At 37.1% G+C, this 144,179-nt stretch overlaps 2 protein-coding genes and 1 pseudogene across 2 annotated transcripts; all 3 read left to right on the top strand.

The window, feature by feature from the left end:
- Positions 1-30,468: 30,468 nt before the first annotated feature.
- MYCT1 (MYC target 1) lies at positions 30,469-46,405 on the top strand. The gene is given in 3 exon segments (XM_029223373.1): positions 30,469-30,586; positions 30,589-30,651; positions 43,902-46,405. Coding segments are annotated over 3 exon segments (693 nt in total). The 3' UTR covers positions 44,414-46,405.
- Positions 46,406-51,919: 5,514 nt separating this feature from the next.
- On the top strand, positions 51,920-57,707 carry LOC114895920 (annotated as a pseudogene).
- Positions 57,708-66,535: 8,828 nt separating this feature from the next.
- Positions 66,536-75,437, top strand: VIP (vasoactive intestinal peptide). The gene is made up of 7 exons (XM_029224118.1): positions 66,536-66,716; positions 67,936-68,042; positions 70,125-70,247; positions 71,187-71,291; positions 72,096-72,227; positions 73,051-73,138; positions 74,592-75,437. Exons 2-6 carry the CDS (start codon positions 67,936-67,938, stop codon positions 73,094-73,096), a joined length of 513 nt encoding a protein of 170 aa, XP_029079951.1. The 5' UTR covers positions 66,536-66,716; the 3' UTR covers positions 73,097-73,138; positions 74,592-75,437.
- The last annotated feature ends 68,742 nt before the right edge of the window (positions 75,438-144,179 follow it).

The following is a 144,179-nucleotide window of genomic DNA, read 5'->3' on the forward strand; positions in this document are numbered from 1 at the left end:
CAGAGCCCTCAGATTCCTCTCCAGCCTTCATGTGGCATGACAGGGACACAAGCATAGAATGATAGTAAAGACCAGAAAAGGCAAGATTCAAAATCCAGGAAGATAAGCAGAGTTAGGGTTCAGAATATTCATTCATTCATTCATTCATTCAATATTTATTGAGTGCCTACTATGTATAGGCCAGGCAATGTTCTTTGTGCTAATTAAAGCAGTGAACAAAACAGGAGACATCTTTGCTTTCATGAAGTTATCTTCTAGAGGGGGAAGGAGACAATATATACACAAATATAAACTATACTGGATAATGATAGATGCTATGGAGAAAAATATAAAACAGAGAAAAGATAAAAGTTGTGCCCGATAACTGGCTGAAATTTTAGTTAGGGTGGTCAGGAAAAACAGCACTGAGAATGTAACTTCTGAGAAAAGTCTTAAAGGAAGTAAATCAAGAAGTAATAGCATAACTGGGAAAAGCATCCCAGGGAGAGGAGAGAGCAAGTACAAAGGCCCTGAGGTTGAAAACTTGTTCTATTTGAGGAATAGGTAGGAAGCTGGAGTAGCTGGAGTGCAGCGAGTGATGGGGAGAGCCATAGGAGATGAGCTCAGAGAAATGCTGAGCGGTAGCGGAGGACAGATCCTTTAGTCCTGGTTAGTCATTTTGGGAACCTTGTTGTCACTCTGGTTGATAGAGGAATTCACTGGACAGTCCTGAGCATAAGAATGGCATGATGTAACTTGTATTTTAGGAAAGCTCTGGCTACTGTGTTGAGAATAGCCTGAATTATCAAAGGCAAAAGCAGAAAAACAAATTAGGAGGCCCTTGCAACAGAAGAGGTGAGAGATGATTGTAGCCTGGAGCAGCATGTTGACAGTGTGGGTGGTGAGAAGTGATTAGATTCTGAATGTACTTTGAAGTGAGAGATTTTAAGATTTATTGACAGACTGGATATAGCTCAGGAGAGAAATGTCATTAAGACCAGCTGAGTGTTTCCAAAGGATTCCATGAAAACATGAGTTCTAACAGGTCTGAAATTGGAAGTGGGCCATTCTCCTGGAGCAATTAACAAGTGAAACTCTGGGCCAGTTGGGATGGATAGAGTAACAAAGCTTCTTAACCCAGGATAAGATCCAGAGTGAGTTAAGGTGAGGCAAGAATGGCTGAGGAAAAAGTGATTGGCAGATCTACACCAGGTGATCAACACAGTTTCAGTCAGGGAGGCCTCAGGATGCCTAGAAACATGAATCACGATCATTTTGACTCTAGTGGACTTTGAGTATTGGGCAGCAACTTGATCATGGAACGAAGAAGCAATTCATTGGCTCTGAAAGCGGTCTAGTTACAGAGAATCAAACACATCGCTAGGACACCCAGGCTGGAGCTAGAGCAACATCATAACCAATTTGATGCTTAGATATTGAGCTATTGTCCTAATGCTCTTTGTATTGTCTCCGCTAAGCCAGGGCTGAGACTCTCAGAGGTGAGGCTGGGATCAATCCAACTGGAGAGTAAAGCAGATTACATGACTGGAAGCCAAGCAAGTTAAGATCCTGAGGCTTATTGCTCTCAAAGACTCGAGTGCTAACAAGACCTGAAGGTCAACAATAAACTACAGAAGGCATTTTTGTCCTTCTGGGGCTTCCACAGCCTCTGCTGCCTTGGCTTCTGCTCCAATGACCTTCTGGTAGTGCATTCAGTCTGGTCCCTATGTATATCATGGAGGTGGCTCCCTGGGACTTCTTTGGACAGGGTTTCTCCTACTTCTGACTGTTACTGAAGTTGGAGAAAAGAAGTGCATTCCCAGATAGAGAAGCTCAGACTGTGAAAGCCATGGAAGTAAAAAATTATTTGGCATGTGTAGAAATGGTGAGGAGTCATATTCTTTTGAAACATGGGGATGGTGAAAGGTGAATCCAGGAAGAATGCCTTTAAAGACCAGGGTGAGAAATCCCTCTGGGGAGTCATTGACACTTTGGGAGGAAGAGAGTAACAGTATGAGTGCTGCAGTTTAAAAAGCATTATCAACCATCTTTGTGAAGGTGTCTTAGTCTGCTGAGGCTGCCATAGCAAAACTCCACAGACTGTGTGGCTTAAACAACAGAAACACATTTTCTCATAGCTCTGGAGGCTGGAAATCCAAGATTAAGGTGTCAGCAGGGTTGGTTTCTACTGAAACCTCTTTCCTTGGCTTGCAGACAGCTGCCTTCTTGCTGTGTCTTCACATGCACACTCATCCTTGGTGTCTCCTCCTCTTCTTATAAGGACACCAGTCATATTGGATTAGGGACCCACTCTTGTGACCTCATTTAACCTTCATTACCTCTTTAAAGGTTGTATCTCCAAATATAGTCCCATTGTTTAGGGCTTCAACATATGAATTTTGGGGAGATACAATTCAGTCCATAACAGAGGGGTATGAAAACAGAGGCAAGGATACAATTACAAGTTTCTAAGTGGGAGGAAATTGGGATCTGAACGAAGGTAATCATATGGAAAGGAAATGAAGATGGGTATGAAAGACATTTCCTAGGTAAAAGCTACAATGACTGAGCAATTGATTGAATACAGAGCCCAAGAGAGAGGGGTCAATGATAAATCACAAGTATTGAGCCTGAGTGACAAGGAGAATGATATTGTCCTTAAACAAAAATACGGCCTCTTTATATGTATATTTGCCTCTTTCACTTTGTCCTTCATTTATTTTCTCTAGAAACCACCTCCACTCCATTATCTTTCTCTACTTCCCGTCTCCTCCAATTTACTACAGCAACAGAAATTCTGACTTTCTCTACAAGGTTAATCTTCCTTAAGACAATGCCAGGAAGCAAATCTTTCATGTCACTTTTACTGTACCTTTTCTGCCCCTCTTCCTACATTTTCAGGCATTGCAATTGTTTCTTTTGATTGCTTTGTTTGTTTACTAATTCATCTGTTTTTCTTGGTTAACCTTCTCCCCTCCCATCTTTGCTGTCATTTCTTATTATTGCCCTTAGAATCATTATGTCCAAGCTATTGCTTGATAGTGTACATGTAAAGAGATCATTTTAAAGGAGGGAAACATAATACAAATAAAGAAGTATTCCTTCACAAAGTATGAAATGTGCTTTTGAAACTAAATTTTCCAAAGTGCTACTGACTAAAATATGAATCGGTTAATATAAACTCAGGAATGAGGGAAGCCAGGTAGAATATTATAAGAATGAAGGCTTAGATAAATTTGTGCACAATTGTTAGAAAATAGATTATAATGAAAATTGTATTATTTGAAGGTATTTTCCTACATTTTTGAGATTTATGTAACAGCAATATTTTCCAAATACTATATCTGAATAATCTGGGGATCTTACTAAAAATATGGGGGGTTTTTTTGGACCCCCAACCTTCTACATTTTGATTTTCTAGGTCTGAGGTAAGGCATGGAAATCTGTACTTTAAATAGACTCCGGAAGTCTGGACACCTAGCCAGGTTCAGAATCAATTACAGAGAGGATAACTATACTCCAGTGGCTGACATAAGAGCCATACTGACAATGCTGGTTTTGATCTGACAAGTTTAGAAACTATTGTAATTTCTTCTTACTAAAAATGGCTGATGAGATATCCTGCTGACTTTGCTATCTGAAGTTGACCAAATGGAACAATCTATAGGCAACTCTAGGAAAGAAGTGTCATGCTAATAGAGTGAAAAATGAGATCCCTGCCACCAAACAAAAACAAAACAACAAAAATTAAAAACTGTTGCATCTGGGTAAAAATACCTTCTCATTATATTTAGAAAACTCTGATCATAGTAGACAGACAAAAGTATTTCTTAGTTTACATACTGTTTGTCAGGTGCTGAAGATAAAAAATAATAAATAAGCTTCAACTTCATTTGTAAGGCAATATAACCACTTCTACCCCTATTATATAGGAATTTACAATTAGAAATTAACATTGATAATACATCTTACAAAGAATTCTAACTTTTTTGAATTGCACAAAAATATATGCCAACCTGTTAACACTTAGCAAATTAAAAATTAAGCGTGCAAATAAATATTGTTGTACTTATCGAAAGAAAATTTGCAGTGTCAAACGCCCATAAAGAGTAATTACTATGATACTGCACATGATTCAGCCAGGATATTTGATTCCATCAAATGTGAAAGTAACCACCCAAATCACCCTACAATCTGAAGATGCATTTATCTTCTCCTTTGTTACTGAAAGCAAAACAAAAACAAAACTCAAATCCTCAGAAGTATTACTTCCTTTTATTTTTGCCTCCCCAGAACCATCAAGTTGAAACACTTATAGCTATGTTTAATTTGTATTTATCTTTAAATAACATGCTCATATTGCTAATTCTTGATTTTGATATATTAGGCATTATCTGTTGACTTTTCACCATGGGAGACAAGCTTTTAAACCTATTCCAATACTCCTCTCTACCTCTCTTGTACACACATACACTTCCTGTCCTCCATGTTCCTAATAGATTTTAATCATAATTCTACTTTGACATATATCCAGGATTTACGATATTATGGCCATGTGAGTGAAATTCACAGTTGAACTGTGACTATTCATCACTCCCAGTACAGTTCCTTGGTTTCCCTGGCGTTAACAATTTCCTTGTTACTTTGTTAGTGTATTTTTAATGAATTTTTCACAGTCTCAACACTCAGGTTTCCCTGTCAATAGTCGAAATCTCCTCTCAATATGCACAAATGAATCAAGTATCCCATCGTCTATTGTATCTTTGCGGGGGAATGACAAGTCAGTCATATTCCTTCAAAACCTAAAATTTTAGCCAGACTCATGTTTTTCATAAAAAGGGCCTGGAGAATAAAAGTAGGGAAAAGAAACCTTAGGAAACACAGCTACCACGACCATCAAACCTAAGTGGTTTCCCTCTGCTGGCACCTCAGCTGGATAGATTTTTGCCTGATGGGATGACCCAAACCTTCATTCTGAAGAATCTGAGCTCTTGGTGGTATTGTCTTTAATGCATTCCTGCAGTGCTCAATTTAGCACTACTAGGCAAGGGAATACACAAGGCATCCCAGTAAATCCCCTAGGTTCCAATCATAACTCTTCATGTCTCATTAAATAATAGCAACACAACTGCCCCTGGAATTGGTGTTCAGTAGGGAAACCCTTTTCTTTCTTCCTCTTGCAGAAGCCCAAGGAGCCTGCAATGGCCAGTGGAGAGTATCAATTTCCAATTCGTTGGAATCACAACCATGTTTCCTGGTGGACTCACTCCTCTTCTAGGCCATGGGACCTTCAAACCCACAGTGTGTAAGGTTGTGAGCACTTTAAGCAAAAATTCTCCCAGTGACGATTAGATATATATAATACCCAGTTCAAGGTATGTAACGCAGACTGTGCAGTCACTTGTTGTGTTAGTTTCCTAGAGCTGAAGTAACAAATTACCCACAAACTGGGTGTCTTAAATTTATTCTCTCTCAATCTGGAGGCTAGAAGTTCCAAATCAAGGTGTTGCCAGGGCCATGTTCCCTGAAAACCTTTAGGGAAGAACCTGTTCCATGACTTTCTCTTAGGTTCTGGGGTTGCTGACAATCTTTGGCATTCCTTGGCTTACACATCACTCCAATTTCTACCTCTGTTGTCACATGGTATTCTCCCAGTGTGTCTGTATTTGTGTCTCTTCTCTTTTTATAAGGACATCAGTCATATTTGGTTAAGGGCCCACCATGCTTCAGAATAACCTCATCTTAACTAATTACATCTACCATGACCCTATTCCTAAATAAGGTCATATTCCGAGGTTCCAGGAATTTTGGGAGACACTATTCCATCTCGTATACCTCTGGTTCCATGGGCAGGTGTTTAGTTTCTATCAGGACCAAGAAAATTCTTTCCCAGTCAAGAACGGTTGTTGGTAGAAGAGAGTATGACCGTACTCCCAAATCCTAAGGGTCTGCACTGCCGTTCTCTTGACTGGGGCTTTTCAGAGGCTCCACACAGAATCTGTGTCTTTCCAGATACTTCTATTACCCACTTCATCATAAGGCCCAAGGGTCAGGCCGCTGCCACAGCCTGGACCTGCTTCAGAGCCTTTTCTTCCTCTGAGTCCTACTTAAAACAATCAACTTTATGGGTGGTGGTAAATGGGCTGTAGCATCTTGACCAAATGTGGTGCGGATCATCTCTAAAATCCAAGGAGACTTCTGGACGGTGAACACATGGAGGTGCTGGGAGGGTGACATTTGCCTGGAGAGGGCAGGGGAGCCCCTCACCCCATACCTTACCCGTGAGTCTCTAACATTTGGCTGAAGCGGGGCCAGTCCTGTGGGGCTGAGCCCTCACCCTGCGGGGTCTGCACTAACCCTGGGGAAGTCAGTGCCAGCACTGATGCTGGGACACCAGCTACTGTCCATGCAAAATCCGAGACGCTCTCCATGTGGAAACCACACCTCCTTGGTGTCAGACGCATTGTGAGCACAGAAACAAGTGTCTTTTTCAGGAGAGGCTCAGAGAACGGCACCTTTACCCGCACTTATGGGGGACGTAAAGACCTCAGCCTGCACTCAGAGGAGGAGAGACACAGAGGAGAAGCCATGTGAAGATGGAGGCAGAGATGGGAGGGATGTGGCCACAAGCCCAGGGATGCCCGGAGCCCCCAGAAGATGGAAGAGGCAGGAAGGACCCTCCCCTGGAGCCTCTGGAGGGAGCAGGGCCCTGAGACACCTTGATCTCAGACTTCTGGTCTCCAGGACTGGGGGAGGATAAATATCTGTTGTTTAAGCCCCCAGTTTGGGGTGTTTTGTTACAGCTGCCCCAGGACACTCACCCACTGATAATAGTCCCACATTCATTCCCGTGTCCCATCTTTCCATGTGTGTAAATCCTTCCTCCAACAGCGAGAAACAAGATTCCCATCACCCTCATTAAATCCATTCATTAGCTTAAAAGAACCCCCAAATCCAAGGAGACTCAGTATTAAACAACCTGCCCCATGGTGGGCTGGGCAAGGCACAGCAACACGTCTCTTACTCTGGAAGAGATATTCTGATTGCCTCCTATCACTGGACCTCTAGAAACTTAACCTGTGAGGCAGGTTCTTGAACATCTAGAACATTTATCTGCCATCTTTGAGTAGTTAATATACATTACTAAAGAATTTAGGGCGCTTACTACTTCCTGCTCACCAAGTCCTATTAAAACAATGTCAACAATGTAATGGATTGATGTGATGTTCTGTGGAATATTGAAACGATTGATGCTCCTGGACTACATTATGATAGTGGGAGAATGGATATAATCTATTAAATGTATACTTTGGCCTCTGCCACATAAATGCAAGTTGCTTCTAATTTTCCTTGAAAATAGGAAAAATTGCCAGGCCAGGAACTTCATACCAAGTACCAAGGGCTGTTTTTATTTGCTCCAGCACAGATACCATATCTGGAAATGCAGCCATAATTGGTTTCACTGCTTGATTAAAGGTGCTATAATCTACTGTTATTCTTTCTAACCCATCTGGCTTTTGCTCAGCTAAAACGGATATGTTAAATAAGAATATGGTAAGAATCACTAGGCTTGCACCTCTCAAGCCTCTGATGGTGGCACTTACCTCAACAGTTACCCAGGTATGTGGCACTGCATATCGTTTCCTCTCTTGGAGGAAGGTGGAGGGTAAGGGGGAGCAATTCAATTCCAGGGGTTTCCAGTCTGCCTTTTCTTCCAGAATGGACCTTAGTCCGTACATCAGGGAGCTAATTTAGAGACCAATCTTGTACTAATTGTTTCTGTTTCCCCACCGGACATTTTGGAACTAGGATAATAACTATGGGATAATGTTTGTGTGTTTAAATATGTTATTAGGAAAGGTCTTAAACGTATACAGGAGAGAGAACTACCTTATATCCATCCAATTCTAGAAGACAGACTTGGACAAGACTGTCACAGACTCCACAAGTCTCTACTGTGACAATGGACTAGGTGTTTCCGGGTCTCCCAGAAACAGGACAGAATCCTATCACTTCTTGAAGAACTGAGTATTTCCCTTTTCCCAGCAATCCTGCTACATAGCCTCAGATTCTCCGAAGAAGCCTCAGGGAAAGATTCACTGTTTTCATCTATGGTCAGTTTACAAGGCCCTTCCTTAAAGAAACCCATTTGCCCCCTCAGTCTAAAGACTCAGAGTTTGCAAAGTGGTTTGGGGGTGAAAATTAATTAAGAGGCTGTGAATCCCCATGTTGGCCATTTGAATTCTGTTTCTGCCAAATACACCTAAATTTTTCTTCCTATAGAAAATTGTTCTTCCTATACGTCATTTCCCAGAAGAATTTTGAAATTGATTATCTTACAGGTATTGATGTCATGAAAGAGAAATCTGATAAAGTTGATTCTTAATTTGAATCTCTTTTGTTTGCAGGTGTTATTTTCTCTTTCAAATAGCATTTAAAATCTTTCCTTTTACCTTAATATTATGAAATTTCATAGGGCGATGTATTTAGTTATGGCTAGATTTTTTTTTAAATTGTGTTTTTCTTACAGCTGAGACATTCTCTTCTACTTTTTACTTAAAAATTTCACTTCCACCTTATCTTCGTTCTTCTGCTGGGAGAATATGTATTGAATATTAGACCTTCTAAGTGGCCCTCTGCATCTCTTACCTCAGCTTTCAATTTTTGAAATCTCTTTTTAATATACATTCTAGAAGATTATATGACAACTTTTGGTCTTTAATTTTTATTTCAGCAATCATAATTTTAATCTTTAAGCATTCTTTCTTATATGATGCTTTTTATAGCATTCTGGTTTTATTTATGGATGTAATAATTTCTCAAATCTCTTGCAGAATATTAATCTGTCTTCCTGAATTATCTGTCTTCTCTAAGCACAATTTTGCTTGTTTACTTGTGTTGGCTCTTCTTGTTTTTAAATATTTATTTATTTTTTATTGGGGTATAGTTGCTTTAGAATGATGCTAGTTCCTGCTGCACAGCGAAGTGAACCAGCCATATGTGTACACATATCCCCTCCCTTTTGGATTTCCCTCCCATCCAGGTCACCACAGAGCACCGAGTAGAGTTCCCCATGCCATACAGCAGGTCCTCATTAGTTATCTATTTCATACTCAGTATATGTCAATTCCAATCTCCAAATTCATCCCACCCTCCCCCTTCCCCCCCCGGTGTCCACATGTTTGTTCTCTACATTTGTGTCTCCACTTCTGCTTTGCAAATAGGTTCATCTGTACCATTTTTCCAGATTCCACATATATGCATTAATATATGATATTTGTGTTTCTCTTTCTGGCTTACTTCACTCAAACAACCCAATCAAAAAAAAGGCCAGGAGATCTAAATAGACATTTCTCCAAAGAAGACATACAGATGGCCGAGAGGCACATGAAGAGATGCTCAACATCACTAATTATTAGAGAGATGCAGATTAAAACTACAATGAGGTATCACCTCACACCGGTCAGAATGGCCATGATCAAAGAATCTACAAACAATAAATGCTGGAGAGGGTGTGGAGAAAAGGGAACCCTCTTGCACTGTTGGTGGGAATGTAAACTGATACTGCCACTATGGAGAACAGTATGGAGGTTCCTTAAAAAACTAAAAATAGAACTACCATATGATCCAGCAATCCCACTACTGGGCACATACCCTGAGAAAACCATAATTCAAAAAGACACATGCACCCCAATGTTCATTGCAGCACTGTTTACAATAGCTAGGACATGGAAGCAACCTAAATGTCCATTGACATGAATGGATAAGGAAGATGTGGTACATTCATACAATGGAATATTACTTAGCCATAAAAAGAACAAAATTGGGCTTCCCTGGTGGCACAGTGGTTGGGAATCCGCCTGCCAATGCAGGGGACACGGGTTCGAGCTCTGGTCCGGGAAGATCCCACATGCCGCAGAGCAGCTAAGCCCATGCGCCACAACTACTGAGCCTGTGCTCTACAGCCCACGAGCCAGAACTACTGAGCCTGCATGCCACGACTACTGAAGCCTGCGCGCCTAGAGCCTGTGCTCCGCAACAAGAGAAGCCACTGCAATGAGAAGCCCACGCACCACAACGAAGAGTAACCCCTGCTCACTGCAACTAGAGAAAACCCGTGCGCAGCAATGAAGAACCCAAAGCAGCCAAAAATAAATAAATAAATATTAGAAAAAAAAAGAACAAAATTGGTTCTTCTTTATACTGCCAATTCTTCTCATATAACTGGCAATCCTTGGGTATCAGTTTGCATTTAAGAAAAAGGACAAGGGACTTCCCTGGTGGGGCAGTGGTTAAGAATCTGCCTGCCAATGCAGGGGACACGGGTTCAATCCCTGGTCCCAGAAGATCCCACAAGCCGCACAGCAGCTAAGCCCATGCGCCACAACTACTGAGTGTATGCTCTAGAGCCCGTGAGCCACAACTACTGAGCCCATGAGCCGCAACTACTGAAGCCCCGTGCCTAGAGCCCGTGCTCTGCAACAAGAGAAGCCACCGCGATGAGAAGCCCGTGCACTGCGTCGAAGAGTAGTCCCCACTCGCCGCAATTAGAGAAAGCCCGCGCACAGCAACAAAGACACAATGCAGCCAAAAACATAAATAAATAAAAATTTATTTTTTTTTAAAACAAAGAGGACAAGATAGTTGGTGTGAGTTTTCTTTCTATTGTATGTAAATGTCCTTTACTCTTGCTACCATTTTTCCTGATTAATCCTCTGACTGGGAGTTCTGTGTGGGAAAGGTGGGCCATGTATCGTCTAACAGGCACTCTTGCTGAATGATTGTCCACTTGCAAGTTGCTCAGTTACCAGACTGAGGAGAATTTTGCTCTCTTGGGCATAACCATTGACACTGAAAGCCTTAGTTTCTTTCGGAAAGTTCATTAAAATTCTTTAGGAAGAGTCATAAACTTTGCTTCTCCTCTTTTCTCCCCTCCCCACATCCCACCACGTTAGTCCTAGGCAAATTGGGACGGACAGTCACCCTAGTTAGGCTACCTGTGTTGGCACGAGGTGGGATGGAGGTCTAGGAGGGCCTCCTGGTATCTTTGTCCTATATACAGATCTTTTGTGTGTGTGTGTGTGTGTGTGTGTGTGTGTGTGGTACGCAGGCCTCTCACGGCTGTGGCCTCTCCCGCTGCAGAGCACAGGCTCCGGATGCGCAGGCTCAGCGGCCATGGCTCACGGGCCCAGCCGCTCCGCGGCATGTGGGATCCTCCCGGACCGGGGCACGAACCCGTGCCCCCTGCATCGGCAGGCTGACTCTCAACCACTGCGCCACCAGGGAAGCCCTATATATAGCTCTTTAATGAACCTCCCCTTTTCAGCACTACTTCCCATTCCTACTCTGCTTACTTCTCTGACTTTGAGGCAGGAATCCCCATTGCGTACCTTGTTTACAGAAATCATCCACGTAGGATATTCTCTCCGTTATGGCTTTCTTTGCTGATTTCATTCATTAACATACACCCTTCAGTCTTCCAGAAATGCCTTGGCGCCGCTCTTATACTAAAGATACTCTCCTCTTATCTGTCTCATTTTGTGGTTATTCCTTTTTCATGCTTCTATTTTTTTTATTTCATTGGAATGTCAGATGGATGAGAGGCAAATAAGTGTGCTACTTGCTGTCTTGAGCCAGATGCTTCTTCTCATGTGATATTAACAAGATACTATGTGTGACTTGGTACATTTTGTCATGAAAAAATTGTAAACAAATACAAAAGTAGAGAGAACGCCCAATGACCTAATTTTAACAATCTTCAAGATTTTGCTTTATCCAAATTTTAAACATGTCTTCCTTTGATAAAGTATTTTAAGGCAAATCTTAGGTATCAAATTATTGCACCCATACATACTTCAGTATGCATCTCTTAAAAATATGGTATTTTTTTTAACACAACTGTAGTATTGTTATCAGTGACAAAATTAACAATTCTTTGATGCATCTAATATGCAATCTGTAATTAAATGTTCATAATTGGTTGTGAAATGCTTTTTTTGCAGTGACTTTCTTTTCTTTTTTTTTAAACTCAGGATTCAAACAGGGTCCACGCAATGCATTTAATTATTGAATTTCTTAAGTATATTTATATCTGGAGCAATCGCCCTGCTCCTCCCTCTGGATTTCTACTGCCATTTACTTCTTACTGAAACTGGGTCAATTGTCCTACATAATGCCTGACATTCTGGATTTATCTCTTTGCTTCTTCATAGTCATAGTTCATGCAAATGGAAATTGGGTCCAAAGTTCTGATTAAGTTCAGGAACACCTTCACGTTACAAATTTTTCATCTGTGCTGTTGCGTGCTTGACATCACCTCGTATAAGGAGACACATGGTGTCTGGCTATTCTTTTTGTGAAGTTTAAAACGACTGGTGGGCTCACGCATAGCACAGGGAGATCAGCTTGGTTCTTTGTGACCACCTAGAGGGGTGGGATAGGGAGGGTGGGAGGGAGGGAGATGCAAGAGGGAAGAGATATGGGAACATATGTACATGTATAACTGATTCACTTTGTTATAAAGCAGAAACTAACACACCATTGTAAAGCAATTATACCCCAATAAAGATGTTAAAAAAACAAATAAATAAAAATAAAATTTAAAAAATAATAAATTACCTGGAAACCATCAAAAAAAAAAATGACTGGGCTCAGAGGACCAAACCTGATACTTTTATTGTAATGTTCCCTTTTAACCTATCTTTTGATGGGTTTACTCAATGATGACCGTCGTTTGATTAATTGTTTCACTAAGCATTGCAAAATGGTGATTAAAAAAAAAAACAAAGAAAAAAACTTGAGCATTTCTTCTACATTTAGCAGCTGGGAATCTTCTGTAAGAAAGCCTCTGCTTCTTCAGTTGGAGTTACCCAGACGTACAGTTTGTTCAGGAAAGACAGAGCAAACACTTAGTTATTTTCTCTCAGTTTCCAGTTTTCAGAGTAAGAACTTCATGCTCTGGTTAAGTCCAGTGGTAGTTATTGTTTCTGTAGAAACTATTGTTCTCTCAATTTCTGCAATTGTCACATAGATTTTTTTCTCTGACAGAATCATCGTTTAAGAGAGCATTCAAATCGTCACATGGAAGGGTACTTTGATTTCTGGTATGTTGTTTATTTCTAGTTTTATTACTTATTTTTTTATTAAACTTCCTCGAAATATGATAAACATCACATTTAAAGTGTTCATTTTTATCAGTTTTGACATATGTCTATGTATATTCTTCTTAACAATCAAGGTAAAAAAATATTTTCATTACCCTGCAGAAATTCCTTGTGCCCCTTGGTAATCCATCTTTCCCTCCCTAGGCAACCGTTGTTCTACTTTCAGTCATGATGGATTAGTTTGCATTTTATAGAATTTTGTAGAAATGGGATCATATAATATGTATCCTTTTTATTGACTGGCTTCTTTTACAAAGCACAGTGATTTTTGAGATTCATTCATATTGTCGCTTATATCAATAAGTTTTTCCTTTTTATTGTTGAGTAGCATGCTATTATATGATTATGAAACAATTTATCCATTCAGCCACTGATAGACCTCTGGGTTGTTTCCAGTTTGAGTAATTACAAATAAAGCTGCTGGGAATATTCTTGTATAAATCTTTGAGTGGATAGATATTTCCTTTACTCTTGGGTAAATACCTAAGAACAGAATTTTTTTTTTGTCATTTTGTAGGTATATTTTTCACTTTTTAAGGAAACTGTCAGCCAGTAAGTTCTTTTTTAACCACTCTGTGGATCTCAGCCTTTTCATTGGCATGGTTAGAGCTTTTCTGTCCAACACAGTAGCTACTAGCTACATGTTGCTATTGAGCTTTTGAAATATGCCTAATCTGAACTGATATGCCCTTTAAGTGTAAAATACAAACAGTATTTAAAGACAGTCCAAAAATGTAATATATTTAATTAATAATTTTTATATTGATTACACGTTGATTCAAATGTAAAATTAGAGGGACTTCCCTGGTGGTCCAGTAGTTAAGACTACACACTTCCACTGCAGGGGGCACGGGTTCAATCCCTGGTCTGGGAACTAAGATCCCGCATGCCAGCGTGGTTTTATTTAATTAAAAAAAATGCAAATGTAAAATACAGCTAATTTTGAAAGACGATTCTACTTTATATTCATAAATCTTGCTGTGTACATTGTTGAAAATAGGACAGGATGAGGAGGACCAGGACATGAAAGAGATGTCGTCCTATCGGCCTCCAGATCTGAGATTTTTATAGCACTGGACTTTTTAGCTACCTGGTCATCAATAAAACCTATAAATCTGACAAGGCCCATACTGCCCGGTGATCAAAATATACCTAGCGGGGGTGGTCCAGTGGATGGTGCCCTGGTGGAGCAGTGGATAAGACTCTGAGCTCCCAATGCAGGGGGCCTGGGTTCGATCCCTGGTCAGGGAACCAGATCCCACATTCTGGACGCAACTAAGAGTTCACATGCCACAACTGAGGAGCCCACCTGCCGCAACTAAGACCCAGTGCAACCAAATAAATAAATAAATAATTTTTTTTAAAAAGGACTTGTATCTCAAAACTCAATGAAACAAGCAAACAACCCAATTTAAAAAAAAAAAGCAAAAAACAAAAAGCAAAATATACATGGCATGCTTAATGCACATGACTAACATGAAAAGGGTTATTCGCAATAGAGGTGTTTTAGGCTGGCTATAAGCAATCTCTAATCTTTTGGCTGCAGCAAATTTAATGGCAGAGAGATACGGAGTTATGTATTGCCATCTTCTGGTGAGTTTCATCTACTCCTGGCAGTACTTAATCAGATGGTGGATAAGGTTTCACAATAGACCCTTAACATAGCTGACTTTCCTAAATTCATGCCCTTATCAATATGAATATATGTATTTATTAAATTAACAGTGTAAATTACGCCTGAAAAAGAATTACCTATTTTTATTTTTGTTTTTTTTCTTTTATTCTGGCTGTGCCACGCAGCACGTGGGATCTTAGTTCCCCCACCAGGGTTCCAACGTGGCCCCTGGCAGTGGAAGTCCTAACCACCGGACCGCAAGGGAAGTCCCATTGAACTACCTACTCCTAGACATAGACTGTTTTTAAGTTCAAAGGGCTTGGATTATGATTGTTTTGTTCATCATTGCATCCCCAGTACCTAACACTATTTAGGGTCAATCTAGGTATTCAGATACATATGTTGAATAATAATAATAGGTTTCGTTATTGTCTTTATATTGTCTGACTTTGCTTTTTGAATCAAGTGGAAATTGATTCCTGAGTCTGAGGCCTCAGGGCTCTCTCACAATTTTCTCAGCTCCTCGCCTTGCTTCTTGTTTTATCCAATATATTTATATTACTTCTGGGTGTTAAAAAGCCCCAGTTTTCTATAAAAGAGGTGATTTGCTTCCTCTTCCAAACATCCTGTCTCTTCCAATGTCCTGGTTAATTTCAAGCACTTGATATTTTCCCCATGGAATATACAAACAATGCCCGAGATCTTTCCCTAGGGCTGAAATTTTATCTTGTTGACTCCTTTATTCTCTACTATGGACGGTTTGGCCACATTGACTTGTAACAATTCTGTTCTCCATTTCTATGTTATCCTTCACGCATGCTCCTCTGGCAGATGGACCTTGCCGTCTTTACTGGGATGCCTCTTTCTGATGAACGACGATCTCAGAGAATGTACGTTTTGGTTGTCAGAGCTAAAGTCCTCACCATACGTATTACATACTGAATCTGGAGGGGATAAATATCAACTAGTCCACCGAATGGATTTTGTGTTTCACAAAACAGTGGCATATCAGTTTAGAGTGACTTGTTTAAGGTTGTAAAGCACACCAGGAATAGATGTTCTTCAGCAGTTTTGCCTCCTTTTTTCTCTTGAATCTTTTAGACATATTTGCCTCTTTAGCACAAGAAAAATAATTTTATAGGAAAGCTGTTTCCTCATAGTCTTGTAGTGAGAAATGATTTTTCCTTCCTTATTTGATTATGTCATTATGCTTCACACTCCTCTCTGGTACATTTCCAGGAGGAACTTCATCTGAGATTAGTTTTTCCTTTTCTACCCTGTATATCTGTATCTTTCTTATTTTATCATCTCTCCTTTTCCCCTTCATACCAGTTCATTTTCTCACTTTCCTCTTCCTGACTCACTGATTCCTTTGTGCTTATATATTTTCCTGTCCTGGCGTGGTCATTTCCTCCCTGTCCTGTGATTACCACGATTCCAAACATTTTTGGTGCTAAGCTTCTGAAATAAACTAAGGCACTTATAAGACACTTTTTCTAGCAAATAAAACCTCACACCTTATTCAAAGGCATGGTTTTTGTGTATAACCATTAACAGCTTTACTCTCTTCCTACTTGTTAATTGACAAAAGTGATAACTACCATAATTGAATACCTACTATGTCTCAGGTACTGTAGGGATCACTTTCCATACATTATTTCTAATATTAATAAACTTCTTAGGAGGTAAGCGTTACATTATGCGAATAAATGAACAAAGTCTCAGAAACTAAAAATAATACATCCAAGGTCACTCAGCAGAGGTAGGATTAGAACCCAGAATTATCTGAGACCAAATTTTGTGTTCTTCTCATGAGGTTATATAACCTTTTAAAACTAGGTTTAGTAGAAACCTAAATAGTAGAGGCATATTTCTACTATCTCATCAGTACTTTATAAAATTTGAAAAACCCCAAAGACATTTAAAAATAATCCAAATTTAGTGGAAGTTTTTTCCAAATCTGGTAATTGTAGGACAGCACAGTCCAATAAAGCTTTCTGTGATGATGGAAATCTGTATCTGTGGTGCCTAATATGGCAGCTACTAGCCACATGTCACTTGAGCACATGAAATGTGGCTAGTGTGACTGATAAACTGAATTTATAATTAAATTTAATCTTAGTTCATTTATTTTTGGTTTTAAATAGACAAATGTGGCTACCACATTGGATAGGGTGGCTATAGAATGTACAAGCATTCCTCCAATTTTTTCCTGTTGTAGTAGTTTTACAGCATTGCTTGCCTACTTTTAGGTCTTTCTGTTCCATTTAGCCACTCTGAAATCACTGTGAGAAGGGCAAAATAAATTATTTGAGTCTTTGATTATGATCATGGTAATGGGTATCAGTGGAAATTATTTTTAAATATTAATTTCTAAGAGCAATATTATGGCATCACCATGTGTCTTTGCCCTTGCTTAGCTTCTTTTCAATGAATGTTAAAAACTTAACACTCTTTTCTTTAATTGGGACTTAATTAGCTTCAATGTGTAATGTAAAGATTTTCTTTTAACACCACTAATTCACAGAATATTTTTTTTCTTTACTCCATAGCATCATTTATTGCTCTCTATATGCTTTGTATGCATGCATTTAGTATTTAAGATACAAAGAGGATGAGGTTACATTGTCTACATTGTGGGTATCATCCCTGTGTCATATAATTTATGTATCAAAACATTAAAAAAAAAAACGCTCAAAATGAACTGGGGATGTTATTCACATAAATTTTTTAAAAGATATTCTTCACAAAGTATTTCTTTTTAACAAACTAAAACATACAATAAAATCTGTTTGAAATAAATAAAAACAATTATGTAAAGATAAAATGTGGACCCACATAATACATATCTACCTTGTTTTTAAAATATCATTTATTGTTTGATTCTTCTGTATTATAAAATGAATCACCATTTTACCAAAAATAATTCTCTAAAGGTTCCTTTAATAAATGAACTCTTTTATTAAAAAGAGATTATAATTATCTTTTAGGGAGTTTATCTATTGCCTACATATAATACATCTAACATTATTTTGATAAGGGCCAATTTATTCAGGTTATAGTAATGAATAAACCAGAGTTGTTTCAAGGAAAAGTTTGTACTTTGTAGTGTATAACACAATCTCAGTTACAAAATGAAAGTATTTGGGCATTGAGAACTGTGAATATATAGGCATTTGGTATCCACTAGTGTAAACTGTGTGTGATTAAAAAAAATAATCATTCACAGGGGAATACAATTCCACTGACTATACATAGATTTTCAAGGACATTTCTCTACTGTCTCTTCCCCTGGAATTCTTCTGTTAGGGTGTGAACTAAGTAAGAGGAAATGAGCATTTAATAAAACTTAAAAACAACTACTCCAGTGTTAGCCTGCTTTTTGTTTTCAAAATTTTAATGACCTGTAAGAGATAAGGAAAAAAGCTAGTGGAAGCAAAAGTTAGAGAAAAAAAAATTAGTTATTTAGAGTATTGTATTTCTCTTAATATAATAACACCATTTCAAAGCTTAGACACATTTTATTTATAACCAAAAAGTACTTTTGGTGGAGAACACTGTTGAGAATATTTTTATATCTGGACAATTCATTTGAGCTGGTTAGCCATAAGCTTCTGTGTCATGAATTCCCTTGAAACAAATAAATGTGACGGAGGTATTTTTTCCACCTATGGGATAACACAAACTATCTTTCTCATTTATTAAGTACACTTCTTCAAGGTTAAATTTATTTTAAGTTATTCAAAATCATAAAATCATGCTCTTACATGTAAGAAACAACAATAAATTATGTTCAAAATTTAATTTCCCCCCAAAATATTACCATTGTATTACTGTTTTCCTTTTCCATTTCTACTAGTCATTTATTTTTTGTTATTTTATATAAATATAATTTCTACTAAAATATATATTTAGATATTGAATAGATCCATTTTAGTCCTGTTGAAATCCACTACTACTGTTTCAGTTTAACTTTATTTTATATCTTCTCGATTAATAGCATGACATTTAAAAAATGAGAACTTATAATAATGTCACTATAATTAGGAAATTATCACCGTAAAATTAGCTAAAATAAAGCCTAGAATAGCTCTTAGAGGTTTTCTAATCCAAGTCATTTTTTAAGACATTAGGAATAGGGTTTGTATAGGTCAGGCACTATAGTTACCATAGATTGACCTCAGGATCTAAACGCTTTATAAGAGTCCTTTCATTAACTCATTGGTTAGTTTTGGGATGAGTATTATAATCAGCTCAATTAACACATGAAAATATTTAAGTTCAGAGACCTAGGAAAGAGTGGAAGAAATGAAAGAAAGAAATCAATAGTCAAACAACTGAAGAGGTAAAACACCTGCTATACATGATAGGAAAGAGGAAATTAAATTTCTAATCTATCAAGTTAGAAATGATTTGAAAGAAAAAATTGAAGCTCTCTTGTTTTCTGAGTATTCCATTGTACAACCCTTTTGGCCTCGGACAACTGACTGTCATGTAAAATAAACTTTTAGGGCAAACAGAGTTTAGGTATGTGGACTTCCGGGTTAAATTGTTGAATCTCATTTTACACGTTAGGGAAAAACCTCATTGTAGTTAAATGACTTGGCCAAGGTCATAAAGTGATTCCTGTAAGTACCTGAATGTTGACAAAAAGTCTAGTGCAGGGCCTGGTGGCTGGGAGGAGGAGATTATAGAAGGGGAAAAGAAAAGGGAATTCTTCCCTCCTTCCCTCCATAGAGCCATTTTCCATGTTCCAATTATTTGAGAGTAGGAATGAGCTTCCTGGATGTAACTTTAGCAACTGCCTTGATGTCATGGCAGACAGGAACAGAAGGAATTTGGGCAGCTGGTCTTCTGACTGTGGGTCCCAGTGGAATGTAAACCACCGAATGCTTTGTGACCAAGCTAAAACTTGAACCAGGGCAGAAGGGGCAGAGGGTAGGGCTTGGCTGAGAAGACGAACCTGCAGCAAGTAGTGTGTTAATTATCTCTACACCACACCACACTCCCACCCACAGTCTTCAGCCTTGCTCTCCATTTTGTTCTTTCCTCCTTAGATTTGTTAAAAGAGAAACTGAGGCATATTAAACTTTTTAAGAGCTAGTTGAGGAAAAATCTGTTGGAATTGGGTGGGGCCAAACCAGAGAGGTTGGGAGAACCCTGCCCCACCCATAAGGGCTAGGGGAAAGATTTTACTGAGAAGAGGTGGAAGCCAAGCAAGGAAATTATTCCATTGGCTAAGCTTAAGCATTTACCTTATTTGGAAAAGCACTGTTGGCTGTTCGTGATTGGCTGTTCTTAGGTTCTGATTTCTTAACCTTGAGACATTTCAAGCTTAGGTTTTTGTTTGCTTGTATAGGTTACTATGGCATTAAAGCCCCCTCAGTCTAATGGTGTCCTTGTTAAGTTAATTTAACAGATTTAACACCAAACCTTGCCAAATTTTTATTTGCCAAAACTTGCATAGCCTATCACACTTTGTACAGTTATGTTTTTTTTTATTAACCCAACTTTGTGTAGCCTATCACATTTTGTGAAGTTATGTTCATATCCATTCTCTTATTTAATTTTTACCATAACTGGATGTGCCTGATATTAGAATCTCCATTTTACAGATAAGGCCTTTGCTTGACTATGAGTAGATGGGGAGATTGTAAGGAGACAGGGCAGGGGGTCCCCGGAGAAAGAGAAACAGGTATGGTCTTCTTGACAGAAGAGAAGCCAGTTTTAGCCTAAGCCGTTTTGTGATCTCAGCCTGGCCACAATCCTTGCCCTTGAACAGATCTCAGTAATTAATGATCTTAAGGGATCAGAAGAATGCAGAATCAAATGACTAATATCAGGCAAGGGAAGTAACTATAGCAAAGATAATATATCAGTTGTAAAGGCTCCCACTTCTGTTTCAGTGGTAATGATCAGCCTGAAGCGCTCAACCACCAGATCAACAGGAACCTAAGTGATGATGCTGTTGACCTTTTCTAACCCTCATGACTTCAACTAAAGCTTGGACTCTGTCCATGGCCCAAGCCCTTTCATGAATGTGTATGTACTCAGCTTAAAGCTTCCCCAATTTTGCTGTTTGGGGAGACACTGCTTTGGGAAAGATCCCCGGTGCTCTCCTTACTTGCTGCAAGTAATAAACCCTTCCTTCTCCTGCTCTTTGGCTTGGTTGTTTCTTTTTGCCTGAAACCCACAAGAGGCGAACGCTGTTTTTGGGTAACAGGATGGCTGTAGTTCTGTGACATCCCATAAATGCTAGAGTTCACGTGCTTTGCTCTGGAACATGAACTACTAGACTAAGTGCTCTAGTTTTCCCCAGAAACTTCATAGAATCTCTTTAGAAAGAAAACCACTTTTTGCAGAAGGGAGGAGGGGGGAGCGGTGATGGAGGAGTGAGGGTTGGGAGGTGCAATGGAGAATACCTGGTGACCTGGCTGTCAGGTGTTCTTCTTAGATTGGGGGTTTGGGGGGAAATAGGCAGTGGACTGTACAATAAACGTATTTACAGTCAATCAACTTATTTTCATTCCCACATCTCTCATACTTTTACTCAAACCTGGCATTTTCATGTCCCAAGATTCTCTGAGGTTTGGAGGGATAGACTTGATCCCTAGAGACCTCGTCCTGTGTCTCCTGTCCTATTTCATTAGTCGCCACTCCATAGCTCATTTCAATCTTTCACAAAGTTTTTTCTAAATCCAACTGTGTATTCCTCTTTGTTGTATGTATGCTCCATCCCTTTTCCTATACTCCCTTCCTTTTCTTTCTTTCCTTTTTTCAAAAATTTTCATGTTGGTGTCATTGTAGACTCAAATGCAGTTGTAAGGAATCATAAAGAGGGATCCCTTGTACCCTTCACCAAGTATCTGCCAATGGAAACATCTCGCAAAGCTATGGTACAACATCACAACCAGGATACTGACATTGGTAGAACCCATTGATCTTATTTAGATGTCCCCAGTTTTACATGCATTCGTGTGTGGGTGTGCGTGTGTGGGTGTGCTTATGTCCTTGCAATTCCCTCAAGATTCATCCAACTTGCAGGTAACAATGATTTGTTCCACCTTTTTGCTGGATTCGAGCATAATGGGAATTTGAGTATCAACTTATCAAATGTAGCTTTAGAGAGCCATAGAGAATACGAAAGTTTTTATTTTTAAAAAGAAAGAAATTGGCTCCAAAAATTTTAAATATTTGCCATCGCTCCTAATAGGTTTTACAATGAGTTTTTGAATAAGTGACTTGGGGAGTGCTCAAGAATGAACACTGATCATTGTAGGAGCCTGTATTATTGCGATAAAAGCAAGTCATGCCATGTGAAATTAGTTTTCTTATTAAAATATGTCTAGGCTGTAGGACCCTCACTATTAACAATGATCATATCAAACAAAGTGAACTATTCCTGTGGGTGAGATAAAGTCAGTGAAGCATCACTGACTCAGCTCTACTGCATCCTTCAGACCTCATTGGGTTTCTTCTCAACGTGACAGGCATGCAGAGATTTGAATGTGCTGTTCATGTAAAAATGCAGGTAGGTGATGCAGGCTGTATGGTAGCTCCAGTTATGAGAGATGCAGGTCCTTTTCTTGGGTTCACATTCCTGACTGTGTTGTTCATCTCCTGGTCCTGGGTGTCTGCTCCAGCAACTTCCATATCCTCTGCATTTCAGCAAGAAGAAAGGAAAAATGGGGAAACAGAGGGCACTTACCCCTAACAACAGGGTTGAGATGTGACCCTTCTCACTTCCATTCACACCTAAGTGGTCAGCATTTAATCGCCTACACATACCCAGTTACATAGCATACTGGGACTTTATTTCACCCAATAAAATAATACGCAGAAGAGTAAATGTATAAGAATGTACAAATGAATACATATGTAGACACATGAACTTCTCTTTAAAATCCACTTCCTAGAAATATATCTACAGTTCACTGCAGCATAGATTGTGACCATAAAATGCAATATTTTTGTTGAAAAAATTTTTGAATTAGCAAAAAACTTGGGAACAGCCTAAATGTCCTTAATAAGATCAGCTAAATAATTCCATTTATTTTATTGGATCCAAATCCAATAAAATAAAGGTAATAAAATAAATCTTGTTAATAAGATCTTTTAAACTAGATATTGCAAATGAATATTTGGTATAGTATAGAATGTACTGGAAGATGCTGGTATCTTTACGTTTCATGGTCTTCCTACTCCAAGGGTGTGGTGTTTCTTTCCAAATATTTCTTTTCTTTTATGAACAAATTTGATTTTATAGTTTTCTCGATATAGATATTGTACACTTCCTATTAGTGTATCCTTAACTATTTTATAGTTTTTCTCATTAAGATGACTATATTCTACTACATTTTCTATTGTTTATTTAAGATATATAAGAAAATTGTTTGTGTGATTGTTAGTGTGTTCGTGTTTTATTCAGTAAAATTACCAAACTCTTATTGCTTTTCATAGTTTAACAGTTAATTCTCTTGGCTGATAGCTGCTATTGAAAAATCACGATCAGATCCCTGACCTGAGCCAGTCTTAGACCCAGAGTCTATCAAATACAGTGGAGTCTATGACCTCTTGAGGATAGAAACTATAATGCCATGGGAAGAGTTATATAGCAGCATTTCTTTCAATCTTCCCACAGAGTGACCTATGGCTGGGATATTCCTTCGAAGGGATAGGAAGAGTTATTGCATCTTGCACCTGACATGTAACATTCTATTATATACTACAATGTCTTTGGAAATAAAAAATAAAACTATAATTATTTGCAGATAGAGTGTCTATTTGCAAAATTCTGAAATCTATTGACAAATTATTAGAAATAATAAGAACCTCACAAAAGTTTGCTGGATCAGTATACAAAATATACAAATATACAAAATCGATTAAGTTTCTACACCAGTTTGTGGTTTGTATTTTCATTTTCTTTCTGACTTTTTTAAATGAACATAAATTCTTGATTCTAACATATTCCATTTAGTCAACCTTTTCTCTTAGGTTTGTGTTTTTGGTACATTTTGTTTAACAAGTCCTACTTTGTTTTCTAAAAGTATCTATCTAGAACTCTTATTTTTGTATGGTACAAATTTGGGATTCATTTTCTTCCTATGTGGTTATTCAATTGTACGACAGCGCAGTTTTCTGAACAAACCATCTTTCTCCATTGTTGCTGTCATAACTCAAGGATCCATTTCTGGATTCTCTATTTACCTGGGATCCATTTATGGATCCTCTATTTATCCCGAATCCATTTCTGGATTCTCTATGCTGCGTAATTGGTCTGTTATTTCACCCCTGAGTCAAAACTATACTGTACTGGGTACAATACATTATAATACATCACAATGTGTTTATAAGTCTCCTAAGCTAATTCTTCTTCTTAAGTGTCTTGGCTATTTTTGGCCCTTTGGTCTTTCATATATATTTTAGAATCAGCTTGCTAAATTTATTAAAGAATGCTCTTAGGATTTTTTTAGGAATTAAAGAACTATATGTCTGAAAAATATATGTATATTGGAAATAATTGATATCTTTTCAGTATTGAGTGTTCCTATCCATGAATATATTATATCACATTTTAAAAGTCTTCCTTCACATCCTTCAATAAAATGTTATCATTTTCCATATGAATCTTGCACAATTTGTTATATTTTTCTTCTTTTCTGTATTTTGTTGCTATTAATAACTTCTTTCTTTCTTTTGTACGTTTTATATTGTTTGTGGTAATATAGACAATCATACATAGATTGTAAGAAAAATGATAATTTCATTTCTATCTTCCCATTGTTTATTTCTTTTTCTTATTGTCCTGGCAAGGCTGTGCAGTCCCATGTGGAATGGAAATTATAAAAGTGGTCAGATTTGTCTTGTTTCTTAAGGGAACGTTTTAAAGGAATTATAAAGGGAATGGTTTAATATTTCTTCAAGTTTATGATGTTTCCTGAATTTGTTTTTGATTCATACTACATTTCAGGTTAAGAAAGTTTCATTCTTCTCTTTAATTAATCATCAGTATCTTTATCCCCTTTTTGGACAATTAAAGCACCTGAATATTTTAGCACATTTTGTACCTTTTACTTATAGGCTGTACTTTCCTACAGGATTTTAGTTCTGTCTTGATCTGTTTAGTCCAACAATTAGAATTTATTGTTTTCGTTTTCATAATATAAACTTTTGGATTGATCCACACACTTGCCAGTTTTTTACATCCAATTTGCTCTCTAAAATAATTTTCCTTCTTTCTGACCTTAAGTCTTTGGTAATTCTTAGGATAATAAAAATCACTCAATTATTGTTTTCCTGAAAATGGGTGTATTTGAAAAATGGCTTCATTGTATACTCAGTTGCCTAGGTAGACAGGTTGATTTTTTCTCTCAGAACTTTGAAGATATGATTGCATTGTCTCTGGTTTCCACTGTTACCACTGCAGTTCAGCTTTTAGAGGAATTGACTTACTTTGGAAATAATCTGTTTTCTTGCGTCGGAAATCTGGCCACAGTGTGCTTTAGCTGATTTCTCTGCTCCAGGCCTTCTAAGACTAAAATCAAGATGTCAGAAGACCTGCATCCCTAACGGGAGACTTTGGGGGAGAATCTCCTTTCAAGCTCATTCAGGTTGTTGGCTGAATTCAGTCCTTTGAGATTGTAGGACTGGGCTCCCCATTTCTTTGCTGGCTGTCAGCAGAGCGCTGCCCTTGGCTCCTAGAAGCCTCTCTGGTTCCCGACGCCTACATTTTAGAATGAGCAGCAGCGTGATAAATCCATATTAGTCTGGGATCTCTCTGACTTCCTCTTGGCTGCATCTCTACTGCCTCTTTTCTATCACATCTCTCTGACTCTAAGCAGAGAAAGTTCTCTGCTTATAAGAGTTTATGTGATCACATGGGGCCCACTCACATGATCCAAGATCATCTCCCTTAATTGCATCTGCAAAGTCTCTTTTGCCTGTTATATGACATTCACAGGTTCCACGGATTAGGGTGTGGACGGGGCATTCTGCTTACCAGGTGTGCTTATTGGTTTTTTTTTTATAAGCCCTTGTTTCTAGAAGAATTTCTGGGAATTCTTTGAGAACTTGGTTTAAAGTGTGTTCCTTTAGAAAGCTTGCTTTCTCTTGGTGTGTTGGTTAGTGCTAATACAGCTAAATACTTTACATTTTCAACTTGATGTTTGCTGGTGCTGTAAATTCAGGTCCCTCACACACTCGGGCACAGGATTTTGATGAGGAATTCTCAGTGGAGCTTTATTTTCTTTCTCCACCTGCCTGAGTCAAAGGCAAGGTGAGCGAATTTCCTTTTGCAGGATAATTTCTTCTTCTTGTCCAGTTCGCAGGTGATTGAGCAGTAGGTGCTGACAGCCATCCTCAGGATGAACATGAAGTCCAGGGCTCTGACCCTGAGGCTCTACCTCTGCTTCTCAGTGTTTATCTCAGAGTGGACTTCTCTCTCTAATGTGATCATCTTTTACCATAGCCTCAAAAAGACATTCATAAAGACATATTACTTAGAAAGAAATACCACCACCACTACCCCAGTCCCAGGAAATTATCTCTGTCTCCACTGCAGTTTGTAAAATCTTAAATCCCAGCAGTAAGATTTTCACACACATAACCTGACCTCTATTTTTGGTCTTTTCTAGTTTTGTCATCCCCCTACCAAAGGAATGAGTTTAAAAAGAAAGGAAAAAGAAGACCAACTCTCATACCATGAAAACAAGGAGAAAAAAAAGCATCAATATGTTAAAATGAGATGTTTACATTTTAATTTATCCTCCAAGTTACTTTTTAAAAACTTGATTTTTTTTGATAGATATAAAATTTCAGTTTTTGTGGGTAATTCATGTATGTTCTGAAAGTACTCTCAATTTAGCTAAATTGTTTGGATCAATTTAATATGGGGAAGGCAAAACCCATGATAGTTTTAAAAGATAAAGCTAAAAAAGGAAGTTTAAAGTCAAATGTGTATTTAAAGTCAAACGTGTTTTATGTAATGTGACAGTTTTCTTTGTATCACTTGACTCTGTATCAAGTTATAAGTCAAACTTTCAATATACTGAATGTCCATTAATAAAGATTTCTAATCTGGGTTTTTGAGCAGTGGCATTTTTATTAACCTGACTTGGGATGTCCAAAATACTTTTCAAACTGGGGATTAGATCCATTAAACTATACCTCGCTTGTCTAATCAAGAGTAAATTGTAACTTGCCTTCACTGATTGAGCTCACTTTAATTGTTCTTGCAAATTGCATACCCTCCAAGCTTAGACATATCACTAGACTCCTTTACTCATTTAGATAACACCTCTGATAGTGGACCCACGCTGGGTTTCAACGGATGACCTTTCCATGGAAACTTTGACCAAAAGCTCCACCCTCAGATCGCGCTAATGCTTCCATTTTCTGAACATGTGTCCCGTGAAGAAGCATGTAACTCAGATATGCTTGCACAAAGTAGCAATGACCTCACCTTTTTCCTGCCTGCAATCACCTTCCCCTGAACCCCTGACCTATACTCTTCACCCATAAATATCCGGAGCTCGTCACCTTCGGGGAGGTGGATTTGAGATTTGTTCTCCCATCTACTTGCTTGGCTGCTTCGGGAGTAAGCCTTCTCTCTGCTGCAAATGTCAGCATTTGGCTTGCTGAACGTCAAACAAGGCTGCTTCAGTAACACTCTCACCTTCAGATCCCTTAGAATTATTTCATTCCCTTATTAAATAAATATTATGAGCCTGTTATTAAGAGCCTGTATTATTATAAGATCCTCTTATATGGATCTCTGCCAGGAAAAATATGAATCCTTTACCAAGCAAATTACATACACAGATAAGAGCGAATGCTACCAACAAGCTGTTCACAGAAAAGAAAAATATTCCTAGGTCACAAAGTGCTAGCACTATATTGGCCACAGGATTTACAGATATGAGCAAGATCCATAAAGTTCCTGTCCTCATGGAACTTAACTTCTGGTGGAAGAGACCAAAAACAACCAAAAAAGCAAAAGCAAGCATAGCATAATGTCAGGGAGTGATAAGTGCTCTGAAGACAGTGATGATGCCCAGTCAAGGGAGAGAGTGGCTCAAGTGGAAACGCTTTAGACAAGGTGAGTAGGGAATGCCTGGCGAAGATGCAGAGACCTGAACGAAGGGAGGGAGGGAGCCGTGTGATTGCCTCTACAGGGAAGGACAAACCTCCAGAAGTATTTTATGACTACTGGAGAATCCAGATCTAAAGACCTAACTTGTGAAATAACCAACAGTAGAAGAACAAACCTAACATTTCTGAAAGATAAAAATCAACTTCCTGTTTTGGCATTACAAATCATGGGATTTGAAAATCACATAGACATAAACACCCTCTTATATGGATCTCTGCCAGGAAAAATATGAATCCTTTACCAAGCAAATTACATACACAGATAAAAGCGAATGCTACCAACAGGCTGTTCACAGAAAAGAAAAATATTCCTAGGTCGCAAAGTGCTAGAAAACAAATTTTCTTCAAGGTTTTGACAGGCTTCTGGACATCTGCAAAAGTGAAAACTGGGAGAAAATCTGCATGATTAAACACTAAACAATGAAAGGAAGTTTCAGCCTGTATCCCAGCCCTGAGATGGAGTGAGCCCTGCTTCTGCACAGAAGGCATTTCCACCAAACTAGACTCATCCACTCCACTCATCTGGTTTGTGGTTTTAGGCCAAATGCACTCTGTATAACTCTTTATAAAAATATATCCATTTTTGAAATTAGTATTTATTGAATCAGGTAGCCTATAGTACAAAATGTGTACTTAAAAATACATGTAATAATTGACAAATCCCATAGGAATTTAGAAGTATGACAATATATTTTCATCCAGATTATGTTTTTCCAGAAATAAGATAGTCTTTTAATTTTCTATTTTTATAAATTCTGTCAAAAATATTGTAAAGATAAATATTGAAATATGAGTCCCTTTTTTTTGTTTTTCTTAAGCAAAAGATAAGTATTTTATTTACTCAATTATATGTAAATAAACCTTAGCAAGAATATTATAGAGATAAGTTTTCATATGTGCTCAGTGAAATCTCTAAATTTTTCATAATATTCCACTATTCTCCTTTAGGTGTCTCTATTTTAATTTCCAACGAATTTAAAGATAATGTAAATATATCAAAATTAAGAAAATGAGCAGAAACAACCTAATATTTAGAGAATTAGGAAGGCAAAAATTTGTATGTGATCAACTTCATATTATGTTTTTTTTCAGATTTTCCTAGATCTACTCAGGAATATATTACAGACTTCATGAAGATGATTTACTGCTTCACACTAAATCATGCTGTGATGACAATTAGGCTGAATGCAGGTTACACAAGAGTTAATGATCAAAGATGGAGGAAACCAGATTCTTGAACGCAGTTTAGTGCATTTATTAAGCACGGGTGGGCACTGTTACTCCTACTTCCAATGGCTTCCCAATGATCAGAGGATCCAGGCTAAGCTTGTTAAGCTTGCAGACAAAGACTCTTGAAATTTTAACTAATCTATGTCTCCTGAGAAGTCTCATGTAATTCTTTCCCATAGTGCACTTTCCACTATAGTCATCCAGAATACCCACAATATGAATTGTCATGATTCCTCTCTTTTTTTTAAAACATCTTTATGAGTATAATTGCTTTACAATGGTGTGTTAGTTTCTGCTGTATAGCAAAGTGAATCAGCTATACATATACATATATCCCCATATCTCCTCCCTCTTGTGTCTCCCTCCCACCCTCCCTATCCCACCCCTCTAGGGGGACACAAAGCACCGAGCTGATCTCCCTCTGCTATGCAGCTGCTTCCCACTAGCTATCTATTTTACATTTGGTAGTGTATATATGTCCATGCCGCTCTCTCACTTCGTTCCAGCTTCCCATTCCCCTTCCCCGTGTCCTCAAGTCCCTTCTCTACATTTGTTGATGTTGTTCTTTCTACCTTATTACTCTTTCTCCACTTGGTAAAATTATTTTCATACTGTCATACACAGTACCAAAGTCATCACTCCTCCATGAAGAAAAACATACTGTTATCATTGTACTGCTTACTATAGGGCTTACCATTCTGTTGTAATTGAATGTTTGCATTTACGTTGCCCCTAATTGGCTGTAAGTAGGGCCTTTCAGTGTGGAAACTGTTTTTTCTCATATTTACCTACCAATTTTCATAAAAAATTAAATATAAATTACATTTTAGAGGTATTTATGAAATAAAGAAATGACTTTTCAAAATCAATATCCCAAATAGAGCAAGAGACATTAAGAATTTTAGTAAGTAACTGAGTTATAGAATAGGTATTAGATAAAATTAATTGTACTGGAACAGAATATGGATTTCTGAAGAGTTCCCCCACCCCCCGACTTACTACATAAGTATAGCTTTCAAACATTGGAAAGCAGTCTACTTCTTTATCCGATGTAAGTTTAACCCCAGTTAGATTTATATCTCAGCTGGAGCTGAGAGTTTGGAATCTTCCTCTGTATCAATACGAGAAGAGGAAAGAACAAGAAAAGGAGCCTCTTATCCCCAAAGCAGTTTGGAGATGGTGGAAAGGAGGGTACTTAGCAATTCAGCTGAGGAAATGACGAGAAGGAAATTGTTTTGTGTCTCAGGAACTGTGTGGAATTCCAAGATAAGAAAAACAGTTGCTAATTTGAGTATAAAAGCAGGAAACATGATATACTTATTTCCTTTTATGCAAACACAAGTATATGAGGGGTTGTGTGAAAATTATTTTTCTCTTGCTGAACCACAAAGACATAAAATCAAAGTGCTTCTTTTGGACATACTGGCTTTTCTTCTCGCTCTTCTCTTCCTGTGGATATCATGGCTAATAACACAACAAGTTTAGGGAGTCCATGGCCAGAAAACTTTTGGGGTAAGATTTTCTTTAACTGTTTTTAATTTAAAATTAGGATGCAGAGAAAGGTACTGCCTAAAAGTTATTGAAACATTGGAAATCTCTGAGCCATTTTGTTTATGGTGAATCGATTACCTAAAGATTTCATAAATTTATTACAAAAAATTTGTTCATATAAAATGTCCATAAAGTGGGCTATGAAGTCGTTCAAGGAGAATCTCGGCAACACATATAGATTATGGCTGGTGTTACAAAATAATGAGAAAATAATAGGAAGTGCTAATTAGAAAGCAATAAGAATAAAACTGAGAAAAAATTTGTAAGTCATTGCTGTTTGGAAATTGATAATTGATTTGTTAGAAAATTAAGTTTTATCTGTCTTACGGTTATATAGATTATGTATCTTTTTTAATGAAGCTGAGAATTTCTATAGAGATTATTTTAACTTACATCGTCAATGTTATATTCTTTAATTTCCAAAGCGAATCTAAATAATAAATCTGTACTGAAGGAGTGTGATGACATGATTAAATAAGAAATCATATTATGAAATTAGACAAAAAACCTGTAATAGAACAAGTGGAACCACAAATAACGTTATAAAGAAAGCCTAACAAGGGGAAAAAAGGAACAATACAATAGTAGCTTTTGGCTGGGTTCAGACCTGGCTTCTAGTCAGTTAGCAGCAGCAGGATGGAGCTGAGGTCAAAACCACGAGTCTTCCAAGGCTGGAGACACAGGGAGGAAGGGCTGAGACATGAAATTGACACGGATGCTTGGGTTCAGGGAAATTTTAAAAATAACGGCGGCAAGTTGAGTTAAATCCAGAAAAAAACTTTAAAGGAGATAATGGAGTTTATGAAGAGATCGATAGCCCTATTTACTGGTCCCGAACAAATGTTTCATCCTCACAGAGAACTCTTTCAGACTTTTCGTTGTGATTCCAAGGTACGTTTGGGGAACTATCCCGTGAAAAATGAGCAGCGATGCTGCCTGCTCTGAACAACCTACCTGGTCGTCCACCATCACAGAAATCTGCATGGAAGGAATTAATGAATTCTTTTTTACCATCAACATTTATGTTTGTTTCAAGTCTGAAAATGAGGGATATTAATAAACATCATAATGTAATTATTAAAAAATTAAGAAAAAGAAAGTAAATTATACTTGCATATTGTAAAGAATGGCTTTGGTAATAAGTTATTCTACGTGGAAACCAATAGACAATAAATCTTTGAATTGTGGGAGTCTTACTTATATAGGTTTCTTACAATACAGTTTGCTGTCCTCCTTTACAGAGAAAGTGAATGTGCTAAACACACGCTAAAAAATAGCTAGCGTGTGTTTACCCTAAATTCATCATTGCAAAAATAAGTAACTATATAGATTATTCAAAAGTAAAGTAATTCTTACTGCAAAAAATAATCTGTAAAAAATCAATTTTTTTCAGGCCATTCAAAGTTAAATTTCAGGTTTACTTAAAGACTTAAGGAAAAAAAATCGTTATCTACTGATTAAAACATGGATAATAATCATAAAATAAACCTCAATTAAAAACAGAATGTTTAATTGGAGTCTATTTACCAATCCTGAGATTTATTTTTTAATATAGAAATCTATGCTTAAGAAAGAATTCAAACTTATTGTTCCAAAGATAGTTCCTAGTGTTTCTTTATCTTACTTTGTGAATACAACAGAAAATAGATGGAAATAATGAAAACCAGGAAGGGGAGTGTTACCTTGATAAGCATTAACAAAGCCAAACAAATATGTTGAGTAGATATAATGTTATAACGTTTGATGATATGGGGAAAATATATAAAAGATCACATTAATTCTTCTGGGGTTCAAGAAAATATCAAGTGTAAAATGCAAAAATGTAAATGTGAATATATGAAATGTAAAAATTTCCTAAAATATAAATGTTGATCTTTTAAATTTTTATTTCCTTTTTGTATCTAAATTGATATCTACATCACTGTCTCTGCAAAAATATTATTTGAAAATCTTATAAGGTACAGTGCAATACATTGCCTATTGCTTCCAAAATCAATTGTCTGCTTGGCACTTTGAATTCAGAGAATAGAGAAAGAAGAGTTTACAAAAGCAAAACTTGTACATTTAACCATATGAATTTCCCAAACTTAGGCTGTATAAAAGTTGTTTTCCAAATATAATTTTCCTGATTTACTTTAATGAATGTTGAAAAATAAGATAATGATACCAGGTTATTACCAATAGTGATAGCTTGAATTTTTTTGGTGATCACCCATTAAACCTTATTAAATGTTGTGCAAACATTACAGTAATTAGTGCAAAGGTGGGCAATAAAGTTGGCCTGAGAATGACAACACACCTGAAGACCACCACCTTGCATTTCTCACTTTTGCTTTCTTTGATGCATTTCCCGTCCCTACAAACATCCCCCATGAAAGCAGCAGGAAACATAACCTGTGAAAGTTTGCTGCACTCTGCTTTAATGAAATAGACAAGTGTTGTTAAACTTGGTTTATTTTTTGGTATTCAGAATCTTAAAGAAAACCATTTGGTTATACTTCTTGCCTTACCACTTGTGTTTTTCCCTTTTGGCTAGCATTGTGAAAAATTGGGGAATTTATTGGCTTAGGAACTTGCATTTATTCACCTCATTTAATCCTCACCAAAACTATAATATCTGTCCTCAAGAAGATTACACTCTTGGAGGAGATTATGTGTCCATAAATATGCAAATATGTCTATACTGTCATGGAATAATACAAGATAATGTACATTAAAATGACAATGATCGTTATGAGTTAGAAAGACAAATGTGGCAGAAATGGTCCCTAAACCCTCCTTAGAAAAAAAAAAATGAGGCTTTATCTGTTCCTATAAATCAGATGAGTTTCAAATAGGGAAACAATTGTAGGAAGAACATTGTAGTCATTCATTTTTCCTACATTAACTTATTAACTCATCCTTTCATCCATTTATCTATCCAGTTCATTAGTTTACTCAGAAGCATTGACTGACCACTCCTTATATATTAGTCAATGCGTCAGGTGTTAGTGAGATAAATAAGGCATAGTTGGAAATTTCAGGGAGTTCAGGAGAAGTGTTATCAGCAAATATGGAGAAGTAAAAACACACAAGCCATATTTGTGGAGAAGTGTGAACGACTTGAGAAAGATTTGTGTAGTTTTGAAAGTCACTGTAAAAGTTTGACCTGATTTAACATAATTATTTTCAATTTACTTACTTCAAGTCTCCCCACTTTCCTCTTCCTTAGGACTTTTCTCTAAAGTTGGAAAGGGACAGTGGTGGTAGCTATACACTATTAAGGTTCTTGGAAGGAGAGGGCCATTGGTTCTTGATCAAGTTCTGGTCTCTGCTGACTACAGATGTGTATTTCTCATCTGCTTTAGGGGAATCGCCCTTTTTTCTTGCCTCTGCTGCTGAGGGCTCTTACCATAAAATTTGCCTCGTATGGCCTGTGCAACATTTGCTAATGTCATGATTTTTCCTTTCTGGTCTACTGGCTCTTATTCACGTACTTTTCCTTCTGTCTCAGTGGCACAGAACAATGTTGAATGCTCTCCCATCACCCTGGAGCTGTGGGAATTTGGACTGTATATCAGACCCCTAGACCTGGATATACTAATGTCCACACTTCCTCATTCCTCCTCTGCCTTTCAGGGACCCAGAGTTTCTCAGAGGGGATTGTCATCTTTCCCATCTGGATCCCTCTAAGAAGCTGGGAATGGACACCAATTTCTCTGGCATTCCCTAAATCAGTCTGTAGCTCATCACAGGCAGAGATGGAGTGATGGCCCCTTCTCCAGGACTCTTACTGGTCACATAGTTTATAGCCCTTCTTCTCTCTCCCAAACATCTCCTCTTTACGCTGCTTCTGAAAGTTTATTTGTTATGGATTGAATGTTTATGTCTCCTCCACCGTTCATATGTTGAAGCCTTAACCCCCAATGCAGTGTTATCTGGAGATAAGACCTTTGGGTGTAATTTGGGTTAAATTAGAGGGTGGGGACGCCATGATGGGGTTAATGGCCTTAAAAGAAGAGGAAGAGATAGTACTCTTTGTCTCTCTGTCTGCGTGTATGCACTGAGGCAAGGATGTGGGTTCTCTCCAGAACCTGATCACGCTGGCACCTGGATCTTGGATTTCCTAGACCCCAGAACTGTGAGAAATAAACATCTGTTGTTTAAGCTACCCAGTTTATGGTATTTAAAGGGCAGCCCAAACTGACAAGGGCATGACTCGTAGACCATGGTTTATTTTTCCCAATACAGTTCATTATAGTAAAAAGGTATGTTCTTAAGCCCTTTAGGCTCTTAGCATTTTGAAACTGCAACAAACAAACAAAAAACCAAAACACTTTCCTCTGTCTCACGTTGTCTAGTGATTGCAGTAAAACAATTGGTTTTCAAGACTATCATCTATTCTATGTATTTAATAATCCTATTACCAATTGTAAACATTAACTTTTTCTTTATTCTGGGTATCCTTGATAACAGCCCTAATCCTCTACCAGGTAATTGAAATGGAGGATCGTTAGTTGATTTGCTGGGCAATCAAGTGCAGTCAAGGGCAGAAAACCTTGGTTAATAGCTGAAAATTTTATTCCTTAACCTGTGGAAAAATATGTCACTTAGAGACCTACCTCAGCAGATGGGAGTAGGTTGTTTCCAGAGAGGTTGAGGAGGGAGAAAGCTTTGCTGGCCATGCACCCCAAAGATGTTCTTTATATTTCCTCTTCCCAAATTGTAAACAAATACTGACTATATTTCAAATTCATATCTTTACTTTCCATTTTAAAAACTCTTGGACATTTCTTATTAACAGCCTTCTAATTACTTCCTTTATATCAGTTACTTAGGAAGTTTGAATAACAAATGCTTTTCTTTAAAACTGCTGTATCTCAGTTCCATAGAGAGAAGTTTGAAGATTCATCTCTCACTGAACTCCATGCTCAGAGATTATGATTCAGTAGGTATGGAGCAGAGCCTAGAAGAATGTATTTTTTGATAGGTTCCTGACTTTAGAACTTCTGCATCTACATTAATGAGAGAAATTTGCCTATAGTAGTCTTTTCTTATAATAGCCTTGTCAGGTTTTGGTATCAACGTTATGCAGGTTTCCTAAAACAGGGTAGGAATTGTTTTCTATTATCTGGAAACCTTTGTGTAAGAGTGGCATTGTTTATTGTTTAAATGTTTGAAAAAATTCACCAGTGTAATTATCGGTAGTATTTTTAATAGGAAGGTTTTAAATGAAAAGTCAATTTGTTTAACAATATTGGACTACTCAGGTATTCTACTGCTTCTTTGATTGCTTTAGGGCAGGAATCGTATTTTCTAGGAATTTGCCCGTTTGAAGTAAATTTCTAAATGTGTCAACTTAAAGTTGTTCATGGTCTTCTCTCCTATGTTTTTCTAAAATTTATTATGAAAGTGTTCAAATATACAGAAAAATTTTACAGGGAATATCCATATACCTACCGCCTGGATTCTACTATTAACATTTTTATAATATTCATTCTATCTACCAATCTGTTAGTTTATATTTCCAAGTAAATTGCAGATATCAGTACACTTCCCCCTAATTAATTCAGCATTTTTTTATTAACAGGAATTCAATATTTTTTTTTCTTTTTAAGGTCAAACATACATAAATAAAATGTGTAAAATGATCAAAAATGAAGTGCACAGATCATAACTGAACATTTGCTGAATTTTGACAAATACATACACACCTGAGTAACCCAAACCCCGATCAAGATACAGAACATTATCTCCAACCCAAAAGTTCCCTAATGACACTTCCTAGTCAATCCCTGTCTACATCATCCCCAGAGGAAACCACTAATATGTATTTACTGAAAAAAAATCTATGTATAAGTGGACCTGTGCAGTTCAAACCTGTGTTGTTCAAGGGTCAACTGTGTTTCTATCTTTGTGAGGTCTACTTTTTTTCCTATTTGCTATTACTCTTAGGGAATAGCCCTTTGGAAGTCCAACTCAGAGTCTAGAATATTTCCCAGAGTCTATCCTCCTTGGTATCCCCTGAAATCCAGTCTTTGTTTTCTAAGCCTACTGAGATTGCAGAGTTCTACTCAGGTTTTTTGCCTCTTTTGCCTGTCTTTACAGATCACTGTATGAGAGATTTTCTTTTCTCTTAGAATTTGCTCCCTCAAAGTTTGGGTAGGCCTCTGATGGCTTCAACCAGATTTAAAAACATATTTTTGATCTGTATTTTATAATTGGTCCCAGTGGTTTGATACATGTTAGTTTATCACACACAGAAAGTGATGGTCTACCGTGTTCCTTGTGAACATAATTCAACTTACCTTCTACTCTAACAATACTGTTGACTAATTATATTCAGAGTATGACTTATGCCTCGTGACTTTGGTCAAAACTACTTCCAAATCTCCCAGATTTTTCCTTACTTGTCCTACAATTGAGTCTAGTTTCCAGTAATCCAGAAAGAAAAAAGAAAATCAAGGGTGGCAGTTAGGCATCAGAAGTGGGACAGGATAAAATTTAGATAGGGCAGTCAGGGTAAGCCTCAATGAGAAGGTGACATGTGAGCAAAGACCTGAAGTCACCCTTGTAGATGGCTGATAAAAGAGTTTCAGGAATAGATTACCACAAGCACAAGGCCCTAAACTGGGAGCACAGCTGATGTGTTTAAGGAACGGCAAACAGGGCAGTGTGGATGGAGCTGAATGAGCCAGGGGAAGAGTAGTGATGAGCACAGATAATTGAGATCAAATTGGGAGCATCAGGGAGATAGCAGAGTAGATAATGAGAAGTTGAATTGTGGATATATTCTGAAAACAGACCCAATAGGATTTTCCAGGAGATGAGATACACATAGGAAATATTTATTCTTTGTTTAAATTATTGCAATTAAAAGTTTTCTGAACCTTAAATATAATTCTTCCTAAAAACGATTTTTACTGAAGTCTTATTGTCTGAACCATCCTCCTATATACTCCAGGGTACCAAGAACAGCATAGCTTACTTCAGTGATAGCTAAGCTTAATGATTCTTACAATTGGAAAAGATTTTGTGAATTGATCAATGCTCTGTTGTCAAAGATAAAATCACTTTTCAGACATCAGAACGATTCAACTCAAGGCCACTAGATGGTGACCTCTACTAAATTTTGACACTAATGGACAGAATTCTAGGTGTGGGTAAGATTTATTGAAAACCAGATTCAATATTAGAATCTTAGAATTAGAAGGGACTATAGTGACCATTATCATTAGGCCAGGAAGGGTCAAATGACTTGGGAAAGTTATACAACCATTAGTAATCATAGCTGTCATTTATTGAGGACTTATGTGCCGGCCCTTTGGTAGTTGTATAGACACAGGTTACAAAATAGGATAACAACACTTAATTTATACGCTATGCCCTGCTAATGTTAGAGTTTGTTCCTTTTTTCCTTTAAGGGAGATCTACCTTTTCTAAGGCAATCATTTGGTCTTTTTAGTTGCATTATATTGTAATTACGTGAAGTAAAATTATTTCCCCTTGATGCTACATTTTAAAAGTTTCTATTTTCTTTTTTTTCTTGAAATGAACCTTATGCTACTTTTCTCTATAGATTAACCTTTTGGAATATTTTATTTGTCAGAAGACACTGTGGTAGAGAGGCTCAAAGGGCATATACACTGAGACCATGTATAGGAATGCTTGTAAACTTTAAATTGAAATAGTCGATAAAAAGTAAATATGTCTCTTTAATCTTATCTATTATATCTGCTTATATCCTGAGATATTTAGAATCTTCCATCAGACCCTAGTGGTTACATTGGTTTATACACAAAAGCAAGGACATGTACTTTGCAAACCAGAGTATTTGTCTTTTCACTTTATGTCATACCTGAGTGAAAGCCCCCCTGACCAGTGCTAGTTGTCAATATTCAATTATTAAAATAAATTGTGTTAGTTCTACAACATAAACCTTAGACTCTGTTTCAATATCAATAAAATTAGGAGACTGTGGGACTTCCCTGGCGGTCCAGTGGTTAAGACCCCACACTTCCACTGCAGGGGGCACGGGTTCGATCCCTGGTGGGGAAACTAATATCCTGCCCACCATTCAGTGCAGCCCCCCAAAAAAGTAAGACATAAAAAATAAAATTAGGAGTATGAGCTGAAACATTTTTAAGAGTTTGTTTTCATTGAAACCTTGTATCTCTGATTCTATATCTGAAGTTGTTGATATTTAAAATTCTCCAGTGGAGGCTGTTGATTTAGGAAAGTATAACTGTAGAATACATAATACTGCCTTACCATATTTTCCCCAAGTATTTCTGTCCGTAACAGGCTACTAAACCTGGTATTAAATTGATACTGTTTTTATGCATTTTCACTTTCATTTTAGATTAATATTTTCTTAGAACACACCAAAGAAATAAAGCATTTCCCTAATTGGGTTGTTTGACAGTTAAGTGATATAGTACACTTAAAATAGTGCCCGAGACCTATAAATTAAATTAATCAAATTAGAAATGCATATTACTGTTTACCACAAAAATAAAATAAAAATAGATTTGCATTTTATAAACTATATTCCTCCAAACATCAAAATTTTCTTAATCACAGTTTTAGTGAAACCTTTCTACCTTGGAATAATAGAAGTTCAAATTTAAAAGGAGCTTATAGTTTACCAGTGAAGTGTCTACCTAATGCATTATTTTCCTACTCAAAGGTATAATAACATTAAGATGGATCATAATATATCTTTCATTCATCTATTCTAAATAGGAAGACAGAATATCTGAGTGAATTTATTCATATTCTTTGATTAAAGTGTTTCTCACGGTAATCAACTCATGGAATCTCTGGAGTATAAACTAATGAATAAACTCTTTCAGGGACAACTGATGACAATGTACAATAATAAATTATTCAAGTTATGTGCAATATGCCACACAAAAACAAAGATTGCCAAAAACTCACTGAAATATGGTAAAGTTAAGTATTTTTCTTAACCAAAGAACCAAATTTAGCAAAATGCCTGGACTCACATACTTATTTGGAAAGAAGAGAAAGGACTGGGTTTTATGAAGTATTTGAGTAGTTCATGATTTTTATTTAGCTCTTTTCTAAGAGCAACTAAAACAGTTTTTCCAGTGAAATCCAGAATTTAGGTAGCCTTTATAAGCAACACAAAACTTAAAGGAACTTTATAATGATTATACTAATAATTAAAATTTGATCCAGAAAATCTATTCTCTGATAAACTATTATGGCATAAAATGGCAAAGACAAGTAAGTATAATAAAGTAAGCAGATGCTAAAATTTCTAAAACATAATTTAATCTGATTATTAAATTACTGCTAGAAAATAACATTATCATTTACATCATGGGACAAGAGCATCTAAGCCTCAGTTTATCACCACTACCCCCCTCAACGTCTTATTTTTAGGACATTAGGTGGTATGATACTTTGGAATAATTTTTACATTCTTTTCACTTTGGGTCTCTCATGACCAGGTTGTTTCCTATTCTTACTACAACTTCCCAGATTAAGCCATTATTACTGCATGTTTGAATCATTGCTTCACTATCCTCCCTGTTTCTCTGCTTTCAGTCAACCACAGATATCGCTACCTGCTCCATCTTCATCCTTCCTAATGGGTAATTTTGCTCAAGCCTCTTCTTTGTCCACAGTGGAGAGGTTGAACTTCTTGGAGAAGTACTCATGGTCTTCCATCATCTGACCCCCAACTTATTGCAGGTAAAGTGGCCAATGACCCACTCATTGCCACATCTAAAGGACATTTTTCTTATTTTACGTCTTCTAGAATGTTAACTCTACCAGGGCTGAGGCTTTATTTTCTTCCCTGCTCTCTCTGTACTTAGCAGTACTTGGTATCTAGTGCGTGCTTTATGTGTTAACAAGTGAATAGTAAATATCTCTGGGGCATCTGGTTGCTAATCAGTACTACCTAAAATTCTCTCCTCACTTTGGTTCAGAGCTAGTAATCTCTCTTGTCTCCGTGGACCACCCTAATTAGCCCTTTTTGTTTCCCCGGTGTTGACTTCCACCACCAGTTAAATTCTGGTTTTCCTGGAAGTTTGTTCTCAACTCGGCTTCTATAAACATATTCCTTTCCTTTAGTAGAAGTGCTCTCCATGGATGGTTGAACTCTTGTAGCATGAAGATTCCCAGTTTTGCTTCTCTTTAAGCTCCATATTTATTTAACCCTGAATTCCAAATAGATATCCCAGGGACACACAAATTCAACATCTTCCTAATATCAGCTTCAGCCCCAGTTCTACATTCTCACATTTCTTCCCTGTTTGGATGAATGATACTAGTATCCACCCTCACCTGCCCACGCCAGAACCTGGGAGTCATTCTAGATTCATCCTTTCCTCAGTGTAGCAAAGCGTGGTTTTTTTACTGATTGACTGTGTGTGTGTGTGCGTGTATGTGTGTGTTTGGTTGGGTTTTACTGGTTGGTTTTCATTTTTAGAAGATGAAGGTGGGGAGGGATTGTATGTCCTTTGTTTTAAATTTTCTTTTGTTTTGAAGGATCCCCAAGTTTCCCCTCAATCTGTTTTTTTTTTTTTTTTTTCGGTACGCGGGCCTCTGATTGTTGTGGCCTCTCCCGCTGCGGAGCACAGGCTCCGGACGCGCAGGCTCAGCGGCCATGGCTCACGGGCCCAGCCGCTCCGCGGCATGTGGGATCTTCCAGGACCGGGGCACGAACCCGCGTCCCCTGCATCGGCAGGCGGACTCTCAACCACTGCGCCACCAGGGAAGGCCCATCATTTATTTTTAATTTACTGGTTTCTATTTTCCATTGCTTATTTTTAATTAATTAATTAATTTTTGGCTGCATTGGGTCTTCGTTGCTGTCCACGAACTTTCTCTAGTTGTGGAGAGCGGGGGCTACTCTTCTTGCGGTGCGCGGGCTTCTCATTGCGGTGGCTTCTCTTGTTGCGGAGCACGGGCTCTAGGTGCACAGGCTTCAGTAGTCGTGGCTCGCAGGCTCTAGAATGCAGCCTCAGCAGTTGTGGTGAAAGGGCTTAGTTGCTCCGAGGCATGTGGGATCTTCCCGGACCAGGTCTTGAAACTGTGTCCCCTGCATTGGCAGGCGGATTCTCTGTGCCACCAGGGAAGTCCCCCACTGTTTATCGTTTAGGTAAATTGAAGTTTGAATTTTTTTTCTGTCTTCTAATTATGCTGAAGGCATGGTTTTGTATATTTTTATTTGGTCATCTTGTTTTTCTCTATTGTGTTTTAGAAGAAATTTTGGAAAATTCTGATTTACATGGTTTCACTGCCTTGGCAGCCCAGATTTTCTATAATCCCTTTTTTAGGTTCCAAATTTTGGGGCACTGGTAAGTACAAGTTAATGTGGAATTTTACTGTATTATCAATAAGGCTAATTTTAGGTTCTGACTGTGTTTATTGCTTTTTCCAGAGAAAGCCTAACTCTATGAAATCCCAGTCTCAAGAGATTGCACTTTAAGGCTATGACAATATTATTTTGATGAGAGACATTTTTGAAGGACAATACTGGGTCTAGAAGATCTGTCATAAATCATCTTGTATTTCAGAAGTCATCTTCTTAGTATAAAGAATGTATTGCTTAGATTTGACATAAATAGTTGTTTTAGAGGATTTCGATATAAGCATTTGTGATAATTGTGAAAATAGGACATAACAAATATAGTCTTATCACGGGAGATAAATGTGACAATATAAGGTGGAAAGACACTAAAATATATCCAAAAATTAAGGAGCAATGATTATTCTTTTGTATTTGTTAATATTGGTTTGTTTTGTTATTTCTGCATCATAGATTTTGTGTATACAATCATAGATTACAACAATAAACTGGAGAGAACTTTGGCAATCATAAAATCTAACTCCTTCATTTGAAGAAAGTAATAAAATAAGTGAGTCTAAATAAATTTTATAAAAATCACACAGTATGTTAGGAATAGAGCTGAGTTTGGCACCCTAAATCAGTTATCTTTTGCTGTGTAACAATCCACCCCAAAACATAGTGACTTAAAACAGCCATTTACTTAGCTCACAATTCTGTGGGCTGGCAACTTGGGCTGGGGTCAGCTTGATGGATTTTCTGCTGGTCTTCTTTCATGGACCACACTCAGTTGTTGGGTTGACTATATTTAAAATTCAATGCATACTGAGTTTTCCAAAGAGAAATTTTAAAGTTATATCCAGATATCAGGAAAAATATGTTGAAATGCATAGAATTTGAGAGAGAAAGACAGGCTTTGGGATAGTGGGAAAATCAACATGGCTTGTGGGTTAGATCATGGGGTAGAGGGTCAGTAAGTGTGGTGGGTGATAAGGCCAGAAGGGTCTTCTAATATCCAGCATGTCTTTCGATTCAATGCAGGGTCTCTGCTACGCAGTTTTATTCAAGAATATGTTTTTAGTTCACGAGAAGAAGGGATAAGGTAGAATTTCCATTTGGGAATGGCATTTTCCCCTCCTCACAACAGGAAATCTGGACAAATACAAGTTCTGTGAGTTGGAGGATACTGGTGTTATAACAGAGATTCCATGGGGATTCAGGGGACAGGAATTTCACGATCACAAGGGCATGATAACAGCATGAACCAGGTTGGGAACCAAGAAAGAGCTCAGTAGTCTGCATAGGTCATGTCATCAATGAGTCAAAGATATAGGTGAGAGTCCAGGAGTTCTGGAAATATGACATAAATCAGTCAGCCCCCCAGGTGGTTCTAGCCCAGCACTTCCTGTCTCAGACTGAGAACAGGAAGTGAGGCATCATGCAGCCTGCAGGTGGAAGACATTGGTGGGGATGATGAAAGCAGACAGAGGAAAAGGCAAAGTCAATGTGACTATGAAATTTTTTATCAATTTTTGGCACATTAGTTGCTACTGTAACTCTAAAGGAAATAATCTCTGGACTATATTTGCAACTCCATAAAATTTATGAGCTAAAGAACAGCCTTTTTAAAAAAATGAGACTTTTTAATTACTAATTTCTTAAAGATAATAAAATAGCATAAGCAATATGGAATGCTACAGTTAAAAAAATCTCATTTTGTATCCTTTATTCTTTTGCTTTGATAAACGGAAGCATATCCGCTTCATTTATTCATATCCACCTAGCACCATCTTCTATTTCCCAAATCCGAAATCGAAGTTAATCATGTAATCCATAGTAACCATTTGTATTTTGCCTGTGTATTTAGTTTACAAAGCAAATTGCCTCTTTGTTTTCTTTGTTTCAGAGGGTGTTATAATGTCCTTCACAGTGTCCATGGCAACTGTACTTGTAATTGGAGGATTTATTTGGGCTTTGTTTGTTTGTTTCTCTCGAAGAAGAGCCAGTGCCCCCATCTCACAGTGGAGTTCAAGCCGGAGATCTAGATCTTCTTACACCCACGGCCTCAACAGAACTGGATTTTACCGCCACAGTGGTTGTGAACGTCGAAGCAACCTCAGCCTGGCGAGCCTCACTTTCCAGCGCCAAGCTTCCCTGGAACAAGCCAATTCCTTTCCAAGAAAATCAAGCTTCAGGGGCTCAACTTTCCATCCGTTTCTGCAAAGTCCACCACTTCCCGTGGAAACTGAGAGTCACATGGTGACTTTCCCTTCATCCAATACCTCCTCCACCGTCAACACTTCCCACAGTCTGGGCCGTCCTGATTTCCACTGGTCCAATCACAGCCTTCGGATTGGCCTTTCAACACCAGCCCCACCTGCCTATGAGTCAATCATAAAGGCTTTCCCGGACTCCTGAGTAGGGTGCTTTTTTTTCTCTCTTTTCTTGTCTTTTATTGAAAGGAAATCACAAATAGGCTAAACAGAATTTTGAAGACATGGCCCAAATGCCTAATGAGTTTCTAACCTGAAACGAGTACACACAAGTTGGACATTACAATGTAAAACACATTTTCTTTGAACACATCTTTTTTCTTTGTCTCACAAAAGAATAATATGTTTCCAAATAGTTGTATATTTATGTATTTTGTATTCGATGTGAGAATTATTAAAGATAGTGATTCTTACCTAAGAATCAGCTGGATGCAGTATGTATATTTTAGACTAAAATAAAAACTTTAGATATCTGTGGTTTACAATCCTCATTTGCTGTCCAGTGTGACTATAAAGGGGAAAAAAATCACTTAAAAGTGTATAACTTTTTAAAAAAAAATTTGTGTCCTAAGGCATTTTAATTTAATTTTCTTTAGAAAGACAAGTGCACCACATTACCATCTTGGATTTTTAATGGATTGTATGGACACAAAATGACAGAACATAGGAGATTCTAAAGTTCCTTGATTCCACTCATTTATGAGAAGTGAGGGAAGCAAGTAAAGGAAGCTGAACTCAGTGGGTGTTGCAGATACTATAGTAATTCTGACACTTATTTTTCCCCCAGACTCCTTTTGTGCTTTCCCCAAGAATAGTTATCCACATCATTGAGGCAAAATCCTTGTTTTTACTCACACGGTGATTTAACATTTCTTTACTGTTGTGCTTATGTTGTTATAAAAACAACAACAGCAAATCCAATTCATTTGATCTAAAAACAAATTTTAACACCGAGCTTACATTTTTTTAAGGGATAAATTTTATTTCTTACATTTAAAGCTAGCAACTGGGAAAGCACCTTATCTAGAGATCTTCTGCAACTTCACGGACAGAAGGGTTAGTGGGGAGACGGCCTTTCAGCCAAATAGGTGTTACAACCATGAAGAATCCTCCTTCCTGGATGGACTCATTGGTCATCATCTTTTATTTGCTTCTCTATGAATTTCAACTTCAGCTTCTGTGAAGAGTCTTTGCACAAAGGTTAAACTATGTCAAATGGTCCTTGGTGCAGACAGTCATTTAAGGAGTCCACCTCCACAGGTAGCCACCCTCCTAAAGGAAGAGAGCTTCAGTGGCCAGATGCCTGTGGCTGCCCTTTTTCATTTAAGGACACGAGTTCACAGGATTATTACTCAGAAGACCTGTGGTTTGTTTCTGATATAATGAATATTTAGCTTATGTTGCTGTTTGTTTCTCTGAACATTGGAATTTTCCGTGAAGAAAAATGTACTCTCATTGTAGTTTCTGCAATGCAGCTGTCCCAGCTGATAGTGTCTGAATATGTCTCAAGAGTGGAATAACTTTTACTTAATAAAAGATTCTGTATAGCATTTTCTTTGTTTTTTATTTCGCTTACATTTTCCATTGTTCAAGGACAATTATGCTAAAAGACGTCTATAGTAAATGTCTATAAATAGATGCTCTCTAATGCAATATACCTGAAAGAAGAAAGAAAGAAGGAGGAAAGGAAGGGAGGGCAGAAGGAAGAAAAGAAAAAAAAGCTCGCAGGATAACGAATTTGTTGTAAGCTGTTTTTGGACAAACTTGGCAGTTACCTCATAGCCACGTAAGGTTTTAAGAGATCATTAATTTAGTAACAAGTCTATCTTTTGCTTGTGAGTCATCCTTAATGTTTAACATGAGAAGTAAGCAAAGTGTATGGTTTTTGTCTAGAATTTATGCTGGGAGTAAAAACTGCTTTATGTCTCTCAAATGAGGAAAATGAGAGCAGAAATCCCCTGGGTATTTAACCATCTGGCAGAATTATTGCCTCCTCTCTCCCCAAGTTAAGAAACAATCAAAATGAGTATCTTGTAAAAATTGTGCAATGTATGAAATGTGAAATTAAAGCAAAAATTGGAGACTTTTTTAGTTGTATTTGTTTTATTTGAAATATTTAGTTGATTACAGAATAAAATTAAACTGGTGTCAATTTCGATTCAGAGTTTAGTTATTGAATAGCCTGTGACAATTTCCTATTTATTTGGTGTTTTAACTCAGTTAAGACCATTCTTTATAAACTATTCCAGAGACACAAACCTTACTTTATCTAATAACGTATAACAGAAAAAGAGTAACATCACAAATAAAAGAAACAGAATTTTCAATGTATTAATACAGATGTAAAAATAAGTAAGTTATTTGTTAAAAACATTAGATTCTTACCTCGCTAGGTAAACAATTCCAAAATTATTTAACTTTTTTAGAGAATAAACGTTTTTATTGAGATATAATTGGCATATTGCATTATATTGGTTTTAAGTGTACAACATAAAGATTTGATATACATATACATTGCAAAATGATCACCACAGTCCAATCTAATTAACATCCATAACCACACATAGTTACTTGTGATGAGAACTTTGAAGATCTACTCTCAGAGACTTTTAAATATACAATATGGTATTATTAACTATAGTCACCACGCTGTACATTACATCTCCGGGGTTTATTTATTTCAGAACTGGAAGTTTATGCCTTTTTTGATGACCTTCACCCATTTGATCTCTCCTTCCTTCCCCTGCCTGCCATGTCTGGCAATCTGTTCTCTGATATCAGTAGAAAGTCCCATTTATTCATTTGGAATTTTGCCTAATATATTCATGTCTTGAAGCAACTAGGAATAAACTTTTTGAAACTAAGAAAAAGAACCCTAGTAATACATGAAAACCACAAGCAAAAGCTGAAGAGCTATAGAAGTGTCTAGTTTTATTGCAAGTGGTGGCTGATTTACAGATAAGGAAGAGAAAAATCAAGCCAGAAATTTCCAAAATTAATTAGCTTCTGGGTAACGGGAGCAAAAGACAGACAGTTTGCTTATCTTTCATAGTGTGAGAGTACAGAACACACTCTTTTGTCTGTCAAACCCTCTGCTAGTCTGAAAACCATATTCCTTTCCCTGGCTATCCACATGATCATGGCAGGAACAATCACCGCGTCAAATGTAACTTCATTAATTGGTCTAGGAAAAGGCATCTGAAGAAGCAAATCCAGTGGTCCTTTGCAAAGGATTTTGTGGTAGGGATCCCAAGAGAGGCCAATATCTCTCAGATGCTTAAAACTGTAAGAAGTAAAATTTAAAAGTGTTTTTTCTACCACATGGTAGGAAAGAAATCAAACTGATCCACAGAGAGAAATTGAAAAAAAAAAATGGAATTGCCAATGGATTTGAAATTCTTAGTCCCTGTAGCTCCTGAAGGCTGGCTGTATACACCCCTTGCCTTCCTAAGGCATGGCTAATAAAATCTTTCTTGGATTCGACTGAATATCACAGCAGCTTTCTAGCAAATTCTCATTTTTCTATAAACCAAATTGGGTTAGACTACGATAACTTGCCAAAAAGGTTTCTAACTAAACAGATATTTAATATATACTGCTTTATCTCTGAAACTGATAAATTGCCAAATACGGGCATAAGCATATTAAGAGAAATTATATTAGCAACTGCTAGTAAAATTAGAGTATCTATCTTAGGAAAATAGGCATGTAGACAAAAAACAGATTATATAGCAAATGGCAGAAAACAGAGGAAATAATGAAAACTAAAAAGTGAAAGCATAAGATCAGAATTAAAATAAAATCAATTACATTCTTTACAAAATGAATTCAGACGAAATAAACACAACACAAAATAACAGCTTCTATTGGATGAAAAAAATTCCAGCTGCAAGCCACCTGTAAATCTTGCCTAAAATGAAGTGATTCAGAAAAGTTGAAAGTATAGGCAAAGATATATTAAAGTATGCCTATTATCAATATCAGAAAAAGTTGAATTCAAGATGAAATATGTGAATAGAACAGAGTATTGCTTTATAATATTAAAGACCATAATCCCAATGAAGATATAAATTATCTTGAGTCTTAGGTAGCAAGTAGCAAAGCACAAGAAATGTTTGTTTAAAAAAATAAATTTATTTATTTATTTTTTGGCTGTGTTGGGTCTTCGTTGCTGCGTGCGGGCTTTCTCTAGTTCCTGCTAGTGGGGGCTGCTCTTCGTTGCAGTGCGTCATTGCGGTGGCTTCTCTTGTGGAGCACGTGCTCTAGGCATGCGGGCTTCAGTAGTTGTGTCACATGGGCTCAGTAGTTGTGGCTCACAGGCTTAGTTGCTCCGCAGCATGTGGGATCTTCCCGGATCAGGGCTTGAACCCATATCCCCTGCATTGGCAGGCAGATTCTTAGCCACTGTGCCAGCAGGGGAGTCCCCAGAAACGTCTTCATAAAACAAACTACAGACACAATGAGGGATATAAAGATATATTTGAATATATATGGGGGACATGCCTTAATTTTTAAGATATTTTATGCCTAAATTAATTTATACATTATTTGAAGACATACATAATTAATTTAGGTGTAATAATTCCATTGAAAAATAGAAAAAAGAAATGGAATTGCCAGTGGATTTGAAATTCTTAGTCCTTGCAGCTCCTGAAGGCTGGCTGTATATATCCCTTGCCTCAATATTTTAAGATATTTTATACCTAAGTTAATTTATACATTCAATCTATTTCAGTTAGATTCCTTCCATAAAGGTTTATGTTTTGTTTTTGTATCTGTTTTTTTTTTTTGTCTTTTGACTTAGATGAAGATAGAAAGTCATGTTGGAAATAAAACTTAAGAGACAAAGTCATCAAAATTCTGAGAAAGAAGAGTAATAAGAAGAGACTTGGCCTATTAGATACCAAAATATTCTTAAAGCTTAAGTAGTCATTCACCAAAAAAATCAAAAGAAAATAATGTACAACTCAACCGAACAGAATAAACAACATAGAAATAGAACAAAGTATGTATGGAAAATTAGTTATGATGAGGGTAGAATTTCTAATGAATGAAAAAATTGATTAACAAATGTTTTGGGGAAAACTGGATGGCCATAGAGAAAAATCTCTCACTTATCTTAAAATAAGTTCAAAATGGGGGCTTCTCTGGTGGTGCAGTGGTTGAGAGTCCGCCTGCAGATGCAGGGGACATGGGTTTGTGTCCCGGTCCGGGAAGATCCCGCATGCCGCGGAGCGGCTGGGCCCGTGAGCCATGGCCGCTGAGCCTGTGCGTCCAGAGCCTGTGCTCAGCAACGGGAGAGGCCACAGCAGTGAGAGGCCCGCGTAAGGCAAAAAAAAAAAAAAAAAAATTCAAAATGAATAAGAAACATAAAACATTAAAATAAAATAAAGGTATACCATAAAAATAGAAAAATATTTAAAAAATATATACTTAGAAATAACTTTTCTAAGTGAGTTTGGATGGTGGGAGATCAGATTTTTTTAACTCTGAAGGTTAATTTTTTTTAATGAATAAATCTTACTATTTAAAATCTATATTTGAAACCAACTCTATGAGACTTAATTCATATGCAATTAGATGCAGAGCATTTTAAGTGTTGAATTTAACGCATTTTGACATAGGTACACACCAATGTTACCATCACCATATTCAAGATACATAACACTTGCATCATCACAAAATGTTCTCTTCTACTCCTTTCCCAGTCAATCCTCATTTTCTACCTCCACGTTGAAGCAAACATGGATGTACTTCCTATCATTATAGATGAGGTTTATTCATCCTGGAGTTCTGTACAAATGAAACCACACAATATGTGCTATTTTGTGTCTGGCTTCTTTCCCTCAAGATAAGTATTTGAAATTCATCCATGTTGTTGCATGTTTCAAGGATTCATTTTTTTAACAGACAAGTAATATTCCATCGAATGCATATATGATGACTTCTTTATTTGTTGGGGGCATTCCTTTCCCAGTTTTTGGCTATTATGAATAAAATTTCTGTGAACATCTGTGTCCAAATCTTTGTAGGGATCTATAGTAAGCTGAGGAATAGCCTCCAAAAAAATCAGGTCCTAATCCCTGGAACCCATAAATGTTACCTTTTATGGGAAAAGGGTTTACACAGATATGATTAAGCTAAACATTTTGAGATGGGGAGATTAGCCTGAATTAGGCAGATGGGGTCTAAATGCCATCACAAGTGTCCTTAGAAGACAGACAGAGGAAGATTAGACATACAGGGAAGAGAAGGTGATGTGAAGACAGAGCAGAGAGAGATTTGAAGATGCTGGCTGTGAATATTGGGGTAATGCTGTCCCAAGCCAAGGAATGTCCTCAGCCACCAGTGCCTGGAAGAGACAAGGAACAGATTCTCCCCTAGAACTCCTGAAGGAAAAGCAGGCCTGCCAACACCTTGTGCTAAGATTTCGAACTTTTGGTCTCCTGATCTGTGGGAGAATACACTTCTGTTATAGCAAGCTACACTATTTGTGGTAATTTTTTACAGCAGCCATAGGAAACTAACACAAGAACTACATTTTGAGTTTTCTTTTTTTTTCATTTTGATTTTTATCAGATAACTACCTAGGAATATCATTGCTAGATTGTGTAGTAAGTATAGGTTTAACTTGATAAGAAACCACTAAATTCTTTTCCAAAACTGCTGCACCCTTTTCAATTTTCACTAGCAATAAATGAGTTTTATGTATTCCATATTCTCATCAGCACTTCTTATTTTCTGTTTTCATTTGTTTGTTTAGTTCTAACCATTCTAGTAGGTATATAATGTTACCTCAGTATAGTCTTAATTTGCATTTTTCTGATGACTAAAGATCAGAGCAACTTTTATCCTGCTTATTTTGTCCATTGGTATAGTTTCTTTTGTGAAGTACTTTCTCAGATATTGTGCCCCTTTAAGAAAAACTGAATTGTCTTCTTGTGAAGATCTGAGAGTTCTTTATGTAGTTAGGTAAAAGTGCTTTAACAGATATGTGTATTAAAAAATGTTTTCTTCCAAGTTTGGCTTGCCTTTTATGTTGTTAATGTGTATTTCAAAGAACACAAGTTCTTAATTTTGGTGAAACCAATTTTATCAATTTTTAATGTTTTATGATATCTATCTGCCCCAGAGTCAGAAGGATTTTGCAACTAGTTTGTTCCTGATGTATAATAACTGTGTAGCAACTTGTAGCTACCTCAGCCCGCCTGAACTGTGAACTCCCCCCTCAACTTGGTAAGACCAATGTGCTGTGCTTGGGATCCCTCTCCCTGCTCTGTAATGTGTCTCCCAAAAATGAAACGTGATGTGACTGTAGAGCTTATCTCATTTGCTTTCATTCTTTCAGGAATCCAACTCATGTGTTGCCTGTTGCCTAATATGCTCAATTTTACAGTTTGTTCGTGGTCAGAAGGTAAATCTTGTCCCTTTTATCTATTGTGGCTGGAGGTGGAAGTCTCTGAAATGATATTTTTTAAGAATAAAGAAAATTATTAAACATTGCCTGGGCAGAGGATGCTATTAAACCCTATTAAAAGACAAATTATGAACTGTGAGTAATTTTTGCCATATACATGTCAATTAACAACCTTAGTATGGATTAAATGTTCTACTGTTTAATATAGAAAAATATCTCAATAGAAGATGCACAATGGATCAGGTAATTTGCAAAAAAAAAATATAAAAATGGCCGGCGTGGCCTTGACAGTTACTTTTCTGAAGTGTACTTTGGCCATATAAATGTAAAATATAAATACTTGAGGATTACATGCATTTGCTCTGGGAGAGTAATTCTAGCTAGCTGTTTTAAATTTTATATTATAACTTACTTCCTCCGGTGCCCGATGATTATTAAACCAAAGCCTCCACTGAAGAGACAGCATACAAAACAATCCTCTTCCCCAAACCCAAACCCACTTACATCTCCACTGGACTAAGAATGCACTCTTGACTTAGAGGTTGCTCAGTCATTATCTGATTGATGAGATGAGCTGGGATTTGAATTTATAGTCAGAGAGGGGAGGAGTGCAAATTTAAAGGTCTCACTGTACTCCACGCAAAATAACCCAAAATCTCTGATCTCAGACAACTGTCACATTCTGCAAATGCTCAAGTAGAAGAGCCTGGTGGCCTCCAACAAAGTAGGTATTAAGCAGGAGTTACAAGTAAATGGCAGGAGTTAGAACCGGAAGTCGTGGAGACATGAAGGATGAAGTGGGTAGTATAAATTTAGCCAGGGTGAATAAACAAAGCAGGAGGAGAGAAAGAGAAGCAGATTACCAGAGAAAGATTACTGGAGTGGGAAGACAGAGAACGAGAGAATCTTCCCTGCTTTCCCCCCAGTTACCGAGCTCTCTGGTTTCCAGGCTTTTCTGAGATTTATTTTGTGCTCCTGAGTTCCACTTGTAGTGGACAAGCATTTCATTTGCTTGTCTAGCACACTTGTCCATTTTTGCTTACTTAATTTTCTTAGGGAAACTATTCTTCCATTCGACACAATCTTATGGTAACTCTCAGCCACCATTTCCCACCTGTCCCTATGCTTACCACCCTGCTTATCAAAATGGAGAAAACGCCCCTCTTTCAATCAATATTCCACTAGTGCTTTTAGTTTCATTCCCTCTTTCCTTCTTAATGATCTTACTGTTTCACATACCCCTTCTCTCTCTGGTATTAACAGTACTTCCACCTTAGATTGAGATCATTGGAAACAGACTCTGAAACAGTGATTTGTGTGAAAAATATAGACGGGGGCTGCGCAGTCTCGGGAAGAATATCTATAAATGAGCAAGGGAAGCAGGACTTGACAGAAGGAAAATGAATGGCTTTTCCAATAGAGGTCTCAGCCAGTCCTGTGGAGATATAGCATGGTCCTTCAGAGCCGTCCCTAATTAAAGCAAAGGGCTGGACAGTGGTTAGGTTTAGGGTTAGGATAAGAGTTGAGTGAGCTCTGAATGAGGCAATATGAAGACATGCCCTATAAATGGGGTTCTCAGGGAGCTAGCTGGCAGTCAGGTCAAATTGTGACTATTCTGTGAACACGGGGCTTTCTCCGGAACTCTAAACTGACAAAGATTCTCTCCTTGCTGAAATTCTACTCAGGCTCCCCTCAACTCTCTTCTCAACTAGACTTTGACTTTTGAGCTTCCATTTTCATCTCTGCATTGTTCAAATTTAGCAAGAATCTTACTAAGTCAGTTTAGCCATATTCCTCCATTCTCGATATCTGATCACTCTTGGTATCTAATTGGGTTCCCCCTCCTCTACCATCCCCCAAGTGATGTCTGGTCACCCTGGCCTGCCTTTGGTAAGAATCTCATTAGGCCAATTTAGCCAGAATCCCCTCTTCACTGTGATGTTTCCTCTTAGTAATTTTCCATCCACTGACCCCCACCTTTCTCCCTGACTGTAAATTGTGAATTTTCCTTATTGTATTCAGAATTGAGCCCAGTTCTTTATACTGAGGTCTCTTTTCCCCTATGTTATTAGTTTTTCTGAATAAAACCTGCTTTTACCACTTTACTGTCCAGCTCTGTTTAATCTTTGACAAAACCTACTTTGACTTCTCCAGTGACTCTTAGGCTGTTGCTTTTCATTGGTACTGTGGTTGCAAGGCTGATGATTTTCAAGCTACGATGGAACTGGCAAGAAGGAACTGGGAATGGGCAAGTTAAAAATGCCACGTAGCTCACTGTTCTTACCAAGACTTTTGGTTTTTTTGAATAAATTCCCCTTGGGTTGTTGCAAGTCTTTGGTTAATTTTCAGAGTACTGAAAAAGTTCATAATTTTGGCCAATGTCCTCATTGTTTTTATGAAGAAGAAAGTTTTCAGAGGTCCTCATTCCATCACTCCAGAAGTGCTTCTGCTTATCTTGGAATTTAGACAATCGTGCTGTAAAAATCTACTGACGTAAGGTGCATAGGTTCTAAAAATTAGAGACAGAGATATACTGTAGTGATTCCCCCTGGCTCTGCTTTTCTTATGATATGAAATGACAGGTGAGAGTTAACCATCCTTTGGGAGGAGCTGGCTGACTTTAATGGCATAGCCCTCCTCCACCATGAATCTCTTGTGAGTTAAAACAGAGTGTGGAATGCCTACTGTTGGCTAAAAGACTGCTTCGTTGTATCTTAGTTTCAGAATCTGGACCATTTTTCCAAGCCTTTCAGGCCTCCAACTCTCCTGTTAATTCCACAATTTCATTTAACCTATTTCTTCTGGACAAGTGTAGAATTTTATAGTTCAAATCCCTTCTCCAGGGCTTCCCTGGTGGTGCAGTAGTTGAGAATCTGCCTGTTAATGCAGGGGACACGGGTTCGAGCCCTGGTCTGGGAAAATCCCACATGCCACGGAGCAACTAGGCCCATGAGCCACAACTACTGAGCCTGTGCGTCTGGAGCCTGTGCTCCGCAACAAGAGAGGCCACAACAGTGAGAGGCCCACGCACCGCGATGAAGAGTGGCCCCCGCTTGCCACAACTAGAGAAAGCCCTCGCACAGAAACGAAGAACCAACACAGCCAATAAATAAATAAATTAATTAATTAATTAAAAGAAGGCTCAACATTAAAAAAAAAAAAATCCCTTCCCCAAATGTCTTGGAGTGAAGAGATGCTCATGTGTGATAAACATCAAGATCAAAGGTGTTGCTTGAGATAATTTCAATCTCTGTTTGTTTGTTTTTTTAAATTTATTTATTTTATTCATTTGTCTTTGGTGGTGTTGCTCAGGCTTTCTCTAGTTGCGGATTGCAGGGGCTACTCTTCATTGCGCAGGCTTCTTCTTGCGGTAGCTTCTCTTGTTGTGGAACACAGGCTCTGCACATGGGCTTCAGTAGTTGTGGCTCGCAGGCTTAGTTGCTCTGCAGCATGTGAGATCTTCCCGGACCAGGGCTCAAACCCATGTGCCCTGCATTGGCAGGCAGATTCTTAACCACTGCACCACGAGGGAAGTCCCAATCTTTATGTTTAGACACTTCCGTTCACCTCACTGGAGGGAAATACAGCCATAAGTGGTAGAAATAGGTGATGAGACTTGTGTGCAGGGACTTTTTGTCCTCGGCTCTACCTCTAAGTGTGTGCTTTTCCACAGTTTTTTCCACACTGAAATTCTCATCAGAGGAGACACTTTAGCAACATTTCCCACATGCTTTGACATTGTTTTTTTTTTTTTTGAGGAAAATGTTTCATTCTATTAGGTTAATTCCACCCCAAGGTATTTGCATAAGTGGTGTGGGTCTGGCCTTTGACGTTATCTTCCTGAATGTTCTCTGATTGCTCACTCAGGCGTATTGTAGACACAGGGTCTGGTCTCATTGAATCTTGTGCTATCTTTACCAAATCAAATCTGTAAAGTTCACTTGCAATTTAACGTACTGTTTCTGAGTCATCTTGACATTTTGACTTCATAAGTGTAAATTGAAAACTGCATTTACTGGAAATTTGTTTTTAAAAATACAACAACATAGGCCAGATCCATGACCTACAGATGCATTATAAAAGTAGGCAATGCTTATGCGATAATGCTTCTGAAAGAAATTTTTAAAAATAAATTTATATCTGTTTTTAAAGCACATAAAAGTGCAAGACTGCGTTCAATAGGAACAGAAAATATACAAGCAATAGTGTAAATTATTAGGATGGAATCTAGCTTTTCAAAAGCGGGGGGGGGTGTTCCCTGGTGGCCTAGTGGTTAGGATTCCAGGCTTTCACTGCCATGGCCTGGGTTCAGTCCTAGACTGGGGAACTGAGATTCCACAAACCATGCAGGGTGGCCAAAAAAATAAAATAAAATAAAAGGGAGGCAGAGAGCATAGTCAAATGTTAAAAGGGTGACGATGTTTAGCATTGTTAAAAGAACTGACTGGGAAGTTTCTCTTTATTTCAAAGTTATAAATATTATAAATAAGTACGATTTTTGGCATAGCGAGCCTATATTTGAAAATCAGTGCATAATGGTTTTTATTAATAGAACCTTTGCATAATTCATAATAAATGATTCTAGTAATATTGAAAGTTGAAATTTTCCTGGCAGATAATTTTTATTAGCGACTTAAAGAGTCTAGAGTTATTTCTTGCTGCTGAATGGGATCACAATATGACCAATTCCATCACTTTATTTTTCTTAAGCATTTAGAAATACCCAGGCATGTTGGCATTTAGAGGTAAACAAAATGGCTGAGCGGGGGTGAAGAGGAACTTAGAGTATGCTTACCTTATATATTCTAAGGTTAAGAATTTTGGGCAGTTATAAAAGGTTTTTTTTTTGGGGGGGGTGTAGGATACCTGGGAAATTTGAATATAGACTAAGTATTAGGTGACATTAGGAGATCATTATAAATTTTGTCAGGTGTGAAAATGTCACTGTGATCATGTAGAAATAGATGTTTACTTTTCAGGGGTGCACACTAAAATATACAGAGGTGAGATATTGTAACATCTGAGGGAAGCGAAGAGGAGATGGTGAAGTTACTTCTGAGTGGAGCCCGATACGTTCGGTTCTAACAAGTTCAAGCTGAACCACCCACTGAGGATTATGTCTCCTTGGTGAAAATCAGCCCCAACACCTCCCAGTTCCTGCTGGTCTCCTCCTGAGATGTGGTGGTGCATCTCTACCATGGGCCGGCCATTCAGCTCAAGTACCAGCACCCAGCGCTCTCTTGGATGTGCGTTCAATGGTCTGACACGTGCCTGGAGTGGGGGATCAAACCCTCGACTGAAAACACTTGATTCCAACACTGATCAGGGAGATCTGGCTGGAACCCATGATGCCCCTACCAGATGTGTTGAATACTGTCCAGAAGTGAATGTGGTAGTTACTGGGCCTTGGGATCAGACAGTTAAATTGCGGCATCCCAGAACTCCTTGTAATGCTGTGACCTTCTGTCTGTGAGTAACACCCTCTCTGTCTGGAGATCAGCTGATTGTGGACAAGGTGGGCAGTAAAGTGTTAATGTGGGAATTACAGAACATGGGTTACGTGCAGCAGTGCCGGGTGTCCAACTTGACGTACCAGGCTCGCTGCCTTTGAACATTTTCATATAAGCAGTTTTGTATTAAGCTCAGTTGAAGGCCAAGTGGCAGCTAAGTACTTGCTCCCAAGCCCTGAGATACAGAAGAAGCATGTCTTCAAGTGTCAAAGAAAATAATATTGAGCAGATTTATCCTGTCAATGCCATTTCTTTTAACAACATCTACGGTACGTTTGCTATAGGTGGTTCTGATGGATTTGTAAATATTTTGGGTCCAGTTAACAAGAAGCGACGGCGCTGGTTCTGTAGATACCCCACCAGCATCACACCACTTGTCTTCAGTAATGATGGGACTACACTTGCAATAGAATCATTATATATGTATAAAATGACGACATGGGACATCCTGAAGATGGCATCTTCTCATTTGCCAAGTGACAGATGCAGAAAAAAAACCTAAGTCCACCTAATCATCTCCTGAAAGTAGTTTCTCTACGGAAAGCTTTTCTGCTTCCTACAAATCGTACTTACCCCCTGGATGTGTTAGAGCCATTGTTGTTACATTATTTAGCATGGATTTCTCTGTTTTCTGTCTTACGAAAATCTTGTCTGTGTGCCTTTCCATACTGACTTTGTGTAGAATGAGGATTCTTTCTTTCTTCTGTATTTGTTATTTACTCTAAAATACTTCGACAGAAGAAAACTGAAAGAAACAAATATGGCAAAATTTTAAAATCTAGGTGATGGATACATAAAGGAGTGTTCATGATACCCTTTTCTCAACTCTTCTATATATTTGAAAGTTTCAATAATAATTTTTAAAATGTTTTGTAGCTGAAAAAAGTGTTTTGGCAACTGAGATTTTGCAACATGTGGATTAGCAAAATTTTTATTACCTTTTTCTGTTTTTTTTCTAAATTTTCTAAAGCCTTATAAAACTTTAAAATATAAATCAGAATCAAATATTTGATTAATTGCTTGCTTTGAAAGTAATTGAATATAAAGGAATATAACAGTTCATCTAAAAACTGTTTCTCATCTTTTTCTTTATTGTATCTTTTTTCCTCCTTCTTTGCAATGTGATACAATTTCTATAAAAGTTTTCTAAACGAGATAACATAAATAAGAAGTAAACAGTAAAGTCAGGGCCACGAAACAGTAAAGTAGAGCCAGTAATGAGACTAGTGCTCGAAAAAGAGAGTCTTACATCCTAAACGTTTACCAGCAAAGGGCCACAGATTTGGTTCTTAGCTTTCTAGGTATAAGTTTAAAAACAGGAATATGAACAGTTATATCATTCAGAGTGCTCATAAAATAAAGGCAAATTATTCACCCAGGAGAAGCACAAAAATTTCTGGTTTGAAGTTTATCCTAAATAGGATCTGTGTGATATAATGAACAAAGCCCTAAACGATATGCTTAGCATAACTACAGCAAAGGAGTTTTTGGGGAGTGTGTCTTAATGTAGGCAGTTGTCATTATGACAAAAAAATAATCACTGAAAGTAAACCTATCGGGGCCAATACCATGGTATCATGCAGGTAAGCAGCAACTCAGAGGTCTTGAGAGATTTTTGGAGTATCTTGAACAAACCTTCTTAAGCGGTTTCAAGAACCCAAAGGGAATTGCTAGATAAACATTAAGAGTTTTAGGGAGCCTGTAAGTTGTGTATGTTAGCGGGCATGAACACATTTTTCTGAGGACAGGTTTTTTAGCTTTTATCAGAAGGATCTTTACTTCAGAAAAAAGTGAGAACCACTAATTTATAGAAATAAAGAGGCTACACATCCATTAGGGATATCTTTTTCTTGATGAGCTTTTCAAAAATATATATGATAAGGAGCTTTGAGATTGTGCTCTCTGCCTGCTTCTCAGAATGAAAAAAATCTGCATGTCCTCTAAAAAAGGAAAACATATATCCCACGAGTCAGCTTGCCAGAGCGGGCTGGACACCGATGAAAGCTGAGGCACTGATTTAGGACTGACTGGTAGAGTAACCTGCTTCATATATGCTCGGAGGTAAGGCCAGCGTGTATTTTCAGGAAAGATGAAGGTTGTTATAAAAAATAATTTTGTGTATACTCCAAATGAAATGAAAACACATTCATGTGCTGCATTGATGACTTTAACACGAATATTTTTAAAGCTGGTCTAATCGGAAGCTTACCTTAAACATTTTACAAAATAAAAGTTAAACAAATCACCCATAGACAGTCTGGCTTTGAGTGACGCAGTTTCCTGGAACAGTGCACTAACATAAATTGCTTTGCAAAATGGATCCCTCTGTAACTGAATGAGATACCTTGCCGAATGGTGTTTTAGCTGTAAATAAATTAAAAATTTTCTTTCTGGCAGTAACGAGTCAGGCCAGAAGTTTCTTGAGGTCTTGGCTAGATCATAAGTATAAAAATTTATTATGCATCTTGTGTGTGTGAGTACAAATTAAGATTTCATATATATTTTATATATTAAGAAAATATATATTGACTATATATATAAGTATATTATATTTACATATATAGCCTTAATATATTTTTCTTAATATATAAAATATATACTATATGAAATCTTAATTTATACATACATATGTATATATATACATACATGTGTATATATATTCTTAATATAGGAACTATACAAAATATGTCTATGTATTTATATATCTATATCTATCTATATCTATATCATCTATATCTATATCTATATCTATCCCAGAGAGATTGAATAACTTGCTTAAGGTTTTACACTGTATGTAACTGGTGCAGTGGGGTTCAAACCAAGGCAGTATATGTCCAGAGTGTACTCTTTGGCCATTAAGCTAGTCCCTCCATGTGCAATAATACAGTCATGCTATTTGCTTATAAAAGAATATGCCTTTCCACTGTTTGTGTCTGGTCTAGGAGCCATGCATCTATTGCACTCAAAATGCTATTCAATTATTAAAGAACAAGTTAGTATGAAAGGAGTATCTATCCCTATTATTTTCACCTGGAAACAACTAACTCCTCTGTCAAGAGCATTTGTATGGGGCTTCCCCGGTGGCTCAGTGGTTGAGAGTTCCCCTGCCGATGCAGGGGACGCGGGTTCGTGCCCCGGTCCGGGAAGATCCCACATGCCGCGGAGTGGCTGGGCCCGTGAGCCATGTCCGCTGAGCCTGCGCGTCCGGAGCCTGTGCTCCGCAACGGGAGAGGCCACAACAGTGAGAGGCCCGCGTACCGCAAAAAAAAAAAAAAAATTCAGAACATTTTTTCTTCTAATCTTTGGTCCCTTTAGTTTCCTACCAGAGCCTCACTTTGGCTAAACCCAACCAGGGACCAGAGGACCACAGGCCATGGATGAATCTGGAGGTCCACCTTCAAGGGCACAAAAAGCAGAGTGGAGAGGAGCGGAGAGCAGAACCGAAGCAGCACCTGGAGAGTATTCAGCAGAGGTGGGTACCTGGGTTTGTAAACTGTGGGATCAGACCTGTCCTGAGAGCAGTCAAAACTCAGGCTTCCCAGGGGGCCATATAGGACTGAGGCAAAATGAAAGAAACAGACTGAGAACACGAAGGCCAAGAAGTGGGCTGGGGAAGCCTAGAAAGGGAACCAGATGTCAAAGCTGGGGACCAGCAAGAACGACTGAAGGACAAGGGGTTGGAGGAAGACCCGAGGGAAGGGCTCATTACTCCAGGATGGGTCTCAACATTGCCAGGCTTCTGTCTCATAGTCTTTTTATTTTTTATTTTATTTATTTATTTGTATTGGGGTACAGCTGCTTTACAATGTTGTGCTAGCTCCTGCTGCACAGTGAAGTGAACCAGCCATATGTACACACATATCCCCTCCTTTTTGGATTTCCTTCCTATTTAAGTCACCACAGAGCACCGAGTAGATGTCCCCGTGCTATACAGCAGGTCCTCATTAGTTATCTATTTTATACCTAGTGGTGTATATATGTCAATCCCAATCTCCCAATTCATCCCACCCCCATCTGTACCATTTTTCTAGATTCCACATATACGTGTTAATATACAATATTTGCTTTTCTCTTTCTGGCTTACTTCACTCTGTTTGACAGTCTCTAGGTCCATCCACGTCTCTACATATGACCCGATTTCATTCCTTTTTATGGCCGAGTAATATTTCATTGTATATACGTATCACATCTTCAATCAATGTGATACACCATATTAACAAATTGAAGAATAAAAACCATATGATCATCTCAATAGATGCAGAAAAATCTTTTGACAAAATTCAACACCCATTTATGATAAAAACGCTCCAGAAAGTGGGCGTAGAGGGAACCTACCTCAACATAATAAAGGCCATATACAACAAACCCAGAGCAAACATCATTCTCAATGGTGAAAAACTGAAAGCATTTCCTCTAAGTTCAGGAACAAGACAAAGATGTCCACTTTTGCCACTATTATTCAACATAGTTTTGGAAGTCCTAGCCAAGGCAATCATAGTCTTTTTAAAGTTAATGTTGATACTAAGTAGGATAAAGGGCCCTGTGCAGTCTTCTCCTAGCCAAAGCATGATCATACAAACTCAAGATCATTCTTAGAGTAATAGCAACTACAAATATTCACAGGCCACATAGCATCATGTGCAAAACCTTCAGCTCTAAAATGTTTTCTCTAACTCAACTTCTATTTTCCTCCAGTTCACAGAAAATGTATTCTTAGTCATTTCTGGGTAAACACAGTAATTTTAAGATTTAACATTCTGTCAGTTCAGAATTTGCTCTCTCCCTCTTTTTCCTCACAGTAGCATCTAAGCTTGTGAGCATGTGTACGTAACAACGTGAAATTCCAGGAGGCCTCCTCTGGGTCCTTGGGGGATGCTCTGTGCCTTGCTGTTGTCCACTGAGATGTGCAGTCCCCTCTGGTCTCTGGGTACGGTCTGGCCCTTGGTTAAAGATTGGTAGGCCCTTTCAACTTTTTACCACGTGGAAGGCACTTAGGGTCTTCCCAAGCGGGAAGTGGCAGACTTTTCTTTGTCATACAGGTCTATCTGCTTCCTCTACCATTGCGGAGTGTTTCTCCATTGTTTGCTGTGGCAATAAGATGAGAAAAGAAGCCAAGTTAGCCTCTACTACTTAGTCCCCAAGCTTAATAAGGCAGGGTTCTGTCATGCATCCTTTCACTCCTACCATAAACCTACTACTACCGACAAGGGACAGAAGGTTGCCTCTCCATCTCTAATCATTTCTTCTCTTCCCCATCTCAGAGGCTCTTTCCTGGTCTGGGGAGAATAGGTATTGTGGCGCAGACACTGTGCGAACTCACTCAGTAAATACTCTTGCCAAATCTTTCATTCTAACATATAGACTTCAGAGTTCTTAAAGTCAAGGGCCAGGGGTTAGACATCATTGCTTCCCGTTTCCTCCGCTGGTAACACCTCCACTCTTTGTGGACTCATATATTCTGATCTCTAAGTCGAGGTGGGGGTCACTGAGTTAAAGGCTGATTACATGGAATGTGTGTATAGTAGAGGGAGGGGCATATGTATGATCATGACATTGTGAAGTAGATGAAATTTGTTCTTAAATCTTTAATACATTTATTTATTTTATGATATGTTACAGGTGTACAGCATTATAATTCAACTACTGGGTACACTACAAAGTGATCACCAGCACAGGTCTAGTTACCATCTATTACCATACAGCTGACCCCCTTCACCCGTTTCACCTACCCTCCCAACCCCCTTACCCTCTGGCAACTACTAACCTGATCTTTGGATCTATGAGTCTGTTTTTGTGTTATTTTGTTTATTAGTTTCATTTTTTTTAAAATTCCACATATGAGTGAAATCATACAGTGTTTGTCTTTCTCCATCTGACTTATTTCAGTTAGCATGGTATCTTCAAGTTTCATCCATGTTGTCATAAATGAATTTCATTTCAAAAAAGGATTTCATTCTTTTGTATGGCTGAATAGTATTCCACTGTGTATGTATATACTACATCTTCTTTATTCATTCATCCATCCATGGACACTTAGGTTGTTTCCATATCTTGGCTATTATGAACAATGCTACAATGAAGGGGTGCTTTAGATATATGTATACATTATGTACATTACACATATGTATATACATACATGGATATTATACATAGTATATACTAAAAGTATATGTGGATATATATATATACACATAAATATATATACACACATATATATTTCCTAATACAAGTTATTGAAAACTAAAGACTTAAGAATATTAAGGTAAACATGACTTCTTAAATATCTTCCCAAATGGGAAGCTCTAGACCAGATGTCTACAGCTTTTCTGTGGCCCTTCTTTTCTGTGAAGGACCAAATAGTAAACATTTTAGGTTTCGCAGGCTCTACGGTCTCTGTCACAACTACTCAGCTTGGCCATTGTAGCCAGCTTGGCCATTGTAGCACAAAAGCAGCCATAGACAATACATATGTGGTAAGCATTTTCATGGTCCAATAAAACTTCATTTATGAGCCCTGAAATTTTACATTTCATATAACTTTCAAACAAAGTATTTTCCTTCTATTAACATTTTTCAGCCTTTTAAAAATGTAAACATCCTTCCTAGCTTGAGTGACAAAACCCAGAGAGTTGAGCCAGATGCGGCTCACAGCCAGTGGTTTGCAAAACTCTCATGTAGACCCTCAGGATGACCCTGGCAAACAGTGGACAGGTCTCAGGGCTGAGTGTGAGTTTGGCTGAGTTAGGCAGGCAAAGCTGTCACATCAAGACGCAGAAGAGCACAGCTTTAGCTTATCATCTTTAATAAGGACCTTCTATTAGCTCTTTTCACTAAGGAAAAAAGGGTGACTCTGGCTTTCTGCCTATTTTCTGAGCCTGAAAACCCCTTCCATCTGATTTTCCTACATTCAGTATGTTTTAGTTTAGAATGCCAGTTTTCTTTCTCTGCCTTTGGTCCAGTTGGTGAAAAAAGGAGATGCCGATGTTTTTATGAGGGTTTTTTTTTTTCCTTATCTGACCTTTTATCATCAGTAATGGTGATAACAACAGTTACAGAAAACCACCAGTCCTTAATGGAAAGAAAACTTAATCAAGATCAGAAGACCTAGGTTTCATCCCCTATTTGTAACTACCACCTGAAAATTACTTAAACTCTCTGGACATCAGTTTACTTACTTGTAAAAGAAGGGTCTTGGAGATCTGTTCTAGTTGTATGAACAACTGGTTCTTCTTTTTATAAATATCATTTTAATGAGAAGCCTTAAGGTAGGAAATAAGTTCTGCTAGAGATGTGGGAACATTATGGAAAGATATGCCAAAGTAGGGGAAAAAGCAGATTTAAACAGTAAATTCACATTTGTATTTTTGTATTTACTGAGTTTTATAGTAACAAAGTATTCAGAATAAACTCAGCTATAGTAGTTTTTAATATATTTCTTTCTCTGGAAGATTCCATAATTTATCTGGATAAAGAGCCTCTGGTTTACTTCCATTTCCTTGAAAGAAAACAGAAGAAACACATTTTTAAAAAAATTTCTGAATTAAGGCTTTTCAACCTGAAGATGGTGCTATGATCTCATTTTGAAATTCAGTTTTGATTTCTAATTTAAATTCATAGGAAAAAACACAGTTCTTTGATTTAGTTTATTTTTATTCAGAGGTAATAAGTTTTACTTATTTCTCTTTATTTTTGTGTTTTATTATTATAATGGGAGAAACTGCCTTCACCATTGGAAAACCTACTGTAGTCACTCTGTGTGAATGCTAAGTACTTGCTTAGACCAAATAATAATCAACTTCATGTCTTTTTCTCTTTTAGATTTTTCTGCTTACCTTCAGCGGTGGGTTCCCTGTGACTCTCAATCAACTTATTTTGCTGTTGCTGTTCTCAGATAAAATTGCTTCACTGGGAATTAGGTGATGAAGAGCTAAGGATAAAAAAAATTCCATATGAGAATGATTTCAACCTCTAGTTTGTAATTATCAGGTAAAAAAAGATTTCCTGGAATTAAGCCACAGGAACTCTGGCTTAAGTCAGAGCTGTCAGCTGGGAAACAAATTTCCAGACGTTTTGAAATTTAATTCACTGAATTTTTCTTGTAACTGGATTAGAAAATATGATTAAGCAAAGCAGGATATTCTTTTACTGGATCAGTCTGACTTTGAATGAAGGAAATAGATACTGAAATCTTAAAGCAGAAGAAAGAAAGGGGGCTTTAGAGCTGTTACCCCTTGAGGGACTTACAAAGAAAAATGTAAAAGAATACACACCCTGGCCATTTTTTTTTAAACAAAAGGGAGAGTAACATTTTACTTTGTTGTCCATGAAATTGTTCAGGTAGCTGCATTTTTACCTTAAACTCTGATGCTAGGCTACTTTGAATTAAAAACCCACAAATAGAAATTAAGTGTTTATCAAAGTACTCCGTAAATGCTTGCCAACTAGTTCTTTGTAATCACCTGTCAAGTGACTGTGCTGGAAATATTAAAAGCTGGTATGCATGTGGTGTGTGTTCAGGGATATATATAATTCCACACAGTGCAAGACTTTAAAAAACTGATAAATGTAATGTTCAAAAAGAAAGAAAAAAATGAACCTTTGGGACTATCCAGTACGATAACTTTTTTTTTTTGGATAATTTGAGGTCATGTATGTGAAAATGCATTAGGAATTATGACATTTTTATGCTAATGTGAAACAGCAGTACTGCTACTATTCTAAGCAACAGTGTGTATATTACAGTATCTTAGAGGCTTTTTGAAAATTTATCCAGGGACTTGTTTCAATATAAAGAAAAAGTAGTAATAGAAAGAATAAGGAAACTTATATCTGGATGCTTTTAAAATTAGGATAGATCTCAAGAAAGATTAAGTCAGGATCTACATGAATAGTATAAAAATAAAAAGGCTTTAGGACAATTGATGCCTTATAATAAAGGAGAATTATGTTTGTAAGCATATGAGCCTAAGTATTTGTTGCTTTCTGCATCTGTTCCTGCACATAAAATTCTTATTTTCTGAAGGAATTCCAGTGACCTTGGCCATGACACTAATCTGTCTTTTATTTCATTGCTACTCATTAGAGATTAAAATATTTCACATTAAGCTTGGTACCTTTTTTTTGTTTAAAGAAAAGTAAATTTCCTCTTTATAGCTTACATCTTGAAGTTACTCACTATAAATTTATATAAATCAGGCATAATGACAATTTAATAAGAACTTCAAGTCCTACTCATCCCATGAGAATATTACTGTGACGTCTTTCAGAGAGCTTTGTGATTGCTCAGCCCTGCGCCTAAGCCCTATAAAATGATGGGCTTTGAAATGCTGGTCAGGGTAGAGTGAAAAGCAGTTGCTGGCAATAGTAGCCAACCCTCAGCCAGTACCAAGTTCTGGTTCAGCTCTAAGGGCAAGAGCACCTGGTGGAGACTTTGTCGGCCTCAAGGGGCTTCAGCACCTGAGACAGCTCTAATATTCTCCTTGGAACAGAAAGCTCCCTAGGAAAACTTCTGAACAAGGTAAGTGAAAACTTTACCTTTCTTCTTTTTTTTCTCCCCCTGCCTCTGGAACTTTTCTCAGGATATATTGAGTTTTTCTTTCTCTTGAAAAAGAATTTTACAGTGTTCCTCCTTTACAACAACAAAAATACAGGTTTGTAAGTCACCTGGTAAGTATAGAAATGCCTCAACTTCCCACATATGAATGGGTTTTCTGAATTCTTTAGTTTGAAAATGCTTTACCTTGCTTTTTCTTTTACTCAATGCCCCTTTAAAAATAATGTGTTAAAGTAGGGTTTTGGTTTTTTTTTTTTTTTTATTTTTGGCTTGTATATAAATTTTTGACTGAAGGTTCAGTGGATACATTTGTTTTGGAAGTTTCAACCTGTTTTTTAGTGCTGTTCTTTCTATTTCATATGTTAGTTATGTGAACTTAAAAAGCATTTATTTTCCTCTTTAAATTTAAATGCTGTGAGTTTTACAGACAGCACAAGAAACAGACATCAAACTCCTAAATTTCTATTTAGAAGCTATTTAGAAATGAAATGTGTAAGTGTATTAGATGTAAAAATATACAGGCTTTGTATTTAATATATTTTTCCTTTTATGGCAAAAATTATTTCAGTGGTAATATGTGGTTCAATGATTTTTTTGTATTAATTTTCACTACTAATTGAGTTAGTTTGTTCAAAGCCAAACTCTTTATGGAGATTAAGCTCCGTGTTAATTGTAACATCTACAATTAAGAGGAAAAAATGTATATACAAAATAATTTTATAAGGATATGTATATACATACATTATTAAATAGATGACACTCCAGTTTTACATTAATCAGATACTAAAAACTTAGAGTAAAAGAAGAAACTTTAGCTTCTTGAAGTTGTTTCCTTAGTTAGAAAAAATACTAGACATGGATGTTGCAACTCTGTTATAAGGAAATTGTCCCTATAGTTACTTCCAGTACTGTAAGAGTATTGCATTCAATATATGCTTGTGCCTAGTGAGAGACAGCAGTTGAAAAAGATCCTAATTTTTATTCAAACACCATTCACACACACAAAAACCTTTTTGATTTAAAAAGTAATCATATTGCAGTTTAACTCTTTCTGTATGATGAAAATTACTTTTTCTAAACTCTGCAAGAGCCTTAAGACATTACTGCTAGACACTCAGAATGACCTTACTGGGACATCTGTGGTTGGACAAGCCGATGTGCTTCTCTCCCCTTTGAGGTGCAGAGAGATGGAAGCGAGAAGCAAACCCCAGCTACTCCTGGTCCTGATATTTTTCAGCGTGCTTTTCTCGCAGACCCTGGCATGGCCTCTTTTTGGAGCACCTTCTGCTCTAAGGTAGGTTCTCTTTCAATTCAGACAGTTGAACATTCCTTCTCCATGGAAGTGGGAATTTCCTATATGTTATTTTGGACAGCTCAATTTAAAACATTAGGTATTAGTTATGTAAATCTGTTGGTTGACATGTTAAGCAAGTTTTTTTCAGCTTCAGGTCCACATGATTATTCTGAGTCTTGGAATTCACTCTCAGGGCCAGAGAGACAGTGTCAATGACTAGTTTTATGGGTAGCGTGGATCACATTTCCAAGCAAGGCAGAAGGAGGGTTTGACTTTCCTTTCATTCGAAACCAGTTTTAGATGAGTAATGAGCTATTCTCCATTGTCATCTCAGTTCAGTTCAGTTTCTGTTGGAAAAAAAGGTGTCTAGTTGCCTACCTCATTTTAGTTCATTTTTTTTATCATAATGTAATTTTATTTCATGTTCATAGAGAATGACAATCTTTTATGGGATTATGTACTTTATATGTTCCCTTCCCATTATCATCAAGAATAAGCAATTGGTGATTAAGAGGACTGATTTGGAAAAATGAACTGATCCCAGGAAGTAAAGAAATCTGGATTTGCTCCTTCATACTTTTATTAAAGTGAAAATTTGCAGCATAATTATACTTTCTATTAGTTCATCAACTAATTCAAAATTGGGTTTAGTTCATTTTTAAGATCAGTCGGCAAATAATCATAAGATGAGTAGTTGATTAGTGAAATATGCATAAAATCATGTTGGACACATTAGGCAGAATCAATTTGTCAATATTAAGAATTGTGGGGTAATTGATCTACTGAGACATCCTTCCCCAATGAATGAATTTTAAGGGACTTGGTTTTTTATCGTAATTCCTTAGTTTTACTGCTCTCTATGTTGTGTTTCATATTTCAAGTTCATACAGTATAATAACTCACCTTTAAAGCTTTATCTGAAATAAATTTATGCTAAGGAAGGAGACAGTAAATGGAAACTACATTAGTTTCCTTCCAGTTTACAGGGACTACTATATCTAAGGACAAATAATCACTTCTTTGCTTATTTTCTTATTCCTAATTCTTTGTTCAACGTAGGCTTATGCTCGATAGAGTAAATAATCTCTTAGCTGTTAGTGGTTCTCTGTGAAGTCTGTTTAAAGCCAGATCATACATTGCTTTGATAATTAAATAGAATGAGTCTATCTGAATGGTTATATCACAAGAGATGAATAATCTCAAGAATGCCGAAGTTTGCATTGATTGCTAGGCTTCATACTCAAAGAGGGCTGCTTGTTACTGTCTACCAGCTACTGCCTCACCAAAAAATACACAAGTGCCCGGCAGGCGACACGCTTCTTAGAAGTTTACCCCAACAGTGAAAATGTGCACACACATAATTTTAACAGTGTGCTGGTGTTCAAAATGTGCATGCGTTCACAAGTATAATCATATTCCATGTTTAGGCATGTCTATGCTTAGTCTCCCAGTAAAGCATTGTATATCCCTTATTAAAATTGTGTTACTATGTAAGAATTGAAACAAAAAAGCTCGACAAAATTCACTGAATTTGAGTAACTATTCAGAGATGGAGAAAGTCTTCGGACTTGGTCAATACATAGAAATACATCACACCAAGGTGAATCTTTGAAACAAAGTTTAGGGACTTAGAGAAGGAAAAATAGTTAGTACTCAGCTCTTGAGAGATGTTGAGACCATCAACAAATACATGAATTGCTCCCAATTTTCATATTGAATATAAAAAATTTTCCAAAGTTTCTACTTTGCATAAAATCTTTCTACCTGTGAACTTTGCAAAGTGAAGCTATTGCCAAGGAAGTGTACTTTGCTTCATGCTCTGAAAGACTGAACTAAGTAGCTCTTCTGGTACATAAAGCCTGTAAAAGTTGTATGGCATGTATTTTTGGGGGTAAACAGGAATTCCACTATTTATACTCTCGTAAACCATAGAAGCCATTAAATCAATTATGCTATCCGTATATTGTGAATGGGTGATATATCCTAAGATTTTGAAGAACTCATTTCAGATGTTTGTAAAACCATAAGCACTAGCTTCTGAGAAAGGAATGTATTATACTTTACAGTATTTTTTCCTAACAGGGTGGGTGACAGAATACCTTTTGAAGGAGCAAATGAACCTGATCAAATTTCATTAAAAGCAGACACTGACGTTTTACAAAATGCATTAGCTGAAAATGACACACCTTATTATGATGTAACCAGGTGAGTTCATTTTTATTGCTTTATTTTAGAAAATGCTTTTTTGAAATCTAAACATTTTGTTTTTGTGTCACCATGAAGCTACTCTCACAGCATAGCACTACAAGTTTTCCATGTGTCACGGCTTCATTCAGCCTGATTTATTGAAGTTCTTGCTGCTGTACATGATTTTCATGTAGAGAGGTTGTAACAGGCCAGGCTGAGCAACTCATCCACTTATATTCTGTTGCATAAATTTTTAACATCAGAAGGTGTGCCAATTCTTGTAAAACTATAGCATTTATAGCATTCAAGAGTTTCACCTCTATGTAAAGAAAAGGTGTCTAATAATAAAAGCTATGCATTTCACGGAACCATTTGTCCAGAGCAGCATTCCAGTGTAGACAGGGTAACTCTATACAAAAGACAAAGCAAAAACTATTTCTCATTTGGATGGAAAATTTGGTTGATATGCTCTGTGATCCCTTCTATCTTAAGAGATTTTGTTTCCAAATATTTTGGCAGAAGAAATAGCAAAAGCCATAAGAGGATTTTTTGCTAAAATCAGGAGAATTTCCCTTTGCATATAGCTTTATTCAGAATAGAAGAAATAAAGCACCATAAATAAATAGAAACTAAATATATTTTCCCACCAGTATTTCTTAGGAGAGAATTAGTTTTATAGGTTCTACCAGAGAATATTATTTTAATATTGAGATATGCTTCTAAAAAAGCTAATTTCTTTAATTTTTCAAATTGTAGGGCTGGAAATATAGATAAAAGTCATTAGAATAAGTCAATAGATTATATTGTTTATTGGGTTGTTAGAAAACCTCCTTTTGGATTTAAGTTTACATGAGAAGCTCTCAAATAAGTTGATGTTTCTTTTGTATCTAATGAGCCAAAATGATATTTTAGCAAACTATTTACAAAATAATGACTATTCTTTCTTCCTTGTTTCAGAAATGTCAGACATGCTGATGGAGTTTTCACCAGTGACTATAGTAGACTCTTAAGTCAACTTTCTGCCAAAAAGTACCTTGAGTCCCTTATTGGAAAACGAATTAGGTAAAGAGAGTTTATTATTTTTTAAAAACATGTTATGATTATTAAATTTGACAATTATATTTTCACTGTAAACAACTAATTTTCTTTATTTGTTTTTTGTTTTGTTTTGTGCTTTCTTTATTTGAAATGGATAACTCTTGATAATGTTTGATTTGGTTATCAAATAATTTATATTCTTCAATAAAATGTACCAGGCCCATGGATTAAGAAGAGAAGTTTTCCTAGTAATATCATACTCATTGGCTCCAGACACACTTGTTTTTCTTAAATAATAATCATTTATAAATCTGCAAACAAACTGAACTAGACACAGTAAAAAATAAATAAGACATAGTACAAACTGAAGCAAATTTTAAGGTTAACCTTAGTGTTTGTGTTTTACTTCCTGCTCAAAGCAAACATTGGAAGATTCTGTCTTTAAATGGCCAATAACTGAATATGTAGAAGATACTACTCAGAGTGGCATAGCTTCATAAAGAAGTATTTATTTTTTAAAGAACTTTTCCTTCCAATGGCAGAACACAACTTCAAGTAGTCCCCATTTTTTTTTTTTTTTGATAAATTATTTGCTCAGTTAGGACAGAATGTGTCTAAAGGCACTCCCAGTAAAGGCCAAAGTATGTTGGATTATTCCTTGCTCCCCTATCCTTAGGCTTAGATGCATTTTTCTTTCAGTCTTTTTGTGATAGAAAATGAGTTGGGTGTTGGAATTCATTTTTATCTGACTCCAAGAAATTCAGACCTTTGGTACCTTTATCATTTCTTGTTAAAATTATTTGGTCTCCTTATTCTCTCATTTCTTAGCAATAGCATCTCAGAAGACCAGGGACCAATCAAACGCCACTCAGATGCAGTCTTCACTGACAACTACACCCGCCTTCGAAAACAAATGGCTGTAAAGAAATACTTGAACTCAATTCTAAATGGAAAGCGGAGGTAAAGAAACAGAGAGCTTGCTAAAATGAGAAATTGTAAACGACTTTCAAAATAGAAGCTGCATATGGAGATGTCTCTCTCTCTCTAGCTCTGAAGCAGTAGTTCTCAACCTTGGCTAACATTAGACTACTCTGGAGAATTTAAAAAATACTGATGTCTGAGCCTAACCCAAGACCAAGTGCCAGGAAACTAGTGGTTCTAGGGATGCGGCTCTAGACCCTGGTATTTTTTAAGAGTTCTCCAGTTGTTTCTACCGTGCTTCCAGGGTTAGAAAGGATGACTGTAGAGAGACATCTAGTCTGAGTCTGGGAACAGGTTTTATCAAAAGTGCTGATTTTTAAAACATGTAAAGGGCAGTCAACTAGCAATTTGGTACCACATGGAATTCCCTTTACCTGCATATGTAATATCTGCATTTTACCGAATTAAACCATGAATTATTTTGTCTTCTCAGATTCAGTAAAACCTATGTCTCTCCGTGGTGTGTAAATATCGGAGCACAATATATAGGACATGTGGTACTCTCTCTTTTTATTCCAATTATTTTTGTTTAGATGGTGAGTATTAAGGACAATTCTGTTCGGGTGAAATCAGGCAAGATGACTCTTTTTGCCCACCAGATTATAATTCTGTAAGAAAACTTTTAGACACTTGAAGATTGAAGAACCATTCATAGGTAATGACTCACCTGAAGGAGAATTGTTTAGCTCTTAGTGCACTTTACAGAGAACCTAGAACAACCTGGGTCACACATCACCTCTCCTTTAGAAGCTTTCTCATCCAAGAGCCTTAACATGCACGATTCTCTCTTTCTGGTCTGCAGCAGTGAGGGAGAATCTCCTAACTTTCTCGAAGTGATAGAAAAATGATGAAAAGTTCTTTGGAGCAAAGCTGCTGACAGCTTCCCAGTGGTGAGTATCACTGTGCGTTATTATATTCTAGTAGCAATCATCTAACTATTTAAGTAGGTAAGAGTCACTTGGTGAAAAACATCTTAGAGTTCTCTCAGTGAGACCTCATCTAAGAAGGACGCTTCTATCTGAAGTGGACCCCAGCTTACTAAACAGCTTGAAACGATTCATGCAGTGTTCTGATAGCATGAGAGAGAAATCTCACAATGAGTAAACAGTTTGGTATCTCCTAGCTTCCACAGACTCATTCCTATCCTTCTGATGAGATATGAAAAAAGGAGACTGACTCACACTAATGAGAAAAACTGGCTTTCTCTTTGATAGTCAAGCCATGCTGCTTCTATTAATTTAAGGTCTAGTCCCGTGATTGACTATTAGCGTCTCATTTAATTTAAGTATAAGGAAGTACCATGAAATTACAGCGTGGCTCATTATTGTGAAAATACCAAGACAGTCTGGGTCTCACTGTGTTTCTTAAAACATAGTAAACCTCAAAAAAAAAAAAAAAAACATAGTAAACCTCATGCAGCGAAAGTCAAATTTAGCTTATTTTACCTATGAAGTGAGTGTAGGTACAACGACTCTAATAATATTCGCTGTAAAACATTTTTTGAGTAGAGAAAACACGAATAGATTTTATCCTTTGTTAAGTGATAAGATTGTTATCAAAATTGTTTTTATGTGAACATGGATACAAGGCATATTTCTTTCCTGAGTTACATTACTGTTTACATTAGCTCATAAAATATTTTTATAATGCTTGGTAAGCCTTTAAAGAAATTTTATAGCATCACTATTTCAGGTTGTCAAAAATTTCTCTAAAGGACTCCAAATAAATACTTTTGGTTTTGTGGATCCTATGGTTTCTGTAACACCTGCTCAACTCTGCTACTGTCACACGAGAGATAACCTGTAAGGTACACGGTCAGGGGTGCTATATGTGCTTATTCCTCACCATGCACAGACATTCCAGAGAAACAAATTCCTCAAATGCTCAAAAAAGAAAGCGAGTTACATATAGCTTCTCGAAAAAATGTTTATAAAAATAAGGTTTTTCCAATAAATTAAGGAATACAGTAGGCACTACAATATAAAGGAGGATTAATTACTCTGTCTTTTTATGAGTTTCCATCCTCCATTCTTTGCCTTTTTGAATGGGTGACATTGGACAAATTCTTTGAACAGGAAGTTTTGTTGGTCAACCAGTTGTGAAAATTACAAATGGGTAATTATTTATGACTAATTAGAGAACCCCTTCACATTCTGGCTTCCTTTGCAACAATAAGTCCTTTGGAAGAGTCTCTCTTGATATCCCAAAACGCGATCCCCTCTCAAAAGCTGCTGATGAGGGGCTAGGAGAAATATTTATCAAATGAATGGAGAAGTAAATGAAAGTAAGAGGCTGTAAATAAAAATGTTTTCATGCTTGAATCACCATTACTTTCTTTTTCAGAATTCTTGAAGGAAAACGATAAGCAAGTAATTCTATTTTGAGTTCTACATAAGTAATTCAAGAAAACAACTTCAATATCAAAACCAAATAAGATATGCCGTGTTGTGAATGTTGTGATTTATTTTACTCTGATGTAATAACTGTGATGTTTACATTGTAAATATTATTTGTGAGTTCTAAAATTTGTCTTTAACTCATGAGAATCCTGTGATTTCATATGCTGTGTATCCCTTCTAACAAAAATATATTTAATGATAAGTAAATACTAAGTTACTTCCAATTATATGAGGCTTTTTGGAAGGGTAGTAATAGAGCAAAATTGATGTGTTTATTTATAGGACATACTTAACTATTCAAAAGAGTGGAGCAGATAATCAGCACATCTAAATTTGAATGTTGAGCAGATAGGATGCTGTGCTAAATAAACTTCAGAGTGTCTAAGAGAATACCAAAAACAAAGAGACATTCTTCAAAAAAGATTTTCAGAAAATGTTGTAGGTTTCCGCATTCTTAGGCAGCATTCATTTTGAATGAGATTTTTACATCTCTCAATTTTGGATCTCTTATTGCCAAAAACTCTCTTCAGATCGAATGTTTCAGTTAAGGAGAATGGCCTCTACTTCTGACACCGGGCTTTTCGTTTATGCTTGTGTTAAGTATGTGTAACATGTAAACTGAAAGGAACATTTGTTTTTCAGTGATAAATATTTTTTCCATAATCTCTCAAATAATGCTTAGGTCATATCAGCTTTCTTCAGTGAAAGCACTTTTGGAGAAACAACTATTTTTCCAAAATGATTGTAAGAAATTAAATATAGAAAATAAAGACCTTTGGTTATCATTGCATACACTTTCTATTGTTTTGATTCTTTTAAACGATGCAGCAGTACTTCATTATAGCTCTAAGTTTCCGGGAACTAGATAGTTTTTGTGATATTTGAGGTAGGATTATGTTTGATTTTGGGTGTGTCCTAAACTAACTGGGACTTAAATAAGAGAGAAATGTCTTTCTCATACAAGGCCAGAAGTAAAATGTCAAGGGTTAGTATGACGGTTCTGCTCCATGAAGTCCTCAGTAATCTAAACCCCTTCCAGCTCACCCCTCATTTCCTAGGACATGGCTCTTTTCTTCATGATCCGAAAATGCAGCTAGAGATCCAGCCATCATATCCACATTTCAGGCAGCAGGATGGAGGAAGGGGCATGGAAGAAAAGGGAGCAAAGAGTACATGCTGGTTCTCTCTTAACTGATATCTTACTTGAGTATAATAGAGTTTTATGGTCACAGTCATTTGCAAAAGAGGCTGGGAATGTTTTTTTTTCTGGATGGTCATGTGCTCAGCAGAAAACTGGGGTTCTATAAATATAAAACAAGGAAAGAAGAGATGCATGCAGGGAATTTTGAAAATCTCAGGCTATGCATCTTAAATTCTCACCAAAAAAGCTTAATGAAATGACAAGGACAGCGAGGGTCAGGTAGACCCTAACGATTAATGACAAATCATCATCACAGGCAAAACTTTGCTTGGTTTCATTTGCTAGAATTAGAACAAATGACTATAAGGAGAGACTAATCTAGAACTACTAGTAATTGTAAAACAGTTTACACAAGTTGAAGTGAATTGGACTATACCTTTTGTTCATATCTGATTCTGTAAATTATTAGATCTTTGTTAAATTACTTTTCTATGCAAATCGCTGCAGTGAAAACAGAAAATGTCTAGATGTTATTTGCACACAGGGAGCTTATAAAGATCAAATGGGGGCATAATTGTAGTGCAATTTGAACGTGAATCTAAAGAGTTTTAATTTTATCTTATTAATGGCAATATTTTCAACTGATTTCCTATTCCTTCAAGAAACATTTTTTGAATGACTATGATGTACTAGGTGGATATCTGAGAGATGAGTGTTCTGGGCATAGGCAAGAGCAGGTGCAAGTGAGGGAACAGTCCTGACACATCTGCACAACAAGTAAGGCAGTATGGCTGGAGCAGTATGAGCTGGACGAGAGCTGAGGAGGAGATGAGGTCAAAGACGTTACCAAAGGTTGGAACTTGTGGGGCTTCACTGGCCACCGCAAGGACTTGATGAGTGAGATGAGGAGACATTGCAGAGTTTTGGATTTTCTGAAATGCTTTTTAACAGGATCATTTCGGCTGCTACACTGGGAATAGGGTGAAGGGGTTCTAGGGGTGGAAGTTGGGACACAAATGAGGAGGCTACTGCTATAAATCACATGAAAGATGATGCGACTACCAGGGCACCAGCAGTGCGGGTGGTGAGAAGTGGAGTCTGAATACATCTTGAAAGTAGAGTCAAGTTTTTTGCTGATAAATGGAAGATAAGAAAGAGAAAAGTCCAGAATGATTCCAAGGTAAATGACCTGAGCAACTTGAAGGATGAAGTTTCTATTAAATGAGATGAAGAAGATTGTGGGTAAGGAGGTTCCTGGTGAAGATGAGGTCCATTTTGGACAGGTGAAAGCTGATGTTGTGTAGAGTTGGGGACATCCGTGAGGGTTCTGAGGAGATGCTGGGCTGGAGATAAACAACTGGGAGACTTCAGCATGCAGATGGGATTTAAAAGCACAAGACAGTAAGATCACCCAGGGACTGAATGAGGCTAGAGAAGAATCTCAACACCTGACCCCTGGGTGTATTCACTCACTCAGGCTCCCATAACAAAGCACCACACATGGAGAGCCTTAAGCAATAGAAATGGATTGTTTCACAATTCCAGAGGCTAAAAGTCTTGGACCAAGGTGTCAGCGGGGTTGGTTCCTTCTAAGCACTGTGAAGGAGAACTGGCTCCTTTTCCCTGGCCTCCCGTGGTTTGCCGGCAATTTCTGGCTTGTGGAAGCATTACCTCAATCTCTGTCTTGATCTTCACATGGTGTTCTCCCTTTGTGTTGTGTGTCTCCAAATTTCCCCCCCTTTTTTTAATGAGGTCACCGGTCATATTGGATTAGAATCCTTCCTAATGACCTCATTTTAACTTGGCTACTTCTGTAGAAACCCTGTCTCCAAATAACATCACATTCTGAGGGACCGGGGATTAGGACTCCAACATATGGGTTTTGGGGGACTCAAGTCAACCCATAACACTGAGGCATGCCAACATTAATAGGCTGAGGTGTTGAGGAAAAAATGATGTAAAAAGGACTGAAAAGAGAAGCTAGTGAAATAGGAAAAAAGATAGGAAAGTGTGTAAATCTGGGAAACAAGTGAAGAAAACCTTTCAAGGAAGAAGGCATCCTTAACAGATTTAAGTGCTGCTGTTATGTGAAATAAGATTCGTTTATTGATTTCTTAAGCAAGTATTTATAAGGAATCTACTATGTGCCCAGTACTGTTCTCGGTCTGATGATATAAGAGTGAACAAAACAGACACAAATTCCTGCCCCCATGGAGCTTGCATTCTATTGAGTGAAACAAACTAAATAGACAAACCAAATGGGTAAGTAAAACACATATCATGTTAGAAAATGATTGTGATAGGAGAAAAATTAATGCAGGGAAAGAGGATACGAAGTGTTCAAAAAGAAGTTTAAACTTTTAGATGGGGTTCCCAGAGAAGGTCTCACAAAAAGGTGAATTTGAGACTAGCCCTGAGAGAAGTGAGGAAATCAGCTGTGAGTCTCTATGGGAAGATTATTCTAAATAGAGGGAACTCCAGATGCAAAAGCCCTGGGGTATATATGTCAATCTCAGTCTTCCAAATTATCCCTCCCCCTCCTTTACCCCCTGGTAACCATAAATTTATTTTCTACATCTGTAACTGTATTTTGGTTTTGTAGATAAGTTCATTTGTACTCTCTCTCGTTTTTTTTTTGGAGATTCCACATATGAGCAATATCATATGATATTTGTCTTTTTAGCACAGTGAACTCTACTCAAGACTGTAATGACCTACATGGGAAAAGAATCTAAAAAAGAGTGGACATATGTATATGTATAAGAGATTCACTTTGCTGTACAGCAGAAACTAACACAACATTGTAAATCAACTATACGCCAATTAAAAAAAAAAAAAGCCCTGGGGTGGGGCAATCCTAACATTGTGAGGAGCAGAGAGGAGACCAGTTTGGCAGAAGTGGACAGAATGATTAAGAGAAGATGTAAGAGAGAAAGAGAGATTATGAGGAACCAGGCCAAATAAGACATTACAGGTCATAGCAAAATTTTGGCTTTTATTTTGAATGAGATGGGAAGCCATTAAAAGAATTGATTATCACCAGTGACCTTCACAATAATCAACCTGGTCCAGCGATGTGGGTGAAAGCCAGGTCAGTACGGGCCCAAGAGAATGGGGAGGGAGGGGTCTATACTGTGAACATCTACAACTCCTAGAGTTGTTTTCCTGCATAGAGGAGCAAAGAAAAGAGGAGGGAGCTGGTGGGGAAAAAAAGAGGTCAAATAATTTGTTTTTATGTGGAAGAAATATCAAGAGCATGTTTGCATGCTAAAGGGAAAGATCCAACAAAGGGAAGTCTGGTGACGCTGTAGGTAAAGGGAGATTGTGCTTGAGAGATATCCTTGAGAAGAGAAATTGGATGATACACAGTAGACATTGACATTTGCATGGCACAAATACTCTTCACCAAAAGCAACAGGCACAGTGTTTGGGTCAAAGGCAGATGAATGAACAGATGAAGTGATAGAAGCTTATGGAATGCCTCTTTTAATTACGTCTTTTCTTTCAGAGAAATAGCTGAGAGTAAGAATAAGTGAGGAGATGTTGAAGATGTGAGAAAAGTATATATATATATATATATATATATATATATGACAGAGTTTACCAGATGAGTGGGAAAATAAATGAAGTAGGAAAAATATTTTTCTCACCTGAAGAATTCGGTGATGAATGAGGTGATTTAGAAATAGGGGTCACTTAACTAAGTCCAAAATTATTTTTTATTATTTTGAAAGTTTAATGAAAGTTAAGGAGCTTTTCCGAAGAAACATGCACGTATTATTTTTTTGTGCTTTCAGAGAATTCCCTGAATCTTACATGCCTGTGCATGGAATTTTAGAAGGTTCCTTGATTAGTCCTTAAGAAGCCTTACTCTAGTGGTCAAGTACTGAGTGCAGTCACTGCAAATGGGGAACTGGGGTAGAACCCACTAACGTCATCCAAAAGTGAGATGAAAAAGGATTCGGACTAGACTGAATGAGAAACGAAAGGAAATTGTAGAGATAGCTAACACATATAGCAGGGACTTCTCTGGGGACTTCACACTGTTAAATCATATCAAGTCTAGGAGGCATGTATTATTCTTCAACCTGTTTTTCAGATGAGGGAGCTAAAGCACAAAGTAGATAACAGACTCCTAGCCCTGGAAGCTCATGGGGGAATATTCCATGCAGTCCCCTGATGGATTTTACTTAAGACCCCAGAAAGACTAAGTGACCTTCCAAAGGTAGCACAATTATTTAGCGGCAGAGCAGGAACCAGGACTCAGATGCTTTCTTCATCTTTCTCTCTTTCACACCCAGTACTGAAATTGGCAAGATTAAATGCATAGTGCATGGATTCCCTCGAAGCCTCCCCCCGTCTCAGTCCCATCTCTGTAGAGGCTGCCCCGCCCTCTTAGAGCATCTCAGAGGCCAACCAGAAAAGAAGCCAGAGCGCTCACCTTGCCAGCCAGGCTTTTCCAGACGCCGTACTCTGCCTCTCTTCTCATGCTCAAGAAGCGTGGAGGATACCCCACGCCTCTAAGTTTTAGCAGCGATGCTAGATTTGCAGCTTTTCAAATCTCATCCTTTCCATGGGGGTGGAGTGCTGTCTCGCTTTATGGTTCCATTCTGCCAGGGTCTCCTGTGTACTCAGATTTTCCTTATCTCTTGCCTTTCCGAAGTCTAGCCCTGAAACCCAGCCTCAGCTAGTTCTTGGGCTGTTCTTTGCTGAAACTTTCCCGGAACTGCCCTGCACTTTTCCTTACCTCATCTTGAACGTATGTGGTGATGTCTCAGATGGGCCTTGTCTGTGAACATTGCCTTTGCCCCTTTTCCCTTCTGCGTCCCAGCTCTCTCTTTGGAACTTGATCTCTATCTGGAATTGGACAGAATTTGCTACTGGTCACAAGGACTTCATTAGCTATTGCTGGTCCCATTCTGAGCAGCCTACGCTATTTTCTTCCCCCATGCCAGTCTCACTGCCCAGTTGTTCCCTCCCTCCAACTTGTTCTCTCTTTACTCCCTGCATGTTCTGTGCCATTGCACCCTAATGTTTTCCTGTGTAGTTACGTGGAGCTGAAATCGCTGGGGGTTCTGGGGTTTGCTGTGTTTTGAAGGATAGCCCAGGATAGAAAATGCCTACCATTTGATAGATCAACCTATTGTTCCTGAAATGATACAAATGGCTTTTATAGCAATAATTTCTAAAATGACAATCTCTAAAGGAGTTGCCTCTTGATTTAAAAAGGACTTGTTTTAGTATATTACACAACGTTGGTTTTAGCACTTGGTCATTGCATGGAGTCTTTTCTGTGGCTTTGATGCTGGTGACTGACTCGGGGAAAAGAGGAACTTTCATTTTTATCCTGGCTTACATTTTTAAAAAAAATTTATTTGTTTTATTTATTTTTGGCTGCATTGGATCTTCGTTGCTGCGTGCAGGCTTTCTCTAGTTGCGGCGAGAGTTGCGGCGAGAGGGGGCTACTCTTCATTGCAGGGCGCGAGCTTCTCATTGCAGTGGCTTCTCTTGTTGCAGAGCACGGGCTCTAGGTGCGCGGGCTTCAGTAGTTGTGGCTTTCAGGGTCATCAGTTGTGGATCGCAGGCTCTAGAACGCAGGCTCGGTAGTTGTGGTGCACAGGCTTAGTTTCTCCACGGCATGTGGATTCTTCCTGGACCAGGGATGGAACCTGTGTCCCCTGCCTTGGCAGGAGGATTCTTAACCGCTGTGCCACCAGGGAGGTCCCCTGGCTTACATTTATAAATTAATGTTGCTAATGCACAATTAGCAACACAATACATTTTTGCAATTGAATTACATTTTAAGGCACCTGCAGTACAAAGTTATTAGCAAATAACTTATTTTTGGTTTACTCTGTGGTGGAATATTTTTTGAAATATAACCTGACATGTTAATATTTCATATTCCAAAGATTAAATCTTCCACATCATTGTGGTAGGAAACCTTTACAGATGTCCAAGTCTTGGAAACAACCTAAATGTCCACCGTCAGATGAGTGAATAAAGAAGATGCGTTACATATATACAAAGGATTACGCAGCCATAAAAAGGAACAAAATAGGTTCATTTGTAGAGACGTGGATGGACCTAGAGTCTCTCATACAGAGTGAAGTAAGTCAGAAAGAGAAAGACAAATACCATAAGATATCACTTATATGTGGAATCTAAAATATGACACAAATAAACTTATTGATGAAACAGAAAAAGACTCACAGACATAGAGAACAGACCTGTGGTTGCCAAGGGGGAGGGAGGGTGGGGGAGGGATGGACTGGGAGTTTGGGATTAGCAGATGCAAAGTATTATATATAGAATTGATAAAGAAGACGGTCCTACTGTATAGCACAGGGAAGTATGTTCAATATCGTGCGATAAACCATAATGGAAAAGAATATGAAAAGGAATATTATATTCAGAAAAAGAATATATATATATATATATATATATATAACTGAATCACTTTGCGGTACAGTAGAAATTAATAAAATATTGTAAATCAACTATACTTCAATAAAATGTTTTTTAACATCTTATCGGAGTATAGTTGCTTTACATTGTTGTGTTAGTTGCTGCTGTATAACAAAGTGAATCAGCTCTACGTACACATATATCTCCATATCCCCTCCCTGTTGTATCTCCCTCCCACCCTCCCTATCCCACCCCTCTAGGTGGTCACAAAGCACCGAGCTGATCTCCCTGTGCTATGCGGCTGCTTCCCACTAGCTATCTATTTTACGTTTGGTAGTGTATATATGTCCATGCCACTCTCTCGCTTTGTCACAGCTTACCCTTCCCCCTCCCCATATCCTCAAGTCCATTCTCTAGTAGGTCTGTGTCTTTATTCCCGTCTTACCCCTAGGTTCTTCATGACCTTTTTTTTCTTAGATTCCATATATATATGTTAGCATAGGGTATTTGTTTTTCTCTTTCTGACTTACTTCACTCTGTATGACTTAAAAGCTTTTGCACAGCAAAGGAAACCATAAACAAGACCAAAAGACAACCCTCAGAATGGGAGAAAATATTGGCAAATGAAGCAACTGACAAAGGATTAATCTCCAAGATTTACAAGCAGCTCATGCAGCTCAATAACAAAAAAACAAACAACCCAATCCAAAAATGGGCAGAAGACCTAAACAGACATTTCTCCAAAGGAGATATACAGATCGCCAACAAACACATGAAAGAATGCTCAACATCATTAATCACTAGAGAAATGCAAATCAAAACTACAGTGAGATATCACCTCACACCAGTCAGAATGGCCATCATCAAAAAATCTACAAACAATAAATGCTGGAGAGGGTGTGGAGAAAAGGCAACCCTCTTGCACTGTTGGTGGGAATGTAAATTGATACAGCCACTATGGAGAACAGTATGGAGGTTCCTTAAAAAACTAAAAATCACAAGGGTTCTTAAATGATGGAAGAGGAAGGCTGCAGAGTCAGAGAAGATGTGACAATAAAGCAGGGCTTGGAGTGACGTCACTTCTTGGAGTGGATCAAGAGTCAGGGAATGCAGGCAGAATTTGAAGCTGGAAAAGCAAGGAAAGGATTCTCCCCTAGAGCTTCCAGAAGGAACAGAGCCCCACTGACAACTTGATATTAGCCTCGTAAGACCAGTTTTCAGACTTCTCACCTCCAGAACTATAAAATAATAAACAACACAAGTTTTAAGCCACCAGGTTTGTAACTTATAGCAGCGATAAGAAATGAATCCAATTGTCCTTCTCTAGTTACAATAGAACTTGAGTCGGGTATCCATTGTTTTAGGGAAGGTTAATACAGCAAACTACTGAAATCAAACATTTCTTTAGACTTTTAGGGTGATCTCAGGGAGAAAGGAGATGTCAAAACCTGAATTTGCTGAGTTAACCCTGAATTGACTAAGACAATTATGAATTAACTGAGATGATTTTTTTAAGTCTAATATAATAGGTGCTTGAGATAAAAATTTATTTCAGTTATAAAAATAAAGTCATATTCTTATACACCTGAGTTCAAAATGAGACTGAGATTAATGTCCCCTAAAATTATATTGGATATCATTCTTTAGAGAACTGAAATGAACATTTCATCTCTTCATTTGCCTTCAGTTGATACACACAAAATCTACCCACAAATGACACAGTATTTCAAGAGTTTTTTAGGTTCAAGGTGTTAAACTGAGCCTATGAACATGTCTCCCTTTGCTCCCCAAATACCATTCACTTAATAGGAAGAAATAGGAAGAGTAAAGAAATATTATTCCATAGAGCAAAGATAAGAAAAAGAGAGCCATGGGTGGTCAGAGGTTGCAATACATTTGGGGGGAAGATGGGGAGGATTGAAGAGTGGATCCGTGGAACAGTTAAAGGAACCTCAGAGCAACCAACGTGGAGAGTCTGCAGCAGATAATTTGTCCTATAGACCAGCTCAGATGTACTTGTATTTTGACAAATACAATGACTATCGTTCCCATGTGGAAATGCCTTCCTGGCATCTCTCAGAGAGTTTATACACTTTAACGAACGCTAAAGCCCAAGAAAAAAAATCAGTCAAGATGTGGGGAATGCAAGAATTAAAGTTTAGGGACTTCCCTGGTAGCGCAGTGGTTAAGAATCTGCCTGCCAATGCAGGGGACACTGGCTTGAGCCCTGGTCCGGGAAGATCCCACATGCCTCGGAGCACCTAAGCCTGTGTGCCACAACTACTGAGCCTGCGCTCTACAGCCCACGAGCCACAGCTGCTGACCCTGCGAGCCACAACTACTGAAGCCCGTGCACCTAGTGCCCAAGCTCCGCAACAAGGAGAAGCCACTGCAATGAGAAGCACGCGCACCGCAATGAAGAGTAGCCCCTGCTTGCCACAACTAGAAAAAGCCTGTGCACAGCAACGAAGACCCAACGTGGCCAAAAATAAATAATAAATAAATGATTTTTTAAGAAAAGAATTAAATTTTAAGAAACTACATACAAATGTTACTTGTTTAAAGGAATTCACTTGTATTAATTTGCTAGGGCTGCCATAACAAAATGCTATAGGCTACATGGTTTAAATTTAATATCTCACCATTCTGGAAGCTAGAAGTCCAAGATCAAGGTGTCGCCAGTGTGGTTCCTTCTGAGTTCTCTCTCCTTGGCTTGCAGATGGCCGTCTTCTCCCTGTGTCTTAACATGGTCTTCCCTCTGTGCATGCATATGTCTGTGTTCAAATTTCTGTTTACATAAGGATACCAGTCATATTGGATTAGGATACTCCCTAATGACCTCATTTTAACTTAATTACCCCTTTAAAGACCCTATCTCCAAAGAGTCACATTCTATGGTACTGGGCGGGTAGGACTACAACATGTGAATTTTAGGAGAACATAATTCAGCCCATAGCACAACTAATGTCAAGTCAAAAGCAAGAGCAAGAAGCACTGATGTGTGGAGTGCCTTTCTTATAATGTTGTTGATATTAGGAAAAAAAATCTTTAAATATTATAGAAATGTATAATTTTGTCACAATATATCAGTACATAATAACAAACTATGCCTTTACGATTATGCTTTTGTTACAGAAAACCTCTGAAACTTTTAGTGTGATCTTATCCTAGAAAAACCTTCACTTTTGTTTTTATGATTATTCATTATTATTTTAGAAATATGTAAATAAAGTATGTGAAAAATATGTAACAAATTACTTGGGAAATTCCTGAGAATTGCTACCAGCTCTGATTGATCTTTCCTGTACACCAAAGATTAATATTTGTCAGGAATTTGGAAACACTACAACTGAGGGAAAGATGGTGGAAGGGCCTGAACAGAAGGACATGTATAGAAAGTTTACGCACAAGATTGCTGACTTCCCATGCTTGCTAGAGAATGCTGAAATACCTAGATGCCCTGAAGGATGAAAATCAGAGGGTTATTCTCTTAAAAATGGAAAAAAAACTGGCTGGGGAAAACTAGGATGGCTAACGTGGGAGCTGATGCCCCAGAATTAAGTCTTCTTCCATCTAGGCCACCTGAGTCACATCCAGTTCCCCGACTGCTCAGCCTGGAAAGAAACCTGCCTTCAAATAACTTCATCCATGTACCATGCAGTGACTCGATTCAGACTTTCTGCTACTGCTTCTTTCGTTTTTCCTCCTGTATAGTTCTTTAATCATTTATCCAAACAGACCTCAAGTTAACGATGGTAGGTACTATTATAAATCCTGAATATGAGTGAACAACCAGAGTTCTCCAGGCCTTTGAGGAAAACTAGAAGCAGGAAAGACCCAAGTTAAAAAATTGAATATGGGTGAAAAAGAATGTCAGAGAAGAAAAGACAAAGTCTAAAAGACAATTAAGAAAATATTGCACAGATAATACAATACCTGATGTAGGAACGGAGAAAAGAAAAACCTCTTAGACTTTAAAACTCCCTGAATTAAAATAAAATTTAAGAGAGAGTTGTAGGTCAAAATCAAGCAAATTGCCTAAAATGTGAGAGATAAGTTTAGAAATAAAAAACGAGTCATAGATCATCAAAAGAAGAAGTCTTGCATCTAATAAACAGAAGTTTCAGAAAAAGAGAATGGAGAAAAGAGAGGGGAGAAAATAATCAAAGAAATATCAGAAAAGTCATTTTTTACCTTCCTTAGATTGTACTTCTCATGAGGTCTGACTACACACCTCTTTTATTTGTCTGTGAATGCATGCTGTTTACTATGTGAACTGTTACAGGATGTCTAATAGTATGATGAATTTTTCAGTTTAGGACTATATTCTTTTGTAATAGGCATCAAATTTTCCCTGATAATGATAATGAGTTCCTAATGTAGCATCTTAAGCATGTTTATATCACATGCATATATTACAACTTCCAGGTGTGATAAATTCCAGGTATTTAGTTTCCTAAAATCTCTGTGAGAATTAAAGTGAATCTATCCAGTCTAGTAAGCAAAGTTACATATCTTCTTCTATAAGTTTTTATGTAAAAAAACTACATATTACTATTAATATTACTATATACTGAAATTTATGCTATAATATTAATATTAAAATAGGATAACAATTACATTAATATTACTATATATTATTAGTACTATGTAGAATACTCTATAGCAATAATACTAACACATACATGCACATTCTGTTCCTGGGTTTCAGAAATATGCTACAGGATGTCTTAAAGATAGAGACTAAGAAGTCTATAATAATATCTGTGAATTCCTGAGAACACTTGGAGCTGCACATTTTAGTAGAACTAAATTTTTTAAAAAAGACACTCCAATTATTTATTTGCCTACTCTTGTTTGCTCCAAACTCAAATGGTACCCTCTCTGGTTAACTGATAGCAGCTCAATTGCTTGAAAGGAGAGAGAGGGAAAGACACATTAAAAGCAATCCTCTGTTAACAGCTTTCCCTCCCTGACTATTAGAAAACATTTCCTGGGTCTTTCTCTTTTACCTTCTGTAATTGCAAGTCTCTGGTAAGGTGCATCTCCTTCCATACTTTAACTTTTTTCATTTTCTCTCCACACAGGGGTGCCTTTTCTTTTTCTCCTCCTTGGAAATTCGCCCTGGTTTCATAATTTTGCTCCTTTTTCTTTTGCTCTTCTGTTCTCTATAGCCTTGAAGATTCATTTACTTGGGCATCTTGCTCTGCTGCTTGCCTTACCCACGTGTCAACCTCATTTGTTCCTGTGACAGAATATTCACATAGATCTCCTAAGATTTCTTTTTGTGTCTTAGGTTTTCTCTCCATTAGGCCTTACACACAGGTGACACTTGTTAAGGTAGATTTCCTACTTTACATTTTATTTATCTTTCCAGTGAAAACACATAGAATCTTTGAGCTAGAGTCTGCCACTGCATGTAAGGTTATAATTTACTCCTGGTGAAATAACTGTGCCATTATTCTTAGTTTTTACCTGGAAAGCATTTCGTTCTTACCATGACACTTTATACAGATGAAGAAACTTAGCCATATCTCTGTAGACTTGAGTAGAGATGAATGAGATAGAGGTTTGGAGCAGTGAGCATATTCTCAAAAAAGAGAATTTATCACAGATGGGTAAGTCTGAAATCGTGTGCAGGTAGTGAAAAGAAGACCACTGGAATAGGACTGAGAAAATTCCCATTTTAAGGTCTCAGCTCTTGTTAAGCAATTGATTAGACGGGAGTTAGCCTGAAAATATACCTGCAAAGTAAAAGCAAAATGGTAAATAAAAGGTGATAGCCAAAGTTGGCTTCCATGATGGGGCTGCTCTAGTCATCTGATTTTAAAGCGTTATGATGACACTGCATAATGATTTTTAAAAATGAAACATAAGTGAGTATTTTATTTCCCAAACTGAATGTTATTTACTAAACTGTGGTATATATAACTGTCAAGTTACTTATAAGTAGCAAACGTGTTTGGAAACTGCATAACAGTATGACTAATTTGTACTGAAATAATATTACATGGATCATGTTAATTCAGTGAATTATAGGTAAAAAATTAAATTCGAGTTGTTGCCAAGGTCCACACTTTCTTTTGGGAAGTAATGCACACGTATCAATGATAAAAGATGCATTGGAACAAAAAGTAAAGCAGAAACATCATATTTGTTCTGTATCCCAGGGCTCTCAGTCGGGTACTCATGGCACGGGCTAAATAGGAGAGACTTTTCTCAATGGATAACAGCCAGGTGACCAACACCTTCCACACGTTAGCTTGAATAAACTAGGAAATTTGTGTCATCACTCAACATGTGTCTGCAATAAGAAAAATTGCTGATTGATGCCATTCTCGAATCCATGTTATGAGAAGGAAAACATGACTCTGAAGAGATGGGTGACAAGCAAATAACACGTCCAAGTGTTCCTGGTTTTCTGGCTGGGTCAGTGCTAGCCTGTGTATTCAGGTGGCTTTGGAGTGTAAAGGTGAACGCTTTAGGGACCTCTCTTCTCTACAGCTTCTGATGTCACTATGTATCCTCGTTGGTACCCAGAAACTCATTCTTGGGTTTGACAGTGAAGCATTGGTCGATGACTATGAGAAAGAAGTATAGGAATAGAACTGAGAGCCAGAGCTTGTTACAGAACCGCAGTGAACTTCGCACCAGAGCAACCTAAGTGCCCACACTGAACCTGAGAGTGCAAGTCATGGGCTGATGCAATGTTAGCGCCTACTTTATCATTGCAGTATACGGTTTTGAGTTACTCCAAGAAAGAGCAGAGGCCAGCTTTCCTCACTGACTCAAGGGGTCCTGAGGACAACGTTCTCACTTCCTGGATTCCCCAGAATAATTTTAGCTTCAGGATACTGAAATGAATGCTTAGGAACTGTCGTGAAAGTCTACATCTGCAGGCAAGCTGAGAAGCAAGATGAACTTTTCCAGGAATCAAACACTGAGGGTATTAAAGCGGGAGAGTGTTTGCATAGGGCTCCTTCCCCAGGGCCATTCTGCAGCTCAGGAGCAGCCCGGCTCAGGGCTTGTATTTGGTCTCTCTTGGCCCGGTGACCTTTCTCTGGTCCATTTGCCAGAACAAGGCGGCACCTCTGCTCAGAAAGGGGTTGAATGGTCCCAAGAGCCTGCCTCATCTTTGGTCAACAATTTACTTCTGCTCCCTGGCCAAACTGCAAAGATCCTTTGCTTACTATTTCTACCCACAGACCAACAGAAACAGAAACAGCTCTTCCTGTTCCAGTTTAACTAAAACACAGGGAATATTGACTCTCAAAGTTTATTTTCTTCTGAAGCATAGCTTCAAGAATCCGCGCAAATAGATCTCTATTCCATGCTTCAATTTCCCACATTTCTTTAGCTATTTCTCACTTATTATGCTCAAAATGCTGGCAAGGAAATCAGAGAATAGGATTTTGGGAAAAGAAAATTATTAGTGAAAGTAGTTCATGTGTGAAATGTATAATTCAGTTCAGATAAAAAGGAATCCCATCTCAAATTCTAACTGTGATTCAGAGCACAGAAAATTGTTTGGGAATTTTGGATTATTCAACATGAGTTAATCCTGTTCTATCTTATTTTAATGAGATCGTTTTAATTCATAACATATTACTAGAGCCAAAATTAAAATAAAGAAATGTTATTAGAAATATATGATATATAGGATATTAAAACTACTCTAAATATTTGCTATACTATAGCTATACTAAAGTCAAGTTCTCATTAGCAGTATAGCGTACCAAAGTCCAACCAACTCCCAAATGCCCTATTCCAATAAAATAAAGTAGGAATTAGTTAACTTTATCTTATAAGTTTAGAACTGCATTTCTGCTGCTATTGCTACTGTAAAAAATTTTCTTTGTTGATCTTCTCAGACATTTAATGAGTCTTCAAAAACAAAACAACAAAATCATAAAACTCTTGGTCCAATAAGAGGGGAAATTAGAAAATTTAAAGGATTTGGGCAAATTGTGGTGATAACTGGAAGTTATTCTCAAAGCTGACTTCACGGCTCCATTTATCTCTCAGACTTTTCCTTTTCACTCAGTTTTTGACCTTTGGAGACTTATCTCTCTTTTTCAGCTCATTTATGTATTCAAAAGCTTTTTAAAAAATATTTTATCCAGTAATTTAATTTTCTTCTTTATTTCTTTCAGCAGGAGATTTAGTGAAATATGTAGTATAGTCATCTGTTAGAAATAGAAGCACGATTTAAGATTCTTGATCTCTTTAACTATAAACATCTTTATGCTTAGTAAATTCAGACAATATCTTATATGACTACACCATATTATCACCTTCCAAAAATTTAAACTCCAATATTCCATTCTTTTATTGAAAACTTCCTATCCTTTTATTTCTCCTCTTTTTCAACTGCATAGACGCTTCCCTGTTTCCCTGCAGTTTATCTTTCCCATTTCATACCTTGCCTCCCCAACGTTAACCTATATCGAGTCAGTTGGACATTCTCTGAGCAATATGTTCATCCCCCTGAATTCCTTAGTTCGCCTACTCAACAGATCTCAGTCTCTGGACCAGGCTTGCTCTCCATCAGCTCTGCTTCCACACTCAGACTGATGGAGACGATTGGAGAACACACTGAGATTGTGCAAATGGAGTATTGTGGTTTCCAATCATTGGCTCAAATTGAGTTACTTCCCAACTCCTTTCACAGAGCCCTCAGTTTCTTATATACTTACCCACCCATTATAAAGCCATCCATTTTACCTCTGCCCTTGTTTTTCTCAGCAGACAACTTTATCTTGTATTTTACAGGGAAACGCCAACTTCCAGCTCTTCCCATTGAACTTTTAAAGCCACAATAATCATTCTCGACAGGAAAGGTGCTCTTCTTCCTGTTCATGATTAAATCTCCCTATATCTGTGCTATTGATTGCTTTGACTTCCATTTCCTCAGAAGTGTTCCTGGGTCATGCCATTAGTCATTAACACACTCTTTCTACTCGATCTGACTCTATTTACCTGTTTCTTCAAGACTCTGCTCCCTTAAAGTATGCTTCTTTTTTTTTTTTTTTTTTTTTCCAGTACGCGGGCCTCTCACTGTTGGGGCCTCTCGCGTTGCGGAGCACAGGCTCCGGACGCGCAGGCTCAGCGGCCATGGCTCACGGGCCCAGCCGCTCCGCGGCATGTGGGATCTTCCCGGACCGGGGCACGAACCCGTGTCCCCTGCATCGGCAGGCGGACTCTCAGCCACTGCGCCACCAGGGAAACCCTAAAGTATGCTTCTCGCTTCCACATCCCTCTCATACATAACTACATGTCGTCTTCCTCTCCTCCTCCCCGCTCCCTCCGCTAGAGCAAAGCAATATCCTCATGTCTTCACTTTTCCACTCACTCTTCTACTCTGTTCAAGCTGGCTTTCTTCACAACCCCACACTGCTATGTCTTGTGGTAAGTTCACAGACCACCAACAAATTTTCAAAACCAATGGATGCTTTCCAGTCAGCCCTCTTCGTATTTTGAAGATCGGCATTCTTCTCTCTTGGTTTCATCAGATCTTTCTCTCTCTGAAACCTTTTCCTTAGTTTCCTTTACTGGCTTCTATTTTACTACCCACACTCTAAGTTTTGGTATTCTTGAAGAGTTTCATCCTGTACATCTATTTTAATTGTATGTCCTCTCTCCGGTTTATGTCATCAACTCCCAAATTGTAAACGAGCATTTACGAAATCTGTGACTCCCCAATTTAATTCTTTGGTTAACACATCTCTGTAGAGCTTCTGATCCATATGTTTAATGTCTTACTGGGCATTTCCACCTGTATATCCTGTATTCACTTCAAACCCAACGGCATAACCTAAGTACCCAGAAAAAAGATGAAGAGTAGATAATTACAAATGAATCAAAATGTTTAACATTTGAGGTTGTAAGCTGAGTTAAACTCTGATGTCCTTGCCTTTTTAAGGTGAAATCATCCAATGTGACTCATGCCTATGTACCACAGAGATAACATCTAAGGCAATCTAGTCCTCACTGTCTGGACTCTTAGAAGCGCCTTTAAATGAGCTCAGATAAGAAACATTGCCATTAATTGGCAAGAGCTGGATACTAGCCAGGCATAGACACTAAGCAGACCACTCAGCAAAGAGATGGATCCTGATCAGCCTTTTCATGACATTATTATAGCTCACTAACATCACGTCTAGGTTCATTATCTCTCTTTGTTACTATTTAATTGCAAGGGTACATTACTTGTTGAGTGACATTTCATAAAAACAAATTCCACAGAACCCCATAAAAGTATTTTAAACTGAAATTCGACTTTTATATGAGATTCACTTTAAAAACAAATATCTATATTTGATTCTTGTTTTCAAGGTAAATTGTATAATGATTTTACAAGTGGATTCCCAAATAAAATAGATGTGCTCCCCAGCACCAAACAAAATTGATATTTTAAAATACTAATATTTTTGTTAAAATTCTTATATAGCCAAGAATTTTCAAGAGAGTTATGGAAATTTATCACAGAGCAGCAGTACTTAAAATGGTAAAATACTGATAATACAATAGAAAGGTTGATGGAATAAAGTTCAGAAATTAAGCCAAATATATACAAATTAAATACATAATGAAGGTGGTATTTCAAATCAGTAGGTGGAGTATTTAATAGATGTGTGAGACCAATTACTTTTCTACCCCTACCTCATACCGTAGAGGAAAATAATTGATAGAAGGATTAAAGCATTCATGTACAAATAAAAAATAAGTAGGTAATCAATTTACACAAATTTTAAATAACAACTATAAGAAAACACAAACCAGACATGATTATTTATTTTACTAAGAGTTTTTATTAACTGCATGGGACTTAGTACTGAAAAGCCCAAGTTTCAGAATGTCTGTCATGTTCACCATCCCCTTCTAAAGTATGTGCACCTCCATTTTGCTTCTACATAAAATGACATGTTGGAACAACCTATTTCTGCCACTTAAACCCCACAGCTGATTTTCCATGAAAGATTATATAATCCAAGTTACAATTAGAAGCTAGACCCATGGTCTTTGAGGTAAAGTTACATGAGGACTTTGCTCAAGAGGAATAACAATGATTCATTAATCCAATCAGATACTGGGAGCATTTAGTTCAAGGCTCAGAGAAATAGACAAACCCAGATCCCGTGGCAGTGGAAATTATGATTAAGAAAAAAGCCATGTGTAAGTAGAAGGTATTGGTAAGCAGAGTTTAAAGTCACAGAAGCCAAGAAGAGAAAGATAAAGAAAGAGAAGACATTTGCAATGTGTAAAATCAAGAGAAAATAATATTAAGAATGAAAAGGTGCTCTAAGAGTCAACAAGAGTATCTCAGAAAATCACATAGGAAAATGACTAAAGAAAAATTTAAACAGCAATGACTTACCATTTTACACCTGTCGAACGTTAGCAAGGACATTGGGAATTGACACCATTCATTTTACAAGGAGTGAGTGGATACGGCCACTCTGGGTAACAATCTGAAAGCCTTAGTAAAATTAGGTATTTGGATATTTTCTATGCGAGGTTCAGGAGGAGATGTAACGGGCAGGGCAATGTTCACAGAAGGAACGGTTCATAACAGGGTTAGAGGTAACCAGCGTGCCCAGGGGAATGGATAAGTAAGTATGATATATAAATACAATGAACAGGATGCAGTCTGAAGTATTAAGCTAGTCCAAAAACAACAGCATGGATAGGTCTCAGATGCACAGTGTTCAGTAAAAAATAAAATTAGTAAGATAATTCATTTATAAATTTTGAATCTCCTTTATGTGTGAGGCACTGTTTTAGATACTGGGCACAAATCAGTAAACAAAAGAATCAAGTTTCTCATGGAGATGACATTCTAGAAATGAGGTTTATAACAAATATACCTATTTATCCTTCAGACTCACATGATACATTTCAGGGATACACGTATACATTTCAGGGATACACACGTATCTAATAAAATTAAAACACACGGAGATGTTTTCCTTTCTCCTGCCTTAGCAGCTGGGGGGGAGGTCTTGTGTTGAAATGAAAGAGCCGGAAGATGGGTAGAGCCCAGATCTCTGTCAGGAGTGAAGTTTACCAGTAAGCAAAGCTCTACACTACTACTTCTCCAACAGTCTGTAGTAAAAGACCAGATTTTCTTTCCTCCAATCCATCACAGACCATACTTTTGTTAAAAAAAATTGTTAATAATATTTATTATAACATTTTATTATATTGTTCATTACAAAAAAGTTATAATTAAAATTTGATTATTATTTACCATTAGCAGATATGGGCTAAGTGCTTTTCTAAAGATGAAATTTAAAAAGGAAACATACAAAATATAAGCCCTTTTTTGTGATTAGATTCAGCAAATATAAAATCATCTTCTCAAATTTCTGTAAAGTTTCTGAAAGTGGACTTTTATATCATGTACATTATCTTATAGGTGCCAGGTAGCAAATAGTTCACAGACTAGCCCGTGTCCATAGCACATTATTCATCAACCCTGCCCTTCAACTCCCTGGGAAGTGTAGGGGAAGTGGCAGGGACTGAGCTCCTTTGCCAAGGACTTCTCTGCGACAGCGATGTGGAGTCATTAGAGAAGGTGACATGAGTGGAGTCATTAGAGAAGGTGACTTGATTATGTTCCGTGGAAAGCATTGGTAAATTCATGAAAATCCAGACCACTGAACTGGTAGCTTTTTCCCCTTTTCTCACGAATAGATAAAAAATGGGTCCCACTTTCTGTCATCACAAATTTTTTCAGTTACTTCTTTGATGGATTTCAACAAAGCGAAAAGGGGGCCATGCACATCAGTTTTCTTTTATATGTTTTAAACCTTCAGGGCAAGGCAGTTCTTTTGGTTTTGCCCCTCGATTTTGAGATTCAACTGCCTGTTTTGTTAAACTTATACAGGGCAGGCTACAGGAGTAAGGACAGAATTGACTAGAATCCCGGCTCTCATATTTATTATCTTCTTGATCGTGGTAAGTTATTTTGGCCTCTGTTTTCTCTACTGTAAAACTGTGATAATAACACCTTCTTCCTGCTGGTGGTGTAAAAATCAAATGATGTATAACACGGAAAGCACTTAACAGCATACTTAGATGTTAACTTGCCCATCATCATGAGGAATCTAAGAGGGTTTTTAAGATAGAGCTCAATAATTTAAGCTCTAAATTCAGATTTTCACTTAAACAGGAAACAAAACTATTTTATGTTTGTTGAAAAACAACATTAAAATATATTGCATTAAAGCAGAAATAGAGATACAGATGTAGAGAACAAACGTATGGACACCAAGGGGGGAAAGGGAAGGTGGGATGAATTGGGAGATTGGGACTGACATATATACATTTTTACATATAAAACAGATAACTAGTGAGAACCAACTGTATAGCACAGGGAACTCTATTCGGTGCTCAGTGGTGACCTAGATGGGAAGGAAATCTGGGAAGGAGGGGATATATGTATACGTATGGCTGATTCATTTTGCTGTACAACGGAAACTAACACAACATTGTAAAGCAACTATACCCCAATTAAAAAAAAAAAAAGAACTCTGGAAAATACAATCCAGATTCCAGGAAGGACTATTTCTTTCAATATCACAAAGTTGTTTTTTTAATCTATTCCTCACTCAATTTGAGTAATTAAATAAGGCTGCATATTATTGGAAAGAATTAAGAGAATCAAAAACCAGAGTGTTCTGGAAGGAGAAAAAAATGAATAAAATGTTTTGGGATCATCTTGCTAATAAACTCCTAAGAATACAGGTGATAATATGCAAATGGAAAGTAGATGAACTATGAACCACAGTTACAAATGATAACAACCATTCACATATTTTTTCGTAGGATATTCTCTAATATTCTATTATTTGGGGATAGGATTAAGGCCCATTTTAAAAGACATCATATAAAAAAGCACTAGATAAACAATAAATTGGTAAAAACAATTTATAATTCAGAAGACAGAAGATTAATATCTATAGTATAAAATAAGTTACAACAAATAAAAAACTCAGTAGAGAAAGAGGGGAAGGACTTTAAATTAACAATCCATCAAAGAACAGATTCAAATGTCTAATAAACTTGAAAAAAATGCTCAACCAATAGCCAGAGAAATGCAAATTATATTAGCAAAGTATACTTTCTACTTAAATCACTGTTAGACTTAAAAACACTGTTCAAAAGCCTATTGCTAACAGGGATGGGGAAAAGGGTATTCTAATATGCTGCTGTCATGTGACATATAATGGCTTTTAGGGCAGTAATATGCAGTCAGCTATTAAATTAAGAATGCTACGTCATTTGATCCACTCATAGAAATCTGTCCCATAGAAATCAAAGTACCAGTATACAACACTGCTCACTGTGGTAAAACTCATCAGTAAGGGAATGACTGGATGAATTATGCTGCACCCATGCCATTAAACGTTATGCACTCATCATATTATTGTCAAAAAACAAAATTCAACTATGTACAATATAAAGATCTTATTGGCTTTATTCAACAATTTATAAATCAGGCGGCACATAATCTAGCAAATAGAAAGGACCTCTGTGGAGCTGCACAAAATGAAAGACTTATAGAGGCAGAAGGGAGCAGGAACAAGAAAGTTATATGAGGCAAAAAGTGGGTTGGTGGGCTTCCCTGGTGGCGCAGTGGTTGAGAGTCCACCTGCCGATGCAGGGGACGCGGGTTCGTGCCCCGGTCCGGGAAGATCCCACATGCCGCAGAGCGGCTGGGACCGTGAGCCATGGCCGCTGAGCCTGCGCGTCCGGAGCCTGTGCTCCGCAGCGGGAGAGGCCACAACAGTGAGAGGCCTGCGTACCGCAAAAAAAAAAAAGAAAAAAAAAAAGAAAAAAGTGGGTTGGTTATTGCAAGATTACTCACCTTTAAGGGTTGGCAGGGGTCTATCAGGCAGATTGCCTAACTAGTGCTGATCGAGTCATTCCTGACTGACTGATTTAAGATTCCATTTCTGGGAGAGCCCAGCTGTAATTAAGTCTCTGTTGATGTGGAGTCTAGCACAAGTACTTCCATTTTGTGCCTGTTGTCCTGTTTTTAATATTATGCAGCTGTTAGAAAGAATAAATCATGCCACTTGGCTAGGTTGCCACTAGGAGCTGTTGAGTGTGTAAAGATGCAGGTAAGTGTGTAAAATAGCATCTCATTTTTAAAAAGAAAACATGGAGAAAGTATGGATTGATGAGTTTTCAACATGAATTACCTGTGCAGGGGAGTATAAAGTTGGTGGGACACGAAAAAGAGAGAAAGAGGAGGGAGACAAGTAAAAATGGAGAAATTTCTACCCATCGAATGATTTATACCATCATTTCTACCAATGTGTATCATCACATTTACATAAAGTTACATGTAAGCATATATAATGAAACATTTAAATTAATTAGAAGCCACTCTGTAATCCAAAATTGCCTCCAGAGTCTGAATTTGGAAGTCCCATGGAGTTTAGCTGGTCAAAAGTAACCCCTCCATTTACTCTGTTCCCAGTAAGATACTGGAGAAGCACTTTGTGTTAAGTAAAGGTGGAAGATAAATAAGTGTGTTTCTCAATTCTGAATTCAAGGAATAGACTTGTCAACTTCTTTCTTCATTAGAATCATTTTATTAATTCATGCTCCAGAAGTACCACTAAAGAATCTGACTCTGACAAGGAACCTGGGAGATGGGAAGGAAGTACATTCTGTTGTTAAGTGACCAAAAGTAGAGAATTTTGAAGGAAGGCCCCATGGTGCATTTTTCTCTAAGAATTCATCAGATTTTTCAATGAAACATGAACAAGCAGAAATAAATAATCTAAAACAATGTGAAAATTCTGGGGAAAAAGGAAAGAAAGGAAGAAAAATCATGGTACTAATATTCACCCTGGAAATAGGTCCAATATACATGATGCAGTATTTCAGGACAAAAATGCTATCCATTTTCAGGGAAATAAAACAAGGTATCACAGCTATGAGAAGGGATCACAATTAAGTTTGCCAATATGCAACTAATGGGAATTACTATCAAGGAAGAAAACAGAAGATGAAAAAGATTTTATAGTCAAGGTCATGATGTAAACTAAAAACTAATATCATTGGACATTCAAAGTTCTTTTGATTTTGCAGCAAAATCAATCGTAAGAAGTCAGCACTAAAAAAAAAAAAGAAGTCAGTATTTACACATAGTCTGGTGAAATTTTTAAACTTTAAAGATAAAGGTTTTTTCAAGTCTTCATGCAAAGGAAATTTACTTTCAAGGACATTAAAATTGTGATCTTGAACTTCATCACAAACATCAATGTCAGTTCACAGCCTGGTATATGAATGGTAAAAGATCTTAACCAAAATACTCAGCAGTGTATGCTGTGTACAGAAAAGCAATAGGGACCCAAGAATTCTTTTAGTAAAATACATAGGCATTTAATCCAGAACCCCAAACCTGAATGATATGTAAACTTTCCAAGTAGATGATGAACCAGGGTTAAAAACAAAACAAACAAACAAACAAGCAAACACACACCTTTGATCACCTTTGAAGCCATGTTCTCATTACAGAATGAAATCACTAAAGTGCATGGTTATTGCTTAATAGTAGTAAAATAAGGATCTTACAAGGATAAGAGGTGTTGCTAATTAGTCTAAATAACTGAAGTAAACTTTAGAATAAAAAGTTAAAGTAACAAAAGTTTGCTTATATAAAAATAATTGGGGTTTCAGATTCTGGAATTTAATGAATGACCTAAGAGAAGACATAAGGCTTTGAGTTTACTCTTTATCTTCTCTAGAAGAGACTAGAAAGTAACATAAAGATAAAATATAAATATATAATTGTAGCATTGGAAAAAATAAAGGGAATTTGATTTAATCATTATGAAAGCAAAAATAAATGAAGACTGTAAATTCAACTTTTCAAAATTACTAAGAAGATTTAAAAGAAGCGTTTAAAAAGCGTATGAAATAAGTTTAATTATTGACACTAATATGATAGATATTTTTAAAACCATAGAAACATGGAAAAATATTTGTGATACAATGTTAAATGAAAGAGCAAATTGGCAAATTGCATGTGGTTATAAATGCTTGTAGATAAACCAGCACAGGAATAAACAAAAATAGACATATCATAATGTCAAATTATAGGTAACTGCTTTATTATCCATAAAACTTAAAAAACAAGTTTTAAAAACTTTTTTAAAAACTTAAAAATAACACTTAATGTACTGTTAAATTTTATTACAGCACGATTTAAATTTTTTAAATATGTCAGAATTCAGTTTGCAGACACAGTGTATATTGTCACTCTGACAGAAGTGGCTACAGAAAAAAATTTGCCTTCTTTACCAATATTAAAACCACGTAAAGAATTATTAACCCACTGTCTTATCATATCTTTACATTAGAAGATAGATATTTGGTGAGTCTACACAAGCCATGTATCAACTAAGGATATTTTTGCAGGAGGGTGAATAGACCTCTTAAATTTGGAAGGGCTTCTAACTAAATATACACTATGTGCAGGTTATAGAAGTAAAAACAAAAGGTCTTTGCGTGACATTTGCAGATACTAAAAATGATACTTAAATACAAACATGATTTTCCCATTGGAGAATGAGGGCTTGCCAGTAAAATAAAAACATTGCTTGCAGAATTCTCTCCTGAACTCTAGGCGAGCCTCCGTGATTAATCTTCTTTCTCCAAAATCAAATCTACTACTGAATTTAAGACAATCTAAGATTGAAAATCATTGGTCCCCATATTAGAAATCATGGAAAAACTTAGCACTTAGGAAAAATGAGAGGATCTATAGATATTGAAGAAGGCTTTAAATTATAATGTTTACTCTTTCATTTTATTCATGATCTTTATTTTTAAAAATCAATCTTGCTCCCCCTCCACCTTTATTAAGCATCTTCCACTCCCAACAGATTGTCCTACTCTCTGTAACCCAAACAAACCACCAAATCCAGCCTCCACTCCTTTGTTCAGTGTGTCTTTTCCATTTTCCATCTACCATTTCTTCAACCATCAAAATTTCAGTAATTCTACAAAGCCCACATTAAACCACAGTCCCTCAAGGAGGGATGCCAGTCATCCTTCTTCTCTTAACTGCTATAATCCTTGTTTAATGTGTTAATTTTTTAATGTGAGGTTCACTAAAAGCAGTGCTTTCCTTGCTAATCATTTCTAGTTAAAAAATTTTAAGTGTACCTTGTACCTCTAGTCAAAACTACGGAGCATACACATGGGCTTCTACTTGTTGAAAAATACTTTGTTGACTCTCTTTAAAAAAAAAAAAAACAAACCTAAAAATAACGAGTAGTCCTCATTCTTCACTCTTCATGTGAAACAAATGGAGCTCTTTGTTACTGTGTGTATGTTTTTACTTGGCTTTGACTCCCACTTGGATTTCTCCTTTCTGTTTTCAGTAGCATTAGTCAAAAGCATTGTGCCAGTGGCTGTATATTCTCTGGGACAGGCAAAAAGGATGCTGCACTTGTACAATTGTGTGCCTGGGATCACATATATCCTTAAATAAATGTGAGGGGCATGGCTTTGTAAAGAGCCTTTGAATTTCCCAACTTCAAGTCTCCCTTCTAATCATTTAAGGCAATTGGAATTCTCTTCTGGTCATTTCAGAGACTATTATAAACTGTTACTATCTACCTGCTTTTCAGACTTTAAAGCACTTGAAGTTTTCCCTTTTATCTTTGAAAGAAGACAAACATCTCTATTGTCACAACTTGCCTCCACACAGAGTGATGGGGATGGCCACCTTTTTCTTCTGAGTATTGCATTGTCATCTGATCTGCCCAAGATTTGAGATGCGATATTTGTAATCTGAACTCCCAGGAGCCAGCAAATACAATTAAATAACTCTGATGAAGCCAGTCACAGAGATCTGGGCTATGACATTTACTCCATCATTTAATTACATAAAGAAACACCATTAATAGAATAAGTTGAGATTTTAATCAAACAAATATGCAGATATGGAAAACATTTTTCACATTCCCCCGCATATCCCATCTTCATTTTTGCCTCTGTCTTTGCCTTTGTCATTTCTCTACCAGTCACCTTGGAAATGTCTTCCCATATCCTTTCCATTATCCAAATTACAAAATCCTACTTACTGACATTATTTATTTATTTTATTTCCTGAACTCAGTAACCTGTAAGAAAACCCTTGACTTTGACTATATCTTTTTTCTCTGGTAGTTTCATGCACATGATTTCTGTTTCTAAGTAGTTGCTAAGCTCCTGAAGGGTAGGGACTTTGTAGCAGTATTCCACAATCCTACCTCTTTATTATACATACAGAGAAACTGGGGCCCAGAAAACTTAAATTCATTCAATCACATTTTCAGTAAATGTTTGAGCATCTGCACCATGCCTGGCACTGTGCTTAATGCTAGATATACAGTGGGAGTGATAACTAATAGGGTTCCTGTTCCCATGGAATTTAATCAGGTGGAGGGATTCAGCCGTTCATCAAATGATCACTTAAAAGGTAAAATTTCTAATTGTGATAAGCCTCTTGAGGAGAGGTCTCAGGTGATATAAAAAGGTATAATAGGGGAAATGATCATTTCATAGGTTCCACCATCAGCTAGAGTATAAATTATAACCCACATCTTCTACATCACAGACCATTCCCTAGACTGTCCACCACATCGTGTGTGTTAGAGAAATTTCTCCTAACCAGTTGACTGACTGCTGTTCAGGTGATCTAGACTTGAAGATGTCAGTGGTATATAAATCTGAGGATTGAGGCCGTCACTTTAACCATGGTTTCATATGACAGATTTTCTGCTCTCTTGAAACCAGTTCTGAGAAACCGTAGAAGTCGTCGTTTACATTGAGTTTTGCCAGCGTAGCACAGGCCAGTCAATCAGACCCCTAGCTGCTGTGTTGTGACTAGGTTCTCAACAGTGAGACTTAAGAGTTAGCCAAAGCATGCTTATCCACCACCCGGTGCTCGAAGTCCCAACTCAACATCACAGCTACATGGCTCTCTAGAGTATACTGGAATACCTCAAGTGTTGAAGAGAATCCTCTTTTTTGTTTGTTTGTTTGTTTTTTTTATAAATTTATTTTATTTTTGACTGCGTTGGGTCTTCGTTGCTGTGCGCAGGCTTTCCCTAGTTCTGGCGAGTGGTGGCTACTCTTCGCTGTGGTGCGTGGGCTTCTCATTGCGGTGGCTTCTCTTGTTGCAGAGCATGGGCTCTAGGTGCATAGGCTTCAGTAGCTGTGGCACGTGGGCTCAGTAGTTGTGGCTCACGGGCTGTAGAGCACAGGCTCAGTAGTTGTGGCGTGCGGGCTTTGTTGCTCCGTGGAATGTGGAATCTTCCCGGACCAGGCCTTGAACCCATGCCCCCTGTATTGGCAGGTGGATTCTTAACCACTGCACCACCAGGAAAGTCTGAGGAGAGTCCTCTTAAGGCAACACATTCCATATTCAGTGAGCTCTTTAGAGTGGTAAAGATTTTTTTTTTTGTATAGTGGTTTAAGGTATAGCTATCTCCTGAGTGTTAAAACTCAGTATTAGTTCTGTATTCTAATGAGACATGTGACCATAATGATGAAAAGGTGATGAAAAATATATATGACACATATATATTATAGTCCAGGTTTCTGACTTTAATCTTAGTGACCATGTACTTGACAATGTCAATTCACAGGAAAAAAGAAATCCAAAGCTTGCTGTATTAAAACATCTATTTTAAAATAGAAATAGCTACGAAACACCTGTAAACATATGTGTATATACAAGCAGTTCTCTTTGGTCTGGAAAATATTCAAGCTACTGCTCTGTTTCATAAGTAACAGCAATTTGCGACAATCATGGAACACGCTGGGCATCATCAACCGCACTGTTATCTGCAGCGCAATTTAATGAGCAAAAGCCTTAGTTTGATGATCGGCCAGTGCCTGCTACCTTAACTGCTCTCTTCCAGTTCGAGGACTCAATTTTATACGGTAATATATTTGAAAGAATACCTAAACATTCTCAAGTGTTTTGTTTGTCATATTATGCTCTCCCATCAAGAAAATCATATGACAATGTTTGACGTCAGCTTAAAATGTTCTCAAATGAATTAAATAATGATTTCTGGGCATAATAATACCTTGACTTCATTTTAGATATGATTTTCTAATCTACATTGTTGTGTATGTCAGGTGAATGTAAGAGAATATATTGATGACTATCATTTCAAAATATTTTTTAGGTTTTTCTGTAGTGTGTGTGTGTGTGTGTGTGTGTGTGTGTGTGTGATGTTTCAGAATGACTTGTCACATTTTGGAAATTAAACCCTTAACAGATATATGGTTGGCAAATATTTTCTCCCATTCCATTGCTTTTTCATTCTGTTGGCTGTTTCCTTTGCTGTGCAAAAGATTTTTAGTTTGATGTAGTCCTACTTATCCATTTTTGCTTTTGTTGCCTGTGCTTTTGGTGTTGTATCCAAAAACATATTGCCAACTCCCATGTCAAAAATCTTTTCTCCCATGTTTTCTTCCAGAAATTTTACATCGGGCGTTATGTTTTAAGTCTTTGATCCATTTTGAATTGATTTTTGTGTATGATGTACACACAAAAACTAGGGGTCCCACTTTCTTTCTTTCTCCCTTTCTTTCTTTCTTTTTTCCTTTCCTTCCTTCCCTCTTTCCTTCTTTTCTTCCTTTTTTTGCTGGTGGATATTCAGTTTTCCCAACACTATTTGTTGAAGAGACTACTCATTGTGTGTGCTCTTGGCACCTTTGTCAATGATTAGGTACCTATGTATTTGTAGGTTTATTTCTGGGATCTCTCGTCCTTTCCATTGGTCCATATAATCTAACTTTATGCTAGTATCATGCAGTTTTAATTACTGTAGCTTTGTAATTTATTTTGAAATCAGGAAGTATGATGCCTCCAGGTGTGTTCTTCTTTCAGAAGATCACTTTGGCTATTGTGAGTCTTTTGAGGTTCTATATGTATTTTAGGATTATTTTCCTATTTATGTAAAATACTGAACTTCTGCAAACTGAGTAGCAAAAAAAGCAAATAATCCAATTTTTTAAAACGAGCAAAGGACTTTGTGATATTGTTCATCTGTATCCTTTATCATATACTTTATAAAAAACTGTTAAATGTAGGTAAGTTTCTCTGAGTTCTGTGAGCTGCTCTAGCAAATTAATTAAACCCAAGGAGGGTGTTGTGGGAAGCTCTGATTTGTAGCCAAGTCAGACAAAAGTTGTGGGTAACCTGGGGACTTACTATGTGCGATTGGCATGGGTTGGGAGCAGTCTTGTGGGACTGAGTCCTTAACCTGTGGAATCTGACACTATCTCCAAGTATATAGTGTCAGAATTGAGTAAAATTGTAGGACACCCAGCTGGTGTCACATAATTGCTTGGAGTAGGGCAAAACCATCACACATTTGATGGCCAGAAGTGTCAGAAATGAAGTGCCCTGTGTGAGTGTGTCAGTAAGTAGAAGTAAAGGAGATGTATGGGAAAGAAAGACACAGGAGGTAAGAACCGGGTTTTTACCCTACACAGGTGGAAAACTGGGTATGATTTTTGCTATTTAAATTTGAACAGACATTTCTCCAAAGAAGACAAACAAATGGCCAACGGGTATATGAAAACATGCTCAATGTCATTACCAGGAAAATGTAAATCAAAACTACAGTGAGATATTACCTCACACTTATAGGATGGCTATTCTAAAAACACACACACACACACACACACACACACACACACACAGAAGGTAACAAGTGTTGACCAGATTGTGAAAAAATTTTTACACTGTTAGTGGGAATATAAAATGGTACAGCACCTAAGGAAATCCTCAAAAACTTAAAAATAGAACTATCATGTGTTCTCACAATCTCACTTCTAGTTATATGTCCAGAAGTTGGGATCTGGAAGATGTGTCTGCACCCTCATGTTCACTGCAACGCTATTCATAATAACCAAGATGTGGAAACAACCCAAGTGTCCCTTGACAGAATAGATAAAGACAATGGTATATATTTGGATACAAATAAAATATGGTATACACACACACACACGCACACACACACAATGGAATATTATTCAGCCTTAAAAAGGAAGGAAATCCTGCTATTTGTGGCAACATGGATGGAGGTTGAAGGCGTTATGCTAAGTGAATAAGCCAGTCACAAAAGGACAACCTGCATGATTCCACTTATATAACTAAGCTAGTCAAATGCATAGAAGCAGAAAACAATAGTGGTTGCCAGGGCCTGTGGACTGAGGGTATTACAGAGCTGTTCAACAGGTATAAAGTTTCAGTTATGCTAGGTAAGTAAGTTCTAGAAATCTGCTGTACAGCATAGTGCCTATAGAGAATAATGTAGTATTGTGTGCTTCAAAATTTAAGAGAGGAGATCTCATGTTGTCTTCTTACCATATAACAAACCAACAAAGGGACACAAGGAAACTCTGGGAGGTATTGGATATATTTACTGTCTGATGGTGGTAATTTGTCTACTACTGTGATGATAACATGGGTATTTGCATATGTCCAAACTCATCCAATTGTACATATTATGTGCCGTTCTTTGTGTATCAAGTATACGTCAATAAGGCTGTTAAAAAAAATCAGTGAGTGGTTATATATATATATGGTCCCTGCCAAGAGGGAGTGAAGCCTAGAAACTTAAATAATCAAGTAGATGCTTAAAGGCAGTTCCAGCTTCAGACAAGATAAAAAGTCTAGGCTGATCAGGAGAGAACATAGGAGCTGGAAAGGCTGAAGGAAATCTAGCACAAGGCTAACAGGGCATCTGCTGGAGGAAAAGGGGACGAAAGCAGATAATCACATCAGCAAGGACTGATCAGAGTAGTTTCTGTGTAAGCTTCAAATGCTAGAAACAATAAAGAGGAGGACTTTGACCTTTTCAGTTTGGCTTTCGATGGAAAAATTTTCCATTTGCTGAGGCTGCCAAAAACTGATTATTTTCATGGGTGTTCTGTTCATTTTCATGTTATTAATAGTAATAACTAGATGTGTATCACCAGGTTTACCACAAAAAATATGGACTCAAAGAGAATTATAGGAGGTAGCTGAAGAAAATACGAGAAAGTTCATTTAATTTTTTTTTCTAAAATGACACAAACGCAGTTTTTGAAAAATGGTTTCATATGAATATTGGCAGAATTATATTGTTACCTGACTTCTGTCTGTTTGTATAACCTATAAAGTGCTTATATATTACCTTAGCAGATCGTAAACTCTTGGAAAGGAAGTTATATGCCTTATCTTACATACCTTTGTGCCCTCCATGTTACCTGGCACTGTGAATTATATAGCATTGGCCCAATCAATTAAATTTGCTAAATTTAATATTTAGTGTGTACATCATCAACTAAAATCACAAGTAATATGTGCTAAATGCAGTGTAAAAGCATCAAAGGAAGAAAAGCAACAAGATTCACACCATGCTACTTGCATGTCATGTGAGTACACCTGGTTTGCTGAGGCGATAACTCAGTAGAATATAGACATGAATATTTTCTTTTTCTCCATTCACTGCCTTTAACAAAACCCTGTAATATCCTTTTCCCAGCACATAATGGCACCTTTAAGGCTTCAATATCAGACTTAATTGAAGGCTACCCTCCTTTCCTATTAAGGAGAAAACTGGAGTGAGGAGGACATAAAGTCTGATCTTTCCCCTTCTTGTTCACCACGGTCTTGGAGTGGATGGGGTGAGGGTGGAGGTACCTGGACTTCTGCGTCTAAGCTCTGTGTAACTTCTTAGTTATACACCTTCTTCTCCTTTCTCTTCTAGCTTTTCTGGGGCAGTGGCAGGGAGGAGAAGGGGGTAGCTAAAGAATTTTCAGGTTTGTCTGATCTGGCCATGTATTGGCGGTGAAGAGGCAACTCTGGTCCTGTGTTGGCTCCGTCTACTTACCCTGGTCTCACTCTGGTGCAAACCGTTCTTTTCTGCTGCTGACGGTCTCTGCACCTTGGAGCATCCCTACTACTGATGTGGATGACTTTCTCGGGGAGATCTTTAGAAACTTCTCAGTGATGCACAGCCTCTTCTCCTTCCAGCACCACCAATGGCTAGGCCCACTATGTTGGGCCTCCATCTTGCTTTGTCCATTTATGTCGTGGGTGGGACATGTTCTGCCCTCTCCCCTAAATTCATGTCCCTTCACATAAAAACACAAGAACCTTGAAGTTCTCTTTCACATGTCTGAGGACAATGGAGACCTGGAATGGAGTGGTGGGTCGCCTCCATCTTTTTCCCTGGCACAATAGAGCAGGTCCCTTCTTGCCATGCTCCTGTGAACTCTTCAAGCAAGCACTACTCTCAGAAATATATAGATGAAAAGTAAACACCTGTGTCTCCTTCACACTCACCTACAAGCTCCAAGAACAGGTAGTAAGCTCTTTTTCCTCCCTTTCCTGGAGCCAGCATTTCTGAAGGGAGAGAGTCACTCTCTTCTGAGGGTAGCATTGTCTGCAGGTAGCGGTGCCCAGCAAGTCTCTCTCCTGGAACTCTTGCTCTTGCAAGTCCTCACAGATAATCATGAAAAAGCTAAAAGAAACTGATCATCCTGATTTTTGCACTTCAGACACTATTCTTAGAACTAAATAGATTCCTATTACCCATCTCCATACATGTTTACTCTGAATTTATATTGAAAAATGAAGTTATAATTTAAAAAGGCAAACAATAATCAACTAGCAGCATAGAAAAAATTATTGTAACAAGGAATTCCTGGTTCTAGATGTCAGAGGGAATTCCTGTAATCTTCTTACTAAAAGTCATTAAGATTCATTATACATAGAAAAAGTGAAGAAAATAGTTAAAACAGTTGTGTATATAAATAAATATTTTAAAATGTCTTTAAGGAAAAAGAAAAATTTTGCACTATGGCATAGTGGTTAAAACTATGGAAATTTGGGCTTCCCTATTGGTGCAGTGGTTGGGAGTCCGTCTGCCGATGCAGGGGACACGGGTTCGTGTCCTGGTCTGGGAAGATCCCACATGCCGCGGAGCGGCTGGGCCCGTGAGCCATGGCCGCTGAGACTGCGCGTCTGGAGCCTCTGCTCCCCAGCGGGAGAGGCCACAACGGCGAGAGGGCCGGAAAAAAAAAAAAAAAAACCTATGGAAATTTGAGTCAGAAGTATCTGGGTCCAGGTTATTAACCATGTCCTTGAGTGTGTCATGCAGCTTCCCTGAGCTTCTGTTTCCTCATCTATAAAAAGGGCTCAAAAATTTCGAACTTGTACGATTATTGTAGGAATTGAAATAGACAATATATGTAGACATACAGGAAGCTCTTAATAAACAGTAGTTGCCTTTGTTATTATGTTGACAAAATTACCTGTTACACTTGATTTCTGGAAAAGCAGAATAAAATAAGGATAGAGAGAAGTCTTTCTAATAGTTCTTTTAAAGATAGATATTTCTTTTTGGGACAGGATAAGAGTTATTCCTCTGCTTCAAATTTAAGAACTCAATTCTCTTAACAACTAATGCTTCATCCAAGGAGATATCAGGATAAGATATACAGAATGTCTCTGAAGTGGTATGTTCCCCTAAGTCATTTGCATTACATAGCAGAAGTATAGTCTTTTAGGTGAGAAATTAGAAACAAAAGTCCATAAACCATAATGGAAAAGAATATGAAAAAATGTATATATATGTATAACTGAATCACTTTGCTGTACAGCAGAAATTAACACAACATTGTAAATCAACTATGCTTCAATTAAAAAATTGATTAAAAAAAGAAGGAAACAGAAGTCCATTGTTGATGAGTTTGATAAAATTTCAACCCCAAAGGAATTGATATGGAAGACAAATTTTAGATATGCTAAACCTCATAGTTTTAAGACCAAGGTCTACCCTAACCACCATGGACTTATGTGGGATGGCACTGCCCCCTCAAAACATGATGTAGGTGTAAAACTATGTAATTTCTAGGATCCTTCAGGCTTTAAATTTCTATGATTAAGTGAGTGGAATCCTGCTGAAGGTAGTTGTTCCAAGTTTAAGTTTCATTTTTGTCCAGCCTTTTCCTAAAAACAAGATCATCTTGTCCAACCTTCAAACTTGAAGAACTGTAAAATGTTTTTTTCCCAGTCAGAGAAGACGTACCTAAACCTCTAGAATTTTGTGTTCCTGCTCTATCTAAATGAATATTTTCAGTATCACTTAATTAGCATTTCCTATCTATTCCAGTCTGGAAAATACATTATAACAAAAAGAACACCCCGACTCTATCCCTTTTTTCTATTTCCTAATAAGACGAATTCTTTGTCATATGTAGGACCTTACCTACTCCAGAAAATCCTGGTCTTCAATAAAAAGTAAGGAAAAAAATTTCTTTTGTAAGTTGTGATGCCCCTTTTATTAATTCATTTCACAAAGTAGAAAAGATTAATACAATAATTGAGTTCTGTTTTGAATTCAGAATGACCCAATTTATTCAATGTGAGAAACAATTCAGACAAAAGAAGACAAATGTACTTGCATGTGGAGAACCCCATGCATATTAATAATGATAATGACGATGGTTTACGCTTGCTGGGTTGGGCACTTGCGGTGCAGCAGGCAGTGTTCTGGGCACTTTGCACATGTCCATTTAGTGGGTGCCTGGAGCAGTCGTGAGATGGGTATTGATCATGTCCTCATTTCGTAGTGAGGAAATGAAGAAATAAAAATTTCAGTTGCTTACCCAGATTTGTCTAACTGGTGAGTAATATAGACAATATGTAGGAAGAGATAGCATTAGTGGAAAATATTTTGTCTGCCATCCTGAGCTATTAACATTTTTAAACTGCATAATGAACTTATAAATTTGGTGGTAATTCACTATAGCAATTATGTCATAAAATAAAATGCTTTAAACTTATATGAGATTAAAAAGGTTAAATGAATAACACATCATATGTGTATGAAAACGATGGAAGGAAACTAAACCTATGTACAATAAATAACGTTTAGAGTGTATGTGATTATTATGTCGTGTGAGTATTCAACCTTCCTCTTTATAGAGTCAGGGGAAATTCTGGTTTTAAGACTCTGAGGTTGGTACAAGCTCATTTGATTCAGGGGAAAAAAAATGGTGTTTAGAAATAGCCACTTGTAAATTGTTCTCTACTTCTACTAAGCAACCACCCCCATCCAGGTTATAAACTTGAAACTAACCTCCCCAATTATTTTAGAAAATAGGAAAGTAAGCACGTGATCTGGGCTGCTTTTTAGGGCAGGCTACTATTTGGATTAAATTTGTATAAAATATTTATAACATTAAGCTACATCATCCTCATAGTCCTGAAGTATGAGAACTTACAAGGGCACGGATGCAGTGAGAGGGCAGCAGGCAGCTGTACAATGTTCTGGAGGGGAGAGAGGCTCACAAGAGGAGACAAAGATGCAAGAAAGTAGAGTCATAGTAATGAAACTGAGCAGGACCCTGTGGGGCCCTCCCGGGTACAAACCCTTTCCCTGTTCCCCTTCTGTGTCCCCTGTTTCTTGTTTGTAGGAAATAAGCTTCATTCAACCTCCTTGACCTTACCATGAGCCTCAAAGGGCAGATTCAAACAGTTGCTTAACAGGGAAGGCAGGGAAGGCAGGGAATGCAGAAACAAAGGAGGAGCACCTAAGAAACAATAGTGTAGCCTTGGGACAGGGTCCTGGTTCCTCCTCAAGGAGGATGCACAAAGTTCCTGGAGCATCACCCTGTTACCTCATCAACAACCAATCAAAAGAAAGTCTGCACACAGTGGAAGGTAACGAAGACTCTGACCCCTTCCGCAAATGATTCTCCCTTTAAAAACTTTCACAGTGGAGCAGAATCTTCAGAGTTGGTTTTTGGACACGAGTCCACCATCCCTCCAGGTTGCTGGTCTTTCCTTTCCAGCCAACACTTGTCTCTGGAGTATTGGCTTTTGAGCAGCGAGCAGCCAAACCTGAGTGCAGTAACACGACTAACAAGCAAGTAGGAAATGGGTGTACTAATGCATAAACATAACTGTACAACAATACTTATAATTGATGATGGTGAATCAACTCCTTTTTCATCTTAGTGGTTCGGAGTAAAGGGATTATCCTAATGCTTGAACATAAAATCTAGTTCATTATAATGTAACCATTGACCAAGGCAATTCTATTTATACAAACGTAGTTAATTTAAAAGAGCAAAATGTGATTTTTGCAGCAATAATGTACTCATCAAATCAAAGGTTGTTTGCAATTATTATAAGAATGTTAACTTCAGTGACCCAGAACTTCTTCTAGGAAATGTTGTAGTCATATTTATCTTCAAAATGTTTTAATTCTGAAAATTATTTTATCTGTAAATGATAAAAAGATTTCTCACTTTTTACTTATATAAGTTATAAACACTAAACTATCCCTCATAAACCATATTCAAATTATGGACATATTTGTAAACTATTTTTTTTTTTTGCGGTACGTGGGCCTCTCACTGCTGTGGCTTCTCCCGTTGCGGAGCACAGGCTCCGGACACGCAGGCTCAGCAGCCATGGCTCACGGGCCCAGCCGCTCCGCGGCATGTGGGATCTTCCCAGACCGGGGCACGACCCCGTGTCCCCTGCATCGGCAGGCGGACTCTCAACCACTGCGTCACCAGGGAAGCCCAGATTTATGAGTTTTTGAGAAGCAGTAGCACAGAAGTAAGTTTGTGTACTTACAAAGTTGTGTACTTAGTGCATCCAATCAGGGTGGAAGTTTTATCTGTTTTCCCCGCTACTGTCCCACTTGATCTCTTGGTTACGTTGGCGTCTGACAGGTTTCTCCACTGTAAAGTCACTATTTTTACTTTGTATCTAAGAAGTATCATATGGAGGAGATTTTCTGAGGCTGTGTAAATATCCTCTTTCTTATCAAACTTAACATCTTCCAGTTTCAACTTCCATTGAAGTTCCTTGCCCGAAACAATGACCATCATGGTGGTTGCCAAATGTTGATCTTGCATTTACATTTTTCCTTCAACATATATTGGGATGACATTATTTATTCATTTATGCATTTGTTTCAATGGGTTATAACTCTTTACTCTCATTGTTTATTTTGTTCCTCAAAATTATCCTAGGTTTGGCAAATACGATCCCTTTGAAAGTGACCTCTACATCCTTTTCACGTGTCCCCATCATTCTCTGAGTACCATTTTACCTTCTGGAATAGAAAGCTCCTCCAAGCTCACCTTATACTTTTTCATTCCATGCCCTAGATTTAACCAGTCCTCTAGGGAGTCCTGGTTCTTTTTAGAAGGAACCAAGATCTAGTGGGGGGTATCTATGTTTTTAGCTCCTCTCAGCATACATAACTAGAAAATATTTGTATAAATATTTCTTTATTTGCATACCTATACCCACATCAATACCTATTTTATCTATCATCTATCTATCTATCATTTGTCTTTAAAACCATGACTTCACACTCAAACTTTTAATTCTAATAAAATATTCTATATCATTCCAGTAGTCTTTCTGAGTTGGAATTTGATTTTACTATACTTATAATCTAATAAATTAGCCTGTTACTGTTTCTTAGATGCAGGCAGAAGACACAAGATTTCTGAGTCGGAGACAAAGAACATTTTACTCACAGCACAGCAAGCAGCACCATTTACATTGGTTCCCTCTTGAACACAAGTCCCTCAGGGATGATGCTAGGTGCCCGGATGGACACTGGATTTGCATTAGACAGTGGATTAGTATTGCAGCTGAAGAACAGAGTTAGGAGAACTCACTGTCTTATAGCAAAGTAAGCAAACCTACTTTTCATCTTAGAGTGAGTCATGGCTTCATCCCTCAAGGTTGCTTGTAAATCCAACCCCGAGAAATGGTCTGGTTAAAGAGTGATCAGGGCCTTGCCTAGCAAGAACGTGCAGGAAGGCCCAGGGCCCGTAGTAGATTGTTTCTCCCAACTCTCGCTTCTTTTCATTTTTGCTATGCCCTTTTCCTGACTTCTGCTATGCTTAATTCATTCATATATTTATTCTCTCTTAGAATTCATATTACATAATTTCAGAATTACTAACTTATACTAGTGAAAAACAAACCTACTAACTACTATTTACAATTCTTTCTGCCTTTAGCCTGAAAATATATATAGTCAAAATACTTTACTTAATAATTCATTGAGTTAGTTCTTTATTTCCCACTTTAGTGTGTTGTGTTATTAATTTCTTTTCTGTTTGTATTCCATGTTCCCTCTCTATTCTTGTTAATTTGTTTTTTGAATATGTAAAAAGAACATGTTCCAAAACCCATAACTATGAAAAGGTACACCAAAAAAAGCATAACCCTTTTTACTCTACTCCTTTCTCTTTTCCCCATGCTTTCCATCTCATTTCAAACCATCTTGTAAAAGAAAAGTTTCTCATTATCATTTCTTCTTCCACTCTAGTTCACCAGCTCTTCACTGTCATTACCCTAAATTGCAGAATTTCTGAATTCGAAATGATTTCTAGATAATCAATCATATCTCCTACAAAAGGATTATACTCTTCTTAGCTGCTCACAACAGCATGGAAACTAAATAAAACAACACAAAATAACTTTCTTTTACTTAAGGAAATCAAATTAAATTAAGGCTCTTTTCTAATTCTTGCTACATTGAAAAGCTCTTGATAAGAATATTTAAATGGTCCCAGTTTATTTACAATAAATTTGTGAATTAAGCATTTATTCTGCCTTTCCTGTATACAATGCAAGTGAGGATAACCACATAGCTGAAGTGAAAAATTCTTCCTTATGAAACAATTCTAAAAAATGCAGAAAAAGGGCTTCCCTGGTGGCGCAGTGGTCGAGAATCTGCCTGCTAATGCAGGGGACACGGGTTCGAGCCCTGGTCTGGGAAAATCCCACATGCCACAGAGCAACTAGGCCCGTGAGCCACAACTACTGAGCCTGCGCATCCGGAGCCTGTGCTCCGCAACAAGAGAGGCCGCGATAGTGAGAGGCCCACACACTGCGATGAAGAGTGGTCCCCACTTGCCACAACTAGAGAAAGCCCTCGCACAGAAACGAAGACCCAACACAGCAAAAAAAATAATTAATTAATTTTAAAAAAAGCACACACATTCACTTTCGAATAGATTTAAAAAATGCAGAAAGAAACAATATGCAGTATGTTTGCTAATGAAATATACCTCTAGGCAACAGTCATCAATGGTTGTTAAAATCATTACATGAAAGACTGATAGGGAGCCTTATAATAGACAGATCAGATTGATCACAAATGAACTCACAGATCAATCTTCACGTCACAGAAAGAGATAGAAACAACCAGACATTACGTACCTTCTGGTGTGTTGCAATAAGAAGTACACATAACCACCTAGGAAGTATTTTTGCCAAATAGGATTAGGTGAACCTTGGAGATCTAACTACTTAATTCATAGGAAATTCATAAAGTAAAAATATATGTTTTAAATAGTGCCATGGGATTGCTATCCAGATTATGGGGGATTCCAACAAGCACATGGCAAAAAGAAAGAGGGTGGAGGACCATTATAGGTTAACAGAAGTTTAAGAAACATATTAACCACCTGCAATGTGTAAACTTTGTATCATGATTTGAACAAACCAATTGAAACAATACACTTGTGATATAGTCAGAGACATTAGAACACATCTAGACAAAATTTGATATTAAGAAATTGTTGTCTTTAGATGTGATAATAGTATTGTGGTTATATTTTTTGAAAAGTCCCTGCCCCTTAAAGATATACTCTCAAGTATTCACAGGTAAAGTAATATTACATCTAGGAACTGAAGTACAATATTCCAGTGGTGGTGATTGGGTAAAACTGAATGAAAGTAGATTGACCACCTATTAATCATTCTGAAGTATTTCTACCTTTTTTATGTTGGAAGTTTTCCATAACAAAAACTGTTTCTAACATTCTAACTTTGGCTTTTCTCCATGATGACATTAGCAAATGTTAAATAGAAATTAGGACAGGTCATAATGTATTTTAACGTCTACAGTTACTAAATAGATATTTCTCTGCTAGACTTTATCATGTGAGCAATGTTCTAGTATTTATGGAGACCAATTTCACTTTACCTCAGTCACCTCTTCATTTTTTTAAAATTAATTAATTAATTTATTGCTGCGTTGGGTCTTCGTTGCTGCACGCGGGCTTTCTCTAGTTGCGGTGAGCAGGGACTACCCTTCGTTGCGGTGCGCGGGCTTCTCATTGCGGTGGCTTCTCTTGTTGTGGAGCACGGGATCTAGGCACGCGGGCTTCAGTAGCTGTGGGACACGGGCTCAGTAGTTGTGGCTCGCGGGCTCTAGAGCGCAGGCTCAGTAGTCGTGGCACACGGGCTTAGTTGCTCTGTGGCATGTGGGATCTTCCCGGACCAGGGCTTGAACCTGTGTCCCCTGCACTGGCAGGCGGATTCTTAACCACTGCTCCACCAGGGAAGCCCGCCTCTTCATTTTTATGACTTGACATATCAGAGGTATTCTTAGAGTCCTATAGCCTGAGTATAGAAAGAATATAGGGAAAACATATGTAGACTCAGGACTAACTTATGTTTTAAATGCAATTTTATATGTATCTGAAGTTAAAATTTCCCCAGATTAATTTTCTGAAGAAGTCAAAGTGTATGTACTCTAGAGTTAAATTATTTTCATATTGCAAGTATTTAAAAACTCAGTGTAAAATATTTTAAAATATAAAATGTTGACTTAGGCTAAGTTTTTACAATGGTATTTTTACCAGAAGTTCCAGAAATAGTAGTAACCTGGTGAAAAAAAAATATATGTATCTATATATATGTGTGTGTGCATAAATATATATATATATTTATACACACACGTGATCTAATTTGGTATCTTTTACATTAACTCAGCACCATCTCCTCACATCCCTCCAGTAGGATGCCTTTCCTGATATAATCATGGTACTAAATATGGAGGACTCGAAGTGCATATTCTTGCCTTGCTGTAGAAATGCAGGCCCCATGGCTTGAAAAGGCTATTCTTTTCAGTCCTCCCTAAGGGAGTCTTCCAAACTAAAAAGCTCATATCTGTAATGAATGCCTCTTCTTGAAAGACTCGTTTTGTCCTCTAATTCCAAGGGACTTCAGTCTCTTTAAGGGGGAATGTTAACTCCAAAGTTGAGCTAAGGCTATTTCTAGAAGCCTGATAGGAAGTGAGTTCTTAGTAAATAGAAACCATTGCTAAACCTGCCTTCTCCAGACATCTCTGCAGCAGAGATTTTGACAGAATCCTAATTATTAGTTGCTTGGGCAGGTGAGTAGTGCTTTTGATACCTATTAGCATCTTTCCACAGTTTGGTTTCAGATATGCAAAGTTGTTTCAAGGTCACAGCAGACTTAGCTGAAGATAATAAGGGATGCTCATAATTTGATAAAAGGCTACTGACTTCATTGGGTGCAACCTTTGTTAATCAGCAGTTTCCTGTGTACAAATGGCTTGGAAATTGGACATTACTCAGGAAATTGCTAAAAAAATTGAAAGAATGGCTTCATATTTTAATGTCAAGTAGTTTAAACAATTCTCCTGGAGACATACAAAACCCAGAGGTCAATTCTGAATTACACAATTCAGTTATACGCTTCAGTGTCTAAAATCTATTCTACTAGAGGAGGTGGAGAGTTTAATCATGAAGTACCTAGGAAGACAGATTAAAACTTAATTTGAAAGAGAAAAACACCTGGTTATATCTGCAAAAGAGAGCACACACTGTAACAGACATAAAGTCTTCAATTCCTAGATTGAGGATCTAATTCAGAGGCAAAATAGTCAATAACTATTGAGTGAAGACAAGGTTCTTGAAAATTCTGGAAAAGTTTGAGTCAGCATTTCCAAATTAAGCATGGTACACCTCAGGTAAATTCTGGACGATGGCAACTGAAGCTAAAGTTGCATTTTTCCGACTTTTCTTGGATTGCTCAATTATAAAGTGGAGATTTTCTCTGTGTCTAGACAGGTCCCACTTACTCATTTTAACATAGATGTACTCATTGCAAGAGAAATATATGAATTGTGACACACATTTATAAACACAAAATATTTAAGACAAGCAGAAAGAACTAGAGTTCCTGATTCAAGAACTAAGATGATTCTATGGTGTAAACTATTAAAGAGGTGTTTCAGAAAGGACATTTTTCCTCTCTTTCCACTACCAGTGTTTAACTCCTATATAAAATAGTGGACATTTGGTTAGAATTACATCTGGTGTTAGGAGATAAATGGTAAGAGATATAAACCTGAGTTTGACTTGGGGTTTCTGTCCAGTGCCTGTTACATCTTCTTGTGGGATCTTCTTGCAGAATTCCTGGAGAAAGGATAGAGAGGCTGGTTAATTACCCCCAAACATGTGAATTACCCCCCAAATTAGCAAAAAAAAAAAAAAAGAAGCAGATCCACAGATATAGAGAACAAACTAGTGGTTACCAGTGGGAAGAGGGAAGGGGGAGGGACAATATAGGGGTACGGGATTAAGAGGTACAAACTACTGGGTATAAAATAAGCTACAAGGATATATTGTACAACATAGAGAATATAGCCAATATTATATAACTATAAATGGAGTATAACCTTTAAAAATTGTGAATCACCATATTGTACACCTGTAACTTATATAATAGTGTACATCAACCATATTTTAATAAAATATTTCTTTTAAAAAGGCAAAATGGGAAAGAGACTCGATGAGATAGAGAAAATTCACACACTCAAATGTTACCCATTCCTGTCATCCCTAAATCTTCCGTTAGGACTATTAATCTCACCAAAGGCCTAGTGTGTATTAACTTCTTATGGAAAAATGTAAAAAGACTAAGATCTGTGTCTGGGCTGATATGAACAAAACAAGCCAATATACATGAGTCAAAGAGTCTGGTCCAGAAGAGAGGGCTAACTCCTAGACACTGTGGCTCATAAGAAAAGGGCTTTGAACTTCTAAAGGGGATCTGAAGATAAATGACTTTGAGAGGAAGAATAGGACTCCAGCTGCTTTCTAGGTTGCAGAAGCGTCTGCAGACATGCACATAACTTTATGCTTTAAAGAAATTAAAATCTCCTCTAGTTGCTTGTAAGAGTTATGGGAGAAATGGAGAGCTGCAAATTCATCACTGAATCTTTTTTACCGTGTTTCATAACTTCTGGAAGAACCATGTATAATCACAGGTCTCCCTTTTTTCCTTTCTCAGATTAATGTACTTAAAAGCAACCTTTTGTTCTAGGTCTGTGAAAAATGCCATTAGTAGTTTGATAGGGATTGCATTGAATCTGTAGATTGCTTTGGGTAGTCTAGTCATTTTCAAAATATTGATTCTTCCAATCCAAGAACATGGTGTATCTCTCCATCTGTTTGTATCATTTTTAATTTCTTTCATCAGTGTCTTATAGTTTTCGGCATATAGGTCTTCTGTCTCCTTAGGAAGGTTTATTCCTAGATGTTATGTTCTTTTAGTTGCAGTGGTAAATGGGAGTGTTTCCTTAATTTCTCTTTCAGATTTTTCATCATTAGTGTATAGGAATGCAAGAGGTTCTGTGCATTAATTTTGTATCCTGCTACTTTACCAAATTCATTGATTAGCTCTAGTAGTTTTCTGGTAACATCTTTAGGATTCTCTATGTATAGTATCATATCTGCAAACAGTGACAGTTTTACTTCTTCTTTTCCAATTTGGATTCCTTTTATTTCTTTTTTTGTCTCTGATTGCTGTGGCTAAAATGTCTAAAACTATGTTGAATAATAGTGGCAAGAGTGGGCAACCTTGTCTTGTTCCAAAAATGGGAAGAAGACCTAAATAGACATTCCTCCAAAGAAGATATACAGATTGCCAACAAACGCATGAAAGAATGCTCAACATCATTAATCATTAGAGAAACGAAAATCAAAACTACAATGAGGTATCACCTCACACCAGTCAGAATGGCCATCATCAAAAAATCTACAAACAATAAATGCTGGGGAGGGTGTGGAGAACAGGGAACCCTCTTGCACTGTTGGTGGGAATGTAAATTGATACAGCCACTATGGAGAACAGTATGGATTCCTTAAAAAACTAAAAATAGAACTACCATATGAGCCAGCAATTCCACTACTGCACATATACCCTGAGAAAACCATAATTCAAAAAGAGTCATGCACCACAATGTTCATTGCAGCTCTATTTACAATAGCCAGGACATGGAAGCAACCTAAGCATCCACTGCCAGATGAATGGATAAAGATGTGGCACATATATACAATGGAATATTACTCAGCCATAAAAAGAAATGAAATTGAGTTATTTGTAGTGAGGTGGATGGACCTAGAGTCTGTCATACAGAGTGAAGTAAGTCAGAAAGAGCAAAACAAATACTGTATGCTAACACATATATGTGGAATCTAAAAAAAAAGTTCTGAAGAACCTAGGGGCAGGACAGGAATAAAGATGCAGACATAGAGGGTGGACTTGAGGACACGGGGAGGGGGAAGGGTAAGCTGAGATGAAGTGAGACAGTGACATTGACATATATACACTACCAAATGTAAAATATATAGCTAGTGGGAAGCAGCCACATAGCACAGGGAGATCAGTTCTGTGCTTTGTGACCACCTAGAGGGGTGGGATAGGGAGGGTGGGAGGGAGACCAAGAGGGAGGGGATATGGGGATATATGTATACATACAGCTGATTCACCTTGTTTTACAGCAGAAACTAACACACCATTGTAAAGCTCCAATAAACATGTTTTTTAAAAAAAGCAACCTTTTGCCTTCAATGTGTTTATATATCCATTACAAGTGAGTGTAGTCTTTGCTATTAAAATCGAGTTGGTGTAGATAAGATGGAACCTGAAAATAAAAACAAAATAAACATCACCATGGAAACATGCAACCCTTTTAGTTTAGTTTAGTTCAGTTTGGTGTTGGTTTTACTTCCTAGAGTCTCCTACAGGAGTATTGTTATCATGTCATTCCAATGTCAAGTTAAGTTTGCAACAGGGAACACTACAATGTTTAGCACCTAAAAGAACTTCTGAGGATACAGAAATAAAAGGAGACCATAATAAGAATGCCTTTCTTTTAAATATAGAAAATACTTTTTGCTTCCAGTTGTTTTTTAACCAGAGGGCAGAATACATTAAGGAAATGGGCCAGCCTACCCTTAGCCCTTCCTACAAAACTCTCCACCCACTCAGCTTTTGTGGTTTTAGAGGATAACTCCATGTCTAAGGCCTTGAGTTCAGCAGACCTTTTTATGTCAATCTTGAAGTTTTTCTCTCTACTTCACTATCATATTTTTGCTTTCAACACTTCTCAAAACTCCAGATTATTCTGTGTAAAAAGCAAAGACAAATATTGCCGTGGTACAAATCCTTCAATGTTCTATCTTCACCTGCTTTATTCCATCGCCTTGGATTTTCCTTGGCTTTATCTACTTGTTCTCTTCTCCCTATTTAGTGACAGTTCAACAGCTGAGAAAAATAATTCAACTCAATGGTTTCCTATTTGGTTTGTAAATTGATACTACACTTATATTTTTATTTGCCAAGTCACTTTATACCTCAAACATTTTATACTTAAAAGTTTTTTTCTTCAGATACTCTGAAAAGCAGAATTTCTTTAATGTATTATCAGTTTAACTTTAGAAAATTATTATTTTCTGCTTTGTCAGAATTAGAGATATGTTTTTGAAGTTAGAAACATTTTGTGCAGCCTGGGAGGGAGACCAGAGTCAGGGAACTGTGGATCGTTAAGCATGATGGACGGATGCTGGTGAACTTGGGGAGTGCAGGCAACCATGATTCACAAACAGGCATTTTAGTCCTGACTAATTCAAGTTGACCTGACCAAAACTCAGAAGCAGTGCAGTGTTTCCTTCTCTCCTCTTTTTCTTTGGGGGAGGGGAAAGTGGAGGGTGGAGAGAAATAAAGGTACTATTCATTTCCACATATGCTTTTTCATTTTTAACATTTACATATTTTGCAGAACAAGAGAACACTTATAATCTAATCATCTCAATTGGGATTGAGGTCAGGTAGAACCAAAAGTGTTTTTATATTAATAAGTCCTAAATACCCAGTTAAGATGATAAGATGGCAGTTATGTACTATGAATTATAATCATTGCACACAGAATTTTATTATAAAGTTCTACAAATAGGAACACATGGGAAGTCTTGTAAGCTCCAAAAAGTAGTGACAGCTATTTCAGCATAGGTAACAGGAGACTGTCGGGTGAGATGGAGGACAGTTACCATGTTGAAAAGGGCACACTTTGAGGTGGACCAAAGGTGACTAGGTACAGAAGGAATCTATTTAATAAACTTAAGGATATGAAAAAAGCAAAAATTTACTCTAATTTGCAGTAATTCTGCATATATCTTAGAGGTAAATGTTTTTTACTGTTTACCCCTAAGCAGAATGTAATTTGAGAAGTTAGCAAATATGTGGAAGTTAAACAACAGGCTCCGGAATAACAATGGGTCAAAAAGAAATCACTAGAGAAATGAGTAAATACTCTGAGCTGAATGCAAACAAAAAGAAAACATACAAGGGGGCTTCCCTGGTGGCGCAGTGGTTGAGAGTCCGCCTGCCGATGCAGGGGACACGGGTCCGTGCCCCGGTCCGGGAAGATCCCACATGCCGCGGAGCGGCTGGGCCTGTGAGCCATGGCCGCTGAGCCTGCGTGTCCGGAGCCTGTGCTCCGCAACGGGAGAGGCCACAACAGTGAGAGGCCCATGTACCGCAAAAAAAAACCCACAAACAAACAAAAAAGAAAACATACCAAAACTTATGCAATATAGCAAAATCAGTGCTAGAGGGAAATTTGTGGAAGTAGATGCCCATGTCAAAAAGAAGAAAGATCTCAAATCAATAACCTAAACTTCCACCTTAAGACACTAAAGAAAGAGCAAATTAAACCCAAAGCACGTAGAGGAAGGAAATAATCAGTATTACAACAGAAATAAATGAACTAGCCATCAATTTTTGTCCACCAAGCCTCTTTACTGTTACTTGAATACCCCTGCTACGTTCCTACCTCAGGACATTTATATTTTCTGCTTTATCTGCCTAGAACATTCTTCCTACAAAGACCTACATGACTTGCTTCCTGACCTCCTTCGGGTCTTTACTCAAATGTCTCTATCTAATTGAGACTTTCCTGAGTTCCCATTTAAAACTGCAATCCATTTCCCTGGCATTTCTTTCCATTTTCTTTCTTATCTTTCTTCATATTGCTCTCTCCATCCAGCATACCATATATTTCCATGTTTATTCTATTTGTTATTAGTCCCTTCAAATAGAATGTAAAGTTTATAAAAGCTAGGTGCTATATTTCCAGAACCCAAAACAATGAATTGTAAATACTCAACAAATCGTTGATGAATGAATAAAGGAACATATACATAAAACTGAGCTATTCTGTAGGGAACATAAAGGAACTAGAGCTAAATGTGTTGCACTACATGAATTTCTCCAACATAATGTTGAGTGAAAAAATAGTTGCCAAAAATTACACACATAATAAAACCATTTATAGTTTATAAAAACAGAAATAAACTTCAGGATCTATAAGAATCTCCTTTAATCATTCAAAATTCAATAGATAAGAGTAGGACTTCTCCATAGGAAAAGAGAAAGGAAGAATCAAAATGTAAAAATTCATCTGACTTTGAGCTCTGTCCTTTTTCATATTTCAGCAACATCTTCTCTCATCACTCTACTTTCTCTGCACTTAGTTAATTCTATCATTCCAGAATGTGCCATATCGTTTGGACTTCACTTTAATTCCAATTATTGGAAATCCTCATCCTTATTCTTCAGTTATATCTCTATCAGAGTTGATGTGAATGGACATGAAAAAAAATGGTCAGAATTATTTCTGATCTTAGGAGTGAAGGAAAATGCAGAGAATTGTCACCAAGGCAGTCCTGGGACTCAGATGAGCGTAGTATGAAGCCAAGATTGGGTAGAAGCACAGCAGGACTGAACCCTGGACCACAGGCCCAAGGGCTGTCTCTGTATTGGAGGAAGAGTGAAATCAAATCAGGAACAGACACGGAAGACCCAGATAATTGACCCCAGCAGAGTTCTACAATATCTAAAGTTTACCATTATTGGATGGCATTTTGGTTTACCATTATTGGTAACCATTATTGGTTTACCATTATTGGATGGATTATGCATAATCCTTCTTTAAGGTCCAGGAGTATAGCAGACAGAGAAACTTATTTCATTTGTATTTTAGAGTGAATTATGGTCAATGAGTTACCTACCCGGGAACAATTATACCCTAAAACAAGTATTGTGTGTTATAATTTACAGTGTTTTTTATACATTATTACAAAATAATTGATTTTCATAATAACTGCAAATTATCATCATCATTATTATTATTATTATACTGACAACAGTGACAAAACAAACTCATTGAGGCTCAGGGAACTGCCCAGGTTTACGCGCTAGTGTATGTTAGAGCAATACCCAAGTCTTCTAGCTCCAAGCTCTTTCCACGTTTGAAATCATCCTGCAAAGCTCTGTTTCCCACTAAGGGCATTTCAGGCATCACTTAGAAGGCTGTGGGGTGGCGGGAGTAATTTTGTAGGTATAGAGGGTCTTGGTGCTCTGAAATCAAATCAATTGATGGATGGTGTATTCACTTGTTCATCACTTTATTCACAGCTGGAACCCCAAGTCCTGTCTAAGTACGTTTGTTTTCGAGTCCAGACATTCTGAGAACGGAGTAGAAGAAAGGAACCAAGAAGGCGACTAAGAAAGAGCAGTGAAAAATTTTTAACAAGAGGCAATCCTAGAGCGTGGCATCTCAAAACCTGAGAGAGCCTTTCAAAGGACAGAAGTGGAGAAAGGTGTCAGTGATGCTGAGAGTCAAATAAAATGACAACCAAACAGTGTTCATTGCATCTGGCAACATGAAAGTAATTCTTGACCTTAGAGAAAAGCTTATATAAATGTTTTCAGGCAGAAGCCAAATTGCAATGGATTAAGGATTGTGTGGGATATATTATATTAGAGAGGGCGCTAAAACGTAGGCTACTGTTTCCATTGATTTTACTATTAACAGGAGAGGTTTATAGTGGCAGGTAGAGTATTCCATGCTACCCGAACACAGAGCTGGGTCAGCTTTGGTGACCTTTTCATGTCTGGGTACAGAAAAAAAGCTGTGAGATTTTTTTAATATGTTAAAAACTTTTCCATATAAAACTTACTTTTACTTAAATTTCAAAGTTCTTTATTGTAAACATTTTAGGTAGCTAAGAATTATTTTATTGTAATTCTATTCAATTATTATTTTCTATACCTCTTTATTATAAAATATTTTGTAAGTTAAGAACGATTTTTTCTAGATATAGCTTTATTAAAACATTATCATTTTCTCATTCTCAAATGTCAATAGATTTGAGATGTTCCTAAACAGAGAACAATTTTTTTTTCTATGAACCTTTGTTTTTCTATGTCATCAAGAATCAAGCAACAGGAGCACAAGGCAATGTGAGAACATATAGCATATTATGAGATGAATTCCAAAGCAGCATAAAATAAAATTATCAGTGAGTAATGAAATAGAAGGAGAGAAATGTGGATCTGTATTCGCTGTTCACAGAGCCAGAAATCTAATCATCACAATTTAAGTGAAAGAAATCCAACTTAATGAGTCACTTAGTATCCCCTTGAGATTCCAGTACATAAATATTTAAAAGCAGGTAAATTCGGCATCTCTACATCAGTTTTTTCCTAGCCTGAAGTATTGGGAGAATCTAATACCGATTCTTTTCTTGCCTAAAGTATTGGAAGATGATAATGTAAGTCTATAAAACAACTTCATTTCCTGTACATCCTCCATGGTGGTTCATTGGCCTGTTGAGGAGCTTATAGCATCTTTTGAAGGTAAACTCTTAACAGACAGAGGTGGCTCCTTTACAATATCTAGCACATGCAAATCCCAGGAAAGTACACAGTAAATAGATTAACATGAAAACTTCTTAATAAGCTAGTCCTTATTTTCTATGCGGGCCCCTTTTCTTAAAATATCGTGTGATTTTTGAGATTATTTTAGAGCTGGTATATTTTATTTTATTCATAATGTACAACTAAATCTACATGTAACTAAATCTAGTTATTAGGAAATAATCTAAATTACTTATAATATGCAACTAAGTTATTTACTAAATTTGTTTGGAAAATAATTCTAATGTTTTTTACTTGCAAATTTAGGTCTTTTGGTGGAAGACACATGGTTATGTTGGAAGAGGAAACTTCTACTGAGATACTAATAACAATGGGGTTTAGTGAACTGTGGGAATTGGGAAGAAGATTTGATTTTGCCAGGAAAGGAGCCAGATGAGAAGGAGAGAACACAGGAACTGATGAAACAAAGAACTTGAACAAGATCAAGAACTTAGGGGATGGGGATTGGCCTTTGCAAAGAGGGTCATCTGCTTTTCTGAGAGGAGGAAAAGGATGAGATGGGCTCACATACACTCAGTTTTAAGAAGGAGAAGGAAGAGTTGAGGCTGTTTACTGTAAATAACCTTGAACTTCATAAAATCTCGGCAAGTCACTGGTTAGGAGTAAAGGGATAGTGGTAGAGTAGAGGAGTTTGAAAAAAAAAAAAGTTTGGAAGAGGCAGACTCCTAGAGGAAATTTTTTCAGCAGTAGTACAAGTCCAGCTAAGCTTGCAAAATACAGCTGAAACCATTCAGTGTAGTGTTGTGACTTGAACCATTAGCTCTTTTAAATGTACCCAAAAGTAGAAACAAGGGCTCTAACCCAAGGTCAGGGATTACCATGTTGTTTGTAATAAAATGGACTCGGGCATAAACTTTCAGTGGCACTCAGTTTATGTGAACAAGCCGCCGCAGGTACTTGGGCACATGTGTGGAATGAGTGAATGAACAAATGAAGGAATAAATATATGTATTGTATATGTTGCTTTCTCTCTCGGAGTTCGTTATGAAGGTGACCACAATAGCCTGTTGCTTTGGGCTTTTTGTTGAGAATGACTACATAGAAAGATATGTCAACATTTTGCAGAACTGGTGGCCAGCTAGAAAAAAATAGTCACTAGTTCTTAATGGGAGAATTCTAGAAACAAGTATGTGTGGTTGTAATTTTTGGAAATTACTAAAAACTTTGTTGCAGTTTGAACTTCTCTCCTTCTGGACTCAATTTTCTCATCTAGGAATAATAGTGATCACTTGTACTGTTTCCAGGCACTATTCTAAGAATTTTACATATAGTATTTCATTTAATTTTTATGATAACCCTAAAACGTAGGTGCCATATTCACCTCCATTTTATAGGTAAGAAAACTAAAGAATAGTTAGGAAACTCAAGTTCACATCTCAAGAAAATGAAGAAGCTGTGGTTCAAACCCAGATTGTCTGACTTTCAAGCCTGCACACCTAGGAACTATGCTAAATATACATTTACATCCTTAAAATAATTAATTTGGAATTCTGAAATTTAAAAAGTCATCGGAGGACAAAACTATAGATGGTCACCAGAAAGGATTTATAAGGAAACCATCAATACCTGCCAAATTCAGAAAAGGTAAAGGGACATGAGGTATCAAGGGGATAATAGAAAAAGAAAGAAATTTTAATGGATATAGAGGCAACATAAGTCATGACTCCTTGTGAGGAATCTTTCCCCTTGCTTTTGAAATCTGGAATCACAGAGCTCAGGCATATGAGAGGATGTGCCAAGGTCTCCTCAAATTCATGGCATAAATTTCATGCAAGATTTGTACCATCATTTTCCCCCCTAGGCAGTAATTTGAGTGTTATGATGACATGGAAAAAATGATCTTTTTTATTAGAACGTAAAGCTAGTAAACTTTTAAGCTAAAACTTGGGATTAAAATTTTTTTCACCCTTTCCATGATCGTATGCTGTGTTCTTAACCCTTCCAAGGATGAGTATTTACTCTCTTCTACTGTTAAAAGTATATGATTGAGGGGCTTCCCTGTTGGTGCAGTGGTTGAGAGTTCGTCTGCCGATGCAGGGGACACGGGTTAGTGCCCCGGTCCAGGAAGATCCCACATGCCGCGGAGCGGCTGGGTCCGTGAGCCGTGGCCACTGAGCCTGCGCGTCCGGAGCCTGTGCTCCGCAACGGGAGAGGCCACAACAGTGAGAGGCCCGCGAACCGCAAAAAAAAAAAAAAAAAAAAGTATACGATTGAAAAATTTGAAAAGTGCTCTTTGAAGGCAATGAGTATGTGTAGCAAATTTATCTGGACATTAAAGATAAAAGAATGCTCTCTTTAGTAAGAAACTTTGGGAGCCACAAAGAATTTCAAAATATACGGAGGCTGTAGTTTCCTTATCTCTGCTTCTTGGTGGTTAAAATGATCCGCGAATTGGAAGAACTTCAGTGTGCATTATAGGGAAGGGAGTGTCCAGTCCGGATCATTGGAATAATTAATTTGCCATCACTACTCTGTACCGAGAATACAAATGCAGAAAGAGAGGCTGAGACGTAATTGCTGACAAATATGCTGTGTGTATTGAGAACCAGAAAATCTGCAGCTGCCACCCAGACTTCTCCATTGTGTGAACTGACAATGAGCCACAGAAGGGACATGAGGTAAATGCTGGGTGTATGCCGCAAGCCATTTTAATGAAATATCTGGGGGACAGTTTAATATGTAATATCAGCTGGCAAAAGAGGCCAGCTGCCTATTTAGAAGGATGACTCAAGCTAAAAACTCTAGCTCCTATTTTATAATGAAAGATTGCCAATATATAAACCTTCATTTGTGGGGGAAAAAAGTTCTGGGTTTGAAAGTGTAATGGGTATGCATTGCAAACTTCCAAAGATGTGGAGGAACAGGTTTTCTGAATCTAGTCCAAGTCAAAACTTACTTGGAAATCTAGTACACAGAAACTTTCTTAGGTGACTTGTCTTTATTCCTGAATCTTTTTATATTACATGGAACCTCAGAAACAGAAATCTGAATTTTTCTCATGTAGGCAACTAACAATCCCTCCCGTTCTAGCCTCCGCTGAATCTCACTGTTAGAGTTTGGATCCAATTCCTGAGCTTTCTCAGGTTTTGCAGTGCAAATCAACTTATTTCTGGGTAACATGTGCTATCAGCTGAGCTTTGAGCTTTCTGCAGCCTGCAAAGTTGATTTCCAAGTGCCCATCTACTTTTAAGTTTCCAGAATTGTGTCTCTATCATCCCCGCTCCTGTACTCTTGTGAGTAAAAACCCTTATAAACACGTGTGTGCATTCAATCCACCAACATTAACCTTAAGTTCTGCTAACTTTTAATGGAAAGTATTCGAACAAAGGAATCTGTTTTTAATATTGAAATTCTGAGCATTTTGGCGATAATTTTGGCCAATAATAAAGGGGGGAACTTGAGGACTAAGGATCTTCTTGGAGTTCATCAAACTCCACTGCATCTATGTATAAGTAAAAAGCACCCTGTTTTTTATGAACTTCAGATTCTGTGGGATTTGAGTTTTATAAGTTGCCTCTACTTTCACGTTAAGATTTTTCAACTCCTTTGCAAATTCATTTGTCTCTGAATGTTGCCTCTGTGACTTTTTCCTTTTGAGGTTTACTACAGTACTTTTTAATACTACTGAACACTATAATGGTTATAGTTTTAAGCAGTGATCTCTTAAAGGGAAATACATCTTTTCCCAACTCCTTTCTATATCTTTGTTTACTGACATTTGTTTCATCAGTCTTGAGTTATGTCAAACTATTAATACATCTAATCCTTATTGCACATCATCTTGCACAAACACCAACCTTCTAACGGGACTCTTCTTAGTTCTATAGTAATCAGTATAACTATCCTACCTTAACCTATGCTAGCAGAAATAGAAGAACTCACAATCCCCCAAAATATCACTGATAGAATTGAACGGTCCCTACAGCTATTGCCATTTCTAAATCAAGTGTGCTCAAAAATGGCCATGGTAGCTGAGATTCTTTGATTTAGTTTCCCATCTCCCCAAAAGAATTCGCACCTCCCTCCCTTTGGTGTTGCTCTCACTGGCCAGGATGCCTCCATTCCTCTCCTTGTTAGTCTCATGTTATATCTCCTTCCAGCCTTTTGTTTATGCAGAACTGTAAGTTTCCTTCCTCTCCCTCCCTCCCTCCCTCCCTCCCTCCCTCCCTTCCTTCCTTCCTTCCTTTTCTTCCTCTCTCCCTCACTTTCTCTATTTTTTTTCTTTCTGTTAAAGTGATAGTGAACATATTGCACACACATTTTGTACCTTCCTTTCTCCATCAAAGCATTCGCTTAGCCCTCCACTGAGAATACTATTTTAATGACTGGTGTTTCACCATTTAAACTTTACACAATCCTTTTACTTTACACACTCCTTTTCCCCCACTTTAAATCCATATACATTTGCTCTCTCATTGCTCCCTCCTGCCTCTCTCTGAAAATGATGCTTCTTCCCTCTTTCTCTTCAAGTAGAAACTTTTACTCTTAATTCCATAGTCTCCAAACTTCTTCATTGCATGGCCTTAATCCCTCTTTTTCTTTCTACTCTTGGATCCCTCAATCTCTGCAACACCTGACCCTTTGTCTAATAATCTTGGGTGTCTTCCCATCAATAAAAAAACAACTCAAAAACTTGCTTTGACATTGCTGTCCCCTCAAAGTGTTGCTCTGTCTTTTTCTCATCATCTCCACTTCACTGATCTCATTTTATGATCACCCCAACTACTCTAACGTCTTTAAATCAAAATTTTGTCTCCACTCAATTTAAACTGCACTCAGAGGCACCCAGAAGCTTCCTAGTTCGCCCAGGAGCCTACACTGACCCCCAGTGGCTTTTTAACAGCTCTCCTTTTCCTCAATAACCTTCAAAATGTTGTGGTACTTTGCCCTTTGGGATCATTTTCCTAGCTCTCTGGCCACTCCCTCACTGCCTTTATTTATCTCTTCTTCTCTACTGGGGCCCATTTTAAACTTCTACTCCATTCTGTTTATACTTGGTTTTTTTCTGTAGCAACCAAGTAACATATCATGGAAATTCTGGGACTTGAATTCTAGTCTTCCCATCTGGGAAGTGCTCTGTTTACTATTACCTCCTACTTGTTGCCAATAATTGTTGGAATGACAAGTAAAATCTGTATGAGTTGACTAGTACATATCTGTAATTAAATACCTTCCAATTTCATTAAATTTAAATTTAATTAAAAGAGGAGAGAGAGAGAGAGAGAGCAAGAGAGCCAGCGAGAGCGCCTTAAGGCTGGCAAATATAACTAAAAAAAGAAAAATTCTGAGACTCAAAGAGATTATTCAATGCAAAATTTTAAATGTGTGGGGGAAATAAGGACATTAATAAGAACTACCAAAAAATCCGTTAGCAAATAACTTCCAAGATATGCTTGTTTTTGTAGTATACAAATGGAATAATTAGTGGTTCCCTTAATAATTTATAGATTTGCAAAAGTCTACCCTAAGGAAAAGTGGGAGAGAAAATTAATTTAAAATAAAATAAGTAGTTTGGAGTTAAGTATAAATTGTGAAATAAACTAGATCTCTCTTAGGCTTGCTCCAGCAGGCAAAACAGGCTTTAATTCAATACCTAGTTGAATCTGTATTACGAAGTAGGTAGAGTGCATGGCAACTAGGTCATAGGGAAAATCTGCCTCACCATCCCCTGAGGCAGAGTTTGTTGTTCTCACATGACATTGTTACCCTTTGGAGCAAAGGTTAGCATCATTGTTATACCAAAATTATATGGCATCCTATAAAGGGATCCTTTAGCCATATCTCTCATGAAAACAATTCACTCTATTTTTTCTGCCTCTCCTCATTTGAAGTCCTGTACCTAAACAAGTATCTCAGATCCTAGAGGGGACCTCTCACATTCATTAATTAATTGACTCATTCAACAAACACTTGCAATGCTTCATATGTACCGGATGCTAGACCGTGCTATAATAGAAAGATGAAGAGCTGGCTAATAGATGGAAGTCTAAACAAGTGATTCAAACATTTTAGATGACCTAACTCTCTTTTGACATTCTCCTGCCACCAGACCTGCTGTGCTCTGCCTGCCTAGGCAATACTGATCCCAAACTTCTAATATCCTCCTGCAAAACAGACCTTTCAGTATCTTACAGCCCTTACATAATGTGTGTCAATAAGTATTGGAGCCAAACTGAATACATACCCATTTGCTGATATTCCCTGGAGTATGTTACTTCCTCAAAGCAATGAAAATCTAGGAGAATAAATAACATGAATAATAACTTCATCACCAGAGATTCTCTAACAGGCAAGAACAGCCCAGTAAGCTGCAGAGGTCATCAAGCATGGCTTTTTTCCTCCCATTTTCTCCTCTGTCTTCAATCCTAGTTCCTGGCACTTGTTTTTTCCTTCTCCTTATGTAGATTCCTAATGTCGTCATGTGTTTTATTACTAACCACAGTATGTCCACTCAAGTATGCCAACTTCCTGGGCAAGACACAAATTTGAAACTTTTTCCCATCCTGCTGCTTTTAACACTCTATGATGACACCATAGGGTATACTCTGCCAATATTTAGTTCTGTCTCTACCTTAAGTTTATTTAATTTAAATACTGATTTTTTTCTGACAAACATAAGTATTTCAAGTTCATTAGAAAAAAATTTGAAAATTAACAAAATTAGGGAAAAAAATGACCGTTCTACTTAATTTTCCTACATATTCATAAATACTATTAACAATTTGATACACCTGCTTGTAAACCTTCAAAAGTTTATATGTTGTTTGCTATATCATTTCTTTACTTAATATAATAAGTATGTTTTCCCATATCATTAAGTAATCTTTTAAATGAAATTTTAATAGGATAAAATTCTATGTGATAGGTACTGCATAATTAGCTAATTCCATTCCCTAATTAATGTTTAATAAATTGTCTATTACGAATAATTCTGTGATGAACATCCTTTAGATATATTTTTGCATAAATATAGCCCCATCAACCTTGGTTGCCCACCTGCTAATATTTTCTTCTTCTTTAATAAAAGATTCCTTTGCAGCAACAGGCACATTGAAAATACCCCCCACCTCAGGTTGTGTAGCAGTTTGGGGTGGTCATTGGACCCAATGCTGGGCAACTGGATATTAGCAGACTTGTGCTAGGTAGGATGGCCAGATAAAAGCAACCCAAATCAGGATGTCACATGCCTTTTATCCCTCACCTTTCTCCTTTCTTTCTGCCTGGAATACTGCTGTGATGCCTAGAGATGCATCAGCTAGCTTACAAACGGGATGGAGGAGGCCATACCATAATAAAAGTGAAGCCCGATCCTTGATGGATGTCCTTGAACTAGCTCTTCACAGGGTATTCCCATACACCTCTTACCTGAGAAACATCAACCTCTTCTAATTTAATTTTGCTAAAAATTTCCCCACATAACTGTTTTTATTATTCTCCTTGAATGAGAGCTCAGTAGAATACAAATATTTTTATAGAGTTTACCATTTAAAAATGTGTTCACTTACTACTCAATTATAAGACAAAGAACTCAAATAAAATATGGTCAAGGGCTTCCCTGGTGGCGCAGTGGTTGAGAGCCCGCCTGCCGATGCAGGGGACACGGGTTCGTGCCCCGGTCCAGGAAGATCCCACATGCTGCGGAGCAGCTGGGCCCGTGAGCCCTGGCCGCTGAGCCTGCACGTCCGGAGCCTGTGCTCCGCAACGGGAGAGGCCGCAGCAGTGAGAGGCCCACGTACCACACACACACACACAAAATGGTCAAAAGATTTGAATAGACAAAAGAAAGAAAGAAATAAAGAAGAAAAGAAAAATGAGATATACGAATGGCTAGTAACCACATAAGAAGATGGATGATATTCAATCTCATTAGGAAAATAGAAAATAAAATCACAATGAAATATATAAAAATCACTAATAAATTCTCATCTATTAGCATGGCTATAATTAAAAAGACAAACAATAACATGTGTTGGCAAAGATGTGGAGAACTAGAACCCTCTTGGGTTATCGATAGGAACTGAAATGGCAGAGCCACTCTGTGAAACACTTTGGCAGCTTCTTAGAAAGTTAACATAAATTACCCTCTGACCCAGCAATTCCAATCCTAAGAATCTCTCCAAGAGAAATGAAAACATACATTCACAAAAAGACATGTGCACTAATGTTCATAGAAGCATTATTCATAACATCCCCAGAGTGGAAATTATCCAAATGTCCATCAGCTGGTGCATGAATAAACAAAATATATGCATCCATGAAATGAAGCAATGCAGCGACAAAAAGAAGAGAGGCACTGATACATGTCACAATACGGTGAACCCCTCGAACTGTATGCTAAGTGAAAGAAGCCAGATGCAATAGTTTATAAACTGTATAAGTATATTTATAGGAAATGTCTAGAAAAGGCAAATTTATAGAGACAAGATAAATTGGTGGTTGCCAAGAGCTGGTGGTAGGAGCTGGGATTAACTGCAAAAGGGCACGAGTGGACTTTTGGGGGTTGTGGAAATGTTTTAAAACTAGATTGTGGCGATGATCGTACGACTATAAATGTACTACAATCATTAATCTATACAGAACACTTACATTAGGTGACTTTTAAGGCATATAAATTATACCTCAATAAATCTGTTTTTTAAAACATATCCCAATATTTTCACTAAAAGTTTATTATTTCAGTTAAATTTATTTGTTGTTATTGTTAAAACAATAAAGCCTAACGGACTAGATAAAATAGGCTTAAGACACTTTGAAAATTTGTCTTAAGCATAAAAAAACTATTCGTGCAAAAGAGAAATCTCATATTGCAAAAGTGAATGATGCAGAATAGAATGAAAGAAAGAGCCCCCAAAATGTATATAGGACAAAACGTAAAGGAAGACTTCAGTTTAGGTGACTACCTTCTGGAAACCTGTAAAGATATTTTGAAACCTTCCCAAATGGACAGATGGTCTAAAACCTAGGTCCAAAAACAGAGCCATTTATTTAATTCTTTATTCTTTATTTAATTATTTAATCATTTTTCTTTATTTCCTTATTTAATTATTTAGCTATGCATCAGGCAGTGTTCAGCAATTTCCAACATTTGTACCCTATTAATTCACTGTTATATGAGACATTAAAAACCTCCACTGTGCAAATGAGAAAACCGAGTCTCAGAGAGGCTCAGTCACCTCCCCAGAAGCTAGTAACCGCAAAGCAGAGCCTCGTGGCAAATCCAGCATAATTCAAGAGCCAAAACCCAAACTGTTAACCTTTACAGCGTACTATTTCATTCAATCACCATGACGATCCTGGAATTCCAGTGCCCAGAAAAGCAAAAAGCCCTTAGAAAGTAACCAATATATATTTGTCAAATGGATTTGTCTTCATACATATGAAGGTAATTATACTGTGTTCTTACGATCTTGTAGGAATAGGCTAAAACCATTAACCGTAATTTTTGTTTTAAAGATACATGGTTCTTCCATTCTCAGTTATTAACACTAATGGGAGTATTTTATAGTGTGGGTCCTCCAGAAGCCATTCTGTTTTGTTGTTTTTAGCTAAAGCAACGTTCCAAAATTTAGGTCCTGACTAACTGGTACTCATTTATTTAAATTTACTTATTTTTGGCTGCGTTGGGTCTTCGTGGTGGTGCGCGGGCTTCTCCTTGCTGTGGCTTCTCTTGTTGCACAGCACGGGCTCTAGGCACGTGGGCTTCAGTAGTTGTGGCACGTGGGCTCAGTAGCTCCGCAGTATGTGGGATCTTCCCTGACCAGGGCTCGAACCCTCGTCCCCTGCACTGGCAGGCAGATTCTGAACTACCGCGCCACCAAGGAAGTCGCCTGTCACTGGTTTCTTATTAGCAAGGAATTGATCTCTGGTTGTCAACTTTATTTTTCATGGCATACAGAATTTCCCTAGAGGATATGTCTTAATATCTTGTCAACTCCAACTGGGTTACTTCTGAACGTGGCTGGTTATAACTCAAAATGAAGCCAGACTATGGAGTACAGAACCAACATAGGTGTAACCACAAGTCAAAATGTCAGGTGTCAAGGAACTCACATAGCATATGCTGTGTGTCTGACCCAGTTTAATGTTGTTGTTTGTTTGAGTTTTTCTGTTTTTGTTAGGGGATAAGAGGAAGCTTTGATTAAAGCTCTTAAATTGTGAGCTAGTTCTGGATGACAAAAAAATATGGCAAAACAGGAGTAAATGTTCAGAAATGAGCTGGAAATACCTGCTTGGGGTATGTTGTAGAGGATGTTGAATGGCATGGTAGAGAATTCTGACTTATTTCTACATGTGTGATAAAGATATGTCAGAAGTTATTGTGTAAAACATAGTAGTAATTATTGTTTATTTTTTTACATAGAGAAGTATTTTACTCCAGAGAACATGGAATCAAATTATTTAGAAAAATGAAATCTCAGAATTAATATTGAAGACATAAAAATAAACACAGAGTTTTGATTTTCGAAAGATTTATCTATTACAAAATTAATTCGCCAACTTATTTCTACATACATATTCCACAGCCACACTGTTTTCCTCTATCCAGAGTTCGTGGATAAAGTTTGGGTACCTAGAACACGCATAGCTTCAGTTGTCATATGCAATGGAACATCTCAGAATTTCATTTTTATTGGACTTTTTATGCAGAATTCACATGGAGTTGCATAAAAAATTCTGCCTCTGTGCATTTTCAATGTATTATTCTTGTCAATTGAAGAATGTTTTTATTCTCCAGGTTTAGGTATGAATTCATTTTTCCAGAGTTCATTTATCCTGATTTCTCTATCTAGTCTCATCTAAGTAGAGTTCTCTGCATTGCCCTAACACTTGTAGGATATCATTCTCCAAGTGTGTGAAGCGTGAGTCGTTCTACTGCTAAGCTTTCTTCGGCTTTCTGGTAAATTCCCAGGCACACTCAACACACCAATTAATTGTTCTGTGTTCCAATATCCTCTGTTATTTATGAAGACTGAACCAACTTTAGCATACTATTAAAATAATGACCATTACAAAATTATGATTGTAGTTACGATTTCTAATATCTATGACTATTATAGTCACATTGGCCTTTACCAGAAACCTCTGGCTCATTGCTAAGAGTTTCTTCTATCTTCCAAGAGCTTATTAATACATTACTATATTAACAAACTTAAAACAACTTATTAAGCACTTACTTTCTGCCAAGCCTTTGGCTAGAGCAAAGAGAATTCAAAAACAAATAAGATACAAACATTTACCTCAGAAAGGATAAAATATAGTGAGACAAAAGGTCTTTTCTTAAATAATTGTGTGAGCTAAACAGAAATCACCACTTGATTTTTTTTCTTCTTTGCTATAGACTTAGGAAATTATTTGTTGTTTATTTTCCATAGAGAAATACTATAAGAAAACAGAGGCCATTGTCTGAATTCATCAGTCTTGTTGATCTAAGTAATATATATTACTTATATTATATTACTTATACTTATATATAAGAGTGAATTACAACTAGAATTTAGAATTTTAGAATTTCAAAATGACTTTTACATGAATTATCTCATTTGTTCTTTACAAACCCTATAAGTTAAAAAAAAAGGCAAACCCACAGGTCTTTTCCTACCTACTTTACTAGTGAGATAAAAGTACTCACAGGGGCCAATGTTACTTGTTTGAAGATATGCAAGTATAAGCCCCCAAGTCCTTTTATTTCTGATTGAGGTTTTTGTTCCAAGAGATTATATAGGAGTTGGTAGTTATACATGACAGACCTTTAATTAATATATGTTGAATGAATAATATACTTTTGATACTTAATGCCACATGTGATCCAAATCCAGTATGCTAACGTGAGATCTGCCTAGTTGAAAGGTTTTTCATCCACGACTCATAAAAGTCAGTCAAATCAGGTGCAATAAAGTGTCAGGGTTTCAGTGGAAAAATCTTTAAATTGTACTGTAAATCCAGATTAAATTAATGTCTCATTAGAAAATCATATTAGATTCATCTCACAATAACAAAAATACATAAATATTTATGGAAAGTGCTCATAAAAGATATCATACAACAGAATCTTGCCATACCATTGTTTCTTCTTTTTCCTTTGTAATTTATAATGAGAGGAACTTTCATATCATAATGCTAGGTTTTAGAAAATTGGAAATATATTTCCAGTATTTATACACTGTCCACAATGTATAAAATATCAACTGGCTCTATAGTCAATCTCCTAGGATTTTTATTTAGCATAGCTTCTGCATCTGTTAATTCCCAGTCAGTGACTCAGAATTCTTTCTCCTTCTACCAAATATCAATTACAAAGTCCTGTTTATTTCCCAGTCCTGTCAGCTCTTCTCCTATTAAACTGAAGAATCTGAGAAGCTGCGGAAGGAATTACAATTAATGTCTTAGAGGAACTGTGTTAAGATTAATGAAATTATAGACTATGAAGTACTTTGAACTTTCACAGGAAAGGCGCTACAATAAATTTAGTGTTATTCATCCCACTAAAGTGGCATCATTTTACACTTTGTCAGAAATTAGAATGTGGTATAAAATCTTCCCATGAAATCCAGCCAATTTCCCCTAAAAGTATGAGTATCATGTTCATTTTTTATGACTGGGATATATCCATATACTGAGTTTTAACAACTCAGAATCTTCACTTGGTCACAAAATGTAATAGCCTGTGTCATAATAGGGACTTTATAAGTGTATGTGATGTATGGAGTATTATGTATTCAAAAACATTGTGCCCACGGCTAAGGTTGGTTATTGGGCAATGACCCATGATGCTCATCTTACAACCAGGGGAAGTGTAAAGAACTGCAGTATGTAGATAAAGATATAGGAGGTGACCACTTCTTCTATCAGTCAACCCTGGCCATTTAAGGGACACTCCTTGAGTATTGGAGAGTTCTAAATCTTCTTTTTTGGCACAGAAACGTTTGTAGAGAATTTTCAAAAGTCTAATGATTCTTCTATCTCTCAAAACACCAAAGACTCTCAGTTTATCATTGTTTCTAGGCCTTGTAATCCCTAAAATGACCATCCACTTATAAAGTAGTAGTTTTCTCCATTTATTTAGAAAGAAAAATTCTCTGGGATAATTTACCAAAAGCTTCACATCCTCAAAAGGGCAACCTATTAATGACATATTTGGCAAAAACCAATTAATGCAAGGAAGGTGCATAATTTCAAATAAGCACATTACATAGATAATATAATAGTTTAAATGATGGGTCTCAAAAGATCACTTGAGTACACCAAAGCAGGACCAGTGAGACAGTCCCAAATCATATTAACTCTTCTGAGAACTGCTTTCTCTGTATCTCTGTCTAGAGATTGTCCTGCTCCAAACACCAACGCAAGGTAAAGAGTATCTTTAAAACAGGTTGATGTGATGAGATGCATGCTTTTACATTACTGCATTTGGTTGCCCCCAAAGTCTGCAACAAACCTAGGAGTTTTTACCATCACATCCTTTTTTTTCTCAACGTAAATTTCACATGAAACTTCCATCCAAACCCACTGGACATAGTTTAATTCATTTTCTCTCAAAATTCTTACTTCACCTTCAATTTTATTATTACCATCTCTTTCTCACTAGCATTTTTTTTCCACTGCTCAGACTCCACTCTACATTCAAATGTTTAAATTCCATTTATTACATTAGTCTCAAAGAGGATTTCTCTGCTTGCTAGCATGTTATAGTGGGTACTTTAGGCATTCCTTCTTCTATAGAGTCATAGTGCTTTGAACCTACATTTTTTTAGCTCTTAGGTTTCCATACTTGGATTATTTATTTACATATGTTTTCTTATTAGACTATGAGTTCCTTGGGTTCAGGAACTGGGTCTTAAATGTACCATGCAGCTGTGAATCAACATTTCTTTCTATATTTAAAAGTTCTTTGAGACAAAAGGTACTCACAGTGCTAATCGGACAGTTTCTACCATAAGACTCTACTGCAGGGAAGAAAAGTATACCCAATTTGTATTCAATTTATCATTGATATTGTTAGAAAGCTCTTGTATTATGAAACCACTGTTTGGTGGCTTAATTATAGATATTTCACTTTCTATAATATAACTTTTCTAGGCTTTCCTCAAGATTTTCTAACAAAATTTCCATATCTGAAATAATGTCGTCCTTTATATATCTCCATTTAAATTTTTTTCTTTGTACATTAATACAAAACACTTAATAGCTGGCCACAGTTACAAACTCAGAGTCTGTTAGAATTTTAATAATATTTTCGTTGTGATGGTCAGACTATTCTGCTTTTAGGTGACTAATTTCGTTTATTCTTTTTTGACTTTTCCCTGTTGCAAGGAAAGTTCTTATCAAATTCATTATGTATCTGCTGAAAATGCCTCTAATATTACCCAGTTTATTACTTAAAACTTTTTTTTACAACAAATAGCTTTACATTTTGCTCTGCTACAGCAGACTGATTGTCGTTCGTGTGAAATTTGTGACGTATCTTCTTCCAGTTTCTGTTTCCTTCTCTGTCCCTGTCTCTCTGTCTCTCTCTCTAGCTGTTCCAGACATAGGGCTAGCTTCTGCAACTCTTGATTTTACACCAGTAGCATGTCTTTATTTTAAATTTAAAAATATGTCTATACTTATTTTCTAACTAGAAAAATAATTTAATTATATTATAACTAAAATGTTAATAAGTATTCCCATTATATTACCAATTAAATAGATATCACTGTAACTTGTGCTGTCTGAATTAAAACCTCAAATAAAACATCACTGGAATGGAGTCAGTCTATTGTTCCTGACTGGATGGATGATGTGTTTATTTGTAATACTAGGAGAAATGCTTACCTCCTTCCTACACACACTTCCATGTAATAATATCTATGTGATGCAACAAGGAAAGTAAAATGTAATCCTACCAAAACAACACAGTTGTATTGAACAGAAAAACCCTTTACTCTTCTTCAGATTTTAAACTTAAAAGCAAATTAGTTAAAATTAAATAAAATCTAAAACTCAGTTCCTCTGTCACACTGGCCACATTTGCAAGTGTTCAATAGCGTCAGGTGGCAAGTGGCTCCCCAACTGAATAGTGCAGTTCTAGATGGTCCATTTCCTAAGACTGTGGATCAATTTAATATTTCTATTGCCCCCAGATTCCAGTGTATAAACAATTATGGATTAAACTTGATATCCTAATATCATATATGATATTGCCATATATGATATTGCCATATATGATTGCCTAATGTTATATATGATTAAGGATGAGGTAAATGCATGTTTACAAATGTTACAAGTCCATAAAGAAAACTTCACAAAAGAATTGAGACTTTACCTGGCATTAAATATTTAAAGGTAGAAGTGAACAGAGAAAAGGCCTTCTAAGCAGCTGAGCAACAAGCCAAAACAAAGCACAGATGGGAGATGGTGCAGTGAAAGAATGAATGTAAGAAAAATCCAGAGAGTTAGACTGAAGTCAGAAGCAGAAAGTCTTCAGGACCCAGAGTGGACTTTACCCAAGAAGTAATGTGGAGCCTCTGAAAACTGTAAACAGTAAAGTTATTATGAAAGACGTATTTTAAGAAGATTCATCTGGCAATGGAGTGGACAGTGTTTGGATGAAGACAAATTAGAAGCATATCACTGTAATTAAATTCTGGTGAAAAGGATCTGAATTATGGCAGTTGGTAAAATCTACATGGAGCAGAATTTGGCAATAACTTATTCTTTTATTCTTCATACATTCTTGAATAGACTGTGCAATTACAAAGGAATTGGTAAGTATATGAACTAAGCAAAAATGATTGAGATAGGAGAACCAGTATCTAAATATACGTATCCTAGAAAAGTAAATATTACCATTAACTGCTAAAGAAGGCTGTGTAATTCTGCCAACCTTTCAGTGTACAACATTTTTTATTCTTAATAAAACCACATGAGACTAAACAAATAAAATATGACAACTAATTTTCCTAATTAATGTATCTGATTAAAAAATTTTTAACTATACTTTCCTCTCTTCTATAATGATTTCCATAAATATTTAAAGATTCAAATGAAAAGATTGCATTCAATTAAAAAGTGAATTCAATTTAAAATATTGAAAAAATACAGACATGTAAGTTATTTTACATCTGGTGAAATAAAATATTATATAGTATTATAAATGGAGAAACATAAAGCAATATACATATGTGTAAAAAATAGTACATAATACATGTGTAAAAATTCTCTATGTATGGACTAATAGATAGGAAGCCGCACCCAAATGCCAACACCCTTTGTGTTTAAATATGTTGGAACCAGAAGGATTTTTTTTCATCTTTTTCTTTTTTTCCAAAATGTCTATAATGACAGTGGCTATATTTTGTAACCAAATGTAAATACATGCATTTAAAAAGAAAGTTCTAAGTAATTTCTCTAAGTTCACATTGCTCCTGATTCATGTAGGATCAGTTTAAATCAACTTGTCTACTAAATACCTATTGTCTCACAGATCTAAGTGCTTAACATGGAATTCAAAAATTGAAGAACAAGGTTCTAATATATCAACTGAGGTTTTAAATGGCATTTATTTGTATTTAGATAATTAATTGGCAAATGAGAGGAGCACAGAAAAGAATGCACTGAATTACTTAGATGAAGCAAATAACATACATAAAAATTGTCAAAAGAATAACACAGGAAACTGGTTTCATTAAACCCATGCTTTATACGTTGAATGAAACACCACTTGTTCTGATGGTAATAAATGTTGTATTTACATCTCAATAGTTTGAAGTACAAATATCCAATGCATTGTACAGTTTTTAAGGACTCATTCATATTCTTTAAAGTACTTCCTTCGTAAGAGGTGAATTATGTAATAGTAGAACACATTTGTGTTTGCTACAAAAACTGAATGCAACAATTTAATAATCTTCAAAAGATATTTATCTACTCGAGTGAATTAACTAAGCACTCAATGGAAATTGCTTTAGTTCTCCACAGCGATTTACCCATGTGGTGTGTTCTCTGTGCAGATTTCACAAATGCTTCTGGGAGATGCAGACTGCACTCTTGATGCACTGAATGAAGACTCTGTTGTACCGATGGAAATTTACAGATGAAGACTCCATAAAAGTAATAAGCTGAAATGCCTTGATTATATGCCTCTTTTAGTCACAGTTGTATATTTTCCTTGGGGAATAACTCTTGAAAGAATGTGAGGACCAAATTGAAATTTCAAAGTATATGACTAAAAAACACACAAGCAAAGTCAAAAGACAGATGACAGACTTCAAGAATTAATTAGTCCCGGGTTTAGGCACCAAAAAAGAAAAGAATTAATTAGTAATGTACGTTATAATAAAGGTCTATATCCCTAATACATAAATAACCCTTAAAATATGAGAAAAAGCATAAAACAATGCAATGTTAATCAAAATCTTAGCAGGAATTTTTAATGGAAAATATCAATATGATTTTATATATATGTATATATATATATATATATATATATATATTTCTTCCCTGTGAAAGTCCAGGAAATAGCCAAAATTGTCCTGAAAAAAACTGAAGTTGGAAAACTTGCACTGTCATAAATCAACATTTATAATAAATTAACAATATTAAAACAGGATAGTATTGGTGAAAAGCTATAGACTAATGGAACAAAATAGTCTAGAAAGAGACCCACACATATACGAACACTTGATTTTTGTCAAAAGTGGAGTTACAAAGCAATAGAGAAAGGATGGTGTTTTTCAATATATAGGGCTGTTTTAAATGTAAATTGAATAGGAAAGAAACTTGACCTCTAGATCATAATTTACATAAAAATCAATTCCATATGTAAAAGAGAAAATAATAAATCTTCTGAAAAATATTATAAAATAATATATATATGATCCTGGGGTTAGCAGACATTTCTTAATTAAAACACAAAAACCATCAAATAAGAGATGGATAAATTAAGATTCATTAAAATTAAGTACTTCTGTTCACCAAGTGATGACATTAAGGAAGTGAAAAATTAATCTGTAGTCTGGGAATAGATATCTGCAATTCATATATTAACAAAGGACTGACTTATATATATATAAGAACACTTACAAGTCAATAAGAAAGAAGTATAAAATTCTACAGGACAATAGAATAGCTGGATGGACCAAAAAAAAAAAAGGGAAATGTGCTCACACTTATTTGTCAGGAGGTAAATGAAAATTAAAATCAATTTAACTAGAGTGGCTAAAACTATCAATAAAATGACTGATAATAACAATTGTAAAATGCTGGAACCCTCATACCTGGCTGGTGGGAGTATAAATTTGTACAACCACTTTAAAAAAGTGCTTACTCCTAACTACCAAATCTGAATATATGCAGGAGTATATATCCTATGACCCAGCAAATCTACAGTCCACTCCTAGATAAATAACCAGTAGAAATGCATATACACATGAAAAGATATGGACAAGAATGTTTGCACAGCCCTAAACTGAAAAAAAAGACCAAATACCTATTAGCAGTAGAATGGATAAATAAATTGTGGTATGTTCATTCAATAGAAAACTATACAACAATGACAATGGAAAGAACTGTTGGTACTGAGACAACATAATGAATCTTACAATCCTAATACTGTTCAAAAGAAGCCAGGTACAAAAACAACACATACTGCATGGTTCCATTTATTAAAGCCCAAAATAAGCAAAAGTAACTATGAGTATTAGAGGTCATGAGAGTCATCACTCCTGGGTTGGTAAGAAGCTGTAATTTGTATACGACAGAGAGGCTTTTGAAATGCTGGTCATTTTAATTCCTGATCTAGGTGTTCATCATGTGAGCTTATTCACTTTATAGTAAAGTCGTAAATCTATTATAACTTATACATTTTTCTGATTATGTCTCATGTCAATAAAATTTACTTTTAAAAGCAATTATTGTTCATTATTAACCACCTTCTTCAGTGCCCACATCCACACACTTTCTTTTTGTCATATATCTAACTCCAAAAATGGCACATCTAATCTCATTCAAATACCTACGCCCAACTGAAAATGCATCATCCTCTTCTCAAAGAA

The sequence above is a fragment of the Monodon monoceros genome, unplaced genomic scaffold (assembly GCF_005190385.1).
Source record: "Monodon monoceros isolate NGI ecotype Baffin Bay Population unplaced genomic scaffold, NGI_Narwhal_1 Super_Scaffold_15, whole genome shotgun sequence".
Lineage (NCBI taxonomy): Eukaryota > Metazoa > Chordata > Mammalia > Artiodactyla > Monodontidae > Monodon > Monodon monoceros.

Excerpts from the sequence above, each read along its gene's own strand:
- VIP (XM_029224118.1), top strand. The coding sequence starts at position 67,936 with ATGGAAGCGAGAAGCAAACCCCAGCTACTCCTGGTCCTGATATTTTTC. Across the intron at positions 68,043-70,124 it reads GGAGCACCTTCTGCTCTAAG|GGTGGGTGACAGAATACCTT; the intron begins GTAGGTTCTCTT and ends TTTTCCTAACAG. Across the intron at positions 71,292-72,095 it reads CTTATTGGAAAACGAATTAG|CAATAGCATCTCAGAAGACC; the intron begins GTAAAGAGAGTT and ends CTCATTTCTTAG.